Here is a 144,179-nt window from a genome sequence, read left to right as displayed (position 1 = left end):
TCGGAGGCATCTAAACTCATTAGGTTTATCTCGAACGCTGCACTTATCAAGAGTAGAAAATCGATATATTGAATATTTAATGTCAACCGTATAGAAATTAGCAATATATTAAATGCTCTGCGTGAAGTGCACATTCAAAATTGAAGTTTATGACACATTACGATAAACCAATTTAATGTGAAATACTGACGTAATGATTATCTTTTTACGTGAGTTTTATGTTGGCCATTGAGTTATAATTCAAATTTATAAAAAGCTACTCATATTGAAATATTTGTCTACGAAGTCAAACCACCTTGATGTGTGTCCTAAACTATCATGGACGGATATCAATTAGAATGATTTTGAAATAAACCTTTCATCCACTTATATTGAAATATTTCTTACGAAGTCAAGGTACGAGGTCAAATAACGTTGATGTTGTTGGATATTTTTAAATGGTGAAATACCAAAACCAGATAAAATTCACCACAGAGACAATGCTCTGTTTACTCTGTCCAGGATCTTTTGCAGAGAACCTCTTTAAAAACAAATTCACTCAGAACACAGCATTACACAGTCACAAAGCATTTCTATTAATTAAAAAAAAACTGATACATATTTCATCCTCTGTGCAGAGAGGAATTTACAAAACAAACTCTGTTGTAGACACAAATTTTCCACTGCTGTGGATATTACATAAACAGCTTCAAAACATTCTTGTGTTTTTCATTTTCAGACAAACACTACAGCACTGCTGTGCATAAAAAAAATCACTCACACTCGTGCGTAGCCACTCCACTCACAACATAAAAAAAAACTCTACACCACTACTACAGCACGTAGACTATATTCAACATATGACAACGTGTTATATAAAAAATATAAAAAAACGTATGCCCATAACTATTTTAAATACATGCCCACAACAATATTAAAGGCATTGGACGTATGCCCATAACATATTAAAAGCCTCACCAAAAACTACGACAAACACATTAAAATCATAAGTTTTCACCTACGGCGGTCAACAAGAAAATGACAAAATTTGATGTGACGTGGGCGGACAGCAGCTTCAGGAAGTCAACGACAGAGATCACGCGATCAAATCGCTGAGCCGATCCAACGTGGTTTGCACGCCAACCTCCAGCAAAACAAACGGACTTTAGCGTCCGGGGAAAGCAGTTTTTGGGCGTTCGTACATGGGACGCGTGGCGGCAAGTGAATGTGTTCGGAGCCTTCCTTACGGAAACAACCTTTTCGGAAAAGCGGTGCGATATCCCTTCAGCCGGTTTGTGGTTTTGTTTGGTGGTTTTCGGCTGCGTTGAAATTACACATTTAACACTCCCCTTTAATTTCAACAGCTGGGCATTCGGTCATACCCAGACACTTCCTCAAAAATTCAAAGCTTTTCTGATCCAGCGGCTTTGTCAAGATGTCCGCAACCTGTTCTTGGGTCCTGCAATGTTCTAGGTCAATTTCTCCATTGTTCACTAACTCTCTAATGTAGTGAAACCTTGTATCAATGTGTTTCGTTCTCTTATGAAACACTGAATTCTTTGACAAAGCAATAGCTGAGCTATTGTCACAAAAGACCACTGTTACTTTTGTCTGCTCTTGGCCTAAGCTTCTCAACATCCTCCTCATCCATACTGCTTGACATGTTGCTGCTGTCGCTGCCACATACTCTGCCTCTGCTGTAGACAATGCTACTATGGACTGCTTCTTAGAAGCCCATGAAATGGCTCCTGAACCCATATTAAAAACATAACCGGAAGTGCTCTTCCGATCATCTACACTTCCAGCCCAATCGCTATCAGTGTACCCAACCAAATCTGAATGTTCTGAGGCATGATATAAAATTCCAAACATTTTGGTGCCTTTGACATACCTCAAAATTCTCTTTGCTGCCTGCCAATGTGCCTCCTTTGGCCTCTCCATAAATCTGGAAATCAAACTAACAGCATACATTAAATCAGGCCTAGTTGCTGTTAAATACATAAGGCTGCCCACAATGCTTTTATACAAGCTAGGATCAAAATCCTTGCTGCTGTCCTCTCTGCTGAGCTTTAATCCCATTACTGTGGGAGTGATGGCTGCCTTGCATTCTTGCATGTTAAATCTGCTCAGTACTTGATTTACATATCTTGCTTGTGAGATAAAAATTCCTTTTTCATTTTGATCTACTTCTATGCCTAAGAAGTATCTCAAGAAACCCATGTCAGTCATTTCAAATTCATTCTTCATGACTGATTTAAAATTCTCAATAAGATAAATATCATTTCCAGTGAAAATAACATCATCTACATACAAGACAACAATCAAAATTTTACCATCCTTTTCTTTGATGTAGACTGTGGGTTCTCCTTCACATTTGTCAAATTCATTATCCAATAGATATGAATCTATCCTGCTGTACCATGCTCTTGGCGCTTGCTTCAGCCCATAAAGAGCTTTCTTCAATTTGCACACTTTGTGCTCTTCACCTTTCTTCTCATATTCGAGAGGCTGTTCCACATAAACCTCTTCCATTAACACTCCATTTAGGAATGCTGACTTCACGTCCATTTGGTAGACTTTCCATTTGTTTTGTGTTGCTATGGATAGCACTGCTCTTACTGTTTCCATTCTTGCAACCGGTGCGAAAGTCTCCTCATAATCTCTCCCATACTGCTGCTTGTAGCCTTTGACAACCAGCCTTGCTTTATGCCTTTCAATCTTGCCTTCAGCATTGCTCTTGGTCTTATAGACCCATTTCACACCAATGACTTCTTTGCCTTTTGGTAACTCAACCAAATCCCATGTTTTGTTTCTCTCTATGGCATTCATCTCCTCATCCATAGCTTCTATCCATTTCCTATCTTTAATAGCTTCTTCAAAATGATAGGATCATCAACATGACAAAACAAGGCAAATAAGGAATTCATTCCTTCTTCATAAATATCACTTAGATTTCTAAATTTCTTACCTCTTTCACTTGGTGTGCAAGTGCTTGAAGATGCACTTGAATTTCCTCCTTGTGGTGTGCTTGGAGAAGCACTCTCATTGATCCTTAATGGTGTACCTTGCTGTCCTTGTGTTGGTGCTGCTGTTTGGGGATGCATTTCAGCCACCTCCTCTTCATCTTCATCATGAGGCAAACAGCTTTTAATGTTCACTGTTTTCTCTATGCTTCCATCCCAAGCTTCCTCTTCAATGAATTGAACATCCCTGCTGACAAAGAACTTCTTGGTAGATGGAATGTACAACCTGTAGGCTTTGGATTCATCACTGTATCCAATGAAGATGCATTTCTCCCCTTTGTTGTCCAACTTCCTCCTTAGTTTATCTGGAATGTGTGCATAGGCCACACACCCAAAAACTCTCATGTGGGTGACTACTTTCTTTCTCCCACTCCATGCCTCTTCTGGCACCTTGTTCATCACTGCTTTTGTAGGACACCTGTTCAGAATATACACTGCACAATGCACAGCTTCAGCCCAATACTCATTTGGCAAATGCTTTGCCTTCAACATGCTCCTTGCCATCTCCATGATGGTTCTGTTCTTTCTTTCAGCAACTCCATTTTGCTGTGGGGTGTACCGAGTTGTGAACTGTTTATGTATTCCATTTTCTCTACAAAACTTTAGGAATTCATTTGAGATATACTCACCTCCTCTATCAGTTCTCAATACTTTTATGTGCAACCCGCTTTGGTTCTCCACAAGTGCTTTGAAGTTTTGGAATTTTTCAAAGACTTCACTTTTGTTCTTGAGGAAATATATCCAAGTCTTTCTTGTAAAATCATCAATGAATGTCAAGAAATATAGGCTGCCTACTAATGATGGAGCTTGCATTGGTCCACACAAATCTGAGTGGATAATCTCTAAGGGTACCTTTGCCCTTATGCTTTTCCCTGATGGAAAACTTTCTCTATGTTGTTTGCCCAATATACAACCTTCACAAAGGCTGTCCGGCTTCTCTATCAATGGTAATCCTCTTACCATTCCTTTTCTGCTCAATAAGTTTAGACCTCCAAAATTTAGATGCCCGAATCTCAAGTGCCATAACCAGTTCTCATCCTTTGGCACGCTTTGGAAGGCCTCTTGGGTGACTGTTGCCATTTCCCTTTTGTTCTTCAAGTCTGCCCTGATCCGGAGAGGGAACATCCTGTTCCTTGTCATCTTCACTTCAGCAATGCATCTTTTGCTGGGTGGTATATCTATGATGGTGCACACATCATTTACAAAATAAACATTGTAACCCTTTTGGATAAGCTGTCCAACACTCAATAGGTTACATCTCATTCCGGGGACATAGTAGACATCTGCTATGGTTTTCCTTTCTCCTTGCTTTGTAAATATTTTTACCTCCCCTTTTCCCATAACAGACACTTTACTATCAGTTCCTAGTGTGACCTCTGATTTCAAGTTCTGATTTAAGGCTGAAAAGAGGGCTATATTCCCTGTCATATGGTTGCTGCAACCTGAGTCTAAAAACCATATGTCTTCACTATGTGTTTCAGCCATGTTACAAGCTAACAGGACATTTTCTTGACTGCTGTTTTCTCTTGTAACATTTGCATTTTGTCTGTTGTTCATATCATGTTGTTTCTTTCTACAATCACTTGCATAATGTCCATACTTTTTGCAATAATAGCATTGAACATTAGATTTATCATACCCTTGTCCTTGAGCATGATACTGTTCTCTTTGTTGGCTGCTGCCTTGGCCTTGGTTCTGATTTTGATTGCTGCCTCTTCCTTGTGCATTTGCTGGGCTATTCCTTCCACCTCTATTCTGGCTTCTGCCTCTTCCTCTTCGGTTTCCTCTGCCTTGACCTCTTCCTCTTCCAAAGGACATCTGGGTCTTGAAGGCTTGCTCAAGAGATGAGTTTTCATTCCTACTCAACCTCTGCTCATGAGTTATCAGTGATGCATGTAGCTCATCAACTAAATATTTTGAGAGATCCTTTGTCTCTTCAATGGTGGTGACTATGGCATCGAACCTTGAGGGTAAGACCCTCAATATTTTCTCCACTATTCTTCTATCTTCAATTGTTTCTCCATGAGTTCTCATTTGTGTGATTACACCAATCACATGAGTGAAGAATGAGTCAATGTTATCTGACTCCTTCATGTTCAAGTTTTCAAAATCCTTTCTCAGCATTTGCAATTTTGCTGTCTTCACTCTCTCCATGCCTTGATAGGCTGTCTTGAGAGTTTGCCATGCTTCATGTGATGTTGTAGCTGCTGCTATCCTTGGGAATATACTCTGGTCCACTGCTTGATACAACAAGACAATGGCCTTTGCATCCTTCTTCCTATTGAGCTTCAGCTGATCCTTCTCTCCCTGAGTTAATGCATTGAACTCAGTTTCATCTGCTGGTTCCTCAAACCCATATTCTACTAGTTCCCATATATCTTGAGAGATGAACAAAGCTCTCATGGTTATAGACCAGTAGTCATAGTTCTTCCCATTAAAGTGTGGGAGCTGGGTGTTGAACATACCCATGCTTGTGCTTTCCATTCCTTGCATCTTGAACTATGGTTTTAAATCCTTGACTGTGATTTTTTTAAAACTGACTGTCTTCAGCAATAACAAGAGAAATGCTTTTGGGGAATACCTGAATCCTTCGCTGTCTGAGTCTTCTGTCTACCTGAGAGGTTTTGCTGCAGCAACAACCTTCTCCCTTCAGCTTCTTTAACTTCTTTAAAGAGCCAGAACCTTGCTCTGATACCACTGTTGGATATTTTTAAATGGTGAAATACCAAAACCAGATAAAATTCACCACAGAGACAATGCTCTGTTTACTCTGTCCAGGATATTTTGCAGAGAACCTCTTTAAAAACAAATTCACTCAGAACACAGCATTACACAGTCACAAAGCATTTCTATTAATTAAAAAAAAACTGATACATATTTCATCCTCTGTGCAGAGAGGAATTTACAAAACAAACTCTGTTGCAGACACAATTTTTCCACTGCTGTGGATATTACATAAACAGCTTCAAAACATTCTTGTGTTTTTCATTTTCAGACAAACACTACAGCACTGCTGTGCATAAAAAAAATCACTCACACTCGTGCGTAGCCACTCCACTCACAACATAAAAAAAAACTCTACACCACTACTACAGCACGTAGACTATATTCAACATATGACAACGTGTTATATAAAAAATATAAAAAAACGTATGCCCATAACTATTTTAAATACATGCCCACAACAATGTTAAAGGCATTGGACGTATGCCCATAACATATTAAAAGCCTCACCAAAAACTACGACAAACACATTAAAATCATAAGTTTTCACCTACGGCGGTCAACAAGAAAATGACAAAATTTGATGTGACGTGGGCGGACAGCAGCTTCAGGAAGTCAACGGCAGAGATCACGCGATCAAATCGCTGAGCCGATCCAACGTGGTTCGCACGCCAACCTCCAGCAAAACAAACGGACTTTAGCGTCCGGGGAAAGCAGTTTTTGGGCGTTTGTACATGGGACGCGTGGCGGCAAGTGAATGTGTTCGGAGCCTTCCTTACGAAAACAACCTTTTCGGAAAAGCGGTGCGATATCCCTTCAGCCGGTTTGTGGTTTTGTTTGGTGGTTTTCGGCTGCGTTGAAATTACACATTTAACAGATGTGTCCCCTAAACTATCATTGAGGGATCTCAATGACAATGATTTTAAATTAAACCTTTTATTCTTGTTTATTGGTAACTTGTATGTAAGGTGGAGTTGTTTAAAGTTGAACTTTAACTAAATTAAGAAAGTTTGTAATGAATTGAATTACATATACGAAATTTAAAAACATTTATATACATTTTCTTTACTAACAATCAAAGCATTGGGTGAATGAAGGGAAACTCATACCAATCCAGTGTCTTTATTAAATAGCATAATATAACGTATTACATGAGTATTAAATTCATCTCTCTTGATTATCACAACACTTTATGATAATTCTTTCATTTATTTAATCTCATGTTCTATTTATCATGAATCAAAATAGCCTTTCACATTTTCATAACAAAATTAGCATATATCATGAATCAAAACAACCTTTCACATTTTCATAACAAAATTAGCATACATGTATAGTTTCATAGTTAACACGAATGTAGTAGAATTTAATTCATACAATAACAAACTCGGGTGGTGTAGTTCGATATATCTTTATCCACATATAAATTCCAAATAAGATTCACATCATCCAAATAAACATTTCCTCACACGTATGGTTTATTTTCAATTAGTTAACATAAAGGTACTATAAATCAATAATTATCTAAATTTGGGTAATGCCTACAACAATGTTCCTATTACTAATTAGGCATCTTGATAAAAATGGTAATGTTTGTATTAATAAATATAAAACCCACTGGTTAGCTCTACGAAAGAGAGTCTAAACCAGGAGAGTCTGGCTCTGCAGAACGCTCTCCATTGTTCATGCACGTTACATTTTAAATAGAATACATGGTTTTAGGGAAGTTAGAACAACATCCTAAGGAATAGAAACTAATTCCTATCCTAAGGTTACATGAACCAACTCTACTTCTTCTAGGATATTCTTCATTATCTTCAACACTTCCCCTTAATGGAAAATGGGTTCACATATATGTCTAACATCTCCCTAAACATTTGAAACTTAACTTTTCCAAGAGGCTTAGTGAAAACGTCCACAACATTATCACATGTACTACAATATTCTAGATGAATTTCTTTAGATTGCACTTTTTCCTTTACAAAGTGGAATTGAGTATCAATATGTTTAGTGTTTTTTTGAAACACTGGATTGTTGGCCAGTTTGATTGAACTTTTATTGTCACATCTTATTGTTGTTGCAACTGTCTATTCTTCCCCGACATCCTGGAGAAGTCTTCGCAACCAAACCGCCTCACATGTTGCTGCACACATGGCTTGATACTCTGCTTCGGCTAAAGACAAGGAGATCGTGTTCTGCTTCTTGCTGCCCCATGTGTTCACCTCGAATCCAAGGTTGAATGCATAACCTGTTATATATCTGCGATCATCTACATTTCCTACCTAATCTGAATCTGCAAATCCTACCAATCTGACATTAGAAGAGTTAGTGTAAATAATTCCATAATCTAAAGTACCTTGTATATACCTCATAACATTCTTCGCTACATTCCAATGGCTTTCGAGTGGCTTAGACATAAATTGGCTTAACACATTGTCTGCATAAGCCAAATTAGGTCTAATGGTGGTTAGGTAGATTAAACTCCCAACCAGCTATCTGTAAAGTGTTGTATCTGCCACTTTTGAGCCATCCTCACACTACAATTTGATGTTATGCTGGAATGGTACCGGTGCAGGCTTACACTGATCCATTCTAAGCTTTTCTAACAGGCCTTTGACCTACTTTACTTGAGGCAGAAATGTTTGACCTGAATCTCTTCAAATATCAAGACCTAAACAATATCTGAGTTCACCGAGATGCTTCATCTCAAACATCTGTGACATATGTTGCTAGATTTCATCAATTAGATATATAGCATCACTTGTCATTATCAAATCATCTACATATACTGAAATCAACACTACGCACCCTTGTTCATATTTCATGGTGTAAATATTAGGATCATTCTTACTTCTATTATAGCCAGCTTGTACAAAAAATGAATCAATTTTCTCATACCACAACCTGGGAGCTTTTTTTAGTCCATAAAGTGATTTATTCAATCTATAGACTAAATGTTCTTTTCCTTTCTGGACAAACCCTTCTGGTTGTTCTAAATAAACCTCTTCTTTCAGTTCTCCATTCAAAAATGCAAACTTTACATCTAGTTGGTGCATCATCTAATGTTTCCTAGTAGCTAAAGCGATGGTGTTCAATTTAGCTACAGGGGTGAAGGTTTTCTCATAATCTATCCCTTCTTTTTGTGTGTACCCCTTTGCAACCAACGTAGCTTTAGTTTTCCTATAGTTCCATCTGCATTAATTTTCGGTTTATATAACCATTTACAACCTATGGTCTGGTTTCCTCTAGGAAGTTCAACCAGTTCCCAAGTGTTATTTCTAATTATTGAATCATATTCCTATTCCATGGCTTTTTTCCATTCACTACTTTCATTTGCTTCTTTATAACTAGACGGTTCAACCACATTCATCATACTAGTTATAAAAGTATTTTCCCTATATATTGTAGGCATTTGAGCTTTCCTACCTGATCTAGAGTGGTGGGGCAGTGGTTTCAAAACTTATTTGATCATCATTTACTTTTTCTTCTCGTTGCTGTTGCTGCTACTGTTGTTGTTGATGTTGATTTTCATCCCTTGCCTTTGTTTGCTGCTGACCTTGATTGTTCTCTGCTTCTTCTTCCTCAAAGTACGGAATGTCCCATCCATCATCGTGCTCATCAGGTTCTTCATTATCCTGCTCATGGAATTTAACATCTCTACTAACAAATATATTATGATTACAGGGATTAAATAATTTGTATGCTTTATATGATGAACAAAACCTTATAAACGTACTTCTGATGGCTTTTAGTCTAATTTTCTTCTATCTTCCTTTGGTATGTGGGCAAATGCTTTACATCCAAATATTCTTAAGTGTTTTACTGCAGGTTTATATCCATATAAAGCTTCAAAAGGAGTTTTAAACTCAAGACTTCTTGTAGGACTCCTATTTTTCAAATAAACTGCAGTATTCACTGCTTCAGCCCAAAAACCATTTGAAAGATTCTTACCTTTAAGCATACTTCTAGCACATTCCACCAGAGTTCTGTTTTTCCTTTCTATTACTCCATTCTGCTGTGGAGTATGGGGTACTGTAAACTGCTGCAAAATTCCATGGTCTTCACAATATCTGATGAGTTCATCCTTCCTATATTCTCCCCCTTGATCAGAACAGAGAATTTTTATCTGTTTCCCTGTTTGTCTTTCAATCATATTTTTAAACTGCTTAAAGTATTCGAATGTATGACTCTTCTTACTTAAGAAATACAACAAAGAAAAATTTGTACAGTCATAATAAACAGTAGAAAATACAATGCACCTCCTAATGATTTTGTCTGCATGGGTCCACAAAGGTCTGTGTGCACTAATTCCAGTATATCCCTATGTTTCTTTTCTACTCTTACAGGGAATTCTTCTATATGCATTTTTCCTAAAGTACAGGCATCACAATCATTATGTACTTGCTTTAGCATAGGAAGATCTCTTACCATTTCCTTCTTTTGTAATAACAACAAATCATTGTAGTTGATGTGGCTGAATCTCTGATACCAAAGCTCTTCTGTAGTCAGGCTCACTATTGTCAATGCTTGAATTGGTGGAGGTCTCACATCCAACTTGTACATACCTCCTGTTCGGATCGCTGTAGAAATTGTCTTCATGCTATCTAGCAGATCTTTAATGTAGCAATTAGATTTTTAAAATTCAACTTGCAGATCTTGATCTGTAATCATAGATCCATAAATCAAGTTCTTTGTTATGCTAGGCACATACATTACATTATAAGTTTGTTTGATATTACCACCAGGTAGAATGACAGAAACTTCCCCACATCCTTTGATTTGATGACTTTTGTCATCACCTAGGTAAATATGTGTGCCTTCATTTATCTCTTTAAAATCCTCTAGCTAGTGCTTATTCCCTATCATGTGTGTTGACGCTCCTGAATCTACATACCAGATGTCTGCATCAACATTTTCATCATGATCTGCCATGAACAATCTTAAATTTTGCACCTGATCACCATTCGCGAGATGACTTGCATGTCTTTTCGGCTTCTGCTGTTCTTCATGATACTTATTTTTCCTACACTCCCTGGCAATATGACCCAATTTTCCACAATAAAAACATTTAGTTTCAGAGTAGTTTTTATTCGGATGCATACCTTGGGTCAGATTTGGCCGTTTCTGTGAACTTGCTCCATTTTGTTGTTGTGGACCTCCTTTCCCTTTGTAGAAGTTCTTCTTTGCCATCAATGCAAGATCGGCACTCTAGGGCTTCAGAGTCGATCTCCTCTCTTCTTCTTGCATTAGTATACCTATCAGCTCTTCAAAATGTGGGATCTTTTCTCTGGCATTTATCCCAGTGATGAACATCTGATAATCATCAATGACACCATTCATTATAATGGTGACAAGATATATATTGTCCATTATATGACCAATGTCTGATAGTCTGGTTTTCAGATCCTTGATCCTTACTACGAATGAAGCAATTGTTTGATTCTCCTCCATCTTTATGGATAGAATCTTACTCTTGAGGAATAGAAGATGATTTAAATTCCTGATTTCGTATAGTTCCTTCAGAATTCTCCAGATCTCGTTAGCTGACTTACCTTATCTAATGTGCGGTATAATACAGTCTTTCACTGACATCTTTAACATTTTCCTTACTCTGCTTTCTTGTTTCTCCCAATCTGGGATTGTTGTTGATCCAGTCGTGGCCCTCAGCTCATCCCCATTCATAGTCGTCCAAGCACTCTACGCTTCTAGCAGAGTCTGCAACTTGAACTTCCAATTTGCAAAATTGGAACCATCGAGCTTGTTATGCTCGTTCATGCATGTTTCAAAAATATTGTTATTCATCTTGGTGATTTAGAAGAAAAAAAATTCGACACGTAAAAAATGTTAAATTTACCCCAGATCTAACAGAGACAGATCATTGATCTTCAATGTTGTTTGATCTCATATCACATGCGTAGATCACCGTGGCTTTCTTCTCAGCCTCCAGACAACCTTCTGTTGTCAGCTACAACCTTGTTATTGGCTTCCTCATGCAGCTTCTCTGATAGCTTCAGCCTTGTTCTTGGCTTCCCCTCGCATCCACAGCCTTGTTGTTGGCTTCCAAGATCGTCACAGAATTTCCTATCTTTTCTGCAACGTTGTTGCGGCTATACACGTCTTTCCTGCGACGAAAAGAGAATAAAATATTTGCAAAAGTGGTACAGTGACCTCGTCGCAAGGGTACACTTATAACCAGCAATTATTTTGGAATCGTCACAATTATCCATCTTACAACTGTGATGATCTCAGTTCAAAGAACCACCCACTAGCCAGTGTACAAGTTCCCCAGCCCTGACACTCTGATACCATGATAAAAATGGTAATGTTTTTATTAATAAAAATAAAACCCACTGGTCAGCTCTACGAAAGAGAGTCTAAACCAGGAGAGTCTAGCTCTGCAGAACACTCTCCATTGTTCATGCACATTACACATTAAATAGATACATGGTTTTAGGGAAGTTAAAACAACATCTGAAGGAATAGAAACTAATTCCTATACTGAGGTTACGTGAACTAACTCTACCTATTGTAGGATATTCTTCATTATCTTCAACACATCTCATTGATGCTATAATGCAAATTCAATGCAATTCACATGTATGTATTTTAAATTACACACAAAGATAAATTTTGACATTTTTAAGCAAGATGTGATGATTGTAGTAGTGTTAAGTCTACATCTGTTAGATTCTCAATAAGGAAATACATCTTCGTAAAACATGATCATAATTGGACTATTGTTTTTTACTTTTCCTAGGAATACTTCATTGGAAAATCTAAGGGATAGTTTCCTCATTCATGAATAATATCTCTAGCTAACAAATTATCATATACTAGTGCACAACCACATTTACCAATGTGGTTGATATACACCAATAGGCATTTATCAATCACATTAATAATTATTAAATATATAGTGTTAATGTAGCTATTAGATATTTACAATTTGTATATATATATAACAAAATCAACATAACATAATAATAATATATGGCTATTACTAATAATGCTTATTTATCTCTCATCATTATTTTAATGATTAATATACATTTATTAACCTATTAATATAATCATCACTATATTTTAAACATATTAATATAACTATCAATATCTTTGATACATATCAATAGATTTATGAACCATTCCAACATAACAATATTAAATTCTTATATTAAATCAATTATTATAAGTTCTAATATTATAAAATCCAACATTATAAACCCTAATATTAATATTATATCCCTACGATTAATATTATAAAACCTACAATAAATATTTTAAACCACAAGGTTAATATTATAAAGAGCATGATTAATATTATAAACCTTAATATTAAAAAAAATCAATATTAAACCCAATATTATATACGTTAATATTAAAAGCCCAACATTTCAGACCATGATACTAAATTCAATAAGATAAATCCAAAATAAACAAAAATGCAATATCACAAATCCAAGGAATTAATACTATAAACCCAAGGTGAAATAAACTCAAGGGTTTAATATTATAAACCAAAGGGAAAATAAACACATGAAAAAAATATTAAACCCTGAGATTAATAATAATAAACCCAAAGGACTAATAAGCCCAAGGGAAAATAAATCCAAGGAATTAATATTGTAAACCCAAGTGAAAATAAACTTAAAGGAAAAATATTAAACCTTAATATTAATAAAAATAAACTCAAGGGATTAATATTATAAACCCAAGGGAAAATAAACTAAATGGAAAAACATTAAACCGTAGGATTAAAATGTTACATTATTAATAAGAAAAATGTGATACATCACCATATAAAATTTTAATATCAAACTGAATATTATAAACCCTCACATCATCAAACCCAATATTACAAGCCCTAAGATTCATATTATAAACCATGAGATTAGTATTATAAACTCTAATAATAAATCCAAGATATTAATGATATAAACCAAAGTGATTAATTTTATAAACCCTTGAGAATAATAGATGGAATGGGTTAATATTATAAACCCAATGGATTATAAATATTATAAACCCTTAGGATTAATAAACCTAAGGGATTAGTATTAATATTAATATTATAAACCCTAAAATTATAAAACCCAATATTGTAAGCCTTAATATTAAAAATCCCCAATATTAAACGCAATATTAAACCCAATATTAGAAACCCCAATATTAAAAGCCCAACATTTCAAAACCTTATACTAAATGCGATTTATAAACCTAATATTAAAAACGACAATATTATAAACCCAAAAAATTAATATTATAAACACGAGGGGAAATAAACCCAAGGGAAAATATTAAACCTTATAATTTATATTATAATCCCAAAAAATTATAAACCCTAGAATTAATATTATAAACCCAAGGGATAAAAAACTTGAGACTAGTATTATAAACCATAACATTATATAGCTTAAGATTATAAACCCAAGAGATTAATTTTATAAATACAATAATGTGACATTGCTATTAATCATATAAACATAAATCTAATATAATATAATATAATATAAAAAAAATTAAAATTAATATAAATATTAATATTAATATTAATAATTAATCATTAATATTTATAATATTTATAATATTGATAATTAATAATTATAATTTTTTTTATTTATTAATAATTATAAATGATTAGTAATTGATAGTTAATAATTATTAATAACGAGTAATAATTAATAAATTTTATAATTGGTTGATATTATAAATCATTAATAATTATTAACTATAATTATAAATTATTAATAACATTTGATTGATACTATAAACTCAAGGAATGAATATTATAAATCCAAGATTAAGATTTAAAAACTAAGGGATTAATAAAGCAAAGTGATTAACATTACAAACCCAAGGTATCAATAAATATTGATAATTAATAAATATTTAATAATAATAAATAATAATTATAATTGATTGATACTATAAACTTAAGGAACGAATATTATAAATCCATGGATTAAGATTAAAAAACTAAGGGATTAATAAAGCAGAGTGATTAACATTACAAAACCAAGGGATCAATAAACCCAAGGAATTATTAATATTATAAACCCAAGGATTAATATTATAAACATTGGAGATTATTAACACAAGTGATCGATAAACGAAAGGGATTAATATTATAAAATCTAGGAATTAAAAACTCAATGGATTAATATTGTAAACCTAAGGGATTAATGAACCCAACTAATTATTAATATTAAAAACCTGAGATATTAAAAACCATAGGGATCAAAAAGCCAAGGGATCAATGAACCAAGCTAATTATTAGTATTATAAACTAAAGGGATTAATAAACCCAGCAAATTAATATTATAAACCCAACGGATTAAATCCAAGAGATTAATATTAATATTAGACCCAAGATATTAATATTCGAAACCAAGGGATTAGTTAATCCAAGAGATTTGTATTATAAACCCAGTGGAATATAAACCTAAGGGATTTAAATTAAACCTTAGGATTAATATTATAAATATTATGAATAACATTATACCCTAGGAATATGAACCCTTAGATTAATAAAACCAGGGGATTCATATAATAAACTCAAGGTACTAATAAGTCCAAGGGATTATAAACCCATGGGAATACTATTAAACATAAGGAATTAATATTGTAAACGCAAGGAATACAAACCATAAGGTAAATATTATAACCCTAAAGTAAACATTAAACCCTACAATTAATATTATTAACCTTAGGATCAACATTATAAACCTATCTAATTAACAAACCCAAGGGATTAATATTATAAACCCAAGTGATTATAAAGTAAATCGATTAATATTAAACCCTAAGATTAATATTATAAACCATAGGCTTAACATTAAGCCCTAGGAATATAAACCATATGATTAATATTTGAAACCCTAGGATCACTATTATAACCCCAAGGGATTACTAAAACCACTAGATTAATATTAAAACCTAAGATTAATATTATAAACCTTAGGATTAACATTATATACCCAAGAGATTAATACTGCAAATACAGGGAATTAATAAACCTAAAGGATTAATATTATAAATTGACTAGATTATAAATCGAGGGGAATAATTTTAAAACCAAAGGCTAAATGTTATAGACTTAAGGGATATAGACCCTAAGGGATTAATATTATATGCCCTAAGGGATATAAACCCTAAAATAAATATGATAAACCCTAAAATAAACATTAAACCCCAAGATTCATATCATGAAGCTTACGATTAATATTAGCAACCAAAGGAATTAATATTAAAAACCGAAGGGATTTTAAACCCAGTGAAATAACATTAAACCTAGTGATGAATATTAAACCCTACGAATATAAACCATATGATTAATATTATAAAATCAAGGAATTTATATTATAATCCTAATGGATCATATGCCTAAGGGATCAATATTAAACCCTATGAATAATATTATACTATAGGAATATGAACCCTTAGATTAATAAACCAAAGGGATGAATATTATAAACCCAAGGAATTAATAAAACAAGGGATTAATACTAAAAACCCAAAAACCCATAGGATTAATATTCTAATCCCAAGATATATGAACTCTCATATAATATTATAAACCTGAAAACAAACATTTTTTACCGTGGTTGATTTTCATATTGAGGCAGTATTTGTCATAATGCGACATTTCATCATGGTTGACCATGAACAACTTTGCAATATAAACCATATGATTAATATTAGAAACATTATGATCAATATTATAAACCCTATGGATTACTAAACCCATTCGATTAATATTAAAAACTCGAGGGATTATAAACCTACGCGAATAACATTAGACATTAGGATTAATATTAAACCCTAAGAATAATATGATAAACCTTATGATTAATAGTATATACACAAGGGATTAATGCTGTAATCCAAGGAATTAATAAACCTAAGGGATTAATATTATAAACCCAGTAGATTATAAATCGAGGGGAACAATTTTAAACCCAAGGGATTAATGTTATAAACCTAAACGATATACACACCTTAAGGGATTAATATTATAAACCCTAAGGGATTGAAATTATAAGACCAAGGGATATAGCCCCTAACATAAATATTATAAACCCTAAAATAAACATTAAACCCCAAGATTCATATCATGAACATTATGATTAATATTATAAACCCAAGGTATTAATATCAAAACTCAAGGGATTTTAAACACAAGGGAATAACATTAAACCCCAGGATGAATATTAAACCCTATGAATATAAAAAATATGATTAATATTATAAACTCAAGGAATTTATATTATAAACAAGGAAAATTTTAAGGATGGAAACTTATGTTCAAGTTTAAAAACAATGGCGAATCGCACTAGTACCTAATATGCAAACTATAAAATGTTTATTAATATATTTGTAAAAAAATTCAAATTTATAATGGTTTTATATATAGTATCTATATAATTTTGGCTATTTTTAAGGTAAAATAATTTTATATTATAAAATTTGGGTGAACCATTTTTATATAAAATGGAAATTGGCAAATATTTTTTGTGGAAAAATCATGGAAATTTAGCCCACCTACGAATATTAGCCCCTAAAATTTTCCATGATTATAAACCTAATGGATTATAAACCCAAGGGATCAATATTAAACCCTCGTATTAATATAAACCCTATGAATAATATTATACCATAGGAATATGAACCCTTAGATTAATAAACCTAAGGAATTGATATTATAAACCAAAGGCACTAATAAAAAGAAGGGATTAATACTGAAAACAAAAAAGACCAAAGGATTAATATTGTAAACCTGAGGTATGTAAACCCTAATATAAATATTCTAAACCCAAAAACAAACATGGTTGACCATGTTTGACCGTGGTTATTTTTCATATTAAGACAATATTTGTCATAATATGACGTTGGATCATGGTTGACCATGACTTATTTTGGTATTAAGAGAATATTTGTCACAATGTGATGTTGGACCATGGTTGATTTTCATATTGACAATATTAGTCACAATATGATGTTGGACCATGGTTGGTCATGGTTGGCCATGGATGACTATGGTTGTGACAATGTGACGTGGGACCACGAGAGAATCTTTATAACAATGTGACCATGACTATTGGAAATCATTGACCATGATTAACCATGGTTGACCATGATTAACCATGGTTGACCATGAATGTCCATGTTTGACGATGGTTGAACATGGTTGATTTTCATATCGAGACAATCTTTCTCACAATGTGGATTATAAACCCAAGGGAATAACATAAAACCTAGGACGAATATTAAACCCTAAAATTAATAAACCCAAGGGATTAATATTGTAAACCCTAGGCTCAATATTAAACCCTAGGACTGTAAACCCTATGACTAATATTATAATAATAATATTTTAATATTAATATTGAAAACAAAAATGGTTGGTCATTGTTGACCATGGTTGATTTTCATATTGAGACAACATTTGTCATGATGCGACGTTGAAACATGGTTGACCATGATTGTTTTTTATATTAAGAAAATCTCTATTACAATGTGATGTTGGACCATGGTTGATTTTCTTATTGACAATCTTTGTCATAATGTGACGTTGGAACATGGTTGACCATGTCTGATGATTGTTGATGACGGTTGATTTTGATATTTTGAAAATCTTTGTCACAATGTGATGTTGGACCATGGTTCAACATTGTTGATTTAATATTGACCATGATTGACCATAATTGATTTTAATTTTGAGACAATCTTTCTCACAATGTGACATTTGGCAATGGTTGACCATGATTGAAGATGGATGACCATGGTTGCACATGATGGACCATGGTTGATTTTCATACTGAAAATATTTATCACGATATGATGTTGGACCATGGTTGACCATGCTTGATGATGATTGACGGTGGTTGATTTTGATGTTGAGACAATCTTTGTCATAATGTGACGTTGGACCATCATTGAACATGGTTGATTTTCATATTGACCATGACAAACCATGATTGATTTTCATTTTGAGACAATCTTTGTCACAATGCGACATTTGAAAATGGTTGATCATGATTGAAGATGGTTGACCATGGTTGATCATGAATGACCATGGTTGACGATGGTTGAACATGGTTGATTTTCATATCGAGTCAACCTTTTTCACAATGTGACATTGGACCATGGTTTACCATGATTGACCAAGGGACATATGCCCTAAGGGATTAATATTATAAACCATAAGGGATTAAAATTATGATCCCAAGGGATATAGACCCTAACATAAATATTATAAACCCTAAAATAAACATTAAGCCCCAAGATTCATATCATGAACCTTACGATTAATATTATAAACCCAACGGATTTTAAAAACAAGGGAGTAACATTAAACCCTAGGATGAATATTAAAGCTTAGGAATATAAACCATATGATTAATATTATAAACTCAAGGAATTTATATTATAAACCTAATGGATTGTAAACCAAAGGGATCAATATTAAACCCTTGTATTAATATAAACCATATGAGTAATATTATACCATAGGGATATGAACCTTTAGATTCATAAACCTAAGGGATCGATCTTATAAACTAAAGGCATTAATAAAATCAAGGGATTAATATTGAAAACCCAAAAAACCAAACAATTAATATTGTAAACCCAAGGTATATAAACCCTAATATAAATATTATAAACTTGAAAAAAAAACATGGTTGATCATGGTTGTTTTTCATATTGAGACAATATTTGTCATAATACAACATAGATCATGGTTAACCATGATTAATTTTGGTATTAAGAGAATATTTGTCACAATGTGACGTTTCACCATGGTTGACCATTATTGACCATGGTCGATTTTCATATTGACAATCTTCATCACAATGTGATGTTAGAACATGATTGAGCATGGTTGGACATGGATGACCATGGTTGTGACAATGTCAGACGTGGCAATGAGATAATATTTATCACAATGTGACCATGGCTATTGGTGATCATTGACCATGGCTGACCATGGTTGATTTTGGTATTGAGACAATATTTGTCACAATGGGAAGTTGGACCATGGTTGATAATGATTGACTATAGTTGACCATAATTGACAATGGTTGATTTTGATATTGAGAAAACCTTTGTCAAAATGTGACATTAGACCATGGTTGATTTTCATGTTGAGATACTCTTTGTTATAATGTGAAGTTTGACCATGGTTGACCATGAATGACGATTGTTGACAATGGTTGACGATGGTTGACGATGGTTGAACATGGTTGATGTTCATATCGAGGTAATATTTCTCATAATGTGGATTATAAACCAAGGGGAATAACATAAAACCCTAGGATGAATATTAAACCCTAGGAATATAAACCCTAAAATTAATAAACCCAATGGATTAATATTTAAACCCTAGGCTTAATATTAAACCCTAGGACTATAAACCCTATGATTAATATTGTAATAATAATACTATAATATTAATATTAAAAACAAACATGGTCGACCATCATTGACCATGGTTGATTTTCATATTGAGAATATATTTGTCACAATGCGACGTTGGATCATGGTTGCACATGATTTATTTTTATATTAAGAGTATCTATGTTACACTATGACGTTGGACTATGGTTGACCATGGTTGAACATGATTAACCATGGTTGATTTTCATATTGAAAATCTTTGTCACTATGTGACATTGGACCATGGCTGATGATGATTGATGATGGTTGATTTTGATATTTAGACAATCTTTGTCACAATGTGATGTTGGACCATGGTTGAACATGGTTGATTTTCATATTGACCATGATTGACCATGGTTGCTTTTCATTCTGAGACAGTCTTTGTCACAATCTGACATTTGACAATGGTTGACAATGGCTGACCATCATTGAAGATCGTTGACCATGGGTCAACATGATGATCCATGGTTAATTTTCATATTGACAATCTTTGTCACAATGCGATGTTGGACCATGGTTGACAAGTTGATGATGATTGACGATGGTTGATTTTGATATTGAGACAATCTTTTTCATAATGTGATGTTGGACAATGGTTGAACATGGATGATTTTCATATTGACCATGACTGGCCATGATTGATTTTCATTTTGAGATGATATTTGCCACAATGTGACATTTGATAATGGTTGACCATGATTGTAGATGGTTGCCCATGGTTGATGATGGTTGAACATGGTTGATTTTCATATCGAGACAATCTTTGTGACAATGTGACATTGTACCATGGTTGCCCATGATTATTAACCCAAGGGATTTATATTAAACCCTACAATTAATATTATCAACCCTATGGATAATATTATACCCTAGGAATATGAACACTTAGATTAATAAACCCAAGGGACTAGTAAATGCAAGGAATTATACTTAAAACCCATGGGAATAAATTAAACCGAAGGGTTTTATATTATAAACCCAAAGTATATAAACCCTAAGATATATATTATAAACCCTAAAATAAACATTGTTTACCACCATTGACCATGGTTTATTTTCATATTGATGCAATCTTTGTCACAATGTGATGTTGGACCATGGTTCACCATGATTGATTTTCATATTGATACAGTCTTTGTCACAATGCGACTTTGGACCATGGCTCACCATGGTTGATTTTCATATTGAAACAATATGTGTCCTAATGCAACGTTGGACCATGGTTGACCATGGTTGTTGTAATCTAACGTTGGACCAAGAGACAATCTTCATCACAATGTGACCATAATTATATGTATATATGAGAAATAAATAAAACATTTATTAAATGTATCTATTTATGGTATTATCATTTGTAATACATAATGTTTAATTTTCTAATAGAATTTAAATATAATTTTTTTTACAATCTCTCATAATGTAATAAAATATTGGTAATTATAATTTAGGTTAAGATGCCGAGTTCCAATAAGAAATTCTTATAAACCTAAAAATAACCTATTATTAAATTTATTATTTATCGAATTTCTTAAAATACCACGAGGTTTACGTTTTTTCAAATATATGTTTTGAGTGAGCTTTTTACGATGGACTTTGAATCAAGGTTACTGAAAAATGCAGTGAGCACATCCCATAAGTTAAATTTAAAAAGTTTTATTTATTATTAATGTTGACATTTTCTAAATTTGTATTCTACCCAATTAAATATGATAAAGATTTTTTAATTATAAATTAGAATTTTTAAAATAATTTGTTAGAATATTCTTAATATTAATTATAAAATTAGTTTCAAAATAATAGGAAATTTCTAATGCAAACTTTGAATTATGTTCATTATACCAAATCAAACACACATAAATAAATTAAAATAAAAAAAAAAATCAAATTAAACAACAAAATTTCTTTAATCTGACATAAAATAAATAAACAACATAAAATAAACAAATTATGTAGTAATTGTTTAAGAGGACATCACATTTTCAAAATAAAGGATAAATAGATAGCTCTGAAGGTTCAACAATGGAAGATTACAGCAAAATGTTTCCAACCACATTTACTACCATAAAACCTAAAGCTTCATCTATACCTTCTTTTTAAACCAAACTACATTATTCCTCTTATTATTATACAAATTATTGCATTGAATGATGTTGGCATGGTTGGTGAAAGGTCGTGTTGGTTAACTACTTGGAAAGATGAAGTAAATGCATTTACAATGAAAATCAATTTATGAGAGTTTAGTAAAATGCATGTTCTTGCATGGGTTGGCCCAACGAAAGGAGGCTATTAGGCAGAAGTCATCGAGTAACAACAATTTTCAAACACGTTGATATGAAATTATGATTCAGATGTCTGCTTATGAAGTGGAAATATTGTGAAATTGTGAGAACCTTGTTAGCATATTGTCCAAACATGCTAGTAGATGAAAATGCCTCATGTTATGTGAAGCTTAGGAAGGAGCACAATGCTGCTATCAAATAGATATGATTGGGTGAGCTGAATTAGCCTATCAACATTCCACAATATTTAGATATTAGACTATGGAGTTCATTTTGAGATTTAAAAAGGGAAATTCATGTTCTATTAAAAATTTGTTTGTGATTATTTATAAGTTCGAATGCTTCCGAGTATATTATGTGTTTTGAAGAAAATGATTAGTAGCTGTCATTTATAATGTTAATTGTAATTGACTTCAGTACTAAATTGAGTTTCAATACTGAGAATTTTTCAAGATGTTTTTGATGCCCATATATTCTTAAAAATTTATTAGAGAGCTTGGAGAATGGGGCAATCTTCATGAAAAAAATGATGAGTATACATTGCATATTTAGTTTTCAACTTAATTATTGTGGTTTTAAAAAGTATTGAACTTATTAAAGAAAAAAAAATATTAATATGATAGATAATTTTAAAGTAGAGATTTTAAAAAATAAAAATTTTAAATACTCGAGATCAATCACATTTATCTCTCATCAACAAGATCGAAAATAAAATGCTAAGGTGCTAGTTATTAACCCATGAACAGATAGCACGTAACCTCATTATGCAATGGCCAATAATTATTAGTTGGGAAAACAATTCGAAATAGGTAGATAAATAAATTCTCATTGTAAATAGAAGCTTTAAAATAAAAGTAGTGCTTATCGATTCCTACCAGAAATAGGTTCATATAGCTCCCTTGTGTACATGACATTAATAATCGATAAAATTACAATAATGTAAACATTAATAATCAATAAAGTTACAATAATGTAAATATGTAAGGTACATATGATGTACATAAATCATATTTGATTCTCATAAACAAGCTATTGAAGGAGGAAATTCTAATTCCATGCAAAGGATGGCGAGCCCAAGTGGGTTGACATGTATCCATTCAAAGTTGTCGCTGAGGGAAAATAATGTCCAATACCACCAAAGGTGTGTCAACCTCAAAAGTGGACAAAAGAAACAAGTTGTCACATCAAAATCAAGGCGAGCACATTCAATGTGCCAATATACCCACTGATAGGGTTTTAATAGAAACTTAAGTTTGATGTAAAAATTGGTTTCCTTACCAAGAAGGCAACAAGTGGTCACACCAAAATGAAGGCTAATGCATTCAATGTTTACATAAAGACTGGTTTCCTTACCATTAAGGCAACAAGGCTTCACATAAAAATGAAGGGGAACGCATTCAATGTGCCAATATAGCTAGTGCTAGGGTTTCAATAAAAACCTAAGTTTTATGTAAAAATTGGTTTCCTTACCAAGATGGTGATATCAATATCCATTCAAAGAAGCTAAGTCAATATCCATTTAATGCAGTTGGACTGGGTAGATAATGCCCATTACTTCAAAATATGTATCAAACTCATAGACAACAAAGGAAAAAATCCATCCCATTGAAATGAAGGAAATTCCGCATAAAAAACTTAATGGAAAAGGCCATTTTTTATCAGTGCAGATCCTGTAGTAGCTAAGATGAGAAGATCAAAAAAATTTGAATTCCTTGAGCTTGTGTTGTGCCCTTCCTACACGGGTTTCCAATTTATTCGACATTAAAGCAATGTTTTTATCAGAATTTAAAACAATCAAAAATCACTCCATTACTTAACCACATAAAAAAACTTACGAGAATAATTTTATTGACGTGAATTGAGCCTATCATTGGTTCTCCACCACCCATTGGGATTATCTACTTCAGAACAAGAGAAAAAAAACAATTGTTCTTATATTAACTAAGTTATTAAGTTTCCAGAAAATATATAATCACAATGTCTATGAAACAAGAAAACACCAAATAGTTAAATAAAAAGGAACAAAGCACTCCGAAACAACCCTTACATCTGCGTTAGGATATGTTACAATGTGAAAAAAACAGTTAGCATTACAAGGTTTTAAGAAAATCATAAAACACATGATACTCTAATATACAATTATAATTCACTAATTTACCTTGCATAGCTTTCAACAATCCAAAGAGTGAGTGTTCAACCCATTTGAACATACACCATAATTTATGATCCATGAGATCTCATATGCAACCACTAGTGGATACTAAACATTCACCGATTAGAAATGAAACCACCTAACCACTAAATGGCCACTACATTCTTAATGCATAGGAAGCCACCTAGATAATGGAGTGGTCAAGGGAATTTGTAAGGCATAGGTAGCCATTGGAGTAATGGAGCATCGAAAACACTTGAAAAATGGTTGAATGGCATAAGTTTGAGAATATGAATAGTTTCATTTTTTTTAATTTGATTTTTTATTAATTATAATAAGTGCTTATAAACAATAAGAACAGTGAAATTTTAATCATATTTTATAAAAAATTAATTTGAGTATAGTTTAAACAATTATTGTTTTCAATTTCATTTATTGATGGAGTAGCAACTACTCATATTCTAGATTTTAATTAATTAAAAAAATGATTAAAGTGACCCATTTCAATAAAGGGACACCTATCCGCCTAGCACGTTCTGAGACCATCAAAAATATGTGCGCATGCATTGCATTTCCCTTCACAGCCTTTCACCATTACTGAATGTATGTTTGCTCAAATCAAGCTCCGGAAGACAACGCGTCACCGTGCAGCCCACGCGAGACATATTTATCATTGGAACATCCAATTTAACCACAGGTTTGAAGCGCTTCTTTCTGTGGTTTCAGTGATGATATTCATGAATATCATGACGAGACTTCTAGCCATAACTTGCGTTGTGGCTGCACGATGCATCAATGAATTGCGAAATAGAAAACTTGGCGACTGCGGCTGTTTTCGCCTTCGGTCGGCGCAGTAATACAGTAATAAATGGTCAATAGGTCGACGTAGGATAAATGCTTCATAATGACAACCAACATACCTGCCGGCCATTACGATGTCCTAGACTAATTGTAAGCCCTCAACTCAAGCATTCCGATTTACCAATGTTCTCCAGTGTTAAGACTTTCTTTAGAAGGAAATGAACATTAGCCATGATAGCCATTTTTAGAGGCTGTGTAAAGTGACGAAGGTACAGGGTGGCAAGTGTCTAAGTCGTTCCGATATATATACTCTTGATTATTTTGATGATGGAGGCATCCAAACTCATTAGGTTTATCTCGAAAGCTGGACTTATCAAGGGTATGAAAATCGATATATTGAATTTTATCTGCCAACCCTATAGAAATTAGCAGTATATTAAATTCCCGAGGTGAAGTGCACTTCGAAAATTGAAGTTCATGCCGTTTACGTAAAACCAATTTAATGTAAAATACTAACCGAATGATTATCTTTTTACATGAGTTTTATGGAGGTGATTAATTATAATTCAACTTCATAAAACGGCACTCATATTGAAATATTTCTCTACGAAGTCAAACCGCCTTGATGTGTGTCCTAAACTATCATTCACTGATATCAATTAGAATGATTCTGAAATAAACCTTTCATCCACTTATATTGAAATATTTCTCTGTGAAGTCAAGGTACGAGGTCAAATAACGTTGATGTGTGTCCTAAACTATCATTGAGGGATCTCAATGACAATGATTTTAAATTAAACCTTTCATTCTTGTTTATTGATAACTTGTATGTATGTAAGGTGGAGTTGTTTAAAGTTGTATTTTAACTAAATTAAGAAAGTTAGTAATGAATTGAATTACACACACGAAATTTAAAATCATTTATATACATTTTCTTAACTAAGAATCACATCATTTGGTGGATAAAGGGAAACTCATACCAATTCACTTTCTTTATTGAATTGCATAATATAACGTATTACATGAGTATTAGACTCATCTCCCTGGACTATTAGAACACTTTATGATAATTTTTTCATTCATTTAATCTCATGTTTTCTTTGTCATGAATCCAAATAGGCTTTTTCACATTTTCATAACAAAATTAGCATACATGTATACTTTCATAGTTAAAATTAGCATAGATGTACACTTTCATAGTTAATAGGAATGTAGTAAAATTTAATTTATACAATAACAAATTTCATAATAGTTTAATATATCTTTATGCATATATAAATTTGAAATAAGATTCACATCATTTAAACAAACATTTCCTCGCACATATGCCTTACTTTTAATTATTCAACATAAAGATATTTATACACCAATAATTATTTAAATTTGGGTAATGCCCACAACAAATTTCCTATTACTAATTAGGCATCTAAGCAATGCTATAATGAAAATTCCATGGAATTCACACAGACGTACCTTACATTAGACACAAAGATTAATTTTGACATTTGTAAGTAAAATGTGATGGTTTTTGTAATGTTAAGTCTCCATCTATTCAATTGTCAATAAGTAGAGACATCTTCATAAAACATTATCATAATTGGACTATTATGTTTTACTTTTTCTAGGAATACCTCATTGGAAAATCTAAGGGATAGTTCCCCATTCATGAATAATATCTCTAGCTAACCTATTATCATAAACTAGTGCACCTAATCTAATGGGATGTGAACTAGATGCCTAATAGAACAAATTTAGCTAAATTCTAGACAACATTAACAAAAATCATATGAGATAACCCCTTGGGTTCATACTTTCACTATCATTAACAAGTTTCAACACATAATTCTTCAACACAAATATTCTCAATATACAAAAGTTAAAGCCATTTACTTATATATTAATGAAACCATTTGGGTAAATGGATCCATGTGCTACGAAATAAGCCCATAATTTTCTATAGGTATTCTTTATTTACATGTTGAAGCTTGGGATTTTATCATCTTTTTATCCTTTTTAACATATTGAATATTTTTTTTATTACATTTACATACTATTGTCGATATCTCATTAAACAAGGTTAAAATATCCATCATAACAAGGGTTGCACATACCTTACAAATAAATATCCATAAAATCGATAAACACTTGTGTAGGCATGAAAATAGATTTTGAAATTAAACTCCTTCCTATGAAATACTTTGCATTTTACTAGATTATAATATTGAATGAAAAAAAACCAACATTAAAAATTTAAAAGATTAAATAGAAGAGTTTGGAAAAGGATATTATCAACATTTCTACATAAGTAAAGGGTTTAAAATTCAATATTACAAGGATTTTTTGCATTCTAAATATATTTATAGAATATTGAAATATACCCTCTAAGATATCAACCAGATTTGGATTCACACATACATAAGAGATAAAGGATAACAATTTTTTATTCTAAGTTTAACTAATATTTTTGGGATATTAAAGGATATTTGATTGGAATTTCCTGAACCACAAACCATATTAATATACTTAAAGAGTGTTTCATTTGTAAATCATTTAAATACTTAAATCATTTAGTATACTTGAATAAGTGTAAGAAGTTGTTGAAGCCTCGACCACCCAGTCTAGACCTTAAAGCAATTCATTTTCCATTTGGAATGGTGGTTCCGACTGGTTCAACTAGGTCCAGTTACCTTCTCTCAATTTCCAATGGCTTAAAATATGACTTTCATCCACCAATGGAGAAGAGACATCAGATCAACCCTCTTGCTGATCAGGAAAGAAAGTGATCCTTAAGCTGATCTAGGGCTCAACCAAGCCACAACTAAAGTTTGCCTCTTTGGGAAGAGGACTTATAAGAATGTAAAATTAAATACAAAACCAAACTTATTCTGTAATGCAAGCAAAAGGAACTAAATCCTTATCCTATCTCAATTAGGTAGATATAGATCTAACCCAACTGAGACCAAGATATTTAAATGATTGAGATTTAAATATGTCTGGCTTATAATGAATATCAAGCTAACGAAGTCATTCAATTAACTGACATTATATATACCAAAACATATTCTTTTCAGAGACCTCTTAACTGAAGTAATAAACCAACAACATTTAGAAAGAAGTTCACAAAATGATATTGATTGTTTAATGAGTAATTTGAATAATTAAACAATAATATGAGGAAGTAATTCACACCATATCACTATTTGTTAAACCAGTATTAAAAGATAGATTTCTAAGTAAATAGTTACTCATAAATCAGAATTCAACCCATAAGAACAGCGATAATAGTGCACAAATATGAGCAAAATGACACATTCCTATCATCATAAAATGAAACAAGTATTTAAAATAGTAGTATTAGAAATACCAATTTATTGAATCCATTTCTCTCACTTTGGTCTCCAACGGTCCTTTACATTGCTTGAAATTTTGTTGTTACAACAAGACTTGCAGAAGTACAAACTCTGACCATCATACATAATTCAGAATGCAGAAGAAAAATCCTCAATAATCCCCAGATCTGAGATTTTCTCTCCTTCCACCTAAAACTCTAAATTTCTATTACATAAGTACTTTTAGAATTCCAGAATTCCAGAGGAGAGAAAACCTTATTACATTATACAATTTGTTATTTATAATAGTTTCAAAAGAATTCTTAACAAGAAAGTTTGTTGAAGAAGAAATATGTTTAATCAATTTGCATTGGCTCAAAATTCCATTCTTTTATTGCTGGAGCCTTCTTATTGATTGAGATTATTTTATCTTCATCTCTTCCATCGTTTCATACAAAACAAATCAAAACAAAATTACAATACAAAAATAAAATCAAAATGCTAAATATTGAATTTAAAGAAATCCAATCAAATTCAATTAAATAAATAATTGAAAAGAAAATATGAGCTTTATATTGAAGCATATGATGATCTAATAAGCCAAAGAGATTATTGACAAATTGTTGGACATAGATTGTCATTGATGTCAATATGGCAATATTAGAGGAGCAGACGGAGCCAATAGGAACAGTAGAACAGAGGCATCGGAGTCGACGGAGATGAGAGGAGAAAATATGCCACAGACAACACTATCGAGAGCCACCAGAGGAGAAAACACATATATATGCATGCATTTAAACACTATCAGGAGTCCATAACAATATCGGCACAAAAACCATGCATATATGTGTTTAACACTATCGGAGGCGCAAACGGAGGCCAAGGCATCTACATAGGAAAATACACTATCAGAGGCAGAAAGCGGACCTGAATTTTTTATGAACGGGAGCGTTGAGTCCTATTGAGTCTGGCACACTATATTGCATCAGCACTTCGAGAGCAAGCGCTACAATACATCAAGTGGACCATTTCGATCGCCAATAGCGATTACCGCATTGGGAATTTAGAGCAGAAGTCATATAGTGGTAAGCGGCCCCTTTGCGATCGCCGATAGCGATATCGCATCGGACCTCTGCCAAGAGCAACCCCTGATTGTGATGAATTGTTGTGGACCTGACGAGTATATCAACTACTGCTTAATATCATATCACATCCGCAGTGATCGCAAGTCCTAAAGGGATGGCGTGGAAGATGCATAAGGTTTATCAGGCAGGGAGAGCAGGCTTAAGCGGTAAGCTGTAATGCTCGCACCGCCCTTGGGAGTAAAGTGGTATTCGTACACGGGCTCACGATTCCATTAGAACTGTGATGTGTGGTGGCAGGGAATAGTTGAAATCCGCTTTATCGCGAGTTAATGCGCAGGTGATTCACGGGATTAGGAGGAGCGAACGTCGTCGGATCGCCTCATGAATGATCGGATGGCAGGTTTAACTTCATGTGTTTTTTTACTAATATGACGTGGCATGTGGGACCTCTATATAGCTATAGCCTCATTAATATGGTTTCCGTGAAGTAATAAATCTGTGAATAAAAGATTCTCCGACATATATATTTTTCATATACAAGTCGGCCTGTCCTCCCTATGAACATGTCCCTTGGTGATAGGAAGAAGTCATATATATATATATGTGTGTGTGTGTGTGTGTGTGTTGAAACACTTCATTTCTGGAATTGATCTCGGGCATCTATATTACGAACAAAGAACAGTTCACAACTCGTGAACTTGAAAAGAAAAAAAGGGGGAACTCTGATATTTTTTTTCTTTTTAATAAGCATCATTCATATTGTAATTCAACCCCTCTTCCTCTTGAACATGTCTCGTGAAGCATTGGTTAATTCGAGCGCAGAGGAAGCTAAAGCGAATGGAGGAGGGAAGCCAGAAGGTCGAGCGAGTGTTGAGGAAGCCAAAGCTCAAGCGAGGGAGAAGGAAGCCAAAGAGACAACGAGTAAGCGGAAACAAATGGACAAAGGCATGGGAATGTATAAAACAGTAAAAACAGAGAACTGTTGGTGTTGTTGTTGTGGTGAAGAACCAGAGGGTGAGGTAGTAAAAGAAATAAAGGCAAAAGAGGTAGAAAAAGTAGCAGACGTTGTAGAGGCAGCAGAAGCAGCAGAGGCAGGAGAGTAGGAGTGAGTGAACCTCAGCTGAATAGAGTGCAGTAGCATACTAGTGTATACCAAGATTAGGTTGGAGCCTCAGAATTGAACAGGACTAAAGTCATTAGGGGTAGGTGCTCCTAAGTGCAGAACCACTGCTAAACAAAGTTGGTGCTCTGGAGGTTGGAGCCTCACTAAAGTCCAAGTTGGAGCTTGGCAAATATTCACAGTCATATATATACTTATATTGTATTTATTTCATTGAACTGTCTTGAGTTTTAATAAAAGCATTTATTCCAGCTGTTGATCTCTGTGTTCTATGTATGCATACACATATCTATATATGCTTTTGGAAATCACTATAACAATTAAAAAAAAAAAAAGAAATACTAATTCACCCCCCTCTCAGTATTTCCAACAATTGGTATCAGAGCAGGCTTCTTCATACTAGCCTAACAGCTTGAAGAAGGATCCGCAACCATGACGAGAAATCACGAAGCATCAGGAAGACCTCCTTTGTTCGATGGCACTAACTTTGGTTTCTGGAAGAAAAGAATGACCTACTACTTAATGTCCCTTGGACCTGAAGTCTGGCATTTTGTTCAAAATGAATACCAAATGACTTCCACTCTTCCAACAGACCCAGACGAGAGGAAATCCTACATCGCAAATGCAAAGGCCATGAACTCCATCACTAGTGGAATCACTTATTCCGAGTTTACAAAAATCATGCACTGTACCTCTGCCAAAGAAATGTGGGAGAATCTAGTTGGCTTGTACGATGTACACTCAAAAGTCAAAAAGGCAAAGCTTCAAACTCACAGAAGACAATTTGAAAGTTTGAGGATGGAAGATTAAGAAGATATTGCAGCATAACTCCTCTGAGTAGCTGAAGTGGTAAATTCCCTGAAAGGATTGGACGAAAAAGTTGAAGAAAGTACCATTGTTCAAAAGGTATTAATGTCTCTTCTAGACAGATTTGACTCCAAAATAAGCGCTATAGAAGAAGAAAAGGATCTAGATACCCTCAAAATGGATGAACTCCATGGAATTCTCACTACCTATGAAATGAGGAAAGGTGGTCCAAGCTCCAAAGATGCAGCATTCAAGGCCTCAAAGTCAAAGAAGGGGAAAGAAAGGAATGATTGTAGTGATGAGTCAGATGTGGAATCCGAATTAGCTCAATTTGTACGAAAGCTGAAGAGAGGATCTAAGCTTAAAGGCAAGTATCCTCTTATTTGTTTTAAATGTGGTAAAATAGGTCATTATGCAGCAAAATGTCCTCATAAACATGACAGTGATGATGAAGGAGATTCTAAAAGAATGGCACACAAAAAGAAAGGGTTCAATAAGAAAAACCTCTTCTCCAAGCAAGATGAGTCTGATGAGGATGAGTTTATGGTCATCAAAAAGAAATCTAATGAGGAAAGTGATCGTGATGAAAGCCAAGAAACATTATTCATGGCACTCATAGACGATGATGACTCAGGGCTGGAAGGAAATGTAGATGAACTGTTAATTAGCGCCATTGAAGAAAATGAAAAACTACGGAACAAACTCATTTCTCTCAAAGTGGAAAACAAGGAACTAAGAAGGAGAGAAGATTTCTTAGAAGCAAAGCTTAAAGAAAAAGAAGAGACTTGTGAAGACGTGAGGCCGAAATAGTGTCTCTGAGAAAGGAGTTGGAGAAAATTAAAAAGGGTTGTAAAAGCTCTCAAATACTTGAAACTATTCTGAAAAATCAAAAACCTCAACATGACAAGTCTGGAATAGGTTTCAAAGGAGAATCCTCAAGCACTAAGAATAGTGAGAAAAGCTATGCCGATGCACTTTCTTGTAATCCAAAAGATAAAAAAGTATGTTATCAAAAGTCCATCCTAGATCCCAAGAATGAAGAGAGAATTATTGCAAAGAAGAATGTGGAGTCGAATCATGGACATTACAACAAATACAAACCTATACTCCACCAAGGGCCCATCGCAAATCCAAAGAACGAGGGAGGAGTAATTCTCAGGAAGGAAATTGACTCAAACCATTGTTGCTTCAACAAGTACAAAACCATCTTTCGTGGACACTGCTTTCACTGTAAAAACTTCGGTCATCAAGACAGACATTGTATGGCTCGCAGAAATGAAAAGGCAAAGCTAAAGGACCGAATAATCAACTCATATGCCCCCAAAAGACAGGGACAAATCAAAACCTTCAATTCATTTGATCCCTTGACCAAATTTGATCTGATTTGCTCTTTCTACTACAATAATGGACACTATGAACAAGACTGCCCACTCAAAGGAAGAAACACAAGTAGCAAGAACTCCAGCATGGACAAGTGTGGCCTGGCTCTATATGCTCAAAATAATGAAAACCAATGGTTTGTAGATAGTGGGTGCTCTAGACACATGACAGGAGACATAAGGAAGTTTGTCTCATTGAAAAAAAAGGAAGGAAATGTGTCCTTTGGAAGCGGATCTGGCAGAATTGCAGGAAAAGGAACAGTTACTCTGATCAATGGAAAAGGAAAAGCTCAAGATGCTCTGCTGGTTGACAGACTCAAACACAACCTCCTGAGTGTTAGCCAAATCTGTGATCAAGGACATAAGGTTGTTCTCAGCACCAAAGACTGTGAAATAAGGAACTCTGCCTCAGGGAAACTTGTGGCAAAAGGGGTGACAACACCAGACAACATTTACATCCTCAACAAGATTCAAGAAAATAAATGCTACTTGAGTCAAACAGATGAGAGTTGGCTGTGGCACAAGCGACTTGGACATACAACTTCGAAAATCTAATCAATATCAGCAAGATCAAAGCTGTATGAGACATACCAAGGCTGTTCAAACCAAATCAAGCAGTATGTGGTCCATGTTAACATGGAAAACAGACTAGAATCAACCACAAGACAAAGGAGCTCTCTAAATCGAAGCCCTTGGAGATCATCCATGCTGATGTGTGTGGGCAAAGTAGAAATCAAGCACTCCAAGGAGAAAGGTACTTTCTGTTATTTGTTGATGGTTATACTAGAATGATGTGGATATATTTCATAAAGTATAAATATGAAACTTTTGAGTGTTTTAAGAATCTAAAAGCCCTTGTAGAAAATGAAAAAGATTCAAAAATCAAGTGCCTCAGAACAGACAGAGGAGGAGAATTCACATCAAATGAGTTTAGTGAGTTCTGTAATATTCATGGAATTAAAAGGGACTTCTCGGCTGCCAGAGCACCTCAGCAAAATGGGGTAGTTGAAAGAATAAACTGAACAGTCCAAGAAATGGCAAGAACTATGCTATTAACAGCAGACTTACCACCTAAATTCTAGAGAGAAGCAGTAGGGACAGTTGTCTATACACTAAATCGAACTCAATTAAGACAAAATCATGAAATAACTCCTTATGAGCTATGGAAAGGAAGACCTGCTTCAGTGAAGTACTTCAAGATCTTTGGAAGCAAGTGCTTCATAAAAATAAATGATGGCTCACTCGGAAAGCTTGATTCTTGGGTTGATGAAGGGATATTTCTTGGATACTCTAAACGGAGCAAGGCTTACAAGTGCTACAATTATCAACTGAAGAAAATAGTGGAAAGCATTGATGTAAAGGTTGATGAAGATCTTCCAAAAAGGGAAATTGAAGAACATGAAGATGACTCTCTCATTGAAGAAGAAGAACCTAAAGAAGAAGTAATAGATGAGGAAGAAGAAGAAGAAGAAGAAGAGGAAAGAGAACCACCTAATACCCCTTCAAAGATGAAGTATGTCCAAAGACATCATCCAGAAGACCATATCATTGGTGATAAAGATGAAGGTGTGCAAACCCGAAGAAGGATAACAACACACCCAAGAGAAAAGCCATTGCCCTCCTATCTATGATAGAACCAGAAACATTTGCAAAAGCAAGTAAGGATCCTCATTGGGTAAAAGCCATGGAAGAAGAAATGTCCCAAATTGAGAAGAACAAGACATGGGAGCTGGTACCTCATCCAAAGGACAAAAACATAATAGGAACCAAATGGGTGTTCAAAAAGAAAATGAATGAGGAAGGACAGGTTATCAAAAGCAAGGCAAGACTTGTCTGCAAAGGCTATTCACAAATTGAAGGAGTTGACTTTGAAGAGACATTTGCACCAGTGGCCCGTATGGAAGCTATCAGGATGTTCTTGGTATTGTCTTGCTCAAGAGGATTCAAAATCTATCAAATGGACATGAAATTAGTATTTCTAAATGGGGAACTCAAGGAGGAAGTCTACATGGAGCAGCTAGAAGGTTTTGATATAACAGCAGGAAAGGACTTAGTTTGTAAGTTGAAAAAGGCTTTATATGGGTTGAAACAAGCTCCTTGAGCTTGGTATGCAAGACTGGATCAGTATCTACAACAACAAGGCTTCAAATAGGGAGTGGCTGGAAGTAATCTATACATAAAGACAGATCAAGGTAAGTTACTAGTTGCTCTTTTTTATGTCGATGATCTGATTTTTTCTAGTAATAATGATGAAATGAGCCATGAATTTTCTCAAAGCATGTCAAAAGAGTTTGAGATGTCAATGATAGGAGAGTTGTCCCACTTCCTTGGACTTAGAGTATCTCAAACCAGAGCAGGATTGTCTATATATCAAACCAAATATTTAAAAGACATGCTCAAAAAATATGGAATGGAGGACTATGCACCCGTGAGCACACCTATGACCACAAACTGCAAATTGAGAAAAGTTGATGACTCCCCTCTAGTAGATGCAACTCATTACAGGTCAATGATTGGAGCCCTTCTATACTTAACAACTACACGACCAGACATAATGTAAGCAGTAGGAGTGGTTGGAAGATTTCAATCTGCTCCCAAACAATCCCATTTATTACCTGTAAAAAGAATTCTCAAATATCTGAAGGGAACTTCTGATTTCAGTCTTTGGTACCAAAAGAACTCAACACTGACTATAACTACATACACTGATGCTGATTGGGCTGGAAGTATAGATGATCATAAAAGTACGAGTGGAAATGCATTCTTCCTAGGAGACTGTTTGGTATCCTGGCTCAGCAAAAAACAATCATCCATATCATTATCCACAGCCGAAGCTGAGTATGTTGCTGTAGCAGACTATTGTACTCAGATACTATGGATGAAGGAAGCTCTAAAAGATTTCGACATGTGTACAGATCAACCGATTACCGTCTATTGTGACAACACAAGTGCCATCAATATCAACAAAAATCCTGTGATGCACTCAAGAACCAAACACATACCAATCAAGTACCATTTCCTCTGTGAGAAAGTAACTAAACAAAACATCATCCTAAAATATATCAGTAATAAGGAGCAGATAACTGATATTTTCACGAAACCTCTTCCTCGAGAAGCATTCGAACATCTGCGTCAAAATATGGGGGTTATTTCTTTATCATCACTCAAGTTCATTCATAGAGATGTAGCAAGATAGGGGGAGCAGTTTCACAGGGGGAGTCCATATGCATTCCTTTGCCATTGATGTCAAAGGGGGAGAGAGTAGAAAAACATTGCCATCAATAACAAAGGGGGAGATTGTTGGACACAGATTGTCATTGATGTCAATATGGCAATATTAGAGGAGCATATGGAGCCAAGAGGAACAGCAGAATAGAGCCATCAGAGCAAATGGAGACGAGAGGAGCAAATATGCCACAGATAACACTATCGGGAGCCATCAGAGGAGAAAACACATATATATGCATGCATTTAAACATTATCGGGAGTCCATAACACTATCGGTGGTAAAAACCATGCATATATGTGTTTAACACTATCGGAGGCGCAAATGGAGGCCAAGGCATCTACATAGGAAAATACACTATTGAAGGCAGAAAGCGGACCTGAATTTTTTATGAACGGGAGCGTTGAGTCCTATCAGGCTCGACACACTATATCACATCGGCACTTCGGGAGAAGGTGCTACAATATGTCAAGTGGACCATTGCAATCGCCGATGGTGATTATCACATCGGGAGTTCGGAGCAGAAGTCATACAGTGGTATCCCTTTGTGATCGCCGATAGCGATATCGCATCGGACCTCTACCAAGGGCAACCCCCGATTGCGATGAACTGTTGCGGACTCGACTTGTATATCAACTACTGCTTAATATCATATCACATCCGCAATGATCGCAAGTCCTAAAGTGATGGCGCAAAAGATGCATAAGGTTTATCGGGCGGGGAGAGTAGTCTTAAGTGGTAAGTTGTAATGCTCACACCGCCCTTGCGAGTCAAGTGGTATTCATACATAGGCTCACGATTCCGTTAGAACTGTGACGCGTGGCGGCAGGGAACAGTTGAAAACCGCTTTATCGCGAGTTAACGCACGGGCAATTTGTGGGATCAGGAGGAGTGAACGTCGTTGGATCGCCTGGTGAATGATTGGATGGAAGGTTTAACTTCATGTGTTTTTTCTTTACTGATGTGATATAGAACGGCGGAGAAGTTTAACGTTGTCAGATTGCCTTATGAATGATCAGACGACAGATTTAACTTCATGTGTTTTTTGACTAATATGACGTGGCATGTGGGACCTCTATATAGCTATAGCCTCGTTTATATGGTTTCCGTGGAGTGATAAGTCTGTGAATAAAAGATTCTCTAACATATATATTTTTCACATACAAGTCGGCCTCTCCTCCCTATGAACATGTCCCTTGGTGATGAGAGAAGTCATATATATATATATATATATATATATATATATATACATATATATATATATATATATATATATATATATATATATATATATATATATATATACATATATATATATATATATATATATATATACATATATATATATATATATATGTTGAAACGATTCATTTCTGGAATTGATCTCGGGCATCTATATTACGAACAAATAACAGTTCACGACTCGTGAAAGTGAAAAGAAAAAAGGGGGACCTCTCTGATATTTTTTTCTTTTTAATAAGCATCATTCCTATTGTAATTCAGCCCCTCTTCCTCTTGAACATGTCCCGTGAAGCATTGGTTATTTCGAGCGCAGAGGAAGCTAAAGTGAATGGAGGAGGGAAGCTAGAAGGTTGAGCGAGTGTTAAGGAAGCTGAAGCTCAAGCTCAGTAAAAATAGAGAACTGTTGATGTTGTTGATGTGGTGAAGAACCAGAGGGTGAGGTAGTAGAAGCAACAGAGGCAAAAGAGGCAGAAAAAGCAGCAGAGGCTATAGAGGCAGCAAAAGCAGGAGAGTAGGAGTGAGTGAACCTCAGCTGAATAGAGTGCAGCAGCATACTAGTGTATACCAAGATTGGGTTGGAGCCTCATAACTGAACATGAGTAAAGTCATTAGGGGTAGGTGCTCCTAAGTGTAGAACCAAGTTTCTAAATAGAGTTGGTGCTCTGGAGGTTGGAGCCTCACTGAAGTCCAAGTTGGAACTTGGCAACTATTCACAGTCAGATATATACTTATATTGTATTTATTTCATTTCATTGTCTTGAGTTTTAATAGAAGCATTTGTTCCAGCTGTTGATCTCTGTGTTTTTTGTATGCATATACATATCTATATATGCTTTTGGCGATCACTATAACAATTAGAAAAAAAATAAGAAATACTGATTCACCCCCCTCTTAGTATTTCCAACACAAATGAGTCTGCACTTAGAAGAAGTCGTGGGCAAATAAGAATGCAGAAAATAAAACTCAGAAAAATGATTTTGTTAAAAATTCGGAGCCTGATTTTCTTCTGGATTTTAGACTCAATAAATGATCAAATATGGAAATGAAACTACTTCATAAATATTTGCCACAATTTTATCTTCCCAATGAGCTATTATGGGCTTCATTTGGCCAAATAAAACTCCATTTATGAGCTTCTGAAGTTGGTATATTAAAATTGCGAGAATTCTGGAAATTATGTTGCGTAATTTCTAATTCTATATTAAACTATAGTTATCAATTGAGTAATTCTAATTAAATATATTTAAATTATTAAACTTAATTAATTTTTAACTATTTATAAAAAATAATTAATATATAATTTAATGATTCATTAAAATACTATTATATTAATATTATAATGGTATTATATAAAGAATATAATTAAAAGTTATAATTAATATACAAATATTATAATAATAATATAATATTATATAAAAACATATTTGAAATACAAAATTTTTATAAGTCACATATCAATGTGAGGGTGGAGAGTGTATTAGTGTGACTTTGGAGAGTATGGAGTGTTAAGGAGTGGAGGGTATGGTGAGAGTATTAATGGATGGATAAGGAGGGTGAGTGAGGTCAAGCGAGTGCACGATGACGTGAGGGTGAGTGAGGTGGAGGAATAAAGAGTGAGGTGAGGTCAGCGGAGTTGGGAGGTATAAGGAGGACAAACAAACTATATGTTGAAATAAAAAAATTGGCAATCACAAGGTGAATGTTCTTTAAAACAAGTGACAATATGAAATTGCGATATGCAATATGCGATATTGCAATATCGCATCGCAAAAACAATTTTTATCGCATTTTTAAAAAATCACAATTTTTAGATGTAAGAGAAGGGCTGTGAAGTGGGGCCATGTGAATTAACAGTCCTACAAATTGGACTATAACCACTTTACAATTTTCAGGTTTTGGGTTTTGCAATTTGTTTTAAAATAATAAATTTGTGTAAATTACCAAGATCCCAAAATGTATTTTCATCTATTATACAATTTAGCTGGGTCATTTTGTAGGACCATTAGTGAAAAATAAAATTATTAGTAGAAGCTAACTAAGAGTTAATATTTACAATGCATGACTACTGAACTTGGAAAAATTGAAGCATCATACATTTATTTACATTTTTTAGTCTAGGTGAGAAAACGATCAAACTTCAAAGGAGTGCCATTTACAAATCGTTTGATCAAATGAGTCGAAACAAGTATCGATGGAAGGCTTATGAAAAGTCAGATTCAATGAAACAATTAAAACAGAAATTTGAAGAAAACTAAAAAATGAAAAAATTGTAAGACAATTAACTTAAATGAAAATCATAAAAGATGCTTAGCCAAAAATTAATGGAAAGGGTCCCCATTACTTCAAGTAATGGGGGGTGTTTGGTTTTTCCTACAACAACGATGACACACTAGGAAGAACCAGTTATCTCTGGTTAAAGATAATGAACTTTAATTTATCCAAAGGTTAAAAATAATGGAGTTTACGAAATCATCTAACGGTAGAATATTTCCATAGGTCCCACATAAAATAAATTAAGGAATATGAGTTTGTAAAGATAAGTACTCAAAGAAGACTAGAGTAAAAGTCATGAATCCAAATTTGGGAAAATTTGTTTTTAAAACTACCTCATATAATAATGGAAAAAGGTAGAGATAGAAGTTTTTGATAAATCATATATTCATTTTATGATTGTATCTAACATCGATTTGCTGCCGGTGAGCCTGAACAGTACCCCAACAAAGTTTTCTTTTATGCCATACAAGCCTAGTCCCGCTACCAGCGAGCGTTGATAGCCTCGACAGGTTTACTTGTATTTCCCATTCTTCCTTTTTAATCACCCTCTTGATAAGAACATTTGCAAGCTTGTAGTTTATGATGTATTTTAGTAAAAGAAGTGGGATGGTAATAGAGATTTATGTTTAATGGACATAATACTTTCATAATGTTCGCTCCAAATTCTTTCCCTACAGCTATCAATAAGAGGATTTTATGTGGAGGGGTGGGAGAGATTCATTGTGTTAAACTCAAATCAATTATTTCCTTGAAAAAGTAAACTCAATCACCTAGAAAGGATGTGTGTTCCTCCATGAAAAAGATTTAAAGAAAGAGGAATTATGGTTCCATAAGGATATGCCTTTAATGATAAATGAAATTCACTGATATAGGCAGAGTTAAGATTTCCCCATGTATGTCAACTGTTGTTGAACAAGAAAGGTCCTTTCACATATATCATGGCAGAGTCACCAAAATCAAAACAAAACTGAAAATAAAAGAAAAAGAATTCCTAAGCTAAAGTAAGAAAAGAAATCAACAATCAAAAATAAAAATGAAGAAGGTGAAAGGTGAAAGAAAAATCCAAATTTTTAAAAGATAAACTCCAACAAGACAGTTTATACCAATGTCTCAACAAGATGAAGTAAAAGAAAATAATCATGTGAATGTTCCTTCTTTTGTTGAGATTTAGATAAATTTTATCTTGCAAAGTTATAAGAGTTTTGGCTTCTAATAGCAGTGATGATAAAATTTAGCGACAACAAATTTTTTTATGTCTCATGTCTATTGTTTTGTTTCAAAGCATCATCTTAACCATTTTCTAACAAAATAAATTCTTAAAGAAACAAACTAAAGGTTCAGAAACTCCCTAGTGTAGTTGATTCGATGAGGATCATTACTGAACAAGGGAGAGTGAATTCCAAATCTGATTTGGTGGAGCCGTGCAAGATTTATGAGGAGTTGCAAAATATAGTTTTATATCAGCAAAAATTAAAAACAAACTGGAACTAAAAGTAAAGAGATGAAAAGAAATGAAAGTGGGCATATGAACTTACCATTGGAGAATTTTGGTTAATTTTAACTTGAGAAGTATCATCTTCTCCAATATTAACTCACTTCTTTCTTTGATTAAAATTAAAAGGATGAAGAAGTTGAATTGAGTGAAATATTATTGACCCACAATCATCATTTATTAAATTTATACTTAAAACAACCAACAAACTAGAAGAAAACAAGGTTTCATGTTTCAGGAATCTGAAGTAAATCGAATTGATCAGAGATGAGAATGTAAATATGCTCTTTAATAAATCATAGTGATAAATTCTCTCTTTCATTTCTTTATTTTGAGTTTGTATTAGCCCCATTATATTGAATTTGATTCAAAATCCCAAATAATATATTAATTATATATATGAAAATGATTTGAATCTTTAAATGATAAGTATGCGGTGAATATCAAAATTTGAAATAAAAGAGAATTCCAAATGAATTAATCATGATCTATTACTTTTACCTATTCCAAATTTGCCACGAATTGCTACATTACCATAGTGGATGCTCAAGAATGTCTTTGTATTAAATAAAGATTCTTTCTAAAATATGGTTGATATAATAAAATTTGTATCCAATAACGAATCAAAGGAAAAAAAATTTAATGAACCATAGGTGATGAAATATTTCATTAGCCAAGTATATTGTTGAGAAGAGTAAAAGAGGTCCATGTGCGTACATCATGAAGAATATATATCCCTTCAGTCAGAAAGCCATCCATATGCTTGAATTCTTGGATTTCACAAAGTTATGATTGAAACACATCCAAGTTTTGAGTCATCATGATAACATGAAAGAAGCATACATATTCAAAGATAACGGAACAAGACTTCACGTCATCATAGTGAATTTTTCCTTTGATAGATGTAATGAATATGATAGTGGTAAAAGGAAATGTGAGGCTCAAAGAAGTAAATCTTGGAATATGTTTTTAAATGATTCTGATATAATACAAATCCAAGAGTCTACGAATTTGAAATCCTAATAAAAGTCTAGAAAAATGTTAAGTAGCAGATTAGAATTTCAAATTTCATTAGTTAGAGGCTCCGAGTCCCTTTGGATGAAATGAATATGACAAAGGGAAACAATTTGGTAATTGTGATGCAATGGTTCAACATTATCTTTGAAATTTGAATATTTGGAACACACATATATAACTCATAGATAAGATCATTTTTTGTAAGCATTTTGTACAAAAATTTCCTCAATTTGTAGCAAATACAAGTTTTATAATGAGAGTAAGCATTTGATTCTAGTTGTACCGATGGGAGACAAAATATGATCATTTAACCATAACCTAAAACTTCGAGTTTCTGCACACATGAGTTTTATCAGAGAAAAGTATCAACAAAATATTATAGTTGCATTTTTTGAAACATGCAATATTATTAACTTTAGATAGGCCTTGATTAAATATACGAGAAAAAGTGTATATCGTAGGTCTTTTATCGGAGTTTCAATATCGGGTGTACAAAAGGAGAACAGCTGATTGAATTTCACAATACGAGAATTGTGATATGGAAAGAAGGAAGTTATATCGGGGATCTTATATCACTGGTTACTTATCGGGAATTCTTATGATCAAATGCTATGAGATGGATGATGTGGTATGGAGGATGCAATATCATGAAAGGTTTTATTAGATATCAGAGGAAATGGGGCTATCACGGGATCAAAGATATTTGGTGCAATGTTATTTGAAAACCTCTGATATGTGATTTGTGATATGTGACGTAGCATATTTGTGGGACCGACTTTGAGCTTGACAAGAGACTGGTAATCAGATGATTTAAAATGAGATGTAACATCATTGGTACGCCGATTTGTGATGTAGAACGAACACAATAGTTCTATTAAATAGATTCAATATCTTATCGGATCTAGGATATCAGAACTTTTAAATGTATGTCCCAATAGAAATTGTGATTTTATGAGCGGCTGCGATATCTTTTAAAACTAAATTTAAATGTGGTATCGGGTCCAGGACATTGGAACTTTTAAAGCATTCGCTTCAACTAAAATTGTGATGTATAAACAGATGCGATATCTTTCAGGACTAGAATTAAATGTGGTATTTGGTCCAGAATTGGGTGGATATCGAAATACTTCAATTCATATTTTATATGAAATGTACTGACATTAGAATGCTCTGATAATGATATATGACAATAGGACGAGATTGGAATGTTTTAAAGTATCCAAAATAGAAGTGTCCAACTCAATTTTTCCTTTCTATAAAAACTCCATTCAATAATTTGATTAACCATTAGATTATTCAATTGGAGGAAGATGTTATCACAACTTTCTCCTGAGGAGAGTTGCGATATTATAATGATCCAACATGAATTTCCCTCCTGAGGAGAGTTGCGATATTATAATGATCCAACATGAATTTCCCGATAATGTATTTAAAAGTCTAAATGAAATTTTAATGAAATATATAAGGAAAATTAATGAATCCTCAAATTCTGACAAAACAACTAATACTTCCCTAAGCATGCTGTAGATTTAAAATAGTTGCATGCTTGTTTCAAGTCTCCAAAATCAAAGCAATGAAGACTTGCAAAAATAAACAGAACATAAATATGCAATAAAGCATGAAAACAAAAATCAAACAATAGATGAAGACGAACCTTTAAAATGCATATCTCGAAGAAAATTGACTGTAAATTTTACGTCATGAATCTTTTATTTCTCCCATGTTCAGTATCATCTACTTATTTGATCTTAAAATGCTAAGTAATGAGTTTTCATGAAATTTCATCCACCTCCAATTTACATTAGAATACAAGAGTGGTGAAAATGAGCTCCTTCTTAGAAATACTTACAAATCCAAAATTGTTAAGTTGTAGAAAATTCTTGGAAGTTCTTCATGTGTGATTATCGTGATTAATTTTTTTGCAAAACAAGACAATCAATTGCTTTTCACAAATGTGTATGATCTAAAATATTCTAAAATATTCTAAGCTTCTTTTCTGAAAATGAAATGGAATGCCCATAAGAAGTCAAATCCATTACTTTCTTTATTGAAATCTGAAATAACGAAATAGGTGCTAACAGAAAAGAAATCTAATCTAAATTAATATATTCCTACTTCTAAATTAATTAAGGAAACATGACTAGGTATAGTCATAATTCCAATGTAAACACTCTCTCATTTTAATACCCACATGTATGTACAGATCAATCATTAGCAACAAAAATACAAATAAAATTAAACTAAGGAAAATAAATGTGAAATTAGAATATACAGTTATTGCTAATATATTATTTACAGTTACCTTCTCTTGAAATGTCCTTTCCAATTGGATCATAGAAATCTATATGGATTTCCACTATTGATTGGGAGATGTTCAAAAGAGAAGATGATAGGCCAAATTGTAAGAATGCGATTTTAGATACAATGGCATGCAGAAATTTGTTAGTGTCATGTACAAGTGTTAAACTATTAACAATCTTCCGTGAAGGAAAACATTCCAAATATTTCTCAAAGGGATCTATGAAAAATGGATGAAAATATGTTAGATATAGTGGCATTTATTTATTGAATTAGATTGATGGTCATATTGTGAAAATACACTCTCTTGTTGACACTGCCTTCAAGAAGGTAGAAGTAATTGATAAGAAATGAACATCAGTTGAAATTGGAAGAGAAATATCTCTTGATGTTCACGATTAGAATATGAAACTTCATTTTCCCATTCAGTCAACACATCAATTGGTTTTTCAATGCTGAGCTGCTCAATATGCCTGAGCACAAATTATCTAAAAATCGAATATTAGAAACAGAAAATAAATCTGAATTCAAACCAAATAAGTGAAGGAAAAATAATAAAATCAAATCATAGTCTACACTATGTTACAATTATTGTTACAACACAATTGGGACTGACTTAAAACAATTTCCTTTTCACCAGACTTGGCCATAATAGTGGAATTATAATGATTTCCAATATCAACTTGTGAATTAGAAAGAGAATCATGACTATGAATAGGAATGAGAGCTTGATCATCATATAAATCATGCATTTGGATGGTTTTTTGAATGTTAAAATCATGAGTATGATTAATTGGCTAGAAATGAGAACTATTTGAAACAATTTTTGAATTAGAGTGTTCTTCATTTTCACATTTGATTAGACTTTGATCATGATAATTCAATAGTGAAGTAGACAAATCAATGTCCTCAATGTCAAAGTAACTATCATAAATGACCTCGTGACAATCATTAGAATTACCTTCAATCTTGTTGGTATAGGGGGTCCTGACCCAAGTTCAGAGTTAGTTGTGCCAACCAACAAAACCCTACACTATTGGCCCTTTCGAGAGCAACCCGCGTAGCACAAGCTCTAGTCTCACATGAAGTAGTATGGGGAGATGCAAGAACAAATTTTTTGCATCTAGAGACTAGTGTGATGTCTTCCAGCACCTCAGATCTGCCTTCGTGCAGATCGATAAACTCTTTGGGAACGTTGTTGCAACTCTGTTAAAACAGCCTTCAGACCTTTGTGAAGGTCTACGATCAGGCCTTGTGGACCTCTAACATTCAATTCACCTACTTACGCACATCAGAGAGTGGTTCTAAATTAGTGTTCACACAGATTTACTTAAGTCATTAGTAAACATAAGAGAAATCATGAGAGTCTTTGCGAAAGTATTTAAACATGCATTGCACACATCATTAAGAATTATTCAAGAGAATCACGTAAAATTCAATCAATATCTCATAAACACATCATTCATCAACAACATATAACATTAACAGAGATAACATAAATACTCGAGAATTCTTCGGAAAAATGTCTTTATTGCTCTTTAATTCAAGGTTACAAACTCAAACTTCCCAGTGCACGCAGCTGTAGGGGTCCATGCAGTCAGCTTTGGACTCTACCTAGGCCTCCACGCACTCAGCTGTAGAGCATTTCTTTCCCTATCTAAGTTTAGGAAGCAGAGCCTTCCTAACCTAGCTCCTGTCCTAGACTCCTCAACCCGATTCTCCCTTAGTTCTCTCTCATTCTTCTCTATCTAAGTCTACTTTTCCCTTCGCTAAGACTCACTATTTATAGACTTTTCATACAATGGCATGGTCCGCAAACCATGGGTGAATCTCAAAACTTACTGAAAACTTTACATAAAAAAAGGGGCTAAGCCCCTTTGACTGCTATTCATCTACATGCTCTACATCCACAAATCGGGGAGACTTTACATTATTTACAAAATTGTACCAAAACTTGGATTATCTTAACCCCAAACTAACCCAGGGGAACCCATCTCAACAAGCCCCCAACACAAACATCATGATTCACCCTCGAGTCATTCCTTTGGCGCTGTAATCTTACTGTGAAGACCCCCCAGCTCCACCTCTATTACTGCAACTTCAACAGCACTCTATGTGGCTGCCTGTTGAACATCCTCGTTCAATTTTTCAGTGGTTGGTCCTTCTACTACCAACCTCATCATTTTTTGTGTCTGCTACAATCCTTTAAGCTTATCCTAAATGGAATTCATGACCTGATAAGCCTCCTCCAACCAAGGCTGCAACCTGGATTTTAGCAAGGCCTCCTTCTCCGTGTCCTCTACCTGTGCCAGTAGCTGTTTTCCTTCCTGTAACTTGGCAAGGCGATGTGTTGGTGTTAAGGACTGTGAAGTCACCCTAACCTCATCATATTGGTGTTGCATCTCCCTTACCTCTGTGTTCAATGTCTGCAAGTTCAGATCCTCCTGCAGATTAGTCACTAGCTCCATAGCCTGCGCGAACAATGTTGCACAGTTAATGACTATGACATCCAAGGTAGCTCTACCTTCCTTAATTGCAACTCTATGCTGCTCTCGAACCTCAGGCAGATTTGTGGGGTGAAACTTTAACTACAGCTCTACAATCTTCATGATTAAATTGAAAGTGACTCACCCAACTTTGCTTTAGCCTCACGCACACCAATGACTAATTTTCTGATTTTGGCTTTTAGCTATGCATCCTCTAGGATGTGAAGCCCAGGAACTATTTTTCATGCCTCCGCTATTGCTGACTCCAGACGTGAACTATGCCCTTGAAGTGCCTCCTTTTCTTTCAGAGCCTACATATTTTCAACAAACATTTTTTCATTGTTGACTTTGTACTCACTTATGAGGTTGACGACGTGCTGCTCCCTAGTTCTCAATTCATCTGCCACCCTTCTATGCAGCACATGGAGGGTTTCATTGGAGAGAACTTCTATATTCATTGTTATGTTCTTGATTGTACTAAGTATAATAGGATCGTCGATGGACTCTGTGTGAAGGGACTTGTCGGGCAACAATATAGTTCTGATATCCAGGGTCCTTAGTAGCTCAGCTACTTGGCTTGTCCTGAGTATCAGGCTCGCTTACTCTGCGCTCCCTTGTCCAATGACCTTTTTCATTCTTCTTCTTTGGATCTACACCTCACACAGATCCTTTTGGATGATCCCCAATGTTTGCATGTATTGCTGCTCAAATTGTTGCAGCACTTCTGTTGTTGTATCATTGACTTTATCGCCAATAACATCAATATCGCTTTCTGTCAACACCATGGGATCAACCTGTGTTCTATCAAATATATTATTTTTTCAGGATCCCCCCTTCTGCTCCTTGCCATGTCCTTTCAAAATAAATGTGGTGTTCTACCCCTCATCACCTCTGTCGCCTTGTATTAAAAGCTCTTTTTCCTCTGTCTCCACCGTAGGTGACTTATCATCTTTCTAGGACTCACGCTGTTCTTTTTCTGCCTGATCCACAGCAGCGCGTTCTTTCTCAATGCGAGCCTTTTCTGCAGATTCCTTCTTTCTCTATTCTACTAGGGTACTTACAGCTTGCTTAGCTTCCTCCTTCCTTTTCTGTGTAGCAGAACTTACCATGCCCCTTCTTGTTCCAATATCTACTTCTGACTGGGCACGCCACTCTACAGGCCATGACGCTACAACCTCCTGCATGTTTGTTTCTAAAATCAGATAGAGAAATTGATTCCATTTCTACTCTGAATCCTTTTGCGCTTGGATATAGACTCTGTAGAAGTCAGCCTTGAACACCGCATAGGCTGACAGCTGAATGAAAAAGGTTGAGGGAAACCTCGGATGATGATTGATTTCCATACTGAGATCCATTGCCACAAGAATCCAAAATATTTTTGTTTCTATAATCTGCATGGCATCCTTTTTATACCATAAGGAGGTGAATTGCACTGCCTCCAGCAATCCTTCCTCACGCAGAGGAAATTGACTATCCTCCCGCAATCTCCATGCAACAAGCATAATTGACAGCAATATCCAAGCATAGTGGAATGACTTGATTTCATCCTGTGCTTCTCGGCAGTTCGCTAGGAACTCCTCACAGAGGTACCTTGTTGAATTAAATTGTACGCCTTTCACGCCTGTGCAGTAAGGGAAACCGTCGGCACCAGAACTTCATCCATGTGACATTTTCGCATCACCTTTGGGTTGCGATTTGAACTTCTTGGTCTATTATTGAAAGAATGGAATACCCTCACGACTTCTTGGAGGAGTCTGTAATCCCTCTTCATCCTGTCTGCAAGATCTTTCTCCTCGATATTTTTGCCAAACACCTTAGCCGTGTTCGAGCCTTTGTAAGGAAGGCATGTGATTCTATGAATTAGCATGTCCGTAATGGGGATAGGCCCTCCTAGCCATAAACTTCCATCGTGCACTAGTGTGAGGAGTTGGCACACACATATCATGTTAATGTGGGGGTGCTGATAATGTGGCACGCACAACAGATTGAGAAAACCTTATTGCTCAACACCGCGGACCCACTCCTCCATCTCCATTGCTATAATGCCCATTTCTTTATAATAGACCCTCTGCATATATTTGTTCATCGCCAAGTGTTGAAACTTAGCATGGCTGCAAGGTCCCAATCCTCCATTTTTAACAACAGGATCCTTGTGAGCTGAGGGCCTTCAAAAGGAACCTGCTCAGGTAGCAGGGGCGTGGATATTGTAAACTTCTCAGAATTCAGTTCCTTTGTGACCTTTACTTTTCCCTTCTATAAAGAGATATACTAAGGTAACCTTGTCATGGGTTCTGCTCCTTTAGCATCAATATCCTCTGTTCTCTAGAATTCGTCTTCATCCAGGTCCACTACTCTCTCTGGCTGCTTAGCTTTCTTCTGCTTTGCCTGTGTGTCTGTATGCTTTCGTAGGGAAGCACGCAATGGCATCGGCTTCTTCTGCTTGTCCTTCGTGGATTTCTTTGATTTGGCTAGTTAGGTTTCTTTGGTAAGGGTATGCTTCAGCCTAGGCAACCTCGGCATCGTATGAATAGGAGCTGGAGCTTCCATACTTACAAATTCTAGGGAAGTTGTTTCGGAGACAACATCGCCAGTACTCATAGTTTTAGCAAGACTTGGTACAGACATTTGTTCAAGAATAAGCTTCTAGTTTATCTCAGGCAATTTAGAAAACATGGGGCTCGCAACTAAATCTTCCCAAAAATCTCGGCTCATAGGTAACAAACAACAAAATTCACTAACAATCCTTAGAGCGCAAAGTGTTCTATGTTGGACTAGCAAATGTAATTTATAGGGGGTTTTGAATTCAAATCCGGTCATTCCCCTCCCCCCAGCATATCTTCAAAGATTTTCTCCTTAAATGTCTCCACCCCACTCCACTTAACCGTCTTCTAGCCATCAAGTCATGAACAGTAACTCCAATGCTCATTTTCTCAGTGCGCTACACGGTACCTTCCCCCATGGTGTAACTTATTGAGCGCAACTTCCTAGGTTGCATCTTCGTCATTCTCTGCACAGCCTACTCACTGTGTTGTCCTCCAAGCTAGGTAGTGTAGTTTATAGTCCCGAGCCCCCTTGCAACTGCCTAGAGCACTATGACTATCCTATTGCCATATAGTCATTGTGCAGGATCCCCTGTATACAACTTCAACCTTCTCCCATTCACTCTTCTTGGGAAGGGTTCCCCATTCAGCTTCGTGAGCTAAACTGCACCTTCATCTGTAATCTCTTTGACAATATATGACCCTAACCAATGCATCTAGAATTTACCCAAAAATTTAGTGAATTTACTATCATATAATAGAACAAGATCATTTACCTTGAATGTGTGAAGCTTCATGTGGCGATCATGCAATTCTCTTTCGCGTTCCTTCTACACTTGTTAATGGAATCCTGTAGAAAATTGATCTTGTTCGAGCTCCATCAGCTCCGCGAGCTGTTCCTCCAAGGCCTCACGATCTTCCATATCCATTAGAACTGCTATATGCAAACTAGGAACAATGTACTCCATCATCATTACAGCTTCAACCCCATATAATAATCTGAACGGAGTTTGCCCTATAATCTTCTTACAAGTAGTCCTGTAAGCCCATAGTACTACAAGTACTTGCACATCCCATCATTCAGTTGCGTGTTACAGATCTTTTTCAGCGTATTCTCCAAAATCTTGTTAAAAGCTTCGACAATTCCATTGTCCTACAAGTGGTATGGCATTCTCTTCTGATGGTAGAACTGGAACTCTACAGTCAATGTGTTGATCGTTTTGTTCAAAAAGTGCATACCTCTATCACTCATCAATACTTTCGAGCAACCAAATCTTGTTAAGGCATACTCAAACAAAAGTTTTGTTCCCGTAGCCCCTGTACAATCTTTAACCAGTTATGCTTCTGCCCATTTGGTTAGATATTCTGTTGTAGTGATAATATAGAGCGCACTTGTTTTCTTTCCAGGAGGCTAAATTGGCCCAAAAAAATCAATCACCCACTTCTCAAAGGGCTGCAAAGATACTTGAAGATGTAGTGGTAACTCATCTCTTCGTGATGGTCTGCCAATTCGTTGACATTCATCACACACATTACAATATGCCTTGGAATCCTTGTGCAACATTGGCCACCATATACTTGTGCGCAAAATATTCTGCATAGTTGTCTTTCTTGCATAATGGTCTCCCGCATCGCCCGCATGACCTTTAGCAAGAATGCTATCCTGCTCAATTTTTGGCACATATCTTTGCAATATTTCATCTGCATCCATCTTATATAAATTTCCCCCAATGACTGTAAAATCGGCCGTGTGCACTACAAATTCTTCTTCTGTTGGCTTGTGTATATTTCTGGTGCCATCCCCATAGTCAAGAAGTGAATAATGTCTACAAAATGATCATTTTCTACACGCACTACAAAGAGCTACGCATCTGGAAACCATTCCTCTAGATTATTAGGCTCCTCTCCTGTTTCGATCCACGCCATATGGTCATGTCCCCCATTTAACCTTCCTCGCTTCATAATGACTTCAAATTCATACTCCTGAAATAATAGCAACCATCTGCAAATCTTCTCCCCCAACATAGGATTGTTGACCAAGTATTTCAAGGCAGAATGATTTGTGTACATCTTGAAATTCCTTCGTAACAAATAATTCCTAAATTTTTGCAACACATACACCATGGCCAATCCTTCGCGCTCAGTCGTTGAATAATTTTTCTTGGCCTTAGATAGCTTCCTACTTGCAAAGGCTATGGGATGGTCCATTTCTCCTTCACCAGCCTGCATTAACACTGCACCCAATGCAATGCAAAAGGCATCCACATGTACATGAAATTCCTTTTTCTAATAAGAGAATATCAATATCAGTGCAATGACCATCTTTTCTTTCAACACATCTACGTTGCACTATCATTCTTCATCCCAACAGAATTTTGCATCCTTCTTTAGCAATTTCTCCATGGGTGCAGTAATTTGAGCGTAAGCTTTGATAAATTTTCTATAGTATCCTGTATGTCCCAACATTGCACACAACTGCTTGACATTCCTAGGGGCATCTAAATTCATAATTACCGCAATCTTTGCAGGGTCCACCATCAATCCTTGCTTGCACACAACGTGACCCAACAAGATCCCAAAAGGAACACAAAATATGCATTTTTTCAAATTCAGCGCGATCTGGTATCTGCGACATGTATCCAACATCAAGCACAGACTTGCTACATGGCACTTTACTAATCCAAACACCATCCAGTCATCAAAGTATACTTCCATAAACTTACGAATGAACTCTTTGAACACTACTATGACTACACGGGAAAATATCGCAGGTTCATTCTTGAGTCCAAATGGCGTCACAATGTGGTGAAAATAGCCCCACTATGTCGCAAAGGTTGTTTTTCTCCTATCCTCAAGTGCGATATTAATCTGATGATACCTGGAAAACCTGTAGTAAAGGAATAGGCCTCCTCCCTCCAACATTGTCTAACAATTCATCTATAAATGATGTTGGGAATGGGTCATGAACACATGCATTATTAAGCTTCTGCAGATTTACACAAATCCATATTTCACCTTTTTGTTTCTTCTCCTGAACCACCATTAGTCTCACCCAATCAGATTCTTCAACAAGTTCTATGATGGATGGCTCCAACATCTTATCCAGCGCTTGGTGAGCCTTTTCCTTGTATTTAAGATTAAGGTGATACTGCATATGTTTAATAGGCTTCACATCTAGCTTTAGAGTGATCCTCATAACACACAAATTGCCAACTATGCCCTTCAAATTTGAAAACTTAGTGGGGAAGAGATCCTGGTATTCACGGAGTAACTCCGCAACTTTATCCACTGTAGCGTCGTCCCAATAATCTCTAATTTTCATGAACTTTGGTTCTTCTTTAGTGCCAATGTTTACTTGCTTTGTCTTCAAAGGTGCAACAATGTCTGGCTTTTCTATTTGTGGGCCTTCGATTTCACGATGCCCTTCTTCCACTGGAATATTAATATTTCATGGATCTTCATCTTCCTCTTTAGGGGTTACATTATAGCATTTTAACGCATGGTGCAGCTAGGTGCTCCAATCTGGTTGGACCCATTCCATAGGTTCCTTCAGCGTTCTGAAGATAATTACCTTAATATCTTGTAGCACTTCATCAATGCTTGCGAAGCCATATTCAAATTTGAAGGTTAATAAGAACCCTTCCTTCAATACATCCCATTTCGTAGTGCCATTGCGAAGCTCCGCTTCCAGTTACTAGTTCATGGGAATTGTATGCAAAGTATGGCAAAATATGTGTACCCACCCTAACTGCGACTCTGTTCCCCCTGCTTTAGTCCATTTCTCTAGGTGATTGCATGGATCATCCCTTCCAATATATTTCTTAGTTATTCTTGTGGTAGCATTGCCAAACTGTAACCTCTTCATTCATCAGTAATCTCGCCATCCAGCAAAACTATCCTTATCTATACCCCACCATCATGCAGGTGTTGCACGTAGTGCCAACTCTAATGCTTGGAAGCAGTGATCCTCAAGGACTTCGTACTCAAATTCATCCAAAAACAAATCTATGTCAGTTAAACCAACATAATAGCGTAATTTCCTTACCTCCAATGAAACACAACGTAGTGACTTTGTCATCCTATTGCATCACAATGTAGACACTTCGTGCAAGTGATTCTACCAATGCTCTAGCTCCTCGTCGGAATCAGAGGTGTAGGCACTCTCTCGGTCCCAGGAAATCCATCCATCTGTCGTTGGATTGATCTAGTCCTGATCTCACACTATTATATCATAAATCTGATCCAACCATCATCACTTTTGTCATAATTACAGACTGGTTCAGTATAGCACGCCCCTTGTGCAGGATCTAGTGGCACTATAACTCACAATGACTTTCTTTCAAAGGACATTTTCCTATTCTTCAAATTAATGACCCCATTCATGCCAACAATCCAGTCAATTCACATGAGCACGGGGAAGGGGTTACTTTCGTCAATGATTTCTATAACCTTAAGGTCGGTCATTGTGCTCGCACCTTCTATATCAACTGTTACACCATATAACTATCTCATGGGGATGATTTTCTGTTGGTTCACCATACTAAGCTAAATTGGATACCACTGCAGTGCAGGTCTCGCCATCCTTTTCCATGTTCGTTTTCGTAATATGTTCTCAGCGGAGCCCAGATCCAAAATGACCTGGTCCATCTCATAATCACCTATCAACATGGTAAGCCTCATCTCGCACCCTGTTCATGCCTTATGTTTGCCAATTTTTCTGACCACTCGATGTCCATCATGGACCTTCTCTTCATTCACACATTTATTTATTAAGTCCTGCAGGCCTTCCACATATTTTCTATCGCACATCAATTTTATGTAGGTCTCCAAAAACATAGTGAGTATAGAGGGATCAACCTCTGCAGGCACGCTTATATCTTGCATCTTTTCCTAGTTCCCTGAGGTGGAGGCCTCAGCGAATCTCTTCTTGGCTTCCATAAACGTTTCCTTAGCAGGTTCAAGATCAAAGTTGGTTTATTTCTCTCGCGCTTTGCGAACCCATCCTTCTTCTTCAGGTTGATTATCCTTATCAGCGCCATTCATCATTCCACTTCATAGCACAATTTTAACGCTTTGGTCCTCTTCGCAGGGCTCAACCCTCATCATCTATAGATTTTGCATAGGCTACTGAGGTTGTGTTTTATTCTCTTGCATTTTAGTTATTAGCACTCGGCATTCCTCTATAGTATGGTCAAAATGTCTGTAGTATTGACATGATGGGTGTGTAAAATTCTGGCACTCTCGCGCGTAGTGCCCTGGCTATCCGTAGTTGTAGAAAATAATCTGATTGCAGCCTTGACCAAGTCCTCCTCCTCCTCGGCCCTATCCTCGACCATGATAACCTTCGTACAATCCTCCAATGCCCTACTATGGAGGTCGAGTTTCTGCTCACATCTGGTATGTAGGTGTCCTCTCCATCATCAGCTCATAGTTTCGACAGTGGTGCTCATCGTGGGCCACATATTTGCAGAATTTACAAAACAAATGCTACAGTGTCTAGATGAACCTTTTAAGTAAATGGAAATTATCCATTGCATGTTGCCCAGTGACCTGACAAACAATGGACCATAGCCTAGCCCCCACGCTCGGTCCTACTGTTATAGACATTTTTGTGCCTTACAGCATTGAGCATGAAATGTCCATAATCCAAGGGATCCAAAGTCCCTAAACATGTTGTTCCTACCCCTAGAGGAACAAGGCTAACAAACCACAGCAATTCACAGAAGTTATCCACCAGAAACTGCTCAAAAACAAGTCAATTCAGGATCAATTCAGAGGCTCCACTAGCTGTCTGCGCTGAAATGCAAAGTCTGCACTGGCTACCTGCACTGCAACGCAGGTAGAAGCACTACCAGGGTGCGCTGAGCGGGAATTGACAAATGGCAAGTTCATTCAACAAGGTGTCAAGACCCTGGAAGCTTCCAGAATCTTCCTCAATGACACTTGCCTCAGTGAATTCGACTAGTGATGAGTAAGAGGTTCTCAATCTCCAAGTGGAAGCAAGAACCTCCAAGTGGAAGCAAGAACTGACAGAGGGAGAGGACACTAGTCAGATCTCAAGCTGACTCATCCTCTCTCCAAACATCTATATATGGATCTCTCCTCCATGAGATCTAGAGGCTGGAATTTTGTTATTGCAAAGAATTGCTGTTGGTTTGAGACTGGAATCATTGGGTGCTTAATGCTTTGAAGGAAGGTGAAGATAGGAATTTCATTTGCTGGGAAGGAGATGCTGGATTGGAGCCCTCTGGGTTGTATCTCTTCCTGAACCTTGTTATTCATCAATAAAGCTATCTTGGTTTCTCCTATATGCTGATGTGTCTTTGATGTATGATTGCATTAGTATGTTTAGTTTATTTCTAATCTTGAACTAGTTATGAATATGAATCTATGTCTTTGTGTAGTGTTCTCTTCTTGTGATCTTGCAGGAACCTGTTGAAGTTGGGCGAGCGAGAAGGCAAGTAGCTGGGAACTCTCAAGGAGAAGAGAAACCAGATCGAGGGACAAACGGAAGACACTGGTTAGTCCATCCATCTCTCTTCATTCTTAATTCATAAAGGAAGAATACTAGAATAGCTGTCTCTGTTTGTTGCTAAGGCATTGTCACACCTTAGGTGGATAGGATCGTCCTGCATAGGCATTTTTCCCCACAACAAATTGGCGACTCCACTGGGGAGATTTGTTTAGTCATTTTATTTGTGTCTCTATCATTGTTTGTTTCATAGACTCAACAGTAACAATCGAACTGCATATGCTATTCTCAGATGCAAAGTAGACAGCTGCTGATTTGATCCAATCACTGGATTTGTCTATGATCTGAACAATGGACTCACAAATGATTTGATGATCCTTTGTGATAGATCTTAGTCCTCCCTCAAATCATCCCTTTGATTGTACATTGCTTGTTGCTTTGATTTGGCCTGAAACTGTAGATTAAATAGCAAACTGTGACCCAGAACCCAGTGAGAAACTCTCGTTTCTCCTTCAGCGCAGACCCTGTGAAGAGGTTCTGCATTTCAACGCAGGTCCCGTGAAGGCTACCTATGCTGAATGTCAAAACCCCTGTGTTGAGGGTGTGTTGACCCAGTTAGGCCTTGTGCAGCTGGGGTTCTCTGCTCTGTTTTGCCTTGTTTTGATCTCTAATTTTTGCAGCCTGTAACCATCATAGGTACCTGTCTGATAACTCCTTTTCTCTGCTTAAATTCTGCCTCCTTTTGTACAAAAAGACTGTGAGTGTTTTTATGTGTTTGTGGCGTCATTTACAGTTTTCCTTTGCAAGAGTGAAATAGTCATCCTGTAGCCCTTGATTCAGATCTGTTGATTGTGATCTTAGGAGAGAGTTCATTCGCTGTTTACAGTTGATTATACATTTACTTTTGCTTTTGGTTTGAGTTTGTCTCTTTTAAGTGTCGAAACAAGTGTTCACTTCGAAAGTCGTAAAGTGTTGTATTCTCTTCTACCCTTTCTGATTTCGAAAAAGTAAACTTGTTTGTATTTGTCATTTAAAAGCAAATTCAAAGTTGTACAAAAAGCTTTCTTTTTAGGCATCAATATTAAGAGAGCGGAAAACAAACACCTGCATTGTGCATTTGCATCTTGATAGTTTGCATGCTTGATTTAGGAAAAGTGCATTAGAGTGTGCTGATTGCTCTTTGAGAAAAGATGGTGTCTTTCTTTTCCCTTTGTAGCTAGGTTTTTCATTGTTGAAAGGATAGAAAAGCTTGCTTATCATCTTTAGACTGCATTTAGGAATTGTATCATACATCTCGTGGTGAACCTCAAAACGCAAACTACTAAAAATATCAACCTAAAATAAATTAAATGAACTTAACAACGCTTTGTAACTTAACGCACAACATAGAGGTCTAGGCTAGAGACATGTTCCGGCGTCGTAAATCCTGGTGACTGTCGATCTCGCTGATGGTGGGTGATTCCTCCTGAGGGACGATAGCGCCAGTACGGATTGTGCTCCCACGTACCGTCGAGTATATATTGGGAGACCCCTATAGGCATAAAACCTTTATCCTTAGGAAGTCGTGTCGGCCGCCCTACTGATCGCAATGCACTGAACACAACATTCAGGAAGATCGACTGCCCGTACCTTAAAAAGTATTCTGCGGTTTTGCGAAAAGTTTGGCACACCCTCTACCTAGAACTCCAGAGCAGTTCCTTTTGACCTTTTTCAGACTCTATAACGGAAAAAGTCCATCCGAGCATTTGTCACTTCGGGCTCGTTAAAACATCGAAGGAGACTAGAGTCATCTTTAGCTTTTTCTCGACTCTTTAAAATTGAAAAAGCAAGTTGTGTCGAAAGCGTTGTTAAAATTTATTTTAAACGGAACAATCACCCCTTTTTCCTGCGTTGATCTTTAGGTTGAGAAAATGGAGCACACCAACCAAGGAATTCCCCTTGGTGGAAATCCTAGTCCCTTCTCCTCTTGGGGAGATGTTGGTGCGCCCCATATGGCCAAATTGTCGCTTCCAGGACTGACAATTGGCTTGCCGGTCTGGATCTTTTCAACCAATGTCGTTCAGAACACCACTATTCCTGAACAGTCGAATCAACAGTTAGACCAGACCAGAGTTACCCACCAGCCTTCTACTTCATCTAATTCTTCCTCTCCTCCTTCCTCTTCGCTTGACGGAACTGGTAAAATAAAAAACCAAGTTCCTAAGGAGAAGAAGGAGAAGAAGAAGAAAGAGAAGAAGAAGAAGGAGCCGAAAGCGACTGGGGGCAAACAAGTGGCATCTGGCAGAAATCCACACACAGCACTGACTAGGCCTAGATCGCCATGTGTCATATGCAAGGGAGACCACTTCCACAGAGATTGTCCCTGCATCCCTCGGATACTAAGGGACTGGTCTCCCCGTTTGCACAATTCATTGGCGTCAACCTCTGATAGCCATGTTGACAGCTCACCGTCAACTAGTGAAAGTGAAGTCACAGGACAGAGAGGGAAAGCTAGATTTCCCTGCAAACTGTGTGAAGGCGACCATGCCATCCACCGTTGTCCCTTCTTAGACGAGGCTAAAAGAGTTTTGGAAGATCGCCCGATTCTACGGGCGCAACTTCCTCCTGGATATCAAAAACTCCTGCCAAGTCCTTCACTAGTTGAGAACCCGTCTGGCCCGCTCAGGTGGTCGGCCGAAGCACCTATCATTGAGGATGAACCGTCTGAATCCATACCTGACAAAATTCAAAAGGTTGAGGCGACAGTTGACCCGGTTTTGCCTTCAGAGGCTCTATCCTCGAATGATACCATCACAGAGGAGAATAAAGACGACATCGTCCAAATTCTCTTCATCAACACAGACTCCGATGAACAAGGGGGCAATTCGCCCATTCCTTTATCGCAGGAAGGAACTTCATCAGATTCATACCCGGCCGTCTATTCGGTCCCACCACCAAGCAACCTATTTGTCTCGTTCAACTGGAACCAACTAGGTAGACCCCGTTTGCCAGCAAGCATACCATTCAGGATTATCGTTCAAATATACAGAATGGTAATGGCTGGCACCATCATTGATGAGGGGGCATCTGTGAGTATCCTTTCTTCTATTGCTTGGAAAGCGCTTGGTTCGCCAACGCTTTTTCCTGAAATGAGAAATCTGACAGGCTTTGATAAAGGAACCAGTCGACCTTTAGGGATCCTCCCCAATGTGCCTATCACATTGAAAGGGAAGACCGTTCAAATGAACGTGATGGTCGTTCAAGGACCCTTGGATTATAACCTACTCCTTGGACGAGACTATATATATTGCATGGGAGCCATCGTCTCCTCACTCTTTAGAGTATTGTGTTTTCCGCACGAAGGAAGAGTGGTCAAGCTCGTAGACCAGCTTTTATTTCCCGGATCACGCGTCGCAAATAGTAATATACCATCCCTAAATGATCTCTTCGCGCAAGAAATGTCTCAACCGACAGTCCGTCCTCCTGATGAGCGCGAGTAATCCGGGAGGATATGACTGGAACCCAAGGGGCATGCGTCCTGGTCTGCTTCGGCAGGAAAACTTTGGGTATAAGGTAGGTTTCCGCGGGAGAATATGACTAGTCTGTACCCCGCCCATGCTGGAAGAGGGTTATTCTAGAATAAGATTCTCTTGTCAAAGCTACGTGTTTGGCACTAAGGTCATTCACCTTTGTCTATCTCGGTAGACACCGCTGAAGAAGTGTTTTGTTTGAAAGATTAATGAAACAATCTTTGGGTAGCCTGAAAGAGCTAGGCCTTTCCTGCTTAAACAAATGTTTTGTCGGACAAAGTAAGGGTAACCTTGAAATCATATTTTATAGCTGGGGGCATCCAAACCTTTTGGAGTGCAAGCAAGGGGCGGCTATTTATTTTTTAAATTTTTAGGTCCTCCCTTTAAACCTGTAGGTCTAACCCTTTAAACTCGTAGGATTAGTCGTTTCCGAACTTGCATAACGAAAGGATCCGGAGCAAAGCTTTGTAAGGTGAAGCTCCATAAAAAATAGCATCTTCGATGAGACATTCTTATCATATGACTGGATTAATCGAGCAGTTTTAGCACACAGTTCATGCTCGTTAAAAAATAAACGCAAGATTCGAGCAGTTTTAGCACACACTTCATCCTCGTTAAAAAATAAACGCAAGATCCGAGCAGTTTTAGCGCATAGTTCATGCTCGTTAAAAAATAAACATAAGATCGAGCAAATGTTTCCACCCGCGTTTAAGCTCGTTAAAAAATGAACTATCCCGGTAAATAACCACTGTGAACGTAAATTATCAGCCATTAAAGCCTTGGTCGTGTTTGCACCGTCACCTCCACTTTTCCATTGGCCGATCATTCACCTCCATATGATTGTTTACCCATTTTGAGGAACAACTGCGAAGAGTGATTTCACTTAGCCATCCTTGTGACACTGCCATGATTGGAAAATTCCAAGCCTTACCTGGAATCAGCTGCTAACCCGTTTCATCACTCGTTCCTCAAAAGACGAGTCTTCTTTAAGCTCTTTTCATCTGACTCGTAAAATATGAAAAGATTGCCGAGTTTTGGCCTTCGAGCTCGTTAAAGTGACCGGAAGAGCTATCCCTCCTCTAGATTGTAATCTTTTTGGACCTGAGGGATTATTGCACAAAAAGATCGAGCGCTTGTTTTGTTCGGCTCGTTAAAACTATCGAAAACTCATCCCTTCTGTATTGTTTTATACTTTTTCGGACTTAAGGGATTAGATGACGAAAAAGGACTTTTGGAGTTAACTTTATGTACCTTTTTAGACTCTCTAAAAATGAAAAGGACTGAGTTATCCTTGTCGTTAGACTCGTTAAATGCATTAAATAGCGACAAACTTGTCTTTAGACGAGAACGAGTTTCACTATCACTAGGCTCGTTAAAACATAGCGATGGGCTTGCCCGAAGGGCAAGTTATAGAACAAGCATATGTTATCCTCCTCAAGCTTGACAAAAATAAAGAGGTACTGGTCAGCAATGACTGGGGAAAATTGGGAGAAACTCAAGAAAACTTTGATGGTAGCAAGTCGCTCTCGAACATGACACTTTTCCTCCGTACCATAATCGGGTTGGGTTGTTTCATTCACCGGTCACATCACCATGGTCTCGCCATACCATCCATATTTGGGGTAATGCTACCGATCCATCGCATAACTGTTGCCATATGTTCAAGAGAAGTCGTTCAGAGAAGTCAACCGTGTCCCATCCACTGCCGTACATTATCCTTCATCCTTTCATGACCGCCACCCTGAATCATATGTCATCAGATCGTTTTCATCTCCATCAAAATCATTAGCTCCGTTCCGTGTCATTGATGTGGGATTCATTAAGGCCCTCCTTTAACGGATCGCTTCTTGTCGACATCAACTCATTATCCAAGAAGTGGATCTAGGAACAACCCCTTCAGTACTTTGAAGCTTGCATGCCTCAATGTCAAGTTTCTCACTTCCGGCGACAGGTATACATCAATGACCTTCGACCGAAAGATTTTGCGTGGTGTTCGACGCCAAGTCCTTTATTCACACCACGTGAATTGTACTACAGTACCTTGAGGGTCATTATCATTATCGATGATTCCTCTCGCGCTTGTTAACGGTTTACCTCATTGATCGGTAATCAAGCGATGTCTTTCCATGTTCGACTTCAGAACATTTCTCACATGGATCGACTTGTACTTAGAGTGAATATCGAACGAGTTGGAAGACCCCGGATCTAGTTTCATCCATCCGGGCTGCGATATATATTCAGGAAAGATAAAGACATTGACATGTACATCATTGCAGCAGATAATCATCCTACCCAAAGGATGATAATTTCATCAAAATTATCAGTCTACCATCAGACGATTGTCTGTTCTATGTACAGAAAAATGAATTTATAAAGCTGAGCATGGGAATGCCCGCCTCAGCTAGATCATGAAAGCAGTATGAAAAATAATGTATTGTATTTTATTGTATTACAAGTCTCCTCCCAGCAATGAATGAACTTCGGATCCTCCTGATAAAGCATTTCACCCGATAAACGGTCTCATACTTTAGGGGGCAACTGTTATAGACATTTTTGTGCCTTACAGCATTGAGCATGAAATGTCCATAATCCAAGGGATCCAAAGTCCCTAAACATGTTGTTCCTACCCCTAGAGGAACAAGGTTAACAAACCACAGCAATTCACAGAAGTTCTCCACCAGAAACTGCTCAAAAACAAGTCAATTCAGGATCAATTCAGAGGCTCCACTAGCTGTCTGCGCTGAAATGCAAAGTCTGCACTGGCTACCTGCACTGCAACGCAGGTAGAAGCACTATCAGGGTGCGCTGAGCGGGAATTGACAAATGGCAAGTTCATTCAACAAGGTGTCAAGACCCTGGAAGCTTCCAGAATCTTCCTCAATGACACTTGCCTCAGTGAATTCGACTAGTGATGAGTAAGAGGTTCTGAATCTCCAAGTGGAAGCAAGAACCTCCAAGTGGAAGCAAGAACTGATAGAGGGAGAGGACACTAGTCAGATCTCAAGCTGACTCATCCTCTCTCCAAACATCTATATATGGATCTCTCCTCCATGAGATCTAGAGGCTAGAATTTTGTTATTGCAAAGAATTGCTGTTGGTTTGAGACTGGAATCATTGGGTGCTTAATGCTTTGAAGGAAGGTGGAGATAGGAATTTCATTTGCTGGGAAGGAGATGCTGGATTGGAGCCCTCTGGGTTGTATCTCTTCCTGAACCTTGTTATTCATCAATAAAGCTATCTTGGTTTCTCCTATATGCTGATGTGTCTTTGATGTATGATTGCATTAGTATGTTTAGTTTATTTCTAATCCTGAACTAGTTATGAATATGAATATATGTCTTTGTGTAGTGTTCTCTTCTTGTGATCTTGCAGGAACCTGTTGAAGGTGGGTGAGCGAGAAGGCAAGTAGCTGGGAACTCTCAAAGAGAAGAGAAACCGGATTGAGGGACAAACGGAAGACACCGGTTAGTCCATCCATCCCTCTTCATTCTTAATTCATAAAGGAAGAATACTAGAATAGTTGTCTCTGTTTGTTGCTAAGGCACTGTCACACCTTAGGTGGATAGGATCGTCCTGCATAGGCATTTTTCCCCACAACACCTACTACAAGTTCTGGCTTCAGGGGAATTTGCTCCCCTCCTGTAATATAATTCGTGTACACTAGCCAGTGGTATTTATCGTGCCCATGGCCCTTACACTTCAAACACCATAGTTCACACACTTTTGGTTTAGTCTCCTTGTCTTTCTTCAAACTCTGTAACTCTAGGTGTAAGCTAGCTAATTGTGAGTGGATCTGCTATACTCCTAGGTTTGTATCCTGAATAGGTGATGTCTGTAGCCTCATTGTGATCTATAAGGCTTCTTCCTGTGTTTCTATCTTCTCTTGTGACAGAGAAATTCTCAAGTGGGGCAAAAGCGATGCAATAAACCATTCGTGATGTTGGTTACCTGTGATCTACATGTTAACCTCTCTAATTTGACACTTCAACCTCTGATCAAATTCCCAAGCCATCTCATTGACCCTCATCATGATCCCTTTAAATCCAATTACTGACTGTGAGTCGGACATAGGCTTACTAAACTTGTTGTTTAAATCCACCTTAGTCTCTTCTATCGTTGCAAAAGGATTATCAAAGCAATACTTAATGTACCAGGTTAGCACACGATCCTGCAAAGTGGTAACTAATTATGCCTTCTTTATATTGTCATCAGTAATCTATTGCGCTATCCATACAACATTCGCAAGGAACCAGAACTTCTCTACATCTTCACTTCCTATACCCTTAAAGATCGACATCTTCATTGCATTCTCCATGTTGAATGATGGTGGTGGAGGTGGAGGTGTGGGTGAAGGTGTATGAAGTGGAGGTGGGGGTGGGGGTGGAGTGGAAGGATGATTTTCTCGAGAAATACCCTGAGTGATTAGCTGAAAAATGCTTCAAGGCATAATCTGCGCTACCCCTTCATCGTCCCTTGGAGGAGGTCCAATCAATGGAATATACTCTGGTCCTAATCCTTCGAAATTTCTAAAGAACTGTGTGCTTCATGTAGCTTTGAACATCAAGGTAATGACATCACCCATTTTTCACATAACAACATTTTAATCCAAGCATTTAATGATATTAAATACTTACCTCACGGTGCTTTAAAACATTTTCACTTCGCTTCGCTATAGCTGACTGAGGTATCAACTATAAATTCTGTAACAAATCCTCCCTGAATCCAATCAACCCAATGGTCGACAACCTGCGCAATCTTGTTTTCAAAAGTTTCTAATTTTTGCACTAATTCTAGAGTCCACACTATAGGACTATCGAGCTTCCACCTTCCTTGACTGTCTCTCAATTTAGCTAACCTCTCATACAATTCAATGGGGAAAGTGCAGAAGAAGATCTTGTTTGTCTCCATATACAAATAATTGTTCAACCACTCTTCCTTCGATAGGCGCAAATTGATGTTTTCTTGCATCGCGAACTCATGAATATTTCGATCCAACCACTTTTCAATCTGTTTCTTGGTCAAATTCCAATGATGTGACATCACACATCTCTTTCAAATAGATCTTCGTCTCGGCAATGGAACCATTTGTTGGCTTAGGGGGTCCTGACCCAACTTCAGAGTTAGTTGTGCCAACTAACAAAACCCTACACTACTGGCCCTTTCAGCAACAACACGTGTAGCGTAGGTTGCAATCTCACCCAAGGTAGTATGGGGGGATGCAAGAACCAAGTTTCTACATCCAGAGACTAGTGTGATGTCTTCCAGTGCCTCAAATCCGCCTTCACACAGATCGATAAACTCTTAGGGAACGTCGCTACAACTCTGTTAAAATAGCCTTCAGACCTTCATGGAGTTCTACGATCAGTCCTTGTCGACCTCTAATAGTCAATTTGCCTACTTACATGCATCAGAGAGCGGTTCTAAATTAGTGTTTGTGCAGATGTACTTAAGTCATTAGTAAACATAAGAGAAATCACATGAGTCTTCACGAAAGCATTTAAAGATGCATTGCGTACATCATTAAGACTTATTCAAGAGAACCATGTAACATTGAATCAATATCTCATAAACAAATCATTCATCAGCAGCATATAACATTAACAGAGATAACATAAATACTCGGGAATTCTTCAGAAAATTGTCTTTATTGATCTTCAATTCAAGGTTACAAACTCAAACTGCCCTGCGCACATAGCTACAGGGGTCCATGCACTCAGACCCACACTATACCTAGGCCTCCGCGCACTCAGCTGCGGATCCTTTCTTTCCCTATATAAGTGCAGGAAGCAGAGCCTCCTTCTCTAGCTCCTGCCCTAGACTCCTCAACCTGATTCTCCATTAGTTCGCTCTCGTTCTTTTCTGTCTAAGTATACTTTTCCCTTCGCTAAGACTCACTATTTATGGACTTTTCATATAATTCCATGGTCTGCGGACCATGGGTGAATCTCAAAACCGACTCAAAACTTTACATAAAACAAGGGGCTAAGCCCCTTTGACTCCTATTCATCTATGTGCTCTGCATCCACAAATCACAGAGACTTTGCATTATTTAGAAAACTATACCAAAAATTGGGTTATCTTAGCCCCAAACTAACCTATGGGACCCCATCCCAACAGATCTTATCCAATATATCAAAACAAGAATGAATATTAAGCACATGTTTATTAATGCAAGAATAATGGTAAATAATTAATTCACTATCTTGATAAAAACTAATTATTAATTCATTAAGATCAACCTCTCTGTTTTCTAAAATATTATTAATATTAAGAGGGAATAAATTGCTATCAGTAAAAATATCAGAATAAATGGAAAAATGAGAATCAGAAGAAATGGATTTAAAAGTGTCTTTCTTTGAAAAATCTTGTGCATTCTGCTCATTGTAAATTTAAGATTTGAGATCATTCATTTTTGTACTTGTGGTTTCTTGAAGAGTGTTGCTTTGTTGTTCTGAATTTGACATTTGTTCATCGTAGAATAATTCAGAAATTTGTACAATAGGTTGCATGTTATTGAAAACTTTGATTGTTGCTTGTAGCTGCTGATTTATGTTATAATTTTCCGAATTTAATGCACAGTAATTTTCATATTTCAAACTGATATTTTCTTTAAGATTGTTGCGAATATCTTCTTGCATTTGAGTAGTAAAATTATCCAAGCTTTGTGATTGAGATTCACTGACATGTGAAGGTGCATACTGATCATTATTAATACTATAGGAAGTGTGCACCAAATGAAGAAATTGATCATACATAATAGAGGCCACTTCATCACAATTTGTTTGCACCTCCATATTGAAATTTTCAATTATGTTGGTGTAATTGGAAGGAGATTGAACAAAGCTTGAAATAATTTCGCATGGATTATGAGTGGGAGGAAGAGAGTAGATATATTCAAACCAATATAATAATTCTTCTTGCAAAGGTTTTTCTTTAATTTTAAATCTCAAGCAATTTAAACGAAATTGAATGGTAAAATCAATCAAAGACTCGTTTTCAAACCTTCATAAATCTTCGATTTCGTCATATACATGTTCGTAGTTTTAGAGGTCAAATTTACAAAGGAACATTATAACAAATTGATCCCAGCTGTGAATCGAGGCAACTGGAAGAGATTTACACCAACTTCACACTTTTTCCAAGAATGCAAGAGTAAAAATCCTACATAAAATACCTTCATCAATTCCATGAAAAGTAGAATTTGAAAAAATTTGAATGAATTGTAAAGCATTATTAAATGCAGAAGTATTTCCCTTAGCATTAAACTTTACCTGAAACAAGAGTCTTACCACTTTAGGTGGAGTATTGGAAGATGCACGTCCATGGATACAACTCCAAATTGGAAGTTTAAGAGGAGCCATCGTGATAAATAAAATGTTAGAATACAAAGACTCCAATAGACAACAAGTTTCAGGCCCTCCTTCTATCACCAAAATGTTGAAGCCTCGAAATTTGTTGCAACAACGTTGGGGGATGACCACCTAGTTGGACCTTAAAGCAACTCCTTTTCCATTTGAAATGGTGATTCTTACTGGTTCAACTAGGTCGAGTTACCTTCTCTCAATTTCCAATGGCTTAAATTATGACTTTCATCCACCAATGCAGAAGAGACATCAGATCAGCCCTCTTGATGATCAGGCAAGAAAGTGATCCTTATGCTTATCTAGGGCTCAGCCAAGCCACGACTAAAGTTTGCCTCTTTGGGAAGAGGACTTATAAGAATGTAAAATTAAATCTATATGCAAGCTTATTCTATAATGCAAGAAAAAGGAACTAAATCCTAATCCTATCTCAATTAGGCAAATATATATCTAACCCAACTGAGAGCAAGATATTTAAATTATTGGGATTTAAATATGTCTGACTTATAATGAATATCAAGCTAATGAAGTAGTTCAATTAACTGAGATTATGTATACCAAAAGATATTCTATTCAGAGACCTCTTAACTGAAATAATAAACCAACAACATCTAGGAAGAAGTTCACAAAATGATATTGATTGTTTAATCAGCAACTCGTATAATTAAACAATAATATGAGGAAGTAGTTCACACCATATCACTATTTGTTAAATAAGTATTAAAAGACAGATTTTTGAGTAAATAGTTACTCAGAAATCAGAATTCAACCCATAAGAGCAGAGATAAATAATAACATATGATTGAGACAAATTACTCATACCAACAATACTGTACAAATATGAATAAAATTACACATTTCTACCATCATAAAATGAAACTAGTATTTGAAATAGTAGTATTAGAAATACCAATTTATTGAATCCATTTCTTTGGCTCTGGTCCCCAACAGTGCTTTACATTCCTTGAACTTATGTTGCTACAAAAAGAGATGTAGAAATGCAAACTCTGCCCATCATACATAATCCAGAATAAAAAAGAAAAATCTTCAATAATCCCCAGATCTGAGATTTTCTCTCCTCCCACCTACAACTCTAAATTTTTATTACATAAATGCTTTTAGAATTCCAGAATTGGAGAGGAGAGAAGCCCTTATTACATTCTACAATCTTCTATTTATAATAGTTTCAAAAGAATTCTTAACAAGAAATTTTGTTTCAAGAAGAAATTTATTTAATCAATTTTCATTGCCTCAAAATTTCATTCTTCTATTGTTGGATCGTTCTTATTAATTGAGATCGTTTCCCCTTCATCTCTTCAATAGTTTTCCTACAAAACAAATCAAAACAAAATTAAAATACAAAAAATAAAATCAAAATGCTAAATATGGAATTAAAAGAAATCCAATCAAATTAAATTAAATAAATAATGGAAAAGGAAATTTGATCTTTCTACTGATACCCTTGATTATTTAGTTAGCCAAGGAGATTATTGATCAATGATTCTGCACTCAGAAGAAGTCGTGGGCAAATAAAAATGCAGAAAATAAAACTCGGAAAATTAATTTTGTTAAAAATGTGGAGCCTAATTTTTTGCTAGATTTCAGACCCAATAAACAATCAAGTCTAGAAATGAAATCACTTCATAAATATTCTCCACAATTTTATCTTTCCAATGAGTTGTCTTGAGCCTCATTTTGCCAAGTAAAACTCCATTTATGAGCTTCTGAAGTTGGTATATTAAAATTGCGAGAATTCTGGTAATTTTTTTGCCTAGGCTAAAAATCAGAAATTTCTAATTAATCTCTAATCCTAAATTAAACTCTAGTTATTAATTGAATAATTCTAATTAAATATATTTAAATTATTAAACTTAATTAATTATTAATTATTTATAGAAATTAATTAATATATAATTTAATGATTCATTAAAATACTATAATATTAATATTATAATTGTATTATATAAAAATTATAGTTAATAATATAATAATAATATTATATTATATTATATGAAAACAAATTTGAAATACAAAATTTTTATGAGTCACGTATCAATGTGAGGGTGGGCAGTGTATTAGTGTGACTTTGGAGAGTATGGAGTGATCAAGAGTGGAGGGTATGGCAAGAGTATTAATGGAGGGATAAGGAGGATGAGTGATGTCAAGTGAGTGGAGGATGACGTGAGGTGAGGTCACCAGAGTCTAGAGGTGGAAGGAGGACAAACAAACTATATGTTAAAATAAAAAGACCCTATTGCATATTTTTTAAAATGGATGATTAAAAGTCTAATGTTTTTTAAAACGAGTGACAATATGAAATTGCGATATGCGAAATCAAAATATCACATCGCAAAAACAATTTTTATTGTTTTTTTTTTTTAAATTGTAATCTTCAAATGTAAGAGAAGGGTTGTGAAGTGGGATCGATGTGAATTAATAGTCCTACAAATTGGACTGTAGCCACTTTGCAATTTTGGGGTTTTGGGTTTGGAAATTTGTTTTAAAATAACAAATTGGAGTAAATTACCAAGATCCCGAAACGTATTTTCATCTGTTATACAATTTAGCTAGGTTTTTGTAGGACCGTTAGTGAAAAATAAAATTATTAGTAAAAACTAACTAAGAGTTAATATTTACAATGAATGACTATTGAACTTAGAAAAATGGAATCATACATTTATTTACATTTTTTAGTCCAGGTGAGAAAATTATCAAACTTCAAAGGATTTCCATTTACAAACCAATTGATCAAATGAGTCGAAACAAGTATTGATGGAAAGCTTGTGAAAATTCAGATTCAATGAAACAATTAAAATAGAAATCTGAAGAAAACTAAAAAATGTAAAAATTATAAGACAATTAACTTAAATGAAAATCATAAAAGATGCTTAGCCAAAAATTAATGGAAAGGGTCCCCATTACTTCAAGTAATGGGGGGTGTTCAATTTTCCCTACAATAGAAGCATGGATTACATATTCTCTTAAACAAGCCAAACCTCGTCCAACACCAATGAACAATAAAAAACATTGCATCTTGTTTATGAACCAACACAATAGGGAGCACGGATATGTTCCCCACTTGATTATCAAGAAAAACAAGTTTCTAGAGTTGTACATGTAGAAATTCATTATATGGTCCACCTGATTATAATAAGACTTGCCTATGCTGGCTTAGTCAATGGGGTAATTTTCTAATCTTTGAAAGGTTTTCTCTTCATGGTTTGGGTACTTTATTTTCAAGAAGGCCTTGATTGGGAGGCCTTAATTAAGGGATACATAATTTAAATAACTGAACTTGATTGGAAGGTAATAATTCAGGGATAAACACTTTCAATAAGGTTTTAGATGACCCTATCTGATAAGGATGGTTTCTTTCAATAAGACTTTAGAAGACCCCATCTGATAGGGGTCCATACTTTCAACAATACTCCTTTCCCTGTTAGGACATACTAAATAGGAAGGAAATAAAGGAGCAAAAATTATCGTTCACCATATATTACGATGGAATTTCATAAATGTTTCAAAATAAACAAAGAGGAAATTTATTCTTATATAAATTAAATCACTTGATCGGAAGATTAATAATTTATGCATCATACAGGAAAGAAGTTAAAACAAAATTTTCCTTGAAACAGAAGTTCAAGGCCTTGGGAGCTTAGCTACAATCTTAGTGGAATGGAGAGCATGCCATATCTTTCATGTTTAGAAATCACAAACTTAATACTTTGAAGAAAAAAATGAAATGGAAAAATATGAAGGAGAAAACTGAACAAGTTAGAGGAACATGACACACCCTATCACCTACCTGAAGATTTGTAGGGTGTTCATGATGCCAAATTGTCAATCTGGATCGTGAAACATTTCTAAAGACTTGGGAAATGAGATACTTGGAGTGTCATAATCTCCATGAAGTTCCATCATTTCACTTAATCCTTTTGATGGAAGATATACTGCCCTTAACAATCTAATATACGAATTTGCATCTAGCTTCCCAATCTATGCACCAATACCCTTTGTTGAACATCGCACTAAAGCATTAAAAGCACAACTTTTTTCTCTTCTTTGGCAGACTTGCACAAATGGGGGAAATAATTGCATTAAACAAGCCAAAATCCACTACACCTCATCGTGTCCCATCCAATACAACAACACTAGTTCATTCACTTCCTCGACAACTCCTTAGAATGTTTCTATCTCAAGAAAATGGAGCAATCTATGTAAATTTGTTCAAGTGATATTTTGAGGATGTTTTCTCCAATACACCACTGCCAGATAGGGAAACAAGCACTTCTGATTGAGTTAATTTCTTTCTCAAAATATCTATATCACTAAGATTCAATCTAGTTATCCTTTGAAGGATTTTGATATCTAGAGTGTAGGAAAAGTACTGTTTGTGTGTCGATTTTCCACTTACTCTTCTAAACCTACCTAGTTCAACAACCAATATTCCTTCCTCAAATATTGCACTACGAGTTCCCATATGTACTTGAGCTTCAAAACCTTCATGCTTGTCTACTAGTCTAACCATTAAAGAAGTCCATTTAGGCCTCTTCTGGAGATGCTTTAAATGTGTAATAACATCAAATAATTCAACCTTATTTGTCATTTTTAAAGCCTATTTCAAATCTTTCTTAGCTTCTATGGTTTCTCTAACATCCAACAATTCCACCACTTAACAAGCACCCTATTATATATTTATGTAGATCTTTGGGACCTACCCACATATCTAAACAACCCTCCAATTTTATACAAAGCATCCATATGATCTAGCTTCGGGTATATGGATTTTTTAAACTCTTGTATGAATCTCTCATCCTCCCTAATGGCATGCACGACCAACCTAAGACCATAATGTGCATTAGCATAATCAACCCTTAAAAATATAACCTCGTCTAGAGCCTTTTTGTAATGCCCTCCTCCCACATCTACCCAAGTAACCAGCTAACCAGGGTGAACATGTGATGAGAAGTTACTATGATATGATTCAACCTCCTAAGTCACCTTAAGGAAATGGAACCGATGGAAACACACCATATAGGCCTTCCACATCAACAACAAGACTCTCAGGAACCATCGCAACCTCTCAAGTAACTATCCCCTGACTAAGTTTTTAGACCAATTAACCCTTGAAAGCTCCCATGATATGAGCATGCCAGCATCTAGGGACTATTTTTCTTTGTGTTGTGACAACATCCTCGGGATTTGAGCCACTTTTTGAGGCCTAGAGCCCAGGTTATTGCCCAAAATTAAATGACACTTTTAGAACATGAATATAACAATTGAATGATGATAAAAATGCACTTGAACAAGGACTCTACTGGACCCCTACTAGCCATGACATGAATGTTTTTCAAACATGTCACAAATATGTAATCTACAGGTTTCAACAACATATCTGAGAATAGAGGTCTCATACCTATCTGAGAATCACTAAGAAGCATTGTTCCCTTATATCATTAGCTGCATTATCATCTATTAGGTAATAGATACATTTTTAATTCATTTACAAATCAAAACATGAGGAGAGTCATACATCATCATTGTCATGATACATACTTATAACCAGCATAACAACAACATAAATATTAAGGATACTTTAGTCATAGAATCCACTTATAAATCAGTATAATACTCATGAAATAACAAGGAGAAATAACCTCATATTAATGATGCAAAAGCCAACCCGACAATGGGACTACCATGTTCCACCTGACCATAGAATCATTGAGCCAATACTCTCTTCAATCATTCACCCCCATGCCATATTCCAAGCATGAATGTGGGATCTCATAAGAGACATCAATCAAAACCATCCAAGGCTTCTAGAGTAAAAACCACCTCAACTCATCAAATAATGATTCTTCCTCATGGTCGGACATCACAAAACCATCACCAGGTTTGTCTCTACCCAAGCCATGTAGGGCTCCACAACATTTGTTCCAACCCAACTTCTAGGACTAGTAACTCAACCCATGACTTCTTTCAAGCTCTAGAGGGTTATCCAACCAAGGCTCAGGGACTAGTAACTCAACCCACAATTTTTTCGGGTTCCTAGAGCATTTTTCCAACCAAGGCTTCTAGGATTAGTAACTCAACCCACCAAGGGCTTCCAAAGAATTTTTCCAACCAATGCTTCCAGGAATAGTAACTCAATCAAAGCTATTACAGGGCTTTTAGCGTCTTTTCCCAACCAAGGCTCCAGGGCTAATAACTCAACCCAAGTTGTTACAGGGTTTCCTGAACATTTTTCCAACCAAGGATCCAAGAACTAATAACTCAACCCAAGCTAAAGGAAACATGAGAACCAACCAGAAAAACAAAGAAATGAACCCACAATGCCATGGCTATATATGAAATGGAAAGTCTGGACAAATCCACTGTCAATCTAGCCAATCCTCCATTGCAATGACAGATCATAACCAATAAAACACATGCATGTGTCATGCATGGCAAAACTAGTGAGGAAAACATGCATGCAACTCGACACTTACAAGAAAAACTCATTGTAGCTGATGATCTTGATGTCCTCTTGCACTTTCCTGCTCTTCCTTTTCCTTCTTACTCCAAAACTCCAAGTATGTCACACTCCTGCTAGAGTGCTCGAAGAAAACTCTGTGTCCAAGAGTATGAGAGGGAGAGAGAGAATAGGAGAGAGCTCCACCAAAACTTGTCAAAATCCTGCCAACTGATCCTCAAAGGCCCTTTTATCAACGAGGCCTCTATTTTCTTCATTTTCCATTATTTTCCTTCATTTTCCTCCTCACATGCAACCTTTCACCTTCGACCTTTCTTTTCTCCTAATTTCCATTATTTTCATAAATAAAATGTCAATTAATGCTAGTTTGCCTTTCCAAAGTATTTTCCATTGCCTTTTTCGATTTCCTTAGCCATAATAATTGAAATGAACACCCACTAGGATGTTTTTTCCCACCATTTAGCTTGGAATACGTGTCCCATGACCTTGGTCTTATATTTTTTACATGTATTTTTAACCAGGGTTGTTACAAAACCCTGCCCTTGGGGGAACACCATCCTCTGTGTTTAATGACACCTATAACCAGCAAGACTTTTGAAAGCAAAACATACTTCCCATGGAGCTTTATGACATAGCTCGTTACAATATTTACAATGACCACTGCTAAAACATGGAAATCATACCATTTACTATAGATTATAACACAACTCATTACCATATTTACAATAATAACCACATATACACACATACACGTTTGCTTCACCCAACAAATAATCATATTTTCTATGGAGCTTATAAATCTAGCTCAATATAATATTTTCAATAATGCATACATATACACATATGTATGTTTGCTCAACTAGCAAATAAAAGGATACGATGCGTGCATCTATAACAAGGGAATCCAAAGGCTTACACCTCCACCATCAAAGTAATACTAGGATTCACCTCCTACCCAGGAAGTCCAGAATCCACTACAAGGTCAAATGTACATCCAACTTCTAGCACTATAATCCCACACCAATTGTCCTCTTAGTGAACAATTACCAGCTCATTGTTCCAGGGCACACTACCAATGTGCATTTGATTCCATCTGGAAATTCTAATAACCAAAACAAATATATACCCAACCTTTCGTTCTCTACTACACAGTCCCTCGGGTAATCCGGTCACCCCTTCCATGCAGTCACACACCTTCCAAGTTCCACTAACACCCCCATGGTGGGAAATCCATCCCTCTACAAGGTTTCCTCACATTAGAAGGTCAAAAAACCAAGGCATATACCTGCCTCAAAACCATCTTACCAGTCATAGCATGGTCATGGAAATCAATGGACACTATTTGGTACCAGTGTGTTGTAATAGCCCTATTCCTAAAGTGATTTACCAACATACTATTGCATGTTCTAATTCCTTTTACTGGCATTGCTAATTCTTGTAGTTAGTTTCAAGCACCTAGCTGGGCATTTTTGTGCATCATGTACCAAGCACATAACTTCCATTAGATTTAAAATAAATTGAAATAAATGCACATCATACCTCATTGGTATCTCGTCAATAAGGTACACTTGCATTCATGTTTACTTCATGTCACAACAAGTAAAACTAATTGTTTGATCAGATCATCATGAATAAACATATCACATCAGGTTAGCTCAAAACACAACCATCATAGATCAAAAACATAAATCACATGTAACCATCATAAATGAGAATCATAAATCACATGTAATGAGCATAGACTAGAACCATAAATCACATGCATAATAAAACTGAAATAAAATATCGATACTTATCTTTTAATCAATCCTTATCTTCTACCTTTGTCCTTATTCCATACGCACTCTGGATCAGTTACCACACCCAACAAGCACCCAATTCCTTCTCTTCAACCATGTGCACATACAAAACCATGAAATACATGAACCTACACCTGACATACCACACATACACCTACACCTAGTGTACAACACAACAAATACACATGTCATGATACCACAACTACACAATGCACATACATAGTACCACATGTACACAACACAACATGTATGACATACACCTAATACCACATTTACACCAGTACCATATGTACAACATGTACACAATACCACTTGTACATAGCCCCACCTACACAACGTGTACACAACATCACATGTACATGGCACCACTTGCACAATGTGTACACACCACCACATGTACATTGTACCACCTGTACAATGTGTACACAATGCCAGACATACTCAAAACCACATGCATAACATGTACACAACACCACATGTACACAACACCATATGCACAGCATGTACACAATACCACCTACACACAACACCACATGTACAACATGTACATGGCACAACATGCTCACAACACCACTTGTACAGTCATGCACACAACACCATATTTACATAGCACCACATGTAAAACATGCACACAACACCATGTGTACATATCACTGCATATACAACATGTACATAGCACCCTATGTACACATCACTGCATATCCAACATGCGCACAACATCATATGCACAAGAAACCACATATCCATCATGTGCACAGTACAATATGTACACAACAGTGCATATCCAACATGTACATAGCACCATCTATACCTAGCACTACATATGTAATATTCACACAACATTATATGTACCACTTTGTGCATAACATTGCATAAAAAACATGTACACACACTATATATACACAACACTATATGTGCACAACATCACAGATGCAACATGTACAACATATACAACATATGAACAATAATAGTACCACACATCCAAAACCACATTGTCTCTACCAAGAAACCTTGCTTCCAACGTCTCTCTGCCATCCATGATTATATTAGCATGTTGCAAATCACATTGTCTTCATTCCACTAATGTATCCTTCAATGTTACCTTTCATAAACATAAACATAGGAGTAATACAACCATACAATATAAATTCATATCCACATGATATTGACCTCATATATTTGTCAAGACTACTCTTCCCACTTTATTCCTCATGAACCAGGAACCTCTTCATGCCATTCACTTGAATAGGAAATCATTCCTCCACAAGAATGATACCTGACAACCCTGTCCAAAAGTGACATAGATACATGGATACATACATGCATATACATAAACATTGGCATAAAAGAATCATGATCCACAACGACCATGTCAGACATGACATACATACATACGTACATGTATACATATATAAACATCATCATAATCATGACCATAACATATTTACCATATAGCATAAGGTCAAGGTTAAGAGAACACCCTTTATCTATGCACAACATGCACAATATTGAGAACAATAGTTCCCAACATAGAAAAGGAATATGAAACCTCAAATCCATTTAATTTACCCTTTTTGTTACCTTTCTCATGATTGTTCTACTGCCATCCATTTACGTCAATGGACCCAACCAATCCAATTAGTTGTCATACGCTTGCATTCGGGTGGCCTTATATATGTGTAGAGGTTCATCTAGGCATTACATCACCTATTGGGTACCACACAACTCTCCCCAAACTCCATTAAATTTCCTCTTTCCGAAACCAATTCCCAAGACTTCAAAACATAAAAGGCAAGACCAAGAAACAAACAAGAAGAAGACCATGAAAACCAATAAGAACACGACACCACAAAAAAGTGGAAAGGCCTTCACCAAACATAAACAAAACCACAAATCAATCTCAACAATTCAAAGGATACCAAAAGAACAAGACTGGCAAAAAACACCATGACCTAATCCCCATGGTTCCCAAATCCTCCAAGGGAAAGCCCAAGTTGAGCCTTCTTTAATATTTCATGGTAGTCTCTTTTTCCATGCAATCCCTCCATCATACTGATATAAACACATAAATTTCAGTGTATAACAGTACATCAGTTACCTCATCTTGTTGTGCCAAGCACATTGATTTGTGGCTAAACACATATGTGTTATGTCTCAAGGGACTCCAATCCCCTTGATAGATCTAGCTATAACTAGACACCAATTGTTATACATGTCAAATACATTTCCATGAACATAGTGCATATCCACATAATTCCAAACATATTACGGTTAAGAAGACTTCCCATATGTAAAGCACACATTCGTTTGGAATCACGGTTTCCATACATAGCTAGAGGAATTCTCACCCAATACCTTTCATTTAGCTTTACTTGCTGCAACTGAGTTTTATTGTGTACTATCACATCACCCAATGGATAGTTATATAAAGACATCAACTATTACCTTGTCATGCTAATACCAAGCATGTTTCCCTACAACTGTTCACACATGTTAGCCACATGTTCCATAAATCAAGGAATCATGACTATCAATTTGAAATCAACCTTTACCAAGTCTACAATCGTGTCATACTTAACAGTCATCTCATGTTCATAAGTAATAATACATAGTTCTACAACTATCACCTACTTAACCTCAAGTACATATCATTTGTCTCAAAACACGTGTTAGTACAACCATTTTAAAACAAAACCATTACCTCAAGAAATATTACATTCACATAGTCATATTATGCAATTCATCAAACAGTCAAACAAACTATAAACATACCATGTTAGATAAATTAATTAGATGACATAATAGACACCAAACACTCAAACACCAAATAGATGGCATAATCAAACAGTGAAGCACCAAGTACACTACATAAGAAAACTCTTACCTTAATATATCTCAGGGGAGGGTATTTTTTCTGCACAATCAAGATACATTAGCACAATATAACCTCACAACATATCAACTCAATCATAAATAAGTTCATGATATCCATGAGAGTAACTAGCAAACATGTTCACATTATAAACTCATAAAGAATTATCATTCATGCATAACAATCACTTATGCATTGTCAGTCTAGATTGGTATCACACAATATCACAAATATGTCGAATCATACATGAATTTCATAACCTTAACCAGTTTCATAGGTGTTACACCAAACAAATCCCTCTTGCGGACAAGAGAAATCTTCCTAGATCCTTGAAGGAAGATAGAAACAAGAAAGGCAATTGAGCTCACTATTTCGCTAAGTTGGACTTGATTGAATTATAAGAACTAAGGCTAATGGATGAGCCTCTTACCTATTTCATGAAATGCTTGATGAAGATCCCTTGTTGTGATTTGATGCAACTCCTCAATTCTTGACAAGACCTGTAATCATAGACCATAAAAGGATTGAAAGCATATGCGATATAGTAATTCAAACAAAACTTAGTTGTTTGATCATGGAAATTAGGAATTGAGTTTGCCTTAATAAACATTATAAACAATTATAAACCCTTCATCATTCCAATAAGACAAATCAATGGGAGAAAATGTTCATTTATGTTAATCAAAGACAAAAAGGAGTCGTACAACCTTCGCCTTGATGCCATGAGGTTCCTCCCAAATGCCTTCAATCTCCTCCTTATATGATAAGCTTTTCAATCTCAAACTAACAACATAGGTTTATATTTTTTGAGTTATGACCTCGTCAATCCCTCTACCCTTTAGTCATTTTGTAGGCCAAGAGGAAGAAGTTTCAGATCCCAAAGAGGAGGATGGGACCCCTTAATTGATGGATTAGGTTTCCATGAGGAAAGGGGTTACGTTTCATCATTTGAGGGTTATAGTTAGAATAATCATCACCTGGAAGCTTTTAGTTGGGAAATATTCAACCAACTGTGATTCTAGAATGGACTTTTTATTTTTACTTTCTTGAATTCATCTACGCAGGATTATAGTGGTAGACAGAGCGCATCTCTGCACTGTTCTCAGAGTTAATTCCAGCGAATCCATGGGAAAAACTAGGAAAATCAACGTAGGTGAAACTTAACAAGGTGTGACAGCTATTTTCCCCAAATTTCTCATCTAATTCAAGATATTTTTGGTTGTTTGACTTCTAAGGGATTTCATTCAAACATGTCCACGGATGGTAAAAATACCCATAAACTGATCAAGTGATATGGTGAAAAATTGACATGTAATAGATTACCCCCTAAACTGTGAAGTATGTAGAATAAGTTTAAAATATTGAAGTGCTTTATCATTCCAAGGATCGGATCAGAGACAATTGTTAGAAATGTGCAGGGAACATTCAAGGATTACAATGCATATCTATATCAATAATCATCATTGAGGTAGGCATTCCCATACTTAGAGTAAAGTGAACTCAATGAACAAGCATGGAAAAACAAAAATCATATAGATAATATACATATAATAGACGCAACCATCGGTCATAAATGGGTCTACATAATCATGAATATAAAATCTCCTCGCAACATGGATTGATGAAACTAGATCCAGGGTCTTGATCTCCATATCTAATCCACTGTACGAATCTAGCCATGTGAGTGAATGATTCAAAGTCGAACATGGTAGAAACCACTTGATTACTAGTCAATGATTCAACCATTAACAAGTGCGAGAGAAGCCACCAATAATGACAATGGTTCTCAAAGTAGTTCCAATACAATCTATGAAGCGAAAATAAGTGATCTAAAATCGAACACTCATAGAATCATTTGATTGATGGCCAATAATGAGAACCTGTCGTCAAAGGCAAGAAACTTGCCATTAAGGCATGCAGGTGTCAAGCCACTGAAGGTTTCTAGATCAACTTCCTAGATGATGAGTTGAAGTCGATAGGAAGTGACCTGTCATAGGAAAGCCTACGACACAAAACATAATGTCAAGTTTTGAAAATCGACACGAAAATTGACTTGGAAGAATTTGACTCAATGATAATACCAAAAACCATGAACACTTTCAATGAGGTTCAGTTAATTGTAAGAAAAAATGATTTCCCAACCCGGACATGAATGTGACAGAGTGTCATGTTCAAGAGAGACATGCTACCTTTAGAAATGAAAATGTAAAAGGGACAACTTTTCCAAATTTCCCCCCACCATTACTGGAAAGTACCTCTTTATTTTTTACAAGATTGAGGAGGATAATATATGCTTAGACTGTAAGCTCATCCTTCAGATGAGTCGATCTAAGTATTTTTAACAAACACTAAGAAGAAATTGTTCGGTCTCGTTATGATTAATGGTTCCTATACTGTTTAGCATTTATGAGTCCAACAAAGGAGTAACTCGATATCATTTTCTTTTAAAGAGTTTGAAAAATACACAAAAAGGAAAGTCATTGAGTTCTTTTACCATAAAATTTTAATGAGCCCAAAGAAAGTAAAGCTCGATGTTTTTTAGTTTTAGAGAGTCAGAAGAAAAACATAAGTAGACTCCATCAGGTTCTTTTTTGTAAGTTTTAGTCCCTGAGGTCCAAAAAAGGATAAAATAATACAAGAGAGAACTCTATTGACCATGTTCGATCAACGTATACCTTTTTTGTAAATAGTCCTAACTCAGTCTGTAAAAGGGGTAAACTTATACTGAGTGGACGGTTGTTCATTTACTTTTACGAGTTCGAACAAGAAAGTACTCGACAATCTTTTCATTTTTAAAAGAGTCTGAAAAGGGCTTAAAAGAGGAATCTATGATTTTTCACTTTTCATAATTTTTTAAGAGCATGAAAAATGATGAAAGTATACTAAATAGTCAAAATGATTTATCCTCACTTTGTAACCTATCCTGCACATTTAAACTCAATAAATCGCTATAACATGCTCAAAATTATAAGATTTTCCCTCCTAAAAGGTTTTAAATACAAAATTAATATCTATTTTTAGCTCAAAAACCTTATAAAAGTTGGAAAAGTAAATTATCTTTTACCATTTGCATTTTAACCATTTGAGACCAAAGAGAGGAGTTTTTACCACTAGACTTCTAGGACTGATTCCGAGCTAAATGGTGGGCGAAATCACAAACCGCTTCTTCCAGGTAGAAGATATCTCCTTAACCTAGCTTTTTATCCATTCAAATTTCCATTGTAAGCTTTGAATTAATTTTTTGGGGCAAGGTTTTGTCAAAAAAATGTGCCCTCAACCCTACATTGATTTCCTTTAGTTGGGCCTATGCAGTCGAGTAAAATTTTCCACATGGAAAATCGTGACCTGTGTGGATATTTTCTAGACAAATCACACAGTTGCACTCTATTTGTATAGCAACGACAACACGGGCGGTGAGGGTTTATTTTTTGAAATATTTGGGCCCCAAAAAACATGAGATTGATCTCAAAAATGATTCTAAAGGCTTTTTAAAATGGTCATTTCAGGCCAATTGATCGTTTGAAATGGAGTGGAGGGAAATACAACAAGAAGCAAATGATTTGCAAACTTTGGCAGATCCAGCTACCACGCAGGCTGTAAGAACCTATGGCCTCCTAAAATACTAGCTCATTCCTAGGATGAAAGCTCAGGTAGATCTGATGACATGGCTGGTAAGAACTTGGAATGTCTAGAAACAATGTTTTGTGATCGGAGATCATCACATTACCATTGATGTTGATCATCTATTTCTTGACTAGGCTTTCTAATCAGGGAGCCGATATTTCATTATTTGGACAAAGGGAAGGAGAGATACTAATGATGGGTATCTATGGTTCTTTTGCAGGGGTGCACCACCCAAGGATGGTATAATTAATATTCATACCATCCAGCTATTGCCCCTGAGGACCATTACTTTCACTGTTATAAAGTTGTGTGGTAGCGCTGCCCTTCATTTAGCCACATGGGCACAAATGAAGACTGTCGTGGAATGTTAGGAATCCATGATGTTCGATTGGTGTGAGGTAGTGGTTGTAAACATGAAGGTACAACTGACTAACTGAAAGAATGGGAAACTGAAGGATTTTGGTTATGGAGCCATTCTTACTGCTTTCGCCATAGAGAGGATTCCTCTTCTCTGGCCACAACATATTCTAACCGATGAGGGCCAACTTAGGGATCCACGCATGATGAGGTGGGTTTCACTGATGGAACTTCATAGAGGCGATGGACCAATAGTGAGGTATATTCCTAAGTTTTTTGACTAGTTAGGCCAACAAATCATTTCGATCGAGTTCTTCCCATATGCCTAGATGGATTATAGAGGTGATCTCGATATCACACTTCCAGTTGAAACTAAGTGGGGTGATTTAGGTGAGAGTTTCTCATTTTGACAACTTTTTAGTGTTTTTGTCCTCAAAGTCTAATCATCTGAAATGCATGTGCAAATGTGGGCCCAAACTGACCAGCAAAGATGAGACGATTTGACAGATGACATGAACAGCCTATAGCGACTACGACAGCTAATCCAAAGGCAATAGAGATTTTGATAGAGATGGAACACAACCTAGAGAGGTTTACCTTGAATATCCCAGAGACTTGGATGTATGACATTCCTCTTTGATATCAAAGTCATGCAATTGGGGTTCCAGGTCCACTTAGATGATTACTGCGTCGAGTTGCTCGTGTCATTTTTTGCTATCATGAGCATCTTCATGTTTAGATATTATAGTTTCTAGGACCACATCTTTTATTTTTGGTTCGATCATATTTGGAAAACAAAAGGCCACGAGGCCTTATGTCCTCGGATGACATATTTTGTAGACACACTTCTATGCAAACTCTATTTAATGAAAAAATACTACTTTTCCTACAATTCATCTTGATAAATATATGAATGAATATTGTTTTTAATTTACAAATGTCACATATGTCTATTTAACACATGATTAGCCAATGCATCTATCAATGTGTTTAAATATATCATAATGTGTTGATATTTGATATAATCAAATTTCCTTTCCAGAACATAGACCCTTAAAAACATTATTAACATTGTTGGACTCCTTACTGTATAGACATTGTTTAAATGTAACACTATGAGTAGCGAATCTAACCTAATGATCAAATGTCGAATACCAATTGTGATGGCATCAAATAATAGCTCAATGGCTGCACTACATTCTGTTATGTTATTTTTTGTTTGACCAAGGCATATTCCATGAATAAAGACTAGCTCATCACTGGGTGAATAGATAACCAAGGCTGCGGAAGATAAATTCCGAGTACTATGACTACTGCCATCAGCAAAGCCAACGTAAGTTTGAGGGAATGTTGACATCTGTAAATCAAGTGTAAAACAAGATAAGCAGGAGAAGTAGTAGAAAATGTGAAAACACATTAATTATGACACATACCTAAAAGATGGTAAATAATTCACAAATCTCCACAAAATTTTTTTGCATAATATTTCTTTAGTTAAAGACCATTTTTGGGCTTTCCTATAAGAATACCATCGTAATCAGCTAGCTCATAGGCTCCTTTAGCTAATACACATTTTATGATGTAAGGGTCATGCCACATGGGTTCAAACTTTCTCGTGCCTAACTTATCATGAGCTTGATCATAAACCAAGACTAGGTCACCTTCTAAATATGAACGAGGATTGACATTTTGATCGAATTGACCTTTGACGTGTTTTTTGTGAGCTTCACTACCCAGTACGGCATCACGAAAATTTTCATCTAAACGTGTTAAATGTACAAAACGTTCTTCATCTGCAAAGGTAGCAAGCAATAATTCGATAGCTAGCTTCATTGATGAGATTTAACATTCAATGGGTAACATTGCTTCTAAACCATAAACAAGTTGGAAAGGAGTAAAACCTCTCGATGTTTTTACAGTAGTATGGGAAGCCCACATTGTTGAAAAGAGCATAGAATCCCAGTTTCCTTTGTGAATACAAACTATCTGTTTAATCATATTGGTTAAAACTTTATTGACAACTTCGACTTAACCATTAGCTTGTGGATATTAAGGAGTAGAGTTATCATGGTGTAGGCCAAGTTTTGTAGATACTTCAACCATCATAAAATTATGAAAATAACTACCATGGTCTGTAACAATAGCTTGCGGGACACCAAACCAAGAAATCACATGATTGAAAATGAAAATTGTTGTAGTTTCATCATCGTCTTTATATGTAGGCATCGCCTTAGCCCATTTCATAAAGTAATCGACTGCAAGGATAATATACACATGCCCCTCGACTAAGTGAGGGTTACAGGTGGTGAAATTGATGCCCCATTTTGCAAAATGACTGACAATTATGACACAGTGAAGAGGAGTTGGAGGTGCTCGCATTTTATGATTGTAGATATGGTAGTTATGGCATTTACGGACTGCAATAATGAAATATTTAAACATTGAAGACCAAAAATAAATGGCATGTAATCTATTTTGGACAGTGGCATACTGGACATCTGACAACCACATGCTCGAAAATGGCATTCATTTAATGATTTTTAGGCCTCTTGGAGAGTCAAACAACGTCGAAATATAGAATCGGTACCATGACAGTAAAGAGTGTCACCAATAATATTGTCTTATTGGGATTGGTATCGGATCTGATGACGATTAGTTTTAGATAACTCAAGCCTGAGAAAGAGATATTCATCAGCAAAGGAATCTTCTGCTACAGTTTTTATATCACTATGAGGAAAGTCACACAACTGTTCGACGAAAGCCAAATATTTATTTGGTGTAGATTTTTCAAATTCTAAATCAAACTCTTGTAATATAACTATCTATTTGGAGTATTTTCCCCCTAGCAATTTCTTAGTGAGAATATATATCATAGGGTTGCAATATGAAATGGCAGTTGTCTTTTAGAGAAGTATATAGCGACAGAATCGTTGAACAACTTGAAGAGCTACCAAGGCTAACTTCTCCACATGTGCATATTTAATCTCAATTTTAGTGAGATTTATACTCAAATAATAAATCACATGTTCGCTGCTAGAATCGTCCTCTTGGACTAACACCATGCCAATAGTGGCATCAATCGCAACTAAGAATAGAAAGTAATCTCAATGATAATTAGGTGGATGCAATAACGATGCATTGGTTAGTGCATTTTTTAACGCATCAAAAGATTTATGATCAAGCACATCCCAGAAAAAAGGAATGCTCTCTTTCAATAGTCAAGTAAAACTCTGGGTTAATTTGGCATAATTGTGGATGAATCTACGAAAATTTTTTGCTTTCCCTTGCAAACTTTGGAGTTGTGTAAGGCTAGAAGGAGCAGGCAAATTTAGAATTTCCTCTACCTTAAGGAGGTCAATACGAATGCCCTCTTTTTTAAATAATGAAACCTAGAAGTCAATCTGATTGTACAAAAAAGACACATTTGTGCATATTCAAGAGAATATTGTAATGGTTGCACCTAATGAAAATTGCTTTTAAGTGCAATGGGTGATCCTACCTTTTCATTGAATGAGCCAGCAGATCATCAAAATAGGGCTGAACAATATGCTTGATATCATGGAATGCATAATGCATTGCTCGTTGAAAATTTGTGCCAACATTTTTCAGGCCAAATGGGAGTTTATGATAAGAAAAAGTCCTGCATGGGCATATAAACGTGGTTTTGTACTAATTGGAAGGGAGTATGTTTATATTATTATAGCCAGAAAATGAATCTATGAATGAAAAAATTCCATTCCCGAAACAGTCATCAACAATTTTGTCAATACACAGAGTTGGATAATTTTCCCTAGTACAATCTTTATTAATATCTTTGTAATTAGCACATACTTGAATATTTCCTTATTTTTTATTAACATGTACAGTGTTTGATACCCAATCAGTCAAAGGAATGGGGTAAATGAATCCCACTTTCAATAAATTTTCAACCTCAATTTTGATAGCGGCAACTTTTCGTGGATGTATAGGATGTAACCGTTGTCTAACAGGCTTAGCATCTAGATAAGCTTTTATCTCATGTACAACTATTCTAGGGTCGATTCCTGGCATTTCTTCATATGACTAGGAAAAGGTGTCCCGAAATTCTTGAAATAGGGCCTTATAAGTTTGAATCTCTTCTAAATAACAAGAAGATCCTATATGAATATTTTCAATTATCCCTGGTTTCACTAAGATATCTATGGGTATCGTTACTGATATGTTACCTAAACTCTGTTTAGAATCAGAAGCAAGGGTAGATATTAGACAGAGGATCACTAAGAGTCTCAGATGAAAACATAGATGAGAAATTATTCTCAAATTTGTTAAATAATGGCAAGAAGGTTGAATTATAATGAGTATCATTCCATGTCATTTCGTCCAAGGTCATAACTTCCATAATCCCTTCATTAGTTAAAAAATCTGTGTTAAATGGATCAGGCATAGAAATTGGTTCCAAGCACGACAAATGATAATATTCATCAATAATCATATTCATTTGATTGTTTTTAGATGTTGAAAAGCTGGAAAAGGATTGAATTGCCTCATAAGCCAACTCATAAGGGCTACGAGGCATCTCACTGCCATATAAGACTATTTTTTACTCTAAAGGTACTTTCAACTGATCTCATGATTTGAAAGTACTTGATGTAATCATGTTAATCTAGGCATCATTATGAGGGAAATTGGGTGAAGGGAATGTGAAAGTTGCCATCAAATATGAGTCTTTGAGAATAGCAACACAAACATCTTCATATCGAGTCGTTGATTTTCCAACAAAAGGCACACTACCGGTGGAATTAGGGTCGAGGTATAATAGGATAATTAGTCTACCTTCACAATTCTTCCTTTGTGAAGAAACATGATCATCCTAAAGTATGACGAGACTACTGCCACCATGGCATAAGTCCAACTCTAACCAAGAAAAAGTCTATAGTCAAGTCGAGCATCAATAACCTCAACGTTTATTGAAACCATTTTTCCCTCTAATTCGATTGGTAAATCATTTAAAAGATTGCAAGGATGAAAACCACTTCCATTAAAGGCTTTCAAAGTTGTGGGAGATTGATTGATTGTTGGAGAACCTAAAGTTTTCCAACAAGTAATTGACATGGTACATGTCGATGCTCCTTCGTCAATCACTGTTAAAACTCATCGATTTTTTTACATGGACTAGTATCTGCAAAGCCAGTTGGTGCGGGAGACGTGTGACATGATTTTCGAGATAGAAAACAATCAAATTGGAGTCATGAGGATCTATTGCTCCAATGACTGATAATAATAACTCCCTTTGTGTTCGACAAGTCTACAACACTTCAAAATCTGACATCACCGAAGGTGACATAGCCAAATCTTCGATGATGTTATAGTTATGAGCAACCCTAGAATGAGGGCTAAAGGCTAACTTTCAAAGCATCCCCAGCGGAGTCCCAATTTGTTACACCAGAAAAATCCCTCTTGCGGACAAGAGAGATCTCCCTAGATCCTTGACGGAAACTAGAAACAAGCAAGACAATTTAACTCACTCTTTCCCCAAGTTGGACTTGTCTGAATTATAAGAACTAAGGTTAATGGATGAGCCTCTTACCTATTCCATGAAATGCTCAATGAATATCCCTTGTTGTGATTTGATGCAACTCCTCAATGCTTGACAAGACTTGCAATCATAGACCATAAAAGAATCAAAAACATATGCGATATAATAATCCAAACAAAACTTAGCCTAGTGACCAAAGAAATTAGGAGTTGAGTTTTCCTTAATAAACATTATAAAAAATCATAAACCATTCATCATTCCAATAAGACAAATCAATGGTAGAGATTGTTCATTTGTATTAATCAAAGATAAAAAGGAGCCTTACAACCTTCACCTTGATTCCATGAGGTTCCTCCCAAATGCCTTCAATCTCCTCCTTAGATGAGAAGCTTTCCAATCTCAAACTAACAACATAAGTTTATCTTCTTTGAGTTTTAACCTCCTCAATCCATCTACCGTCTAGTCATTTTATAGGCCAAGAGGAAGAAGTTTCAGATCCAAAAAAAGAGGATGAGACCCCTTAATTAAGGGATTAGGTTTCCATGAGGAAAGGGATTAAGACGCATCATTTGAGGGTTATAGTTTGAATAGTCATCACCTGGAAGCTTTCAGTTGGAAAATATTCGACCAACTATGTTTCTAGAATTTACTTTTTATCTTTACTTTCTTGAATTCACCTGCGTTGGTTTATAGTGCCATACAGAGTGCATCTTTGTGTTGTTCTCAGAGTTAATTCCAACGAATGTGTGATAAATGCTAGGAAAATCAACGTCGGTGAAACTTAACAAGGTGTGACAACTATTTTCCCAAAATTTCTCATCTAATTCAAGATAATTTTGGTTGTTTGACTTCTAAGGGAGTTCATTCAAATATGTTAAATAACGGTAAAAAGACCCATAAACTAATCAAGTGTCATGGCGACAAATTGACATGTAACAATAGGCCAATCCAATTTAGCATGATACATATAACATCAATCTCTTAGTGCAATGACCCTAGTCATCAAGTTAACTAACATATAACAACAACAAGTTAACATATAACATACTTATCAACAACATATAGCCTAATAATAAAGCTAACTACAAGTTAACATATTCATCAACGACATATAACATAATCATTAAGTTACTAACATAAAACAACAACAACAAAGCATACAACCATAGGTTACTATCATTCATGACTATCTGACACATGTATCATATATGTAACCATAATAATAATATAATGATAAACATATAAGTAACCATAATACTTACAACAACCATGAATCACATATTTGCATGCCAAACACACAATACGTGTATGGCGATCTACTCTTACCCCAAGGTCTAATGCCACAAACTCATTATGATGATCTGCATCTCCTGCTCTATCTCAACCAACACATTAGCCTCATGACACACCAATACCATCATAATTACCTAATTGCATGCAATGACCTCAAAATGCATGGTTTACCTACTATACATGCATAACTATAACCATGAAAATGCATGCATAATAACATATAGGCATTGACATGCATAACAAATGCATATACAACCATACACTCATGATGACACACTCAACAACAACACCATCAACCTTCACATAGTGACGTCACAAAAACCATAATCAACACTATGCAAAAGTAACAAGCACATAGACTATGAGCATAAGGAACACATATGAAACCGATATGAATGCATGACCAACACACTGCCCATCCATTCTGAGGCATAAACCATGCTCTGACACCACTTTGTAACACCCTCCTCCCACATCTACCAAAGTAACGAGCCAACCTAGGTAGATATGTAACGAGAAATTACTATGATATGATTCAACCTCCTAAGTCGCCTTAAGAAAGTGGAACCGATGAATACACACCATACAAACCTTCCACATCAACAACAAGACTCTCAGGAACCATCCGAACCTTTCAGGTAACGAAATGGCCTCCCTTTGACATGGACGAAAATGTCTGCAGAAGAATCTGGATCATCTAGAGGAGAGAGTGGAATACATTGAGGCTTACGTGCTTGAAGCTTTCCAACAACAACATGATAACAGTCCTGCAAACTAGGATCTAGGAAACAATGTGGATTGAGTATGGTAATGTGTTCTATTTGGGTTCTTCGTTTCTTTGGGGCAATATGGGAAATATGTTTGATAAATTGTAGTTTTTTGTTATTTTGGTCAACTGGTTTTTGCTTGTATCACTTGTCCAACAAGTCTAGTAGAACTGACACCAATGACATGATTTTGAAAAGCTCTCAAAGATGTATCATTTTTAAGAGTTAATAGAAACTCTCAATTTACAAAATAATTTATATATAAATTTAAAGTGTTTAAATGGACAGTGCAAACCATTGTCATTATTATACTCTACTCTAAGAATTAATGAAAACATAATTACATCGATAGGCATCACCCTCCTTAGAAGTTGGCAGATTAATTTTTCTCTTAATCTAAATCTTTATCTTATGTTATAAATGAACAATGTTGGCATATTCTCATCCTCTCCTCTATATCAAGGAATTAATTTTCAAATATTAAACGACTTGTATCTCTAAATCGATGCTTATCTTTTCAAGTTTACCTAATACAACCATCAGATTCCATACAAATTATCAAATAACAAATGACATCATGTGAATCAGAGCAATTATTTTAAAAGGGGGGAAATGATACTGACAAACTCATATCAACCACATTTCGTAATATGATTTTTCTAGTGACTATACTTGTTTTTCAATTTAATAACTAACCAATATATGTTATTCTTACTCTAAAATTCAATTACTAACTAATATATGTTGTAGAGAGATGTAAATTTATACCTAAATAAATATTAACATAGTTTTATTAAATGTTAATATTTATGATACTTACATTTGTCGTTACATGTTGAGATTGATTATATATATATATATATATATATGTGTGTGTGTCAAGTAAGGTTATTCGAAGTGGTTAAGAAGAAGAATGAAATCCTAGCCACCTAATTTCATTTCATACAAGTGAAATTATGGATATACCGTAAGTATATATATATATATAACAATACCCTTATGAAAAAATATAATTCAAAATTTTGAAATCCTATTTTCTTACTTTCAAAAAAAATGATATTTACATACATGATATTTACAATTTTCATACTTTAAATTCAAAGTTATAATTCAGATTTATTTCTTGTCTTGTTTTATAATTATCATAATTTATAATGGCATTTACAGCACAATGGTGAATGAGGATAATGTGTTGTTTCAAATCACATATTTTTGAATTACAGCACACTGGTGAATGCATCTATGCATAATGCCAACACAATATTGCAGTAGTGTCATCTAAATTGAACATTGCATTTCTTAGAAATAGGTTTTCTCATAAGAGGACATGACAAAAGTCTCATTTATGTTGTTTAGGATTCACAAGTTTTTGGTTGAGTAAAAGGTGTTCCGATGGTATTGTCGGATGACGCTAACACTTGTGGCATAATTGCTTAGAATCCTTTTTATTCCATTTGTTATATGGTAAATGAAATTTTGTTTCACTTTTGTCATCTACCTTTTTTACGAAAGGTTTTTGTTGGGTTTTTTAAATGGCATCATTTAATTGTGTATCAAATATTGAAATTTGGATTTTGGTTAATTTCTTTTATAAAAATCAGTAATGATATTTTTTAAAGATATTTTTTATAAGAATTATATATATGCTCTAATAAAATTCAATGAATTGTCGTTTTTTTATTACTAACTTTCTCAAAATTAAACATAATATAGTATAATATGATATAATTTGATGAGATTAGGAATCACTTACCAAGTGTGAAAAAAATCTATTAGTATTAAATGACTCTAAGGAAAAGTAAATTTATATAGATATAAAATTATTAATTTTTTAATGAAGATATATTTTTAATTTAAAATATTTAAATTGATTTATATATCTCAATTTATTCAAAGATTTATTATTATGTTGCAAATAAATATGAATAATTTAGACCAATTCATTATTTGGGAGAACACACCCACTAGGTTGCATAAGCCTTTTATACACTCAGTATATCAATTTTCTTTATTTGTTTTTTAATTATGCCAAAAGCATTCTTTTAAGTGGAAGCTACTCAACCAACTTTTTTCATACATCAAAACCTATTATAGATTGTCATCTATCACATTTATATCCTATTACAAATCATCCTTTGTATGTCTTCAACAACTTACTGCAAATTGGTAGGTGTATTAGGAATTTCCTAACTTTCTGCTACCATGAATGACAAGTCCCTAATCAAGTCCAATGTACCACAAATTTTTATGTACCCCAAAATTGATCTATTTATAGCAATCTCAATTCTAGGCATATAATTTTTCATGCCCTTGAATGACAAGAAGTTCGGGGGAGGGTGATCATTAATTTTGATGCCAATTACTACGAATTCTCCAAAAAAAAATTAGCCATTTTGCAGTCCTTTTGAAAATTTGGCGAAGTGTACCCATTTTCCTTACATCAAGAGGATCATTTAGTTTTCTTTTTGCTAGAAATTCAACATAAGGAATATTTTACTACTCATTGGGAATAATGTTGCATTTTGATTTAGTTTCATGCATTCACGACACGATATGGATATTGTGGTGAACGATAGCAGGTTTCAACATTTTTTTAAATAAATATTTGGTAAACTTTGCATATAAATTATTTAATTCAATTGGTCTCTATGTTCTACTAGTGTTTGTTTCTAGGAAGTCACTAGGCTTTAAGTTTGCAGTTGTATTATGCACTTTTGTTCACTTCAAATTAAAAAATAAAAAAATAAAAATAAAAAAATGAATTTTTACTTGCTCATTGTTATTTAGGTATTGTTGTGATTCCTCAGATAATTTATGGTTTATTGATTTTATTGTACTTTCAAAATAAGTTTGGGTAAAGATTGTGAATAAGACTTTGAGCGGGAGTGGATTTATAAGATGTCATAGAATAAATCTTAAACACTTGTGAACACTTTAAATCTTAAACAAAGTCATCAATAATTTAGCAAAGATCATGACAGAGGTATGATATCCATATTTGGATTTGAAGAATCCATGAAAGTCTTAAATGCATATTTATTTATCTCTCTGAGATAATGCCCACAACTTTGTGATTTTATTTTTCTAAATAATTTCCAAAATACCTTAAATTTGTATCTTTCTTAGTCCTCTTAGTCTCGAAAATAGTTTAATAAGGATTTCAATGCATGGTTTAATAGTCAAAATCAATGCAAATATCCCTTCATGTTACATGTTTTTATTGTAAAATGAAGGAACTAACCAAGGGACACACTTTCTAACTAACCTTGTATATAGTGATGTGGGAAATAGTGCATAGTATTGGATTGGTATATAGTGATGTGGGTCCTATTGCATTGTATGAATTTCGTGGAGTGTTTAGAAAGGATCTTATTTGTGGAGAGAAAGAATTTTTGGGTGCATGCTCACTAGTTTTGTAAAGTAGCGAATCTATTGATTAAATATGCATTTAGTTTTCTACATGCCAATAATTATGAAGGCTTATTGTACTATTGAAATGAAAGATCGACCTTATAAAGATTATGTTTAAGCTCTCGGGAGATGTCAAAATTTGAATGGATATTTTTTTTATAAAATTCTAATTTAAACATAACTAATATAATGCTTACTTTTCATATATCATTCCACTATAGGAAAAATCAAATTTTTAGGAGTTGGAATCTTATTTTGAGTTCTTCCATGAACGTCATTAGCAATATCTTATTTTAAAACAATATCCAAAAAAAATCTTTGAGATTTGTTCTTTTCTTAAAAATATGGACAATTTCAAGACAATTGATTTCTCCTTTTGTTAAAAACGTGGACAAGTTTAAGACAATTATGTGACATGAGCCTGGTTGATTTTCAAGTCTCTTCATAGGTATGTGTCATAGTTTTTATTGGTTTTCTTTATATATTTAGTATAAAATTTCGACTTATGAAACAAAATATATAGACTTAAAAGCTCAATTTTGATAGATGCTTTGACATTAGGTTGGAAATTTTGTTGTATATTCTTGTTGGTATGTTAAGGTTAGTCAATTCCCTAACCAATATCTATCAAATTAACATTTTTCAAATTCCAGACTCAAGTTGTGAACATCATAGCTAAAAAGGTCCTCGTTAATTAAGGAGTACTTAGAGAAACATGTAATGTTAAGAAATATGTTGTTACTTTTAGTCTTGTGGTACCTTTTATGCCAATACTAGATGTCATCCTTAATCTTGAAATTTCTAAATTCACATTGTTGTTACTATTTCCCTTTTGATATATATTGAAAATAGTTGATTGTATCTCTTTTACACAAGGATGCAAACATTTTCCTTCTTCCTTTTCCAATATTTTTGACTCTCATGTTGGTGGTATTAAGAATGGTTTTTGCAACACCATAATTTGAAATTTATTTCCTGATCTGTTAAGGGTTTCTTCATGGTAATTGAATATAATTTTTGATTTCTTTTCTCACATATTGTTAACAATACTTATCATATGTTGATGTATGTTGTAGTCACATCAGTGATGACTGGGCTTATGGAGCTTGTGCTTTATTTTAGAAAAGGTAATATTATGGCTTCTTTTTTTCTCTAGTATGTTTCATTAGTTTTGAATTTGTACCATTTTACGATTATAGTTAGTATTGTAAAAATCTTTAATTTATCCAATTTTTATGAGTTTTTAATGTTACTGAATTTCCAATTTTTTCAATTCGTTGAGTGTTCGACATTTGCACTTATAGGGTTTTTCCTATTTCCTAAGTCGATCCCTTATCGAATTTTTTTCCATATGAAGTTTTTTTAACCAATGACAAAATTCATACATTTGATATTAATAATGTAGAATAGGTACATGAAAGGAAACTTCCATCATAAGGGATGTTGTTACACAGTTGAGAAAAGCTTGCATATTTTTCATATATGTTTATAGGCTTTTAATACTACAACTAGGGATCCTAATGGCATCATTGGTTGCATTTTGGAGTCCACCTCCCATCCCACAACTTGTTTTTAGAGTAGATTCATTTCAACATTTTAGGGTTCAAAACGACTAATGCTAGTCAAATCAAACATCAATTCCCCAACCATTTTCAAGTGAGGAAATTTACAAGAGGAAAATAATTGAATATAACACACAAACATTTGGGTAACATACATTAAAACAAGCATTGTTGAAATTTTTATGAAGAAATACCATCACATTCCAACAATCAACCATTTTCCAAAATAAACCAATCCTAAATGCAAGAATCAACAACAATGCACTAAATTTGGCTTATTAATCAATCTCCAAATTGAATTGATGAAAAATATGCCCTAACCAAATGCTACAAAAAGCCTTGACCAATTCAATAACCTATCAAATTAATGACAGCAAAATATTGATTATGTAATGCAATACTATAATTCAATAATTTACATATAATTTTTTAATCACCTAACTATATTGTGTGAGTGTTATTTCATCAACCAAATATAACAATATATAATAACATTAAAGTGCATTGTGTCCCAAAATAGAACAATGTATAATAGCATTGAAATATATTGTGTCTCAAATAATTGCTATAAAATATACAATATTACCACTACAATTTTTTTATATAATTGACCACATAGTTTAAGTTCTCAATGAATAAAATCATGTCATATATAAATGCAAAATACAACACATCATAAATAACTTATTTAATAGTATAGTGATTCTAACCTTCTTATTGTTAAATTTTTTAAAATTTTAAATAATATTTATAAATATTACACATATAAACATGCCATGAATTGAACTAATAAAAAACTATGCAAGAGAAAGGAGATTGAGAAAATCGCACCACGTCTGAATGCAAATAACAACACATGATATCTTATTTAATGACAGTGATTTCACATTTCTTAATTGATATATTTTTGAATTATGAATGATATTTATAAACATGGTAATAAATATTATAAATATTTCTAAAATTTTAATTTACATTGAAATTCCATTTTTACTAATTACCATCATCAAATAACACTTGTATTATCTGCAAATCTTTGAACAACTTATCACCTTGATCAAATTCAAGATTCCCTTCTCCGTTGTAGACTTTGATTCAATTCAGGATTCCCTTCCCACTCTACATATGCTAGCTAAGTGATCTACCATGGTTTGACCGCATGGACCAAGTTGGCCAATTAGGATATGCACCATTTGTGGAGGGCGCTTGCCATTCACAGTTTATGTGACAATATGGATAAATTTTGGATGTTACAGGGTTAGGGGGGAATTCTCTGTCAAAGTAGAAGCATAAAAGTTTACGTCGCTATGGAAAAGTGAGGTGTGAAAGCAACGCGGCGGGGTTTTTTCCACATCCGAACATTCCATGCTTGGATCTATGCAAAAGTGTGCGGCTCTGAGAGCAATTACCGGCCATGGACATAGGGTGGACCTCTACTTCCATTCAACAGATGACAGGAACATCAAGGGAAGATACGCAACACTCTGTCGTGTTCCGCAGCCATTCTTCGAAGTCTGTTTCAGTGAGATCTTGTAGCTCCATCATTGCTTGTGAATCTGCAGAAATAACCTTCTCAGACACCGCTCTTAGCGCATTCTCATCGAAGCCGTACCATTGCAAGTTAATTTTCTTTGGAGGCGGCTGGGACGTTTCTGAAAGCAATTCGCCACGCCTTTTCCTGCACATTAATGTGCCATCGCCTGATCTGATAGGGGACTTTAAAGCTGGGAGTGTCACGCCCCCAATCTTTTTTTCTTTTATTGGGCGGATGCGGCACCACCAACGCTCACCCTTTTAACGGATTGACGTTATGGACTACGCCTTAATCAGCAATATACTTAATTCAACACTTCAATTAAGCAACCGCATTAATCTTTTATCAACATACACATCATTATTATCGCTCATAATAAACATGAAACCGAACCATATAAATAACAGTTACACATATGATTTACGGGAGGGGCAACTCCCAAACGAGTTCCCCCGAATCCTTATATTATAAAAACCATTCAATAATACAATATACAACAATACGTGTTGTCGGGCAAGATCCACGGCCAACACAACCGATTACAACAAAGGGCCAATGCCCATACAACCGTGCGTACGCACTTATGGCGGAGCTAGCTCACCCGAGCCTCAACTCCCCAACTCGGCCACGCACCCACCGTGTCACCCGTTTACCCAAACCGTAGCCAACTCGGGTCTGCGCACAATTCGTGTCACCGGAATGTTAAACCTACAGCCAACCTGGCCTGCGCATAACCTCGTGCCACCGTATGACAAACCTCTGCTGAACTTCGACCTGCGTCCACGTTTAACACCTCCGCCCGTCCACACAAACAACTCGGTAAAACAGCGCACTATCTCTTGCTGCGCATGAGATGTGCGCATAACATCTGCGTCTTTTACCCCTGTGCGAGTGTAGAGAGAGCAATCCAAGACTTGCTTGCCTCTTCATCGAATGAGCTCATCGTATATATAGCTTCCCAGCTCATCCATTCGAGGGGCTTTAACTTTCAAGCCGACCTCACATTCATACGATGAAGCCCCGAATTTAACTTTATGGGCAGGTCGGCCCTTGCCTTAAGGCAAGGGCGACCTCCGCCCTTATAAACTTTCGGACTCCCCTTCGCATTATTCTTTAAGTGTATGAGTTCGCGCACATGTATAACGCTGCGCTCGTCCTTCCGTCGCACTGCTGCTCCCGTCGTCCGTCGCGCTGCCTGCTCCCGTCGTCCGTCGCACGTCCTGCTGCGCTCGCCCATCCACTGTTCGCTGTTCGCCTTATCGCAGGGCGGGGCGCCCACCCGGGTCGCCCGCTGTACACGTTACGCCCGCTGTAATATGCCGCAGGGCGGGGCGCCCACCCAGGTCGCCCACTATACACTTCCGCCCGCTAATTATCGTGCCGTCCACATATGGAGGGGCGCCCGCCCGGGTCGCCCTCCCGTCACGAACGCCACCGCTGTTCGGTTATGTCGCGCCCATGTTGAACCATCCGCTGTCATATCGTTCACCCCTTGGGCGCGGGTCGCCCTTGGGTCGCCCGCCCGTCGTGTGCGGTGCGCCCTCGGGTTGCCCGGCTCGTCCTCAACTCGCCTTCGTTCATGTGTTGCCCGGTCGGGTTGTCACACCCGCGTGCCGTGTCGCTGCCTCCTCGGGTGACTCTGCCCAACCGTCCATCGTAAACGCGCCCGCCGGGTCGCCGTGCACGGGTCGCCCTGCCCGGTCCGCCCGCGGGTCATGTCTTTGCCGGGTGAAACGTGGAGCGCGCCCTGCCCAAACTGCCAGGGTGTTACACTCTCCTCCACCCGAAGACGTTGTCGTCCCGACAACATATCGCCTTAGTGAACCTTTCACCAAGACAACTCCATGAGCCAACTGCCCATGCATAACAAGTGTCACACTCTAACCATGTGCCAACACTCATCTTCACGGTTCCATGCTCAGGTCCATGGAAACCCCATCTTTCTGCAGCATGTCCTCATACCTGCCCAATCACCATGTGAGGGCTCACTGCCTTGAGCAGCCAACAATGAGCCCATCTTCTTTGTCCTCTAAGAAGATGTGCGGGGAGAGCCTGGGGGCTCCCCTTTACTAATCAGTTCGATCCATCTATCAGGATCTTCAACTTCCATTCTTTGTAGATATGCTTCCCGATCTTCCCTCTGGATGTTCGGCCTCACATATAGCTCCTCATCATCATCATCGTCCTCCACTAACTCTAGCCTCCTCGATAAGTCTGAGATGCTATCTGAGAGTGTTCGGATGACTACAGATTGTTCTGCAATCTTTGCCTCCATCGTGGTCAACCTCTTGTCCACCTTCACCTTGTCCTCCATTTGCATACCTCCCAACTTACGATCGGGTTTTGTTACCCCAATGGTTGGAACACCAATGGGCACATCTTCCCTTCCATCGTAAATGAAGAGCTTCCTCAAATGTGGCACAACCATGGCTTCAAACTGTTTCATAAATTCCATCCCCAATACTGCCTCATAGTCATCAATCCGCACTATGGTGAAATCCACGTTTTCGGTCCATGCACCAAGTGTAGTGTCCACCTTTTCAGCCATACCAAGGATCGCCATTGGAGGAGATTTCACTATCTTCATTTGTGCCTTTGCAGGTACAAATTTCAGCCCAAGTCTCCTTGCAGTGTCTTCACTCATGAAATTGTGTGAAGCCCCACTATCAACCATAGTGAGTACATCGGCCCCACCAATCTTCATCTGAACGTACTCCAACCTGTTCCTTTCCGGATCTCTTCTAGAAGCCACTTCCGTAGTAGCAGCTGCACCCAGTATCTGCATCATCCCCACGGAAGCATTGTCATCCTCCTCAGCAGGTTGTGTAACAGTAGCTATTTTTGGTTTAGATGGGCAATTCTTCACCGTGTGTGGTCCTTCACATAACCAACACTTCAAAGGCTTCTTCATCTTTGCACCATCCTCTGATTTCGGAGTATCCTCCTTCTTCTTGTCTTTCGGTTTATCGAACTTCTTTTTCTCACTAGAAGTCTCATCATAATGGTCCACCAGCTTGTCAACTGCAGCAAAGGCCTCTTCAAGTGTTCTAATCTTCTGTCTCTTCACCTCGTTGCGGGCCCAAGGTTTCAACCCAATAATAAAGTTGAACACCTTGTCCTTCTCCGCCATGTCGGGAAGTTCTAGAGCTGCACTTGAAAACTCTCGCTGATATGCCTGCAAGCTTCCGGTTTGTTTGATGAACTTGATTTTTGTCCTTGCTTCCCATGTTTCATCCTGAGGACTGAAATGGGTCTGCAAGGCTTTCTTCATGTCGCTCCACGAAGTGATCTCATCAGCATTACCGTTGATAATCTGATCTACTCTTCTTCGCCACCACATCTTGGCATCATTTGTTAGGAACTGAGCGGCCACCTTAACTTGTGTCTCACCATCGGGTAGACTCAACCGTTCCAAGTACTGCTCCATATCCCATAAGAAGTTACCAAGAGTCTTTGCACTCCTTGTACCATCATAGGATTCCGGCTCTTTGACCTTCACATGAGGTACTCCTCCACCTGAGTTATACCTCATGGCTCTCTTTAGTACCGCAATCTCATCATTGGCTTGATCAAGACTCTTATTTACCTTGTCAAGAGTCCCTTTCAAGTTTGTAATTTCTGCGAGACCTAGGTCTCTTGATTCTTCAACTTCTTTGACCCTTCCTTCCAATTGTGTACACAAGAATTCCGTGAACTCATATTGTGTCTTGAGCTCCTCATGTTGTGTACGGAGTTCCACCAGCTCTTCCCTGAGTTTCAAGATAGCTTCTCGTTCCTTAATAAGCGAGCTCACATCTTGATTCCAAGAAGACTCCAATGTTTCCATCTTTTCGATCACCTTTTCCATGAATTCAAGATGAGGATCCTTTGCGGGATCCTTCATTGTGTGACTGGACCCAGCTTGAGAATCAGCGGCCATCTTCTTTTGCGACCTTGTCCCGACCATTCACCGGCTTCTCCAAGTCACCTGCTTTAGAACAAGCAGATTCACCTTCAATTTCAACCGAGACAACCTTGTCCAAGTTCCAAATGTTTCAACACCAGCTCTTCGACCGAGCTCTGATACCACCTGTCACGCCCCCAATCTTTTTTTCTTTTATTGGGCGGGTGCGGCACCACCAACGCTCACCCTTTTAACGGATTTACGTTATGGACTACGCCTTAACCAGCAATATACTTAATTCAACACTTTAATTAAGCAACCGCATTAATCTTTCATCAACATACACATCATTATCATTGCTCATAATAAACATGAAACCGAACCATATAAATAACAATTACACATATGTTTCACGGGAGGGGCAACTCCCAAACGAGTTCGCCTGAATCCTTATATTATGAAAACCATTCAATAATACAATATACAACAATACGTGTTGCCGGGCAAGATCCACGGCCAACACAACCGATTACAACAAAGGGCCAATGCCCATACAACCGTGCGTACGCACTTATGGCGGAGCTAGCTCACCCGAGCCTCAACTCCCCAACTCGGCCACGCACCCACCGTGTCACCCGTTTACCCAAACCGTAGACAACTCGGGTCTGCGCACAATTCGTGTCACCGGAATGTTAACCTGCAGCCAACTCGGCCTGCGCATAACCCCGTGCCACCGTGTGACAAACCTCTGCTGAACTTCGACCTGCATCCACGTTTAACACCTTCGCCCGTCCACAGAGACAACTCGGTAAAACAGCGCACTATCTCTTGCTGTGCATGAGATGTGCGCATAACATCTGCGTCTTTTACCCCTGTGCAAGTGTAGAGAGAGCAATCCAAGTCTTGCTTGCCTCTTCATCGAATGAGCTCGTCGTATATATAGCTTCCCAGCTCATCCATTCGAGGGGCTTTAACTTTCAAGCCGACCCCACATTCATACGATGAAGCCCCGAATTTAACTTTTATGGGCAGGTCGGCCCTTGCCTTAAGGCAAGGGCGACCTCCGCCCTTATAAACTTCGGACTCCCCTTCGCATTGCTCGTCCTTCCGTCGCACTGTTGCTCCCGTCGTCCGTCGCGCTGCCTGCTCCCGTCGTCCGTCGCACGTCCTGCTGCGCTCGCCCATCCACTGTTCGTTGTTCTCCTTATCGCAGGGCGGGGTGCCCACCTGGGTCGCCCGCTGTACATGTTACGCCCGCTGTAATATGCCGCAGGGCGGGGCGCCCACCCGGGTCGCCCACTGTACACTTCCGCCCGCTAATTATCGTGCCGTCCACATATGGAGGGGCGCCCGCCCGGGTCGCCCTCCCATCACGAACGCCACCGCTGTTCGGTTATGCCGCGCCCGTGTTGAACCATCCGCTGTCATATCGTTCACCCCTTGGGCGCGGGTCGCCCTTGGGTCGCCCGCCCGTCGTGTGCGGTGCGCCCTCGGGTCGCCCGGCTCGTCCTCAACTCGCCTTCGTTCATGTGTTGCCCGGTCGGGTTGTCACACCCGCGTGCCATGTCGCTGTCTCCTCGGGTGACTCTGCCCAACCGTCCATCGTAAACGCGCCCGCCGGGTCGCCGTGCACGGGTCGCCCTGCCCGGTCCGCCCGCGGGTCATGTCTTTGCCGGGTGAAACGTGGAGCACGCCCTGCCGAAACTGCCAGGGCGTTACAGGGAGGCTCACATAATTCGTTTTGAGTTCTTGTGAAAGGGCCTCCTCCACCACGTGAAGGGGAAAGTTGAGAAAGGTACGAGTTCCCCTCATCTTGAGAGCGGCTTTGTCATACGCCAAGGCCGCTTCTTCTGCATTCTCGAACGTTCCAAGCCACATCCCTACTCCTTCTCGAGACGAAGCTCGGATTTCTGCGGCGAATTTCCCCACGGACGCCTCCGCACCCCTCTGTAGTGCTTTGCAGGTTGGGAAGTTGCGCACCTCTCTTTTTGAATGTTTAGTCATGCAGCAACGGTCGTTCGCTGTGGTTGGCAACATCTTTCATGGGCGTCCTGTTTCTTGGGGTAGCATTGCTACTTCGCTTCGTCGTCCTGTATGGAATTAAGAACTTCGGATTCCATGCTCAACCATCGTCGAAGGCTCGGCAGCCTTACCAAAAAATTGTTGAATTCGAGCGTACTCATTACAGCTTTCGAACAATCGTCAGAGACATTCATGTCGATACCCCCTTCAATTGCTCCGAGGTTCCATCGAATTTGGTCCTTCTTCTCTCCATTAGTACGGTTTGACACATAATTTAGGGACTTCGTTAAACTCATCGCTCCCAGGGTCTCGTTAACGCAGAGTGAATTGTTTACATGTTTATCATCATGATCTGACCTCACTTTAGACCTCGCCGAATCTTCTTCAGACAGGACTTCTGCGGCGATACGAGCCCATACATTTTCCAGAAGCCTCTCTGACCGGGGAACCTGTTGCTGCTGCTCCATTGTAAGAGCCACTAAAACCCATGAGACCCCGACGGTATATTCAGCTACTAAACTTCCCAATATTAACGAATTGATATGTCGTTCAGCAGCCTTCTTGATCCATTTTATTGAGTGAAACAGCTAGGATCGAGATGATGATTTAAAGAAGAGATGGCGATTGCCAGCCAAGCCGTTTCTTTCCGTGCAATAAAACATATCTGGATTACTTAGTCCACAATAATTGCATGCTAATGGCCTTACCTCATTACCACAACTGAAGGAACTCCACATTTGCGGGATCGATTAGGAGAATGAACGAAGTCAATAAAATTAAAAAATGAAATCCACGACATGCTCTAGTCTCGATCTTCTGTGCAAATTATGCAACAAGTTTCTGGTGGAATTAATAATTAGCCGCACGTTCTGAGACCATTGAATATGTGAGCATGCATTGTATTTCACTTCACAGCCTTTCACCCTTACTTAAGGAATGGATGTTTCCTCGAATCAAGATACGGAAGTCAACGCTTCAGCGTGCAGCCTACGCGGGACATATTTATCGTTGGGAAATCCAATTTAACCACAGATTCGAAGCGCTTCTTTCTGTAATTTCAGTGATAACATTCATGAATATCATGACGAGACTTCTAGTCATAACTTGCGTTGTGGCTGCACGATGCATCAGTGAATTTCGAAATAGAAAACTTGGCGACTGCGGGTATTTTAAAATTTTCGGCTTCGGTCGGCGTAGTAATAAATGGTCAATAACTCGATGCAAGATAAATGCTTCATAATGAAACCCAACATACCTGCAGGCCGTTACGAGGTCCTACACTAAATCAACGTAAGCGTTTCTATTTCGGCCCCCAGTTGATAGGCGCGCCGTTGACTTTTAAATTTTTTCAAAACGAACGGAAGAGATTTAATGAGACGAGAACATTCTTCGTCTGAATAGCCCTTCGACGGCCATGATCTCTGCCCCTAACAATAAACCAATAGTTTAATAAAGAAACTAAAACGATTTGATCATCTGACGTGCTTGGTTGCGCATGCGATTCAACTTCGCTACCGCTTCCTGTTAAAATAATAATTTCAACTCCAAGTTTATTTGCGATGCGATCCATCGCAGATCGTAGATCGCTGCCCCCTCCACTTCTTGTCCCATGCGCTGCGATGACGAATGATGATGCGATGCGATCCTATCACATATCGCAGATCACAGTAATGTGTGTGTGCTCCACTTTAGTGTTCCGCTAAAAGAGATTTTGCGATGCAATCTAATTAAAGTCAATGGGTGAAGTACGGGCCAGCATTAAATGAAATTTTACGTGAAGTAAAAGTTTTACTTTACCGCCAGTAAGTGTCAGTAAAACAGTAAATGCAATTTACTGTGGTTGGTAAGTTTTGGTGAAGATTTTTAATTTTGTTTCAGCGGGAGTATGGGCACAAGTAAAGGCTGGTAAAAACATTTAATTCTTTCTTACAGAAGCATGGCCAGTGAAAACATGAAGTAATTTCCTTTTGTTGTCATATATATTATGTAATGTTTTTTTTGTGTATTGTAGAAGTGGAATGGTAATGCACAGCAGTGCGAAGTAATGAAATTGAAGAGTGAGGCACAGCAGTGCGATGTATTGTAACCCACGCAGCAGCGTGAAGAAAATTCGTGTAATTTCCACACAACAGTGAAAGTAATTTTAGTGTAGTTGAAGTCTGTTTTTACAGCAGTGAATGTAAAAGAGATCTTTACACACAGCAGTGTAAAATCTCAGAAGAAGACAGAGTAATTTTTTTTTGGTTAAATGTTCTTGGTGAATCCCTCTGAGAGAGAGGAAGAAATTTGTAACAGCAGTTGCTTTTATTAATGAGTAGAAATGTGTGGTGTGTGAAAACTTTGTCTGTTGCAAATAATTTTTTTTAAGTTTCCGCTGTGTTAAAAGATCCTGTGTTTGAAACAGAGCATTGTCTCTGTGTTCTGTGATTTTGTTTTTGGGATTTTGACAGAAAAATCCCCAACAGTGGTATCGGAGCTAATCCAGGATCTTTGAAGGGTTCAAAGAAGCTGAAGGAAGGATTCTTATTGCAGCAACTTCTCCAGCAGTGTGAAGACTCAGGCAAAAGAATCCAAGGTATTTCTCAAGTTTTCTTTGTGTTGCTGTTGAAGACAGTTTGTTATTTTAAATACACAGTGAAGTATTTGAAGCATAGATCAGAATGCAAGGAATGGCCAGCACAAGCACTGGTATGGGTATGTTTAACACCCAGCTCCCACAGTTTAATGGGAAGAACTATGACTACTGGTCAATAACTATGACAGCCCTGTTTGCCTCTCAAGATTTATGGGAAATAGTTGAAGATGGTTTTGAAGAACCAGCAGATGAAACTGAGTTCAATGCATTAACTCAAGGAGAGAGAGATCTACTGAAGAGCAATAGGAAGAAGGATTCAAAAGCCCGTGTGTTGTTGTATCTAGCAGTATACCAGAGTGTGTTTCCAAGGTTAGCAGCAGCTAAGACAGCCAATGAAGCATGGCAAACCCTTAAGACAGCCTATCAAGGCATGGAGAGAGTGAAGACAACAAAACTACAATTGCTGAGGAAGGATTTTGAGAATCTGTGCATGAAGGAGTCAGACAACATTGACTCATTCTTCACACATGTAATTGGTTTGGTCACACAGATAAGGACTCATGGAGAAACCCTTGAAGATAGGAGGATTGTGGAGAAAATATTGAGGGTCTTACCCTCAAAGTTTGATGCGATTGTCACCACCATAGAAGAGACAAAGGATCTCTCAAACTTTTCAGTTGATGAGCTTCATGCATCACTGATCACACATGAGCAGAGGTTGAGTAGAAATGAAAACTCATCTCTAGAGCAAGCCTTCAAGACCCAGATGTCCTTTGGAAGAGGAAGAGGTCAAGGCAGAGGAAACAAGAGAGGAAGAGGCAGAAGCCAGAACAGAGGAGGAAGGAACAATCCAGCGAATGTTCAAGGAAGAGGCAGCAATCCAAATCAGAACCAAGGTCAAGGCAGCAGCCAACAAAGTGGACGACATCATGCTCAAGGACAAAGGTATGAAAAATCCAATGTCCAATGTTATTATTGTAAAAAATATGGGCATTATGCCACTGAATGCAGAAAGAAGCAGCATGATGTGAGTAATAGCTCTAGTGCAAATATTACTAGAGAGAATGTCAGCCAAGGTAATGTGTTGTTAGCTTGTAACATGGCTGAAACAAATAGTGAAGATATATGGTTTTTAGACTCAGGTTGCAGCAACCATATGACAGGAAACATAGCCTTCTTTTCCGCTTTAGATCAAAGTGTGAAGTCACAAGTCACACTTGGGACTAATAGCAAAATTTCTGTTATGGGTAAAGGAGAAGTTAAAATATTTACAAAGCAAGGTGAAAAGAAAACCATAGCAGATGTCTATTATGTTCCTGGAATGAGATGTAATCTTTTGAGTATTGGACAGCTTGTCCAAAAAGGTTACAATGTTTTCTTTGAGAATGATGTATGCACCATCACGGATATTCCACCCAGCGAGCGATGCATTGCTGAAGTGAAGATGACTAGGAACAAAATGTTCCCTCTCAGAATAAGGGTAGATTTGAAAAACAAAGATGCAATGGCAGCAGTTACCCAAGAGGTTTTCCAAAGCCAACCAAAAGATGAAAATTGGTTGTGGCACTTGAGATTTGGACATCTCAACTTTGGAGGTCTTAACTTGTTGAGCAGAAAAGGAATGGTAAGAGGATTACCATTGATAGAGAAACCGGACAACCTTTGTGAAGGCTGCATATTGGGAAAACAACACAGAGAAAGTTTTCCAAGCGGGAAAAGCATAAGGGCAAAAGCACCCTTAGAAATTGTCCACTCAGATTTATGTGGACCGATGCAAAATCAATCTTTAGCAAGCAGCCAATATTTTCTAACATTCATTGATGATTTTACAAGAAAAACTTGGGTTTATTTCTTGAAGAACAAATCAGAAGTGTTTGAAAAATTCCGAAATTTCAAAGCACTTGTGGAAAATCAAAGTGGGCTGCGCATTAAAGTTTTGAGAACTGACAGAGGAGGTGAGTATATCTCCAAAGAATTTTTATGCTTTTGCAGAGAAAATGGAATTCACAAGCAATTCACAGCAAGGTACACCCCACAGCAAAATGGAGTTGCTGAAAGGAAGAACAGGACCATTATGGATATGGCGAGGAGCATGCTAAAGGCAAAGCATTTGCCAAATGATTATTGGGCTGAAGCTGTAAATTGTGCAGTGTATATTTTGAATAGGTGTCCTACAAAAGCAGTGATGAACAAAGTGCCGGAAGAAGCATGGAGTGGGAGAAAGCAAGGAGTCACCCACATGAGAGTTTTTGGATGTGTGGCCTATGCACACATTCCAGATCAGCTAAGGAGGAAGTTGGACAGCAAAGGGGAGAAATGTCTTTTCATTGGATACAGTGAGGAATCCAAAGCCTACAGGTTGTATATCCCATCTACCAAGAAGTTTTTTGTGAGCAGAGATGTTCAGTTCATTGAGGAGGAAGCTTGGGATGGAAGCATAGAGAAAACAGTTAATGTTAAAAACTGTTTGCCTCATGATGAAGATGATGAGGAGATGGTAGAAATACATCCCCAAACAGCAGCACCAACACAAGGACAGCAAGGAACACCCTTGAGGAGAAATGAGAGTGCTTCTCCAAGCACACCACAAGGAGGAAATTCAAGTGCATCTTCAAGCACTTGCACACCAAGTGAAAGAGGTAAGAAATTTAGAAATCTAAGTGACATTTATGATGAAGGAATGAATTCCTTATTTGCCTTGTATTGTCATGTTGATGATCCTATTCATTTCGAGTATGCAATCAAAGATAAGAAATGGATAGAAGCTATGGATGAGGAGATGAATGCCATAGAGAAAAACAAAACATGGGATTTGGTTGAGTTACCAAAATGCAAAGAAGTCATTGGAGTTAAATGGGTTTATAAGACCAAAAGCAATGCTGAAGGCAAGATAGAAAGGCACAAGGCAAGGCTGGTTGTCAAAGGGTACAAGCAGCAGTATGGAAGAGACTATGAGGAGACTTTCGCACCGGTTGCAAGAATGGAAACAGTGAGAGCAGTGTTGTCCATAGCAGCTCAAAACAAATGGAAAGTCTACCAAATGGATGTGAAGTCAGCATTCCTAAATGGAGTGTTAAAGGAAGAGGTGTACATTAAACAGCCTTTAGGCTATGAGAAGAAAGGCCAAGAGCACAAAGTTTGCAGATTGAAGAAAGCTCTTTATGGGTTGAAGCAAGCGCCAAGAGCGTGGTACAGTAGGATAGATTCCTATCTACTAGAAAATAAATTTGACAAATGTGAGGGAGAACCCACAGTCTACATCAAAGAAAAGGATGGTAAGATTTTAATTGTTGTTTTATATGTTGATGATGTGATTTTTACAGGTAATGATGACTACCTCATTGAAACTTCAAATCAGTCATGAAGGATGAATTTGAAATGACTGACATGGGTTTGTTGAGATACTTCTTAGGCATAGAAGTAGATCAAAATGAAAAAGGAATTTTTATCTCACAAACTAGATATGTAAATGAAGTGTTGGAAAGATTCCACATGCAAGAGTGCAAGGCAGCAATCACTCCCACAGTAATGGGATTAAAACTCAGCAAAGAGGACAGCAGTAAGGATTTTGATCCTAGCTTGTACAAGAGCATAGTTGGCAGCCTTATGTATTTAACTGCAACTAGGCCTGACATAATGTTTGCTGTTAGTTTGATTTCCAGATTCATGGAGAGGCCAAAAGAGGCACATTGGCAAGCAGCTAAAAGAATTCTGAGGTATGTCAAAGGCACAAAAAGTTTTGGCATTTTGTATACTTTTTCAGAAAGTTCAGATTTGGTTGGCTACACCGATAGCGATTGGGCTGGAAGTGTGGATGATCGGAAAAGCACATCCGGTTACGTTTTTCACATGGGTTCAGGAGCCATTTCATGGGCTTCCAAGAAACAACCAATTGTGGCGTTATCTACAGCAGAAGCAGAGTACGTGGCAGCTACAACAGCAGCATGTCAAGCAGTTTGGATGAGAAGGATGTTGAGAAGCTTAGGCCAAGAGCAGGCAAAAGCAACAGTTATCTTTTGTGACAATAGCTCAGCTATTGCGTTGTCCAAGAATTCTGTGTTTCACAAGCGAACGAAACACATTGATACAAGGTTTCACTACATCAGAGAATTGGTGAACAATGGAGAAATTGTCCTAGAACATTGCAGGACTCAAGAACAGGTAGCAGACATCTTGACAAAGCCATTGGATCAGAAGAGCTTTGAATTTTTGAGGAAATGTCTGGGTATGATTGATAACCCAGCAGTTGAAATTAAAGGGGAGTGTTAAAATAATAATTTCAACTCCAAGTTTATTTGCGATGCGATCCATCGCAGATCGCAGATCGCTGCCCCCTCCACTTCTTGTCCCATGCGCTGCGATGACGAATGATGATGCGATGCGATCCTATCGCATATCGCAGATCGCAGTAATGTGTGTGTGCTCCACTTTAGTGTTCCGCTAAAAGAGATTTTGCGATGCGATCTAATTAAAGTCAATGGGTGAAGTACGGGCCAGCATTAAATGAAATTTTACGTGAAGTAAAAGTTTTACTTTACCGCCAGTAAGTGTCAGTAAAACAGTAAATGCAATTTACTGTGGTTGGTAAGTTTTGGTGAAGATTTTTAATTTTGTTTCAGCGGGAGTATGGGCACAAGTAAAGGCTGGTAAAAACATTTAATTCTTTCTTGCGGAAGCATGGCCAGTGAAAACGTGAAGTAATTTCCTTTTGTTGTCATATATATTATGTAATGTTTTTTTTGTGTATTGTAGAAGTGGAATGGTAATGCACAACAGTTCGAAGTAATGAAATTGAAGAGTGAGGCACAGCAGTGCGATGTATTGTAACCCACGCAGCAGCATGAAGAAAATTCGTGTAATTTCCACACAGCAGTGAAAGTAATTTTTGTGTAGTTGAAGTCTGTTTTTACAGCAGTGAATGTAAAAGAGATCTTTACACACAGCAGTGTAAAATCTCAGGAGAAGACAGAGTAATTTTTGTTAAATGTTCTTGGTGAATCCCTCTGAGAGAGAGGAAGAAATTTGTAACAGCAGTTGCTTTTATTAATGAATAGAAATGTGTGGTGTGTGAAAACTCTGTCTGCTGCAAATAATTTTTTTTAAGTTTCCGCTGTGTTAAAGATCCTGTGTTTGAAACAGAGCATTGTCTCTGTGTTCTGTGATTTTGTTTTTGGGATTTTGACAGAAAAATCCCCAACAGTGGTATCAGAAACTAAAACGATTTGATCATCTAACGTGCTTGGTTGCGCATGCGATTCAACTTCGCTACCGCTTCCAACTGTACCCCCACGTCCTCCATGAGCGCTTCGTATTGTTTTTGATACACGCTCTATTAGCAACGCACCAGTCTTGAATGAGCCGACAGAGTGTATAATGGGAAATAAGCGATAAATCGTGGAGTTTCTGCATGGTAACAGGTTTCCTAAAGAGCAGTTTCGTACAACTGTATTGAATGTCATTAAGAAATTTGACAGTTTTCCTTCCATTTAACATTGATCATCCTTTTTGTACAGACACAGTCCCGGCATTCAAAATGAAAATCACCCGAGCTTCCAAAATGACAGAGAACAGATTGCAACATATCAAACCAAACATCCAGAACTCCACAAACAAAGTACAAAAGTAAAAAATAAAACTGGAAATCACAGTGAGACCGAATAAATGCACAACCATATTTACTAATATAGTTGTTGTAAATGCACAACCATATTTACTAATATAGTTGTTGATATATATATAGATATCATTTAGATATGATTATAATAGCACAACCATATTTACTAATATGATTGATATACTTAGATAGATGTATATGAAACACATGTACAATCACATTTACCAATTTACAAATATGATAACTACTATTCACCACATTAATAATTATTAAGTGTATTTTGCTAAAAATAACTATTTTTTATTTATATAATTATAGATGATGATGATGGTGGTGGTGGTGGTGACCAAACAATGGTCTATCGGTCCTAAAGAAACAAATTATTTATTTTGATTTAAGATTTTATTCCTATGCTCAAAAAGCTTGGAGAGAAGCCTCCCGAGCTCACTATAATTTTGACATTGTAAAAGGCTAGGAAGGTCCAAACAATGGTCTATCGGACCTAAAGAAACAAATTATTTATTTTGATTTAAGATTTTATTCCAATGCTCAAAAAGCTTGGAGAGAAGCCTCCCAAGCTCACTATAATTTTGACATTGTAAAAGGCTAGGAAGGTCAGTATTGTAACAAAGATTGTGAAACTGAGATCTAATGTGGTTGTACGCGGGGCACTCTAAGAGGAAGTGGTTTTCTTCCTCGATGTTCCTATTCTCACATATATGGCAGATCCTTTCCATCCATGGCGTTTTAGGAACTGCCCAACGACCTGTTTCACTATGGAGCTCATGAGAATTCGTTCTAATCTTTGCTATATTAATTTTCTTCTTTCAGCTAGTTAAAATAGAGAAATACTTTTGATCTTCTAGGGTGGGGTTGATGACCTTCTTATAATAAGTTAATTTTCTTTTAGCCGCTAAATCTTTCTCACACCACATTTTTTCTTTGAACTTAGAAGTAACAATATCTTTAATGTTATTTATGGTTTGCAATGCATCAGTTTCGTTGATCTCCCAATAGTTTAACCAGGCCCTTGTGTCTTTATGCCACCCTCGATTGAGCCTTAGGTGGTTTTGGCTGGAATTTAAAGCTAGCTTTAGGAGGTCTATGATCGTCTATGTTATTGAGTTTGTGCTTGTACAACAGAAACCTAAGCATAGCTAGGCTCTCAATAGAGGAAAGACCTGCTTCTATAAGGAGAATAGGATAGGGTGTATTACTTTTAATTTTCAAGTTATAAGTTATAAAACGCTTCTGGCTTTGCTCAATCTTTCTCCATGATTCTCTGGAGATGCGCAACCCCAAACCTCACAGCCATATAAGATAACAGGAGTGACTAAAGTTTCAAAGAGGAATTTCTTTTTATCCCACATTACGAGGTTTGTTATTTTACAATTATTTTCAAGACCAAAATAAGCTTTCCACCCCCCATTAATCCTTTTCTCAGTGCTATGGTTCCAGTTGAGCTTGTGATGAATATCAATTCCTAGGTACTTGTAAGAATACACTTCCTCCAAGTTAGTATTGTCATACATAAAATTAGCATAAGTGTCCTTCTTGGATTTGATAATCATAACTTTTGTTTTGTTAGTGTTAACAGTCATACCCATGGTAGAGCAGAAATCCTTAAGAAGCCTTAGTTGCTTATCAAGATCAGATAGGCATCTTGCTAAAAGAACAATATCATCAGCATAAAAAAGAAAGATTATATTAACAATATTTTGTATATTAATATAATATTAGTTATTACATAAATTTTTGTTACTATATTTATAAACTATAATATAATTGGTATTATTTAACATAACCCCCCATATATATATATATATATATATATATATATATTTCAATACCATTATGTTATGCCCCATAGTTATTATATATTTAGTAATATAATTGTCAATATATTTTATATAAATATATTTACTTGAAATATATTATTAATATTAATTATATATTAAAATTAAAGTTTCAAATAATATATTTATATATATATATTATTTAATAATTATATATTATAAAATTTAAATTTTTAAGGTTTATTAATTCTTTGTCTTTTAAATATTGATTAGAATATATTAATAATCCCTAGAAATTAATATTTTAAATCTAATAGATTAATAAATAGAAGGGATTAAATTATAAACCTAATGAATTATTAATATTATAAACTAAAGCTACTAATAAACCCAAGGGTTTATTATTATAGATCCAATGAGTTAGTAAACCCATAGATAAATATTATAAACCTAAAAGATCAACAAACCTAATGAATCAATAGTAAAAACACATAAGATTAACCAATCCTAACCATTAACATTTTTAACCCAATGAATTAATAAACCCTAGGATTTAATATTTTAAACTCAAGGGATTAATAAACCCAATAGATTATTAATATTATAAACCTAAGAGATTTAATTATAAAACCAAAAAATAATTAATATTATAAACCCAAGGGACTAATAAACCCAAAAGCTTAATATTATAAACCCAATGAATTAGTAAACCTAAGACACAAATCCTGTAAACATAAGTAAGCAATAAACCAAAGGGATCAATATTAGAAACACAAGGGATTATAATCATGGGAAATAATATTTTAAACCCAAGGTATTGATATTTTAAACCCAAGAGATTGGTAAACCCACATGAATATTGTTATTATAAACTTAAGAGATTAATAAACCCTACAGATTGTCAATATTATAAACCTAGCCATATTTGTAATGTGGTTGGAGAAAGCTCATAAACATTAATAGTATAAATCCAATACAAATGATAACATTAATATTTGTATTAATAAATATATAATAATAAAAATTATAATAATATTAAAGAAAAACTATTATTATTATTATTAATTTTTATTGTGAATTAAATTTAATATCATTATTAATTAATAAATATTTAATTAATTAAGTGATTAATTAATAATAATTAATCAAATATTATTATTATTTATTAAAAAATATAAATATTGTTTTTTATAATTTATATTATTTATTTTTAATAATATGGTTAATTTAATAATAAGTTAAATAATAATATTTATTTATTTATTTTTAATTAATTGAATATAATTTATTTATTTTATATATATATAAAATTTATATCAATTATGGTTAATACATTTAACCAAATGGATTATAAATCCAAGGGATTAATATTATAATTTTAAACCCAAGGGATAAATATTATAAAACTAAGGTATATAAACCTAACATAAATATTATAAAGCCTTAAACAAATATGGTTTACCATGGTTGATTTTCATATTGAGACAATCTTTGTCACAATGCGATGTTGGACCATGGTTGACATCACCTAATTTCCATATTGAGGCAATCTTTGTCACAATGTGACATTGGAACATGGCTGACCATGGTTGACTCATGATTATAAACCCAAGGGATTTATATTTAAACCATAGGATTAATATTATAAACTCTATGAATAATATTTCGAATTAAGGCGATCTTTGTCACAATGCGTCATTGGACCATGGTTGAGCATGATTGATTTTCATATGGGGACAATATTTGTCACAGTGCAATGTTGCACCATGATTGATTTGCATATGGAGACAATCTTTGTCACAATGCCACGTTGGACCATTGTTGATTTTCATATTGAGAAATTTTTTGTCATAATGTGACGTTGTAGCATGGTTGACCATGATTACAAACCCAGAGGATTTATATTATACGCAAGGATTAATATTATAAACCCTATGAATAATATTATACCCTAGGAGTAAGAACCCTAGGAATATTTTATTAAAAAATAGAAAATATATATTTTTTTGAATTTATATTAATTATTGTTAATAAATTTAAAACAAGGGAATAATATTACACCGAAGGGATTAATATTATCAATCCAAGGTATATAAACCCTAAGATAAATATTGTAAACCTTAGAACTATCATGCTTGACCATGGTTGACCATGGTTGATTTTCATATTGATAAAATATTTGTCACAATTTGATGCTGGACTGTGGTTAACCATGATAAGAAACCAAGGATACTTATATTAGACCAAAGGATTAATATTATAAACCCTACGAATAAGAACCCTTAGATTAATAAACTCAAGGGATTGATATTATAAACCCAATTGAACAATAAACAAAATAGATTAATACTAAACACCTAAGGGAATAATTTTAAACCCAAGGGATAAATATTGTTGATCTAAGGTATATAAACCTAAGATAAATATTATAAAACCTTAAATAAACATGGTAAGTAAAACCTAAAGTAAGTAAAACCGAAGGTAAGTAAATTTCGTGACATTATATTTATTAAAAAATATAATTTTTTTTTTGAAATTATATTAATTATTGCTAATTAATTTAACACAAGGGATTATAAACCCAAGGGAATAATATTACACCTAAAGGATTAGTATTATAAATTCAAGGTATATAAACCCTAAGATAAATATTGTAAACCCTAGAATTATCATGGTTGACCATGGGTGACCATATTGAGACAATCTTTGTGACAATGCAACGTTGCACCATGGTTGACCATGATTGATTTTCATATGCAAATTTTTTTTGTAACAATGCAACATTGGACCATAGTTGATTTTCATATTGAGAAAATCTTTGTCACGATGTGATGTTGGACCATGGTTAACCATGATTATAAATCAAGGATATATATATTAGACCAAAGGATTAATATTATAAACATTATAAATAATATTAAACCTTAGGAATAAGAACCCTTAGATAAATAAACTGAAGGGATTGATATTATTAACCAAAGAGATTAATATTAAACACCCAAGGGATGATAAACTCAAGGGAATAATTTTAAACCCAAGGGATAAATATTATAAAACTAAGATAAATATTATAAAACCTTAAATAAACATGGTTTACCATCGTTGATTTTCATATTGAGACAATCTTTTTCACAATGTGATGTTGGACCATGGTTGACAATGGTTGACAATGCCTTATTTTCATATTGAGTCAATCTTTGTCACAATGTGATATTATAACATGGTTGACCAAGGGATTTATACTAAACCATAGGATTAATATTATAAACCCTATGAATAATATTTCTAATTGAGGAAATCTTTGTCACAATGTGACGTTGGACCATAGTTGACCATGATTGATTTTCACATGGAGACAATCGTTGTCATAGTGCGGTGTTGCACCATAGTTGACCATGATTGATGTATATATGTAGACAAGGGATTGATATTATAAACCCAAGGGATAAATATTATAGACCTAAGGTATATAAACCTAAGATAAATATTATAAAACCTTAAATAAATATGGTTTACCATGGTTGGTTTTGATATTGAGACAATCTTTGTCACAATGTAATGATGGACCATGGTTGACAATGCTTGATTTCCATATTGAGACAATATTTGTCACAATGTCACATTGGAACATGGTTGGCCATGGTTTCTCATGATTATGAACCCAAGGGATTTATACTAAACCATAGGATTGATATTATAAATCCTAAGAATATATTTTGAATTAAGACAATATTTGTCACAATGCAACGTTGGACCATGGTTGACCATGATTAATTTTCATATAGATACAATATTGTCACAGTGTGACATTGCACCATGGTTGAATTTCATATTGAGAAAATCTTTGTCATAATGTGACATTGTACCATGGTTGACCATGATTATAAAACAAAGAGATTTATATTAGACCCAAGGATTAATATTATAAACCCTATGAATAATATTATACCCTAGGAATAAGAACCCTTAGATTAATAAACCCAAGGGATTGATGTTATAAACCCAAGGTAATAATAAACCAAATGGATTAATACTAATATCCCAAGGGATTATAAACCCAAGGTATATAAACCCCAAGATAAATATTAATACAGGAAACCGAATGGATTATAAATGCATGGGAAAATTATTTAACCCAAGGGAACAATATTAAACCCTATCAAATAATATAAACTAAACATATATAAACCCAACAAAAATATTATACACCATCTATTAAACATGTTAGTCAATGTGTGGTGATGGTTGATCTTCATTTTGATACAATCTTTAATACATTAATACTATAAATGTAAAGAATATTAATACATAAAAAACCATTAACACATTAATATAATCCATTATTATCAATACATTCATATTAATACATTATAAACCATTAATAAATTTTAAACCATTAAACTATTAATATTAATACATTAATAGTAGAAACCTCAAGAATATTAATATATTAAAACCCAATCAATTATAAACCCAAGGGAATAATATTAAACCCAAGCGATAAATATTATAAACTCAAGATATATAAACCCCAAGATAAATATTATAAACTTGAAAATAAACATGGTTGATTTTTATATTGAGATAATCCTTGTCAAAATGTGACATAGGAAGATGGTTGACCATGTTTGACCATTATTGATTGCCATATCGACACAATCTTTGTCACAATGCGATGTCATACTCTGGTTGACCAAGGTTGATTTTCATATTGACAGAATCTTTGTGAGCATGCGACGTTGGACCATGGTTGACCATGATTGATCTCACATAGCACAATTGGCCAAGATTGACCATGGATGATGAAGATTGAACTTCGTTGACTGTGGTTGACCATGATTGGCCACACTTCAACATGAATGATATTTTAAAGCAAAGGGAATAATAAACACAAGGTAATAATACTAAAAACCCAATGGATTATAAACCCTAGGGAATAACATTGAGCCAAAGGAAACAATATAAAACCAAGGTATATAAACCCTATGATAATTGTTATAAACCCTTAAATAAATATGTTTGGCCATGCTTGACCATGGTTGATTTTTATATTGACACACTCTTTGTCACAATGTGACGCTGGACCATGCTTGACCATGGTTCAACCCTTACATTAATAAACCCATGTGAATGATTTTATAAACCAAATGAAACTATAAGCCCACATGATAAATATGAAACCCCTAAGGGATTATCAACCCTAGGAAATAACATTGAATCCAAGACGTTAATTTTATAAACCCAAGGTATATAAATACTAAAACAAATATATCAAACCCTAAAATAAAAATAGATTACCATGGTTTATTTTGATAATGAGATAATCCTTGTCACAGTGCAACGATGGACCATGGTTGACCTCGCTTGACCATGATTGATTTTCATATGGAGACAATGTTTGTCACACTGCGATGTTGGACATGGTTGATTTTTATATTGAGACAATCTTTTTCACAATGCAACGTTTGACCATGGTTGATCATGATTGACCATAGTTCACCATGGTTGACTTTTGCCAAAAATGGTTGACCGCGGTTGACCGTGGTTGACCATGATTGACCATGATTGACCATGGTTGATCATGGTTGATATTATGAACCCAAGGGAATAATAAATCCAATGGATCAATACTAGAAACAAAAGGGATTATAAACCCAAGGGAATAATATTAAACCCTATGAATAAACCAAGTGAATAATAAACCCAAAGGATTAATGCTAAAGCCCCAAGGTATTATGAACAAATTAAAATTAATATTAAATCAGAGAGATTAATATTATAAATCCAAAGTATATTTATAACATAAATATTATAAACCCTAAAATAAGCATGCTTAACTAGGGTTGGTTTTCATATTGAGAGATCCCTTGTCACAATGCAACCTTTAAACATAGTTACTCATGCTTGACCATGATTGATTTTCACATCAAGACAATCTTCGTGATAATTCGACGTTGGACTGGGCGAATACAATGGTTGGTTTTCATATTGAGACAATCTATGTCACAATGTGAAGTTGAACCATGGTAGACCATTATTCACCATGGTTGACCATGGATGACCATGCATGACCATGATTGGCCATGGTTAACCATGATTGATATTATAAACCCAAGCGAATAATAGACCCAAGAGAGGAATCGTAAAAACCCAAGAGATTATAAACCAAAGGGAATAATATTAAACTCAAGCGATAAATATTATAAATCCAACGTATATAAACCCTAAAAATACATGGTTGACCATGGCTCACCATGTTTCATTATCATATTGACAAAATACTTGTCACAATGCAATGTAGGACCATGGTCGACCATGCTTGAGCATGATTGATTTTCATATCGATACAATCTTTGTCACAATATGATTATGGTTGATTTTCATGTTACTAATAAATCTATTATTGATAATTATAAAGTAAATATTATTAATATAATTTATCAATATTAGTATCAATATTTTTATATTGAGAATATTAATGTCATTAATATATTAATATTGTTAATAAAATGTTATTAATATTAATATTATAATTTAAATTTTATTAATAAGTTTATAGTTATTAAATTAATAAAAAAAAGGTTAATAATATTTAAAAGTTATAATGATTAGTAATGTTACTAACATTATTTTTCTAAACATTATTAATATTGTTTTAATGATATTATTAATAATAATATTATTAACAATATTACTAAAAATATTGTTTTTAATATTAATTTCAATGTTATTATCATTATTAATAATATTTATTATAAACTTATTATAAACAAATTTAAAATGGTACAAAATAAATTGAATTATAATATATATTTATAAATTTATATACTTATTATAAATTTATTTGTAATAATATTTAATTAAATATCATTTTGGGATTCAACTGCGTTCAGTAAGTCATTCATCTATGACCATTTCCATGAGAGGTAGTCGTAGCTAACTAATTTCTCATGATTTTCGAATAGTCCGCTTAGGACTCATTGAATCGGGTGATGCTCACAGGGGAAAACTTCACAGTTAAGCGCACTTGAGCCAGAGGCAATCTGGGATGGGTGACCTCCCGGGAAGTCCTGGTTACTGGGTGCAAGCCCCGGAAGTGATGATTGATGCTATGTGATTCATTTCACCAGTTTCAATCTCACTTCTTCACTCCTATGAGCATCACCCGATGAAATGAATGCTAAGTGGACTATTCAAAAATAATGAGAAATTAGTCAGTTACGACTACCTCTCATAGAAATGGTCATAGATGAATGACTTACTTAACATAGTTGAATCCCAAAATGATATCTAATATAATGCACTGCGAAAACCGTCAATACTTAATATTTAATTAAATTTAATTTAGAAATTATTGTAAACCAAAACTTAAAATTTTAAATTTATAAAAAACAAATATTATAAAAACCTAATACTATAAAATCCAAATATATAAAATTTAAATTATAAAACATATAAAATATAAATTATAAAACCCTAGAACTATAAAATCCAAATATATAAAACATAAATTATAAAACCATAAAATGTAAACCTAAAATTATGAAACATAAAATTATAAAACCCTAAAACCTAGGGTAATTAAATGGGAAATCACATTTATTAACATAATATTTAATATTTCAAAATAATAATATTTAATAATGTTATTGGGATCACATATAAAGGGATTTGCTTAATCTTTCCATTCTTCACTATACACTACCAAGTTGCTCTCCTACAAAACTTAGAAAGCAAAAATCTGTTATAAGCTAATCTTTAATAAAAATTGCTCGCTAAAGTTACAAAATTAAAAAATAAGATAATTAAGTGGTTAGTTACAATCTTGAATGTGGATTTAATGATGGAGTTGTCTATAATGCGACTTTTTGAGATTCCGGTGACGGAATCCGGCGGAAGAAATTGAGATGAAATCATGATTTGTTGCAGTTAAAATGGTTTTTTAACTGCATATTCGGATTCAGCACCCTGAAAAACCCCTGGGGCGCTTTCATTGTGCAGAAACTAGTTATCAAACTTCGATTTCAATAAATTACTGCCGGATTTTCACCGGAAAAAATCGCCGGAAAGGCTTTCAAAAAGTCGCGTTAAAGACTACGGCTTTAATGATTCGACCTAACGTTTTAATAGGTGATATTTAATTTATTGAGAAACTATTTGAGTATTTATGATTGATTTGAAATTTTTAATAGTTTGTAATTGAGATCAACCAACTAATAAAATATTATTATTATAAAATATAATAATTTAATATTTAATACATCATCATTATTTAATGTAATGTTTGAACGATAACGTGAACATCACATGGCATTCAAAATGAAAATTACCCAGGCTTCCAAAATGATAGATAACAGATTGCAATAAATCAAACCAAACATCCAGAACTCCACAAATTAAAAAAAAAAACAAACGTTAAAAATAAAACCGGAAAGCTTAGGCAGATCAAATATGGACATGATTATAGTAGTTTAGTGAAGATGTACAAGTGTCGGGGAACCACTGTGAACTCGAGGGCACGAAACTAGGTTTACAGAGGGGCTCTTCGGTTGCTCCCCATGGAGCACAGTAGAGGAGGGAGCTCCACTCCCCCCTACAAGGAAGCGACTGCCGGCAGAGGCAAGTCACCGATGGGAAAAATCAGAGGTTCTGGTGAAGAAGGGGGAAAAAATAATGAAAAGGTTACAGATGGGGCCAGGTCTAAGGAAAATAGCAGTGTAAAGGACAAAGAGGAAGAAGACAAAAGCCAGGGAACAAGGGACAAAAATCAAAAGGGACCGTGCAGACCCAAAACGAAGACTACTCCTAGAGTAGTGTTGAATGATCCTGTTCTGCAGGAGCACAGGGAACATATGGGGACTTATGCCATAATCTGCAAATTCATGGGAAATTGGCCCTCTAAAAAGGCATTACAGACATGGATCAAATACCACTGGAAACCCAAAGGTAGTATTGAACTACATCTGGGGTCAAAGGGTTTTTTTACAGTGGTATTTACTAACATTGAGGATAAAGATAGAATATTCGAAGGTGGACGCTACCTTTTTGCAGCAGCAGGCCTCTATATGAGGTCGTGGAAGATGATCTTTGTTCCAGAAAGAGAGACATTCACCTCGGTACCTGCTTGGGTAAGGCTCTATTCCATACCTTTCGATTATTGGCAACATGGGTCGCTTGATGCCATTGGAAATAAACTAAGTTTTTTTGTGAAAGCTTCGGAAGCCACAAGATGGGGTAAATATACTTCCTATGCTAGGATTTGAATAGAAATGGATCTATCAGGAGCTCTCCCGGATGAACTAATCCTGGAAGTCTTTGATGAGGAATGGGTCCAAACGGTGGATTATGAACATATCCCGTTCAGATGTCGTAGATGCCACGAACATGGTCACCTGATTAGAGACTGTCCTCTTAGCAAAGTAGACAACAAAGGAAAACCTAATACTGTGAAGGAGACTGAAAACTTTCAGAAAGTGGTAAGTAAAGGAAAAGGAGGCAGAAAGGGAACAAGGCAACAATGCAGCGAGGAGCAAAAGATCAACCTGAACCGGTTTCAAGCACTGGAAGAAGAGGAAGAAATGACAAAGGAAAATCAAGCAATGGAGGAAGGACCTAAGGAAAAGGAGATGGAGGAGAACTACAATATAACACAAGAGATTTGTAACAGGAAAGATATTATGAATAGTGAGACAGAAGTAGAAATGGATATGGAGATGACCCAAAGTGAAACAGATCTAGAAGACCATGAACTGCAAGAAATTCTAGAAAAGGAACACCTAGACCTGGAAGGGTTCTTGATGTAGGGTACCACAGGAGGGATAGAATCTCTACCCCAAGAGGACTGCAACAGAATACAACAGTTGTTTCTATGGAAGTCTCAGGAAAGAGGGTTAGAAACAGGAACAACCACCAACAAGCTCGAAAACAAAGGAGTGAAAACAATGAAACCAACCCCAGGACTAGCTCCTAGAAATGCGGGTGAGAAGAGAGGCCGGAAAAAGCAGAAGGAACTTTTGATGGAGTGTGGAAAGCTCATGATAGATTTGGGTAAGAAAGACCTAACCAGTTACTCCTTTACAAATCTTTAAATATGAAATTTACATCTTGGAATATTAAAGGTCTAGGAAGTAAAAAAAACAAAGATTTCTTAGTCATAGAATGAAACAAGATATGCTGGATATGATTTTCATTCAGGAAACAAAATGTTCCATTCAGAAAATAAGACTCATACACAGCAAATGGCTCATTAGATATGAGTTTCTAGAGGTTAAAGCAGAGAACACAGCGGAGGGTATTCTTACTCTTTGGAATCCCCAAAGGATCAAAATTATGGATGCAGAGGCATAAAGAAATTATCTATCAGTGGTCATTCAACTGGTTAAGGTTTCGGAAACTTTCCTAGTTACAAATGTTTACGGTCCTCAGAAATTAGAGGAAAAACTCAAATTGTTAGAAGCCCTTAGTGACCGTAGAAGCAGACAGATAGGAATGCCTTGGATCATGGGAGGAGATTTTAACATGATCAAATGTCCTTCTGAAAAAAAAAAGGAGGCACCAGAGTGCTCAACAAAGACTCCTTACCGTTTCAATCATTCATAGACAATATAAATTTGGTTGAGTGAGATTCAAGTAATGGAATTTTTACTTGGAATAATAAAAGAGGAGGTGAGGCCCTGGTAGCATCTAAGTTAGATTGGTTCATGATATCAGAGGAACTAATGTTCCTTAATAGTGAAATAACAGCCAGAGTGCTTCCTTTTGGAGGTTCAGATCATTGGCCGATTCAGTTGGAAATCAAGGGTATAGATGCTCCCAGGAATAGACCCTTCAGATTCGAAAACATTTGGCTCTCCCACCCAGATTTCATTAGTAATATTGAAAAATGGTGGGCTGAAGACTTGCAAATCCAAGGTTCCAAGATGTACCTTCTGCATAAAATACTAAAGCACATTAAGTCCAGACTAAAGGAATGGAACCGAAAATATTTTGGGAGCATTTTTGAGGAAAAACAATTGGTGGAAATCAAAATTCTAGAACTCAACAAGGCTCTAATAAGCAATGGATTTGACAAAGCCAAAAGCGAACATGCTGATAAATACCATCTAGTTTGAGAAAATTTATGCAAACAGGAGGAAATATTTTGGAGACAAAAATCCAGAATTCAATGGCTCAAGGAAGGAGAACGGAACACTAGATTTTTTCACAGATCCACAATGGCTAACAGAGCTCACAACAGAATCTCCATGATTAAAGATGAGGGAGGGGAAATTCAGACCACTCATAAAGACATTGAAGCTGTGCTTGTTCAACATTCCAGAACATCACTCGGGAAAACACTCCAGACAGGGATCAATCCATCAGGGGAATAACAGGGCATATCCCCAAACTGGTGTCCAGAGAGGACAATTTTAACCTCAACAGACCAGTTGAGGAAGAGGAGGTCAGCGAGGTTCTCAAAGATATGCAGAATGGCAAAGCTCCAGGCCCAGATGGTTTCAATGTGGATTTTTTTAAAGCGTGTTGGCATATAGTCAAAGAGGACATTGTGAATGTGGTAGAGGATTCCAGGAGAAGCAAAACTATACTGAAAGCTCTCAACACCTCCTTTATTTCCCTTATTCCCAAGCAGGACACAGCTCAATCAGCAGACAAGTACAGACCTATTGCCTTGTGTAATGTGGTTTACAAGATTATATCCAAAGTAGTGGCCAATAGACTCAAACCTCTCCTCCCCTCGCTAGTGTCTGAAGAGCAATTAGGTTATGTGGAGGGAAGACAGATTCTAGACAACATTATTCAAGCTCATGAAGTGGTGCACATGCTAACCAGTAACAAACAGGCGGGGATGATCATGCAACTGGATATTGCCAAAGCGTATGACAAGGTGAATTGGAATTACATCAAGAAAGTTCTCTTTGCCTTTGGGTTCGATCACAACTCGGTCAGATGGGTCATGGCACTGGTGACCTCCTCCAACTTTTCCATTCTAGTCAATGGCTCTGCCTCTGTTATCTTCAATCCTTCTAGAGGCCTCAGGCAGGGAGACCCTCTCTCTCCCTTCCTCTTCATTCGCATGATGGAAGGGCTTGGGTGTTCCATTAAGCAGGCCAAGACCTCTAGAAGAATTAGCGGTCTTCAAACTTCTGAAAACGGTTCTGCGCTGACTCATCAACAATTTGTTGATGATACCTTACTGCAAGGCATTCCTAGAGTCAAAGAGGCTTTTTCCTACAAGAAAATTCTTAAATATTTTTCCCTCGCTACAGGTATGGAAGTCAACTTCTCTAAATCAAAAATCTTCTTCTTTAACACTAACATTGCTATCCAAAGAAATATCTCAAGAATTCTCGGCTTCCAACGAGATTCCCTCCCCTCAAGATATTTAGGAATACTTCTTACTGCCAAACCCATGCAAAAGAGTATTTGGGAACCAGTCATTAGTAAGATGCAAGACAGAGTAAAAAACTAGACCTTCCGTGCCTTGAACCTGGCCGATAGGTTAGTTCTGACAAACATTGTTCTTTAATCCATCCCTATTTTCATGTTATTAGCTCTCCCGGCTCCAAAAGGTGTCTTATACCAAATCAGAGACATACAAAGAGACTTCCTGTGGGGAAAGGAGGAAACTTGAAAGAAATGGGCCCTAGTTTCCTGGGAAAAAATATGCAAACCCAAAAGTCAGGGGGGACTCGGCCTAGATGATCAAGAGATTCTTTGTAAAGATCTAGGAGCCAAAATTTGGTGGAGATGGGTGTAGGAGCCAAAAGCTCAATGGGCGAGGATATGGAAAGAGAAATATGCTAGCTTGTGGCACAATAATGATCTAATAAGAATGTCTGGAACTATAAAAGGCTCCTACATATGGAACAAAGCTTGGGAGAATAGAAGCTTAGTTCAAAAGAACAGTTTCTGGGAAATTAGAGCAGGAGATCTTGCTCTTTTTTGGGAGGACAAATGGCAGCAGGAACCAACATTGTTAACAGAGAATTTTATAAGCCTTAAGCAGGAAACAGATGCCCAAGGGTTAATCAGAGTTAAGGATTTTTGGGATCTTTTTCTTACCTCCGAAAAGTGGAGAAGCTGGAGAAACATAGAATGTGGAGAGGACAACCCCCTAAAAATCAAAGCAGAGGCTCTTGGGGACTTGCTCAAGAAAAGGATGATCTTAATAACAGATGGGTAGGATCAATTGAGATGGGGTAATAACAAGCAAGGAGCCTTTAATCTCAAGGAAGCTAAAGGTTTTCTACTTGGGTTGAATCATAGCATTCCAGACAAGTCTTGGACGCATCTCTGGAGGCAGCAAGGTTGGACGAAAATCAAGCTTTTTATGTGGCTGGTTCATCACAAGAAAATATTGACTTGGGACAATATTAGGAGAAGGGGAATTATGGGGCCTTCTAGATGTCAGCTCTGTGAAGAGCAAGAGGAGACAATGGAACATATTCTTAATAGCTTCTCTTATACTACCTGGTTGTGGGATTCGTTCTCTTCAATTTTCCAGTAGTCAGATAGGGACAAAGGAAGTATCATAAATACCCTAAACCACTGGAGAAAAGACTTCAAGGAGAATGAAGTCCTGAATTTGGCCTCGGCCTTCACACCCTGCTTTATAATCTGGAATGTTTGGAAAGAAAGAAGTAAAAGAATTTTCAAGAATGGTAAGACTATAGTACAACATCTTCTTGATCTTATCTTGAAATAGATCAGAGAGATACTCAGTTCTACTGTTAATAATATCCCCACGAATTCCCCCTCAGAGGTAGAGCAAAGAATTCTCAGGCACTTGGGATTGCAAGAGACAACTCCTCAAGGTAGAAACAGTAAGAATAAAGCCATGACTACAGAGAACGAACAATGGCAACCCCCACCAAAAGGCTTTCTAAAATACAACATTGATGGGCCTGCAAGGGAAATACGGGAACTGCTGGTTATGGAGGAGCTTTAAGGGATGACGAGGGCAATATTATATTCATCTTCCACTACCATTTAGGGAGAGTGACTAATAATATGGAAGAAGTGATGGCTTTGGAGCAGTGTCTAGAGTTTCTATCACAGAATCATTGCTCAAATATCATTGTGGAAGAAGACTCTGAGATAACCATCAATGCAGTGAAAAGAATCAGTGGTGGTTCCAGGCTGGAAAGAGTCTCGAATCATTGGAAACTCGTTCAGGTTTATAAAAAAATCCAACTACATCTTTAGGGCCTTCGAACCATAAGTTTCAACCATGTTCGTCGTAATGCCAACAAACTGGCCGACTTACTAGCCAATCAAGGTGTGAGCAGTGCTGAGGGTGGATTGGCGCAAAAGTGGCTTGAAATTCCTCCAAGTCGTTTAAAGGCTATCTGCGAAGATCAAGCTGCTGAGGACAGGGAGGTTTTCCGATTTCGAGCTGGGTTGAAAACCACAAATTGATGTCGCCGGGGGATACTAACTCAGCACTGAAGGATGAGCCAGAAAGGCGGAGAAGCTTGGGTGGGCTCATCTCCTCCCAGTCCATTTCGATCGGGTTTCCCAGGTTTTTGGTTGGCACTCCGCGAAATTTGCTCATGAATAGACTCGGGAGCAGCTTCAGGTTTCTCGGTACGAGATTGCAGAAGGGACATTCAATGGGATACAACAGTAGGTGTCCTCTTCCTGCCTCCGGGTTAGCTGTCCCAGTGATTGGCGGGTTTCCGGTGATCGCACGTATTCAAAGTGGTAAGCGGTTTTGCAATTGTGAGAGCGATCCCATAGAGCGCTCGACACGTGGCATGGTGGCTAGAGTGGAAACTGCCTTCCATCGCAAGATAAAGTGTGGGTGGGTTCGGTGTTGCGAAATTGTTCCTGGCCGTAGGATCTGGCAACCAGAATGGACGGTCGGGATGGTTTGTACTGTTTAGTGGGGCCCATCGGGCCATCTCCCCGAGTTCGTATGGCGCGCCTTGTCCTTTCCTTACTTTTTGTTCTTTGGGGGGTCAGGTTTGACCGCTGTCGCTCGTTGGCTCCGGAGATGCTTTGTCCAAATTGTTTTGGTCTTTCTGGGTTTTTCTAGAGTTTTGTACTTGCGTGAGATAGTGGGAGGGTCCTTGTCATTGGCAGGATTACCCGTTCTCCTGTGTTCTTATTTGTTGAGTTTCTGTACACTTTGTAAATTATCCTTTGATTTAATGATATAGAAGGTTCGGCTCTTGCTTCAGCAAAAAAAAAGATATAGACATAATTATATTAATCTAACAAAAAAAACATTTCGCAAAAATCCCAAACTCATATGTACAACCGTCAAATATCATAGAATAGAACAACCTAACCTCACCTCACCATTCCTCTCCTCTTTCCAGAGTTCCTCTCCCAACACTACGTCATTTATGAAACGCATTAATCAAAACGGATTCCAAAGGATTTTCTATTACGCTACGTCTGTGTTTTTCTTTTTTTCTTGACGGTAACAATAGTACCATTTTTCCTCTTTTCCTAATATCACCTTTCCGTTTTGAATTATATTTTTTCCCTTCACGTTAACAATAGTACCATTATCCTACTTTTCATCACAGTTTTGAATTCTGTTTAGATGGTCCATTATCCTTGCACCTTTCCAGCAATTTTTCATACTTTAAATTGAATACTCTCTTTCCCTATTTTTTTTTAATGGATATGTAAATTGTGGTGATTTAACTTCCTCATGTCATTTAATGTTTGTCTCTTTGCTATGGCTAAAAGATAGTTTGGAATAATAAGATAAAAATATATTTTTAATAATTAAAATTGATACCTTTTCCAAAATAATATTTTCTTTTTTCTTTCTGAACAAGGAGCCACTGTTGTGGCGCTAGTCCCTGCCGGTTAACAGAACAGTTTGGTGAGTTATTATTATGAGATTTAATTTGTGTTATCATGAGAGCTGGTTTCCATTACTAGTGTGTTGTAGGCATGGTTACTTGTATTAAGATTTAATGAATTGGATGGCCAATTGTTGTATGAACTTTTTGAGTTTATGCGAAGAGTGAAATATAATGAACTTTGCCTTTGTTAAGTAAGAATTGTCATAAATGTCATTGAAGTGATAAATGCTTGTAATCTTGAGTTTGTATTTCTTAAAATAAGATTAGTTTTAGATATAATTTTGCAATGTCCCATGATTTAAAAAACACTTAGATTAATAATTAAAATATAATAAAAGTTAACAGTGTATCATAGAAAACTTGTGGGGAAAAACTATAAAAGCTAATAATAATGCATTATAATGTATGAAGAATTAAAGAGTGTCAAAGTAAGTTATGTATTTTAATAACCACGGGGTATAAAATATATTTAAATGCATAATAATGAATTATAATGTACGAAGAATTGGAAAGTGTTAAAGTGAGTTATGTATTGTAATAACCACGGGGTATAAAATATATTTAAATTCATAATGAATGACTAATAGGAAGGTGTTAAAGTAAGTTATGTATTTTAATAACCATGGTGCACAAAACATATTAAAATAATAGGAGGTGTTAAAGTAAGTTATGTATTTTAATAACCATGGTGCACAAAACATAGAATTTTCTTATTTTTTTACATTTGAATATTATGGAAATATTGATAAAATGATAATGACCAAATAAACATTATTATGAATATAAATTTGTTAATTAAAGTAAGTAATTTGTTGCATCTAATTAATAATTTGTTGTCATGCAAAAGGACATGACTTTTGGCCTTTTTTATAGTTTTGGGTTAGTAAATATACTATCTAACTACAATAATAAAATAATTTTGATAAGTTTATTTTATAAATTAAAAATTAAAATAAACAAATTAAAATTAAAAAAACATTTAAACTTTATGAGTTGAAATCTAAATTGATCATGATCTCCAAGAAGAAATTCATTATCTTTTGGTGTTCTATACTCTTCCTGTCTGCAATATCATAATATTCGAATTAAAAAATATAATTTATAATTTAAACTGATAAGCTAATACATTGTGTAATAAGCATAAGAAATACATTGTTCTGTCATTTTTGTTGCAAAATACATTTATGTCAAGTCAAAGAAATAGAATTTTGTTATTTTTTTACATTTGAATATTATGGAAATATTGATAAAATGATAATGACCAAATAAACATTATTATGAATATAAATTTGTTAATTAAATTCGCGGTGGAGAGTGTTCAATATTTACATAGATCATTCTCGAAGGTCAAAGAAGAACTTAAGCATTTAAAAATTATAGTTATGGAGTCTTGAACCCATGATTGAAAGATTACATATCTAGTAACATGTTTGGACATAAATGATACCATTCAGGTTAATCTCAATGATTGAGGAATTATTCCATGGTCAAAAGAACAAAAGATATATTTATTTAAAAATATTTTTTATCATAAATTTAGTGTGAACTTTAAATTTGTCCAATTACTAATTAGCAAAGAAAATAAACCCTGCATCTAATTTCTAATTAGTAATTTGTTGTATCTAATTAATAATTTGTTGTCATGCAAAAGGACATGACTTTTGGCCTTTTTTATAGTTTTGGGTTAGTAAATATACTATCTAACTACAATAGTAAAATAATTTTGATAAGTTTATTTTATAAATTAAAAATTAAAATAAACAAATTAAAATTAAAAAAACATTTAAACTTTACGAGTTGAAATCTAAATTGATCATGATCTCCAAGAAAAAATTCATTATCTTTTGGTGTTCTATACTCTTCCTTTCTGCAATATCATAATATTCGAATTAAAAAATATAATTTATAATTTAAACTGATAAGCTAATACATTGTGTAATAAGCATAAGAAATACATTGTTCTGTCATTTTTGTTGCAAAATACATTTATGTCAAGTCAAAGGAATGGCATTTTATAAGCTGGATAAAGAAGTATTATGTCAGTACAATGTCAAATTTTGTGCTGTAACATTTTGTCATTCTGTGAGTACAATGTCATTCTGTCAGCAATCACAGTACTTCATTCCAAGTCTCCACGTTGCAAAAGTTTCAGTTGAAGGGGATCCCATGGAATTTGCAGAAATTTATGCTTCTTTATACGAGCTTAGCTGCTGAATTTTAACAACATCATTTCCAGACTTTCCTAGAATGGTTGCAACTGCGCGTTCAGATATTACAACTTCAATTGTAGTTTTTGTGATAAGCTCACCAGCTGCTATGACACTGCCAAAGGTGATATACAATGTCAGGGACATTATTACAGAAATCGTGATCAGCAAAACCCCCATGATAGCAGCAATCGACAAAGTTTTGCAAATCTTGTGTACCTTCCAAATGCGGCAGAAGTCCCTTGACGAAGAATTGGCTCCTCAAACTCAGAGAAATTGCCAATACTGTTTATATTGCGGTTTGACTGAATTTTGAAACAAAGCATATAGTTAGTACTAGAGGGGTTAGTGTTTGCAGACAAATTTATGCTTAATTATCTTAAATAGAAATTTAATTGCAGCAAAGAATCTGCTTTTATTCTAAGAAATCAAAATCAAAAAGTAGCAACAGAGGGAGAGTAGAGGAATTCTTGGCAAATGTTGGAAAATGTCGGAGGGAAATCAAGAACTTCGTACAAAATGGGTGCATTTGTTTGCTGTAGAGTGCCTGAAATTTCAACCAGTGTTTCAGATGTTCCTGGTCTAAGTTCAAGAAGATTAACTTTGGCATGAGAAATCTGACAATACAAAGAAAGCATGATCAGTAAATAAAGGGTCTTCATAGCAAGGTATCAACAATTGAGCTTGAATCACTAGCCATTTAACACATTGTTATTTCCTCTAGCATTGAAGCTAAATTAATCGTTAATCTCATATTGCTGCCATGTTATCTCATTGTGGCGAAATGTGGCAACAGTTTTAAATATACAGAACAGGTCCCGTCAAAAATTGATCCAGTAAAAATACCAGAGCAGAAATAATGTCGAATAGTTGATAACAGTTGTCAAAGGCAAAAAACCTTGTTTTAATTAACAGTGGATGAAAAAAAATAAAAATGTTTAAACAAAGCTGACCTTTGATGACCATGGGGCTAGTGAAGACTACATAGTCGAATAGCTTGATGATGAATGGCCAGAATCTTGAAATGGGATGCTAGAAGAGAAAGATGTACGAGGAGAGCGGTATTCAAACCTTGTTCTAGTACTTGATGGTGCCAGAGACGAAGAAACCATAGCTGCAGTACTGTACTTGTCATGGTTTAAATTTTCTTGCAGTCTTGAAGTTATTTGAACTAAAGGTTCTCGTGCAACCCTTATATCATGTACAATGTGCCAAAATCTTGTTTAACGTTAAAAAAAGTATTTGATTGACTAAAGCTGTATAACAGTAAGAGACATCCCTAACATGACTTGTCTAACTTCAAGGATATTAGCTTTGGCACGAGAAATCTGAATATACAAAGAAAACATGATCAATAAAGGATCTTCATAGCAAGGTATCAACAATCGAGCTTCAATCACTAGGCATTTAACACATTGTTATTTGCTCTAGCATTGAAGCCAAATTTATCGTTGATATGATACTACTGCCATGTTATTTCATTGGGGCAAAAGAATATTCAAAATAGAAAACTCATAAGGTATACAGGAACCAGTTTGTGGCAATAGTTTTAAATATACAGAACAGGTCTTGTCAAAAATTGATCCACTACAAAATTCTGAAAATGACAAAAACTGCCATTTGCTAAAATTCTGAAATTGAAACATGATACATTGAAGCATAGTAGAGCAGAAATATTGTTGAATAGTTGATAACAGTCATCAAAGACGAAAAAAACCTTGTTTTAATCAACAGTGGATGAAAATAAATAAAAATGTTTAAACAAAGCTGACCTTTAATGACCAAGGGATTATAACCTAAGTCGAACCAAAGTTTTGGGGTGGAAAGGTTTTGGGGTCTTATTGCAGGTTTCGCATTGTTCGAGGTGAATGGCAGGCTTTGGCTCAGTGTTTGACGTTACTGCGGTACAGATGGGAGTCCTTTTCAACGCAGACGGATGTACATTCCCACGGCTACATAGGTTATATTGTTAATATAATGAAAAATCACGTCGGTCAACCAATGCAGACAGATGTACATTCCCGCGGGTAAGCTGGAGTATGTATGTGCCGCATATTGCCTTTTTTTTTATTAATGGAATGTATTGTTATTAATGGAATGTGTTATGGTTTGGAGAAAGGAGCGTTGTTTGCCTGGTACTCCTCTGTTAAATTCAAGGGTTTGTCTGTCGTTTAGAACCGTAGAGTCTAAATGCCCTTTGAGGAATTTGTAGTCTGGAATTCTTAGTTTTCATTATAAGCACGCTATCGGTATAGACTTTGCTTTTCGCTTCAGGAAAAGGGTTAGGGAGTGTGAGGATTTTTACAGAAGCTGTCCTGTTTCTTCGAAGCCTGAGCGAAGTCTGGCCAGCTTTAGCTGAAGAAACCATTGGTACACTGTTGTAGGGTTTCTTTTTTCTTCTTTTCGGGTGAAACTGTGATTCTTGGTACAGATTGAGCGGCAATTTTTTGTAATTTGAACTGTTTTTGCACATGAAGATCTAGATAAATTGGGGTTCATGGGTATTTAGATTGAAGCTGGAGTATGTATGTGCCGCATATTGGCTTTTTAATGGAATGTATTGTGGTTTGGAGGAAGGAATAACTGGACTTTTCATGGTTGAAATTTTTGGGCAGTGTTGAAGTTATCTGAACTAAAGCTTCTTGTGCAACCCTTATATCACGTACAATGTGCCAAAAGCTTGTTTAAGATTAAAAAGAGTATTTGATTGACTAAAGCTATATAAGAGTAAAACACATGCGTAACATGGCTTGTTACAGCTTTGCAATGTTGATGAGATCTCTATTGATTTGCAAAAACAATTTATTAGAAAGTGAGTATTGTATATACCTGAACCAAGTGATCAGTTTCGAAAGCACACCGAGGAAGGTCTTCTCTTTGTAATATTGTAATATTGGCAGCTGTTGTGTGCCTGATATCAGAAGTCACTGCAGCACCCCTGCCAATTAGACAACAAAATTTCAAAATAAGATCAAGCTGCTGAAAGGTACTTTATCATATGCAATCCTATTACTGGTTACAGAACTGTATCTGCCATCAAACTTCAGATTCACGCTAACTAGCTAAACATGACAATGCAGAAGGAGAGATCAATATCACGTACAATGTGCCAAAAGCTTGTTTAAGATTAAAAAGAGTATTTGATTGACTAAAGCTGTATAAGAGTAAAACACATGCCTAACATGGCTTGTTGCAGCTTTGCAATGTTGACGAGATCTCTGTTGATTTGCAAAAACAATTTATTAGAAAGTGAGTATTGTATATACCTGAACCAAGTGATCAGTTTCGAAAGCACACCGAGGAAGGTCTTCTCTTTGTAATATTGTAATATTGGCAGATGTTGTGTGCCTGATATCAGAAGTCACTGCAGCACCCCTGCCAATTAGACAACAAAATTTCAAAATAAGATCAAGCTGCTGAAAGGTACTTTATCATATGCAATCCTATTACTGGTTACAGAACTGTATCTGCCATCAAACTTCAGATTCACGCTAACTAGCTAAACATGACAATGCAGAAGGAGAGATCAAAACCGTGAGGCTACAAAGTCATAAACTTCTAGAACAAGGCTTGCAGCGCCTGCTTTTCAATGAGATCTAATACAAACATTGGCTGAAAATATTGCACAGTGCTGAGGATGTAGGCAATTATGAGATTGCCATTGTCTTAGTATATAACGAAGGGGCAAAATGGTGCAAGAAAATGCAAAGAACCGACTAGAAATTTTAGGCATGTGAAGTGGACTTCAAATCATATAAAAAATGAAATGGGTTGAGGTAAACTTACTGCTTTGAAATCCAGCATTGAGTGCGAGCAAGAATACCAATGGAATGAGTGGAAGCTAGCAGAAATGTATATCGGCCATTGTGTCCTTCGTCCTTTGTAGATTGGAAGCCATGTGACCATTCTTCAGATTGTAAATTGCAAACCATGTCAGCACTCTTCAGATATATGGCATATTCAGATGGTCTCTGGGATAAATTCTTTCCTGGTAGTGTTAGGAGATTTTATGCAAAGCAGTTATCCTGTAGCATTCGTTTCGAAAATATAACTGTACGTTTGACTTTGAATCAGATGTATTTAGGAACATGCAAAAAATTTAAGCAAATTGTAGAGGTAACAGTAAACAGAAACTTATAATGAAAAATCATGTCGGTCAAGCAACGGCCAGCAATTGATCGATCCGATATAGTCGCAGGGAGGTAGTAATAATACCAAATGCATTATGGCATAATTCCATTTTCAAACAACATATATTCATTTTAAAGTCCATATAGTTTGGTGCTATTTATAAAGTCTAGCTTGAAGCATGTTGCAGAATGCGTTCGATCTCAAATACAAGACAGAAACACAAACAGTACAAACAGACATGTATAAAGACTTTCTAGCTCTCTTTCCTGAATCGTTACCTACACTATGCAAGAAACAAAAACTAACATAGCATTGAGCCATAACATAGGAAGAAACAGAAATGAGTAGCCGATTCAATATACAATTTGTCATTTAACTGAGTGGATAATAAGTGCATGTTTAATCAATCTATGGAATCTTTGGTGTTTGCATTCAGCAGCTGTAGATACAAAATTATTGCTCATTTGATGTTGCATTTGCTGTATTCAATGATATAATTTAAACCAAACATGGTACTTTTTAACGTGGAGCAAAAATATAAATAAAAAAGGTGGCAAGACAATTTCTGGTTGTCAAGCTTGAAGCATGATGCAGAATGCGTTCCATTTGAGATACAGAACAGAAACAGAAACAGTACAAACACAGATGGATAAAGACTTTGTAGCCTTTTTTCGTCAACTGTTGCGTTACATGTTCTTTGTAAATGAGTCAAAATTGCAAGTCAAATACTTGTATTACAGTAAGAGCATAATATGAAGAAACATATTCATATTACTTTTGCATTTGTTGTGGACGTGAAGGCCACCATGTTCCTGCATTTTGTAATTTGTATAACAAATAGTTAGTTAGAATAAAATGATAACATTGTAAATTGAAGAGAGGACATATTTGAGAGAAAACATGTTAAGGAGTTATGTGAACTAAAGCTTCTTGTGCAATCCTTATATCATGTACAATGTGTCAAAAACTTGTTTAACATTAAAAAGAGTATTTGATTGACTAAAGTTGTATAAGAGTAAAACACATCTCTAACATGGCTTGTTCCAGTTTTCGAATCTTGACGAGATCTCTTTTAATTTTCAAAAATAATTTATTAGAAACTGAGTATTGTATATGCCTGAACCAACTGATCAGTTTCGAAAGCAGACCAAGCAAGGTCTTATCTTGGTAATATTCTAATATTGGCAGCTGTTGTGTGCATCATTTCAGAAGTCACTGCAGCATCACTGTCAATTAGACAACAAAATTAAAAAATAAGATCAAGTTGTTCAAAGGTACTTTATCGCATGCAATCCTATTACTGGTTACAGAACTGTATGTGTCATCAAACTTCACATTCACGCTAACTAGCTAAACATGACAATGCAGAAGGAGAGATCAAAACCATGAGGCTACAAAGTCATAAAATTCTGAAATAAGGCTTGCAGTGCCTGCTTTTCAACAAGATCTAATACAAACATTGGCTCAAAATATTCCACAGTGCTGAGGATGAAGGCAATTATGAGATTGCCATTGTCTTAGTATACAACAAAGGGGCAAAATGGTGCAAGAAAATGCAAACACCCGACTAGAAATTCTAGGCATGGGTTTCATAAAAACCTTTAAGTACCCTTGCCGAAGAACTCCAAAGGTAGTTTCTTGATACACGACACTCTGTGTGAAGTGGACTTCAAATGATATAAAAAATGAAATGGGTTGAGATAAACTTACTCTTTCTGTGAAGTGGACTTCAAATCATATAAAAAATGAAATGGGTTGAGATAAACTTACTGGCTTGAAATTCAGAATTGAGTTCGAGCAAGAATACCAATGGAATGAGTGGAAGCTACCGGAAATGTATATCAACCATTGTTTCCTTCGTGCTTTGTAGATTGGAAACTATGTGACCATTCTTCAGATTGTAAATTGCAAATCATGTCAGCAGTCTCCAGATATATGGCATATTCAGATGGTCTGTGGGATAAATTCTTTCCTGGTAGTGTTACCAGATTCTATGCAAAGCAGTTACCCTGTAGCATTCATTTCAAAAATATAACTCTACGTTTGACTTTGAATTAGATGTGTTTAGGAACATGGAAAAAATTTAAGCAAATTGTAGAGGTAACAGTAAACAGAACAATAAACAGAAACATAGGTAAAATAAAACAAAACCTTTCAAGCCCAAAACTTTCGTTCGACTTAGGTTATAATGCTATTATAATGAAAAATCATGTCGGTCAACCAATGGTCAGCAATTGATCGATTGCATATAGTCCCAGAGAAGGACTAATAATACCAAATGCATTATTCCATAATTCCATTTTCAAACAACATATATTCATTTTAAAGTTCATATAGTTTGGTGCCATTTATAAAGTCTAGCTTCAAGCATGTTGCAGAATGCGTTCGATCTCAAATACAGGATAGAAACAGAAACAATACAAATAAACATGTATAAAGACTTTCTAGCCCTCTTTCCTGAATCGTTAGCTACACTATGCAAGAAACATAAACTAACATAGCATTGAGCCATAACATAGGAAGAAACAGAAATGAGTAGCCGATTCAATATACAATTTGTCATTTAACTTGAGTAGATAATAAGTGCCATGTTTAATCAATCTATGGAATTTTTGGTGTTTGCATTCAGCAGTTGTAGATACAAAATTATTGTTGATTTGATGTTGCATTTGTTGTATTCAATGATATAATTTAAACCAAACATGGTAGTTTTTAAGATCTGGCAAAAATATAAATACAAAAGGTGGCAAGACAATCTCTGGTTGTCAAGCTTGAAGCATGATGCAGAATCCGTTCCTTTCGAGATAGAGAACAGAAACAGAAATAGTACAAACACAGACGCATAAAGACTTTCTAGCCTTTTTTCATCAACCGTTGCATTACATATTTTTTGTAAATGAGTCAAAATTGCAAGTCAAATACTTGTATTATAGTAAGAGCATAATATGAAGAAACATATTCATATTACTTTTGCATTTGTTGTGGATGTGAAGGCTGCCATGTTCCTGGATTTTGTAATTTGTATAACAAATGGTTAGTTAGAACAAAATGATAACATTTTAAATTGAAGAGAGGACATATTTGAGAGAAAACATGTTAAGGCATATGTTGATGTACCTTCCATTTGTTAGTTGACATGTAATAGCTCACTATCTTCATTGAGTGTGAACTTGCTCTGAATTTTGAAGTCACGTAACATGTAAACAGTGGTAGCTTTTTTTTGCAAATATGTTTCATATGACATTGATTTTAAATCAGGAAGTAAGTCATGTAATAAGGGCTCCCTGATAATGCACTGGACAAAGTTATTTGTAATGGATTCTATTACGGCATTTATACAATGCTTGTAGAGGAAAGGGCAATTATCATTGCATTGTGAACAGAAAATTGTTGCATTGGCTATTGCTATGGATGAATTCACTGGGGAGTTACAAATTGCACAAACAGGTTCGAAAGGAGTTGAATATGGATTTGTTGCGATCAGAATACCTTCGACCTATTTAAAAAAGATTCAAGCGTTAATTTACATCATTACATGGCAAATGCAAAGGCAGCAAAAACATTATTATTGCTATACTTACAGCATAGATAGATGTAGTTAGTTTTCTGAGATTGTTGAGTGCATCTGTGTTAAGTTCAGTCATGAACGTTGACTTCGATGCTCTGAATATTGTTTCTTTTGTGTTTACCTTTTTTGTTAAATTTTTGAAAAGGATGAGCGGAAAGTGTCCTTTTTGCAATTGTTTTTCCATTGAAAGGAAAAACTATTCATATGTGTCAAAGAGTTGCAACTGCAAAACAGAAATTGTTATGTATTGAAAAATACAAAAAGTAATATGCAAATACATTGTTCGTATGCATTGAAAAATTGCAATTGCAGTAGACAAATTACAAAAACTATAGATAAATTACAACAACTATATATTGAAGTGATGCATGTTATCTACTGAAAATTAGCAATAAGTAACATCTGAATACATACAGTTGCATTGTCGTTTTCAGAATCTCCATCTTTGATATGGAGTATGTAATGCAATCTAACTCGTTTGGCAAGTGTAACGGCGGCAGTGATTGTGCCAATTGGGTACATTTCTTTTTTGTTTGCAAATTGCCTAATGGTTGTATTGGGAATGAAGTAATATTCTTTGCAAACTTCAGGTACAGTTTCTATGATACTTGATTCATTAAGCAAAATTATTTTGTCACAGTCACCGCGATCATAAACAGTTTTAAGCAATATCCTGAAATTTGTAATTGAGATGCTGTTGCCTTGCAAACATTTATGTTCATGTCGCTCCACCAAATGTGCAGGTACACTCAACCTTATAGTCATCATTCCTTGAGCATCTGTCAAATCAGCTCGCAATACTTGATGTGATTTGTTTTCTTTATCAAGGAATACAGTATAGACAACCATTATGTCTCCAACAAATAGCTACCCAATTTCACGACTATTGAGATCTTCAATTGATACTTTAATTGGCAGTATCTGTTTTTGCCTATTAAAATTGCTTAGTTAGAAATTGCTATAAACATTTGTAGAATAGTATGTTTCTCCTAAAGACTGAATGAGTAGAAATAGATTAGAGTGTTGTGTTTCATATGCATACCTTTTTGATGTATCATTTTGTACATTTGTTGAATGAAGTTTGGCTGCGATTGTTTCAGTTGGACTGACACAGGCAAACGCATGGTTCAATATGATGTGGATATTATCACATGTATTTTGTGATAAGCAATCAATAAAGAAATTGTGATATGTAACCTATACATGTCTTCTTGTTGCATTGTTTGGGGGGACTTACTACTAGTGCTTTCTTCACTCGTCTAAGATTTTCTAATTTATATACATTTAAATATAGATATGTAAAAAGAGAAGATATATATAGTAAACATTAATCTGATATATATACATTTAAATATAGATATGTGAAAAGAGAAGATATATATAGTAAACATTAATATTTTAAATAGAAAACAGCATATTTGTATAGTTGTCATACATACCTTTTCAAAGCAAGTGGTTGGTTTGCCTTTTCTAATTGAGTTATGCGCTCTACTTCTTCAGTTGTTTGTTTTCCTTTTTCAGGATTTATGCTATGTTATAGAATAGCAACATATATTTAGTTCAATTTGAAAGAGCATATAGAAGTAAACAGTTAACAAGGAACATTAAAACAATAGAACCATACATATGCAAAGATAGAATGCATATATAGTAAACATTAATATTCTAAAAACAAATTGGCATATTTGTATAGTTGTATAGTTGTCATAGACATACCTTAGTGAACATTATTATTCTAAATACAAATTAGCATATTTGTATAGTTGTCATAGACATACCTTTGCAAAACAAGTGGTTGGCTTGCCCTTTCTAATTGGGTTATGCATTCTATTTCTTCAATTGTTTCTTTTTGTCTTTGAAGATTTAGGCTATGTTATAGAATAGTAACATATATTTAGTGCAAATTAGAAGTAAAAAGTGAAAAAGAACATTAAAACCATAGAACGATACATATGTAAAAATAAAAATAGAATGCATATATAGTAAACATTAATATTCTAAATACAAATTAGCATATTTGTGTACTTCTCATAGACATACCTTTGCAAAACAAGTGGTTGGCTTGCGCTTTCTAATTGGCTTATGCATTCTATTTCTTCAATTGTTTCATTTCCTTTCTCAAGATTTATGTTATGTTATAGAATAGTAAGACATATTTAGTGCAGGTCAAAAGAACATATAAAAGTAAAAGTTGAACAAGAACAGAAGATCCATAGGAAAGGAAAGGCAAAAAGAATATACTCTGTTTGTTTATGTTGCATGTTGTTGTTCTTTTTTCTTGCTCGTTCTGTTCAATTGAAAAGGGTTTTACTAGCAGGATCTACATCCATAAATAGATGAGCTCATATCTGCAAATTTATGATAGGATACTTGTGTTGGTTAATTGAAAAGGCTGTCTTTGGCATAACTTGCATTGATCAATACAGAACGCCATATATGTAAATGTACAATAGAATGCATAGTATGTATGCTGTTATCATTTCGTTTAGTACAAAAAGGATATTGTAGTATGCTTCAGTAAAATAGAAATGGTAAAAGCAATGAGGTATTGCAAAAATGTCAAAATTTGGAATTTTGTAAACTGTTTCATGTGTATATCATAGCTGAAGGACAAGAGATATTGTATCATGGTCAGACAAATATGTATCCAATACGAAAATTCTATATTTTATATTAGCTAGATTTGCCCAAACATGGTCAATCAATGATTTGTGCATGCTATTAGTTTTGTCAAATAGGAAATGAAGAATGTAGTTTTGCATGTAGGTTTCTAGCTGCTTTGTTTTTTGATTGCAATGTACCATATCAATATTGAAGTCCCCTAATATAACTATGATATTGTTTAGATCTAACTGGTATAAAGCTTTTGCAATGACATTGAGGATATTGTTTAGGTTTGCATGTGGCGATGCATAGATATTGAGTATTGCAATTTGTAACGTGTGAACTTTTATTTTTGCGAGCAATGCTTCTAAAAAGCAGTCTTCAAAATGGGTATGTTCAAGGATAATGATATTTTTCTTTATCAATATCATTACTCCATGCTTAATGCAACTTGAGATGCAATTGAAATTTTTGAAGTATTCATTTTCCATACACAACAACATATGTGTTTCTTGTAAGCACAAGATATCAGATTGCATTATGTCATAATCATTGCATACATCAGTAAGATGCACATGAAGGTTGCGAGTGTTCAATGAAAGAATAAAGATGGATCGCAATGATTGTATTGATGAAGAGTCATATTCTAATTGCCATTTTGCAGTGGTTTGCAAACGTTGCATTTCACAATTTACTTTTTGCTTGACCTTGAAATTATTATGTTTAAGAGGATTAAGCAAGTACAATGATTCTATGTTTCTGACACGTGATAGTGTTGTGTATACTAGGCCATGCACTTGTACTCCAGTAGGGTCAAATGCAAGCCTATCCAAGGTTAAGCCTTGTGATCTATGTATTGTGCGTGCACATGCAAGTTGAATTGGAAATTGTTTTCGTATTTTCAATGGGGCCATCTTTGATGTCATAGGCATTGCTTTTGATATTCGCAATATTGGTGTCCAATCATGTGCTATCTCTAAAGTATACAAATGAGCTAGTTTTCTAGATTGTCGATGACCAATATTAGGGTCATGGAACTTAATCCATAGAACATCAACCTTATCTGTATGGGTATATGCTTTAACTATTCCATCTGCACCATTCACTAGCCCATCTAGTGCATCATAATTGCAAGCATACATTTCAACTAACATGTTCAACTTTATCAAAAGGTGCGGAGGCAAAATAGTCGTATGTTGATGGGTTGGGAAATTGTCATTATTCTCCTCATTTTCATCAATTGCATTAATTAAAATTTCTTTGCCAGGCATTAGCATCAACATTTTCTTGTTATGCATTGCAACATCTTTGTTTTTGTAAAATAAGTAGGGAAATGTTGGATCATTTGGTACTGGGCGCATGCAACTTGTATTCATGTATGTTATATCGTCAGATGTTTGACAATTTGTTCGCATTCTATTTAACACTGATATGAATCTCTTATTTGTTTGTCGCATCGTCATATGCAATTGGAAGCACTTGACATTATCCTTCCAGAAATCATGTGTTATTGTTTGATTGTTAATTGTTGGTTGTTCAAAAATAAGAGAGTCTTGAATAGGTTGTGCTTGATAGAAATCACCACAAAATATGATGTCAATGTTCCCAAAGTATTTCGTTTGGACATGTTTTGTGTTTCTGAGTCTATTGTCAATAGAATATAAGAACCGACTTCCAATCATTGAGATCTCATCTATGAAAGCTACTTGCAATTCTTGATATAGCTTTGATAAGTTGTCCAATACTTCTTTGCTCAGTGAGAACAATTGAGACTTGTTAAAAGGCATTAGCAATGCAGAATGGATTGTTGTTCCACCTGCATTATATGCAGATTTTCCTGTGTATGCTAATATTAGACCTTTTGGTTTCATAGGATCAGTTGTGTTTTGTGAATCATAAATTCGTATAAGCACTTGGAAAATCGCTTTTGCTGTGAGCGTTTTACCTACACCTGCTCCACCTGTAATAAAAAGGTAAATTGGTTCCTTGGGGTTTTTTTTTTTTAATTGCAATGTCTTTTACAATTGCTTGTTGCTCTTCATTCAAGATTCTTCTAAGTTTGTAATATTCATTGTTCTCCATTAAAAATGGATGGTCAGTAATTTGAAATCCAAGATTGATTTTTTTCTTCATTTCAAATTGTTTTGGAAATTGCAAGTCCGATTGCAAATCATATTCCTCATAATGGGAATTGTTCTCCTGGTTTTGCATATTCATTTGGTTAGTGTTCAAAGAACTAATTTGCTCATTTGTTGCAGTCTCTAAATCACCCCATGTTGGATTGATGTTATGTGTAAATTTGGCGTCATTGACTTGAATTGTTTTTTCATGTAATGTATATGCAGAGTGCCATGTAGGCAATTCTTGTTTCAATGTATCTTCACAATTTTCAAATGGCATATATAACAATAATTTCTCTCGAAAAAAGTTTTCAATATCATTGTGTTTGTTATATTTGACAAACCGTATAACATTTGGTTTTTTCCTTTTAGATATGGGTTTGCCATCTTTCTTGTAATTTGATACAAATTCTGCAAGGCAGATTTTGGTAATGGAACTTGGTCGTCCAATGTAGTAGTCAACAATGGAATGGCACATAACATCTTCTGAATCATCAAGTTCTTGTTTCAAAAGAATAGGCGGTTTAAGCATAAATGTGCGTTCATCAACTGGAGACGTGTTTACAAATATACATTCTCTTGAACTACAACTCAATGGCAATGAAAGTGTTATACACACTGCTTGTTGAGCTGACATTTGCTGTAGATTGAGTAATGTATTTCCAAGTTTATGAATCATTTGCATAGCATCAATTTCATCTTTCTGATGCTCTTTGCGTATTCTTCTAAATGCGTTTGTCATAGACTTGTCAATTTTGGTCATATATGAACTACAATATGACGCTGCAGCATATGCATTTAGCACAAATTGTGCATCTATATTTGCATTCCATAAAGCAGGCATAGCCTTTGCAAAACTGTTATTCCAAATGTGAGAAGGTTTTCGTTTCAGGAAAATTGTTGGTTGCTTTATTGTATGTTGTAATAGTTCTATGTACTCATATTCTAGTACCCCTATTTCTAGGAGGAAATTGTCATGTGTTATTGAATCATTGTAGTTTGTTTGCTCCAAGAATGCAAAAAACGATATTGATTTCTCTACGATTCTTTTATTTTCTGCATTGGTTGGTTCAATGATCATTGTTGATTTCATTGGTGGCATGGGGAAGTTGTATCTGTAATTTGAATTTTTACGCTTCTTACAACTTTTTGTATGGTGATGTTTATGCAATTTAGCAACATCTGGCTCCAAATGATCTATATTACAACTGATGTAATTGTCAAGAAACCTCTCAATTTCTGAATTGCTTTCTTTTCCATATATTGGAGCATTCTCTATCCATAACAGTCCATGTTCATGTTCAGTTCCTCTATTTTGGAATTCTGTTATGAAATAGTAATCAGATATTTTTCCAAAGAATGTAGTATCTTGACATATCAATTGCTTAATAGCATTAATTCTATGTCTATAGTATTGGCTACATGTGACTGGATATTTTCTTATAAGGTAGTCAATGTCATCATCTTCTAATATATCAATAGCACTTTTATTTGCTTTATTTCTAAACAATGTGACGAGTGTATCTACTAATGGTTTCCGTCGATGTTCTGCACTTGTGAATGTCACAAAGAAAGTTGGAGGCCCCAGTTGTCGT

Source organism: Pinus tabuliformis, chromosome 2_1 (assembly GCF_031772625.1).
Source record: "Pinus tabuliformis cultivar Carrire ecotype Pingquan chromosome 2_1, CPIR1, whole genome shotgun sequence".
Classification (NCBI taxonomy): Eukaryota; Viridiplantae; Streptophyta; class Pinopsida; order Pinales; family Pinaceae; genus Pinus; species Pinus tabuliformis.
Note: the sequence above shows the minus strand (reverse complement) of the source record.